This window comes from Tamandua tetradactyla, chromosome 2, assembly GCF_023851605.1.
Source record: "Tamandua tetradactyla isolate mTamTet1 chromosome 2, mTamTet1.pri, whole genome shotgun sequence".
Classification (NCBI taxonomy): domain Eukaryota; kingdom Metazoa; phylum Chordata; class Mammalia; order Pilosa; family Myrmecophagidae; genus Tamandua; species Tamandua tetradactyla.
In genome coordinates this window covers 200,797,004-200,900,010 of record NC_135328.1, presented here as the reverse complement: position 1 = coordinate 200,900,010, position 103,007 = coordinate 200,797,004, and the positions used below count along the sequence as shown (strand labels likewise).

Sequence of the window (103,007 nt, the reverse complement as noted above, 5' to 3'; positions counted from 1 at the left end):
AAAGTTTAGTATGCTTCAGACCCTCAATTTCCAAAAGGTTCTACGGAAGTACTCTGCACTTTTATCCTACCCATATTTATAGTATAGTTGTTCTACAGGAAGCTTTTATTTAGAAAATGCCCACATAATGGTAGACTCCACCCCTTTCTACATTATGCATCATATAATTGGATTTCATAATTTTGAAATGCTTATATGCTGGTCAAATAAGTTATTTAATTTGATGTTTTAGATTGCTACACAATACAATACAATATTCTAAATTAAGGGTTTATTGTTTTGGTTTTTTTTGGGGGGGGTCATCGCCCTATGAAACACAAATGAAATTCCCTTAATTTATAAGAAAATAGTAGGAATTAAATTTTAAAAACGGTTATTATGAGCCATGAAGTTCAAGCTCTCATAGATACTGCTCTTTCAGACAAAGAACAATCACAACAAAAACTAAAACATAACAAGATTCCTGAAGGGGGACAGAAGAACTTCATGAGCCATGAAGTTCAAGCTCTCATAGATACTGCTCTTTCAGACAAAGAACAATCACAACAAAAACTAAAACATAACAAGATTCCTGAAGGGGGACAGAGGAAAGAGAACTTTCTCCTGGAGGTGAACAGTTGCACATAAAAGAGCAATCTTAAAAGTCGTATTATATAGTTTATTTGTTACAAAATTTAGATTTTGACTAGAGCATTTCCTAATATAACTCATGTAGATAGTTTGATTGAATGTCGTAAGTACTTGGAATCTCAGGTAGCATATGAGATTTTGTTGGTTTGTCCAGAGTGATCCCCCGATGAATCCCAGAGTGATTTGATCAGTGACTGGAAAAGTATTTGCAAGCCCCCTTCGGGGAATGGTGAGAGTGGGGAGAAATTCAACTTACCCAAGTTGAATTCTTGATATTCTCACAAGCAGTGTGGACAACCAAAGCTATAGGCTGAGCCCCCAGTCTTGGGGTTTGTTCACATGAAACTTAACCCCACAAAGGATAGGTCAAGTCTATTTAAAATTTAGGCCTAAGAGTCACCCCCAAGAGAGCCTCTTTTGTTGCTCAGATGTGGCCTCTCTCTCCAGCCAATATGATGAGCAGTCTCACCACCCTCCCCCTCTCTGCGTGGGACATGACTCCCAGGGGTGTGGACCTTCCTGGCAACGTGGGACAAAAATCCTGGAATGAGCTGAGACTCAGCATCAAAGGACTGAGAAGAACCCTAGAATGAGCTGAGAATTAACATCAAGGGATTGAGAGAACCTTCTCCACCAAAAGGGGGAAGAGTAAAATGAGACAAAGTGTCAATGGCTGAGAGATTCCAAACAGAGTTTAGAGGTTATCCTGGAGGTTATTCTTACGCATTAAGTAGATATCACCTTGTTGTTCAAGATGTAGTGGAGAGGCTGGAGGGAATTGCCTGAAAATGTAGTGCTGTGTTCCAGTAGCCATGTTTCTTGATGATGATTGTCCAATGATATAGCTTTCACAGTGAGACTCTGTGAATGTGAAAACCTTATGCCTGATGCTCCTTTTAGCTACTATATCAACAGAAGAGTAGAACATATGGAATAAAAATAAATAATAGGGGAAACAAATGTTAAAATAAATTCAGTTTGAAATAGTGGTAAATGAAAGCAAGGGGTAAGGGATATGGTACGTATAGTTTTTTTTGTCTCTATTATCATTTTATTTCTTTTTCTGTTGTCTTTTTATTTCTTTTCCTAAATCGATGCAAATGTACTAAGAAATGATGAATATGCAACTATGTGATATTAAGAATTACTGATTGTATATGTAGAATGGAATGATATTTAAATGTTTTGTTTGTTAATTTTTTAATAAAAAAAGTTAAAAAGAAAAAGAAATCCATTTAGGCTTTCTTAAGGTGATTTCCATAATATTATATTAGTGATAAAAATCTTTTTGGATGTTATCAACTTTTTGCAGAAGACTGGATATATTTCTCATTGTCTTGACATTTTTTCTAGTAACATTTATGTTTTTCTTCTATTCACTGTGTTAGCTACAAACTGGGAATAAAGTTTGAATTGTGATTATATTTAGAACAAAAAAAAATTCACTAATATTTCATAGTGCTGATGTATAGTCCAGAATTTATATCCTTAGGGAGGACAGGATGCTAGATTTTATTATTTTTACTAATAAACTAATTCATGGTTAAGGTCTTAAAAAAAAAAAAGTTGTATTATATAGCCAGGGCAAAAATCAGAACAGTTAAACACAGGTTACTGTAAAGGTCCCCAAAAAGTTGAGCTAAACATCATGAAGGGCCTTAACACAAAGCCAATCACTAATACAAACCCAGGTAAGGGAGAATCTGACCTTCAAAATTAGTATATCAAAATAATCTGATGCCCAGACATCAGCAAAAATTTCCAGCCACATTAAGAAAAAGGAAGATATAGCTCAAGGGAACAAATTAAAACTTCATAGAAGACAAAGAATTTGGAACAACTAATCAAAGAAGTTCAAACAAATCTCCTAAATTCAAAGGAGATGAAGTAAAATATGGATACAAATAAAGTAATGGTGGATATAGAGCTAAAGGATATTAAGAAGATAGTGCATGAACAAAAAGAAGAATTTGAAAGTGTAAAAGGAAACATGACAAATTATGGGGATGATAGGCATAATAATGGAGATTTAAAATAAGCTAGAGGCATACAACAGCAGACTTGAACAGGCAGAAGAAAGAATCAGTGAATTAGAGGATAGGACAATCAAAATTGTACTGTCAGAATGACATAGAATGAAGAACAGAAAAAAATTGAGCAGTGTCTCAGAACCTGAGTGACAGCATGAAGTGTACAAACATATGCATCATGGGTTTCCCAAAAGGAGAAGAGAAAGGGATAGGGGCAGAAAGAATATTTGAGGTAATAATGGCCAAAAATTTCCCAACTATTATGAAAGACATAAATACAGATGTCCAAGAAGTGCAACATACTACAACCAGAATAAACCCTAATAGACCTGTTCTGAGACACATGTTAATCAGAATGTCAAATGCCAACAATAAAAATAGAATTCAGAAAGCAGCAAGAGAAAAGCAATTCACCACATACAAAGGATCCTCAATAAGATTAAATGTCATTTTCTTATCAGAAACCATGTTGGTTAGAAGGGAGTGGAATGATGTATTTAAGGTACTAAAAGAGAAAAAAATGCTAGCCAAAAATTCTTTATCCAGAAAGACTGTCCTTCAAAAGTGAAGGAGAAGACTTATAGGAAGATGGTGGAATAGGATAGGCTGAGTTCATCCCTGCTCAATGGGACAACTAGAAAAGTAACAGAAAAATGTCTGGGACAGTAGTTCTAGGATGCAAATGACCTGAGAGGGTCTTCTACACTATGTAGGTAGATCCTGGGTGAAAAACCTGAGGAATTGGGACACAGGGAAGGAGGTGAGTGGGCTTAGTCATGACTCCATTGAGGACAAGAGGCCACGCCCAGGAAAGTACCTGCCCCCACAGCTGGCTTGGGAGATCAGGCCCCTCAGCTCCTCAGCTGGGAGCTCCCTTGAGGAACCTAGAAGCCAGTAAACTTGCTTTACCCGCTCAGAGAGACCATCTAGCTAGTGCACAGAGCCCTGGGGAGTGCATGGAATGGGAGATGGGACAAGGAAGCAAGTCATGCCATGCCCAGTGCCACACCCCATGCCCCCATGCCACACCCCGCCTCACACCTAACTGGCAGGCATTTCCAGGTTGGCTGCAGACAGGGACATCTGAAATACCCAGTCCCACAGCCTAAGGTCATTCCAAGCAGGAGCCTGGGGTCCATCAGACCCTCTGGACCCACAAGTAAAATCTCTGCTGAGGTACACACTACCCAGCCCCCAGCCCTGGGGTTGGTGGTTTTCAGCACACCCCACGGCCAGTGGACCTGGCTGGACTTGCACTAGGTCTCCATCCTACTCACCTGGCTGTCACAGTCAGGGAGAGGAGGGCCTGCAGGGAAGAGGTGGCCAAAGAGCACCATCTGCTAAGAAGAAACGGAAAATGCAGTTTGCCAAGCTACCTATCTGTCTAGCTTCAAACAGACCCTCAAGTAGAGCAGCATCCCCTGCATGAGGTCAAGGCCTTGGTTTCGGGATGGGGGTGGGGGATTGCTGACCATCAAGGCAAACCCAAGCAAATACAAAACCTTAGACAACTGAGGGAAATCAACTTCAAAAATAACACTATCAAGCAAATCAAATGCCTTGAAGGGAACAGAAAATCACAAACATATGAAGAGGCAGGCAGGTATGGTCCATCCACATGACAAAATTAAAGCACCTGAGAAGATACAGACTTTGGAACAACTAATCAAAGATGTTCATACAAATCTCCTAATTAAATTCAGTGGGTGGGCTAATGACTAGAGGAACATAAAGAAGAATCTGAAAGAATAAACAAAAATAGTGGATATCACAGAGGTGAAAGATACTGTAGCCCAAATTAAAAATATACTAGAGACACACAACAGCAGATGAAGAGGTCACAGAGATGAAAGATACTGTAGCCCAAATTAAAAATATACTAGAGACACAACAGATTTGAAGAGGCAGGAAAAAAGAATAAGCAAACTAGAGAACAGGACAATTGAATTCGAATGCACAAAAAACAAATGGCAAAAAGACGGAAAAAATTGAAGTGGATCTTAGGGAAATGATGGACAACATGAACTGTGCAAATATAAGAATCATCAATGTCCCAGAGGAAGAAGAGAAGAGTAAAGGGCCGGGAACGTTAGTTGAAGATATAATTGGGGAAATTTTCCCAACCCTTATAAAAGACACAAATATGCAAATCAAAGAAGTCTAATGAATCCCAAATAGAATAAATCCTAATAAGCCTACTCCAACACACATACTAATCAAGTTGTCAAATATTGAAGCAAAGCAAAAAGTCCTGAAAGCGGCAAGAGAAAAGCAACTCATTACATACAAGAGAAACTACATAAGACAGTTCGGACTACTCTACAGGCACCATGGTGGCAAGAAGGCAGTGGTATGATATATCTAAAATCCTAAATGAGAAAGACTTCAAGCCAAGAATTCTGTGTCCAGCTAAATTATCCTTCAAAAGTGAGGGAGAGATTAACATTTTCACAGACAGACAAAGGCTGAGAGAATCTGTCAACAAGACTGGACTTATAAGAAATACTAAAGGGAGTTCTGTTGGCTGAAAAAAAGACAGGAGAGGGAAGTCTGCAGGAGGGCACAGAACTGAAGAGTACCAATAAGAGAAAGAGAAAGAGGGGAAAATATATAGATCTGACAAATGCAAACCAAAGGATAAGATGGTAGATTCAAGAAATGTTATTATACAGTAATAACTTTGGATGTTAATAATTTTGGGTGTTAATGGACTAAACTCACCAATTAAAAGATACAGACTGACAGAACGGATTAAGAAATATGAACCATCCATATGCTGCTTACAAGAGACTCATCTTAGACCCAAGAATACAAATAGGATGGAAAAAGATGTTCAATGCAAGTTGTAACCAAAAGAAAACAGTAGTAATTATACTAATATCAGACCAAATAGACTTTAAACGTAAAGACATCATAAGAGACAGAGGGCATTACATATTAATAAAAGGGAAAATTCACCAAGAAGAAATAACAGTCAAATGTTTATACTCTCAATCAAGGAGCTCCAAAGTACGTGAGGCAAACATTGGCAAAACTAAAGGGAACAACAGATGTGTCGACAATAATAGTGGTAGACTGCAATCCACCACTCTTCTCTTATAGATGAAACAACCAGAGAATCAACAAGGAAATGGAGAATTTACACAATCTGATAAATGCATTAGACCTAACACACATATATAGATCATTACACCCCAAAACACGAGGATATACATTCTTCTCTAAGACTCATGGAACATTCTCCTTGATGGATCATATGTTGGGCCACAAAACAGGTCTTTATAAATTTAAAAAGACTGAAATTACTCAATGTATTTTCTCTGATCACAATAGAATGAAGGTAGAACCAATAACCACTAAATAACCAGACCTTTCAAATATATGCAGATTAAATAATGCACCCTTAATCAGTGGGTCAGAGAAGAAATTGCTAGAGAAATTGGTAAACATCTCGAGATTAAATGAAATGAGAGTTTTATTTTTAAATTTCATACCCCTTATATACAATGAAAACTAGGCCAATGTATGGCTCCAGGGACTTGTGACAGAGTGGGTAATTGGGTCCATTGTCTACAACGCTCTTCAGTCTCTCTGAATGTCTACCCCCTCCTCCCTTCAGAGCCTCCATTCTCCTGGAGCCATCTCTTGCCCATATGCCTAGCCACTTACTGGTGCTAGGTTGGTTATCTGATGCTAGTGGTCTTTGTTGATAGTCTACTGTAGACAGTGTGTGTAGGTTCTGCATTTTTTTTTTCCATACGTAACCTTTTTCCTGCGATTAACAGCCTTCTTCCCCTAGAAAGGCAACCAGATCTGTCTTAGAGAGCAGAATGTGCCCCAGGCCCTGTGAATCCTGAATCTTTCTTAGGAGCCCTTGAGGAGAATCACACCCTCTCCACACCCACAGGATTTAGAATAAAAAGTTTCCAGGAACATGGCACTCCCACCCCTACACACACACTCCTACATCCCAAGGCTGAGCTTTCTCATCCTTAGGAGTCTTTTTCCTATGTTGATATTTATTCACTTGTTGACCTCTCTTGCCCCTCTCAAACCTACTATTCATTCTTCCAATAACTCAATTCACAAATGCTTTCTGAAGGAAGCTTTCCTTATCCCCCAAACCAGGTCATTTCCCCCCATTATTTGTTTTCCCAGTTCCTGTATCTCATTTCTACTACTTATCACAATTGTAATTAAATAATTAGTGTTTTGATTCATCTTGTTATGTGTTTTTCCTGCCAGAATATGAATTATATGAGGACATATACTTGTTTTTAAATGTTTGTTTCTCCAATATTCTAGACAATGTATTGCACTGCAACTGGTGTTAACTGAATGAACTAATGGACAGAAGCTGAAATAGATTCTGAAGGACTGACAGAGGGAAAGAGAAAATGCTAGAGCAGAACAAAATTATCAGAATTTTGGAAATAAAAATGCCAATTAATAATTTGGTGGGTAGAAAATAAACCAGCTTTGTAGGAGCCAAGGGTTAAAACAAGACCTGCAGAATTTGTTGGAAGCAGCTGGCCTCAGGATGGTGGCAGTAAACCGTGGAGATTGTTACGTAGAGCAGTTTGGGAGGAAGAGAATGTTTACCCCAAATGGTTATGTTAAGTATGAAGAACACTGAAAGATAAGAACTTTGCTCCCTCAGGAAATGCCTGCATATCTATTGACATCCTGTAGTATATAACCAGGATCTGGTTAAGAATAAAGTTGTCTGATGTCTGATGTAGAATTAAGCTTCAGACCCCCTGAACCCATTTGTGTTTGTCTTTCTTTTCTTCCTTTCTTTCTCTCTTTCTCATCATTCCTTAATATCCTTCGAGCTCTGTTTCAACAGGAAGCAACACAGCTTGGCTAGAGAAAAGGGTTTGTGGAGGGGAATTCTGGAAGATAAAGGTGGAGATGTAGATCTCGGGCAGATTTTGGTAAACTCTGAATATGAACATCTGCTTAACAAACAACACAGTCTTAGTTCCTCAGAACATTTCATTTGAGTACATTTCAAAAGCTGACTAGACACACTAAAATGGTAAATAGCTTTATCTAATTGAATTGGAGAAAAGAAAACACTTGGAGGATTTGGGGGAATAGTGTTCAAAATAGTTAAGGTTTTTTTTAAAAATAATTTTTTATTAATTAAAAAAATTACAAGGAAGAAACGCAAACATCCTTAATATATGCTCATTCCGTTCTACATATATAATCAGTAATTCACAATATCATCACATAGTTGCATATTCATCATCATGATCATTTCTTAGAACATTTGCATCAATTCAGAAAAAGAAATAAAAAGACAACAGAAAAATAAAGCAAAAACAGAAAAAAATTTACATTCTATACACCTCCCTTTCATTGATCACTAGCATTTCAAACTGAATTTATTTTAACATTTGTTCCCCCTATTATTTATTTTTACTCCATATGTTCTACTCATCTGTTGACAAGGTAGATAAAAAGAGCATCAGACACAAGGTTTTCACAATCACACAGTCACACTGTGAAAGCTATATCATTATTCAATCATCATCAAGGAACATGGCTACTGGAACACAACTCTACATTTTCAGGCAGTTCCCTCAATAGTTAAGGTTTTTAACCTTAACATGTGCTCTTCTTAAATAGATAGTCAAGTATAACAGTCAGCTATACTACATAAATGTTTAATTTCCCACCTTATTGTGTACTAGAGAATGTAATGAAAAAATATTGCCCATAATGAACACCTTTAGCTTCCTTTCTAAAACTTCCAGAATCCTCTACCATGAGAACAAATTCTTCTACTTAAGGGATTTTTTTTGGGAGCATGGTCTGGAAATTGAACCAAGGTCTCCCTCATAGAAAGCGAGCATTCTACCACTGAACCACAAGTGCACCCCCTACTAAAGGAATTTTAAATGCTTTATTTTTCCTTGACATTCTGCTGGAATTAAGATTTTGATTTAAGAGTACAGGAAACAGCCCTACGGTACCCTGCATGCCTCCTCTCATGCCATGGCACAGAGGCAGCAGTAAGAGCTCCAGTGCCCGCCACCCACTGCCATGACCTCCTTCAACTACCTGGTGATCAGGGGTGGCTTGGGTGGGCTCGCCAGTGCCAGGGCCACGTGGCAGAGAGCCACAAGCTGGACTGCATTTGCATAAATGTTGGCTGTGTACCCAAAAAGGTAATATGGAACACAGCTGTCCACTTTGAGCTCATGCATGACCACGTGTAGGGTCTGAAAGCTGTAAGAGTACATTTAATTGGAATGTTATAAAGGAAATGTGGGATATGTACGTGAGCTGTCTGAACACCATCAAAACAACCTAACAAGGCCCATATAAAAATCATCCATGGCCATGCAGCTTTCACAGGCAATCCTGAGCCCACAGGAGAAGTCAAGGGGAAATAATATACCGCTTCTCACATCTGATTGCCACAGGAACCAGCCTACGAATAACCAGTGATAGATTTTTCTCAAGTAGAAGAATTGCCTAGCCACAGTGTCATCATTGGTACAAGTTATATTGCTGTGGACATGGCCAGGATCATTTCAGCCCCGGGCTCTAAGACATCACTTAGATGTCAAAATGATATGGCATGAGGTACATAGAAATTTTTATTCAATCATCAGTTCAAACTGCTGGAGGATGCTAGCATAGAGATCCTGGAATACCCACAGGTCGGGGATGTTAACAGACCTTGTCTGGCTTGGAATTCTACATGGTTGGTTCAGTTCCTGAGAAGAAACTCACCTCTGCCATGACTGTGCATGTTGACTGCTTGCTGTGAGCTGCTGGGCCAGACCCAAATTCCAGCAGCCTTAATTTAAGTGAATTGGTATTCAGACTGATGAGAGTAGTCGTATCATAGCAGATGAATTCCAGAATACCAATGTAAAAGGCATCTATGCAGCTGGGAAAGTGTGTGGAAAAGCTCTTCTTAAACCAGTTGCAATAGCTGCTGGCTGAAAACTAGCCCACAGACTATTTGAAGGCAAAGAATATTCCAAATTAGACTATGAGAACTTTTCTACACTGGTCTTCAGCATCCCCCCCCCCCCACCCCCCACACTGGGACAGTAGGACTCACAGAAGATCAGGTGATTTCTAAATATAGACAAGAAAATGTGAAGATCTATTTAACCTCCTTTATCCTAATGTATCATGCAGTTACCAGAAAGAAAACAAAATGTGTGCTGAAAATGATATGTGCCAACAAAGAGGAACAGGTTGGGATCCCTATGCAAGGAATTGAGTATGATGATATGCTGCAGGGCTTTGCTGTTGTGGTAAAAATGGGTGCAACCAAGGCCAACTTCGACGACATGGCTGCCATTCACCCCACCTCTTCAGAAGAGCTGGTCACCCTTCACTGAGAACAAAGATGTGCCATTGACAGCTGGACCAAGAGACCTATGAACCAACTAGTCATCTTTACCTACTGTTCCAATGTTATGTGTTTCTTTATTTTAATAAGGATCTTTTTATAGTGGACATTTTCAGTAAATCATAGAACTTATTTAAGTTATTGAAAAATTTTTTTGTTATCCAGGATTGATTTTCATTTGATCACTTCTCAGCAAAATTAATAGTTTTAAATGTTTTTTATTATTAATTTTTAATTTTTTAAAAAATACCAAAAAACACTAAACAAATGCAAACATTCGTAACTTTTGATCATTCCATTCTACATATATCATCAGTAATTCACAATATCATCACATAGTTGCATATTCATCATGATAATTTCTTAGAACCTTTGCGTCCAGAAAAAGAAATAAAAAGAAAACAGAAAAAAATTCATGCATACCATACCTCCACCCCTCCCCCTCATCGATCACCAGCATTTCACTCTAAATTTATTTTAACATCTATTTCCCCTATTATTCATCTTTATTCCATGTTTTACTTGTCTGTTGATAAGGTACATAAAAGGAGCATCAGACACAAGGTTTTCACAATCACACAGTCACATTGTGAAAGCTGTATCATTATACAATCATCTTCAAGAAGCATGGCTACTGGAACACAGCTCTACATTTTCAGGCAGTTCCCTCCAGCCTCTCCATTACATTTTTTTTTTTTTTTTTTTTTTTTACATGGGCAGGCACCGGGAATCAAACCCGGGTCCTCGGGCATGGCAGGCAAGCATTCTTACCTACTGAGCCACCATGGCCTGCCCTCTCCATTACATCTTGACTAACAAGGTGATATCTACTTAATGCGTAAGAATAACCTCCAGGATAACCTCTTGACTCTGTTTGGAATCTCTCAGCCATTGACACTTTTGTCCATTTCACTCTTCCCCCTTTTGGTCGAGAAGGTTTTCTCAATCCCTTGATGCTAAGTCTCAGTTCATTCTAAGATTTCTGTCCCACATTGCCAGGAAGGTTCACACCCCTGGGAGTCGTGTCCCACATAGACAGGGAGAAGGTGGTGAATTTGCTTGTTGTGTTGGCTGGAGAGAGAGACCACATCTGAGCAACAAAAGAGGTTCTCTTGGGGGTGAGTCTTAGGCCTAATTTTAAGTAGGCTTGACCTATCCTTTGTGGGGTTAAGTTTCAGATGAACAACCCCCACGATTGGGGGCTCAGCCTATAGCTTTGGTTGTCTGCACTGCTTGTGAGAATATCAAGAATTCAACTTGGGGAAGTTGAATTTTCCCCCTTTCTCACCATTCCCTAAAGGGGACTTTGCAAATACTTTTTTACTCACTGATCAAATCACTCTGGGATTTATCAGGGCATCACTCTGGACAAACCAAGAAAATCTCATGTCCTACTCAAGGTTCCGTGTACTTATGGTGTTCAATTAAGCTGTCTACTGTTCCAATGTTATGTGTTTCTTTATTTTAATGAGGATCTTTTTATAGTGGACATTTTCAGTAAATAATAGAACTTATTTAAGTAACTGAAAAATTTTTTTGTTATCCAGGATTGATTTTCATTTGATCACTTCTCAGCAAAATTAGTAGTTTTAAGTGTTTTCTTTTAAAACAGCTCTGTGCTAGCTGTGTTGTTAGTTTTGGCCTCATCTCAAGTATAAAACTATATAAAGTACCAATAAATTAATGTACTTGATGACTATAGAGGAAGATGATAGCAGCCTGTCATAGTTTAAATAATCTGCAAATGCATAGATTATTTCTAGCATTTTATACAGAGTACTGCACTCTGTATATTGCAAAGCTGTTTCAAGGTTGTGACCTTTCTCTGAAAATGTAAAAATGAAAGTTCTGCCCCATTTTTTTTTTAACTTTTTTATTGTCTAGTATAACATATATAGTAAGCAAAGAAAGAAAAAAGCAATAGTTTTCAAAGCACTCTTCAAGTTGTTACAGGACAGATCCCAGAGTTTCTCATGGGCTACCATATGATCCTCTCAGATTTTTCCTTCTAGCTGCTCCAGAATATAGGAGGCTAAAGGGCTTAAATATTTTATCACCACAATAAAATTTTTTCTTTTGTGAAAAACATATATGCAAAAAAGCAATAAATTTCAAAGCTCAGCACCACGATTAGTTGTAGAACATATTTCAGAGTTTGACATGGGTTAAGATTCCACAATTTTAGGTTTTAACTTCTTGCTGCTCTAAGATACTGGTGACTAAAAGAGATATGTTTAATTATTCAGCATTCATATTCATTTGTTAAATCCTGTCTTCACTGTGTAACTCGACCATCACCTTTTATCTTTCTATCCTTCTCTTTAGGGGTCTTTGGGCTATGGTCATTCTTTTTCATATTGGAATGGTTTGTCACTAATATGGAATAGGGAGATGGAACTAACAGATGTTCTGGAGAGGATGGGCTCTCTAGGTTTCAGGACTTATCTGGTCCAGGGACCCATCTGGAGTTTGTAGGTTTCTGGAAAGTTATTCTAGTGCATGGAACCCTTGTGGAATCTTATAGTTTGCCCTAGGTGTTCTTTAGGATTGGCTGGAGTGGTCCTGGTTGGGGTTTGGCAGGTTATGTTAGGTAGCAAGGTCTACCTGAAGCTTCTGTAAGAGCAACCTCCTGAGTAACCTTTCAACTTTATGTGCTCTCAGCCACCGACACTTTATTATACTTCTTTTCCCCCTTTTGGTCAGAATGGAATTGTTGATCCCAAGATGCCAGGGAGACTTTCACCCCTAGATGTCATGTCCCACGTAGGAGGAAGTGCAGTGACTTCACTTGCAATGTTTGCCCCCCGCCCCCTTGTTTTGCCCCCTTTGTTTTTATTCTTTTGTTTTAAATGGTTAAACACTGTTGTGTTATTTTTATGGATTGAAGTGCATCAAACTTGGAAAAGATTTGAAGAGGCTGGTTAAATATCTGAGGGGGTATTGTAGAAGTGATTCCAGTTTTCAGAGGGAAATGGACTCAACTACTTCAAAAGTCCCTTCCTATGCTAAGAGTCATAGGTCAATGAATAATTTCAATATTTGTATACATTGTTATTTTTATCTGAAAACTGCTTTAAAAGGGTTGAAAATAAATCATAGCCTTCTTATAAAATTAAAAAAGAAAGTACAGGAAATAATAGGGCATAAGTGACACCAACAATAGTTTCTAAGGAATTCTGAGAATGAAAATGAGAGTGGGCTCAAGGAAAAAAAATGGGTGAAAAGAATGGCAAGACAAGTTTTAGAAAATTTAGAGTTCTTTTTTTAATTGAGATATAATCCACATAACAAAATTCACCCTTTTAAAGGGTACAATCCATTGTATTTCAATATTCACAATGTTGTACAACCATCACCACTAACTAGAACCATCCAGAACGTTTCCATCACCCCATACAGAAACCCCCTAATCATTATCAGTCATACCTGATTATACCAACCCTGTGGCAATCACTAATTTAGTTTCTATTGCTATGATTTGCCCATTCTGGCCATTTCATATAAATGGAATCATATAATATGTGGCCTTTTGCATCTGGCTTCTTTCACTTAGCATGTTCTCAAGGTACAGCCATGTTGTAGCGTGTATTAGTACTTCATTCCTTTTTATGACCAAATAATACTCCACTGTATGTGTATATTTTGTTGATCCATTCATCAGTTGATGGACATGCAGTTTTTCCACTTGGTGCTAGCATGACTAGTTATGAACATTCATGTATAAGTTTTCATGTGAACATGTAGCTTCAATTCTGTTGGGTACATACCCAGGAATGGAATTGCTGGAACAGAGAGTAACCGTATGCTTAACTTTTTGAGGAATTGACAAAATGTTGTCCATAGCAGCTGTACCATATTACATTCCCATGAGCAATGTCTGTGGTTACTACTTCCTCCACATTCTCACCAACCCCTATTATTTTCTTTTTTTTTTAAATTATAGTTAGCCTAGTGGGTGTGAATTTAGTGTTTTACTATAAAAGGAAACAAAGAATTACATTGGTGACTAAAGGTGGTGATTGGATCAAATGTTTGCTTTTTTTAAAGATGGGCTATATCATAGCTTGTACATTATGGAAATAATCTAGTAGAACAGATAAAAATTGATGATGTAGGAGACTGGACAGTTGTGGAAGCCATGTTCTAGAAGGGGAGAGGATGTATCCAGCAAATAAGTGGAGGGCTTCCTTCTCTGGGAGCACAGACAGTTGACCCGGTGCAACAGGTGGAAAGGCAGAGCGAATGAGTAGAGGTGGAGGTAGGATGATAGCTTCAGAGGTGAGCACCCACTGGAAGTCCTCTTGCATTTGTTTTCTCAGTGAAACAAGAAGGAGGGTCAGTAGATATTAAAGGTTTGGAGAACAAAATGTCTGATATAGTCATTTATGATAGAATTGACTAGAATTATATGCTTTCCTATTATGAAGGACAGATAGGCATCACTCAAGAGCCACTTGAAATTCCTGATCATAAATTTAAAATGAGACCAGGCAGTATTGTTTTTTCTCCAGCACATGATTTTCTCTAACCATCTCAGAAGTTTTCAGTTTTTGAATGAATCAACAAAGGAGTTATATTACATGCACAGAAGACATTTTTCAGTTTGTTACTTATATGTTTTTAATTGGAAGTGCTTTATACTGATTTTGTTAAAATTAAGGACTTCAGATAACAGTAAACAATCTCATCAAGGTGTTTGAATGATGATTTTATTTTAGTGCCTTTATTTCTGTTGATGTTCCTGTATATAAAGGATGCAAAACTAAAAACTGGTTTCAATCTGCCCACATACATATTATTTAAAAAAAAAAAGAAAGAAAGAAAAAGAAACCAAAAGTAAATGGTAGCTTAAGGACCTCATATTTTCTCTAAAATTGTTTTTCAAAATTCTGAACTATGCTTAATTATCTACTCATTTATTCATTCAGCAAAGCATTTTCTCGGTATCTTCTCTTTTTCCAGTTACAAGAAAGACATAACTAAATAAAAAAACGATTCCTACCTTGAAGTATACTGCAAACATCTGGATGTAGTTTTTAGAAAAGGCAGATTTTTTATTTAAATGAACTTTATTAGGGAATTTGGTCCTATTTAGCATCACATAGATAAAGCACTGAAAAAAGAGAATGGTATGAAATTTGTAAAATAAAAAATTTAAACATATTAATTAGCTTAATACATTATATATAAAATCATTCCAGTAGGGCCACTATTTTTTAACAGGAAACAGTATATTCATGGGGACTGCCTCATTACAATTGTGTGTTTATGAATATCCTATTAGTCTCAAGGTTTTTATACTTCCCTTTTGAAGGCCATCCGGGGCTTCTGAAGAATTAAAAGCTTTGTGAACCTGTCAGTGTTCTTGTGATTCACCCTTTAAGTCAGTCAAGGAAGGTAACAGTATATTCACCCGACTGCAGGACACAGAGATAGGCAGGATGTGGTACTGTTTGAATATAGAGAGGGCCAACCTGGGACAAAGCCATACCAAATCAAAATAACCATAATATAATATGTAATAAATAAGTAAACAGATGTATTATTACCTTAAAATAAAATATGGAAGATAAGTGTTGTTGTATTTGAAATTATATATGTTGTATTACTTACTTTTCAGTTACATACATGCTATTTCAAGTTGTATTTGAAATTATATATGTTGTATTACTTACTTTTCAGTTACATACATGCTATTTCAACAAAACAAGGGGCATAGTTAGAGACAATTAGTAATTAATAGTAGGACTAAAGAATATATGAGAAATCTATAATATATTTGTCTTTCTGTCCTCTGATATAATTAGTTTTAACTCCTTATTGAATATATAGATTTTGTAGGCTAAATTGTAGTATATCTTAAAATACATAAATAAAAGAAATAAATAGGATTAACCAAACAGACATTGCCTACATTTAATAAAAAATAGCAATCCCTGTTTCTTTCTGTCCCTGATATTGTAGGATATTTTACTCTTTCTGTTTCCTTTTCCAGTAATACTTCTCTGAACTGCCTGCAGCCATTAGGACATCCTTCTTTTCTTTTATATAGTGGTAAAACTGAATACAGTCAAATGTAAAATTCTCTTTGACTTGCAGCTGTGCTCTTATCAAGCCCACATTACACTGATTCCTGGTATCGGTCCAGTGTGTTGACATCAAACTGAATATCCTCTCAACGAAAACATTTGAGCACGGAATACTTAGGATTTTGCTTACTAACAGCAGCAGGTTTTTAGATTTGTAGGAAATAGTTTCTAGCTCTCCAAAAATGTCCATCCACTTTTTATCTACAGGCTTGTTGTGGAAGACCAGCTGTTTGTCAATCAGGTCCTTTGCATCTACAAATTCATCATACAGGCTATCCATATCTAAAATGTCCATCATTTTTAAACATTCTGAGGCACACTGGATGTCATCATAAGTTAAACCTCTCTTTCTCAGGGAAAATGGTTTTAAAGCACAGAGGTAATTTGAACTTGTGAAATCGAAATTGGATTCCAAGAAAGTTACAGTTCTAGTAAAGAAATTGAGGAAGTCCTGTTTAACTTGTTTGCTCTTTTCTGGTGGCATTTTTTTCAGTTCTAAAGCAGTTTTCTTTCCAAAAAATGAATCATTTTTTCGCTGTATGAGTTTTTGTCGCAACTTACACATAACATCAAACAATTCAGGGGCAGTTAATTTATCCTTTTCTAAGTTCCTTATGGCCTCTTCAAAGATTATCAAACAGTTTTGGAGAAACAGCATGTAAATTTCTGTTAGACTACAATCCTTTTCTCCATTCTCATCCTCAATGTATTTCCAAATTAAAGAAGGACATTCTTCTTTACCCACACTTTGAAAATAAGATTTTATGGCAGGCCAACATTTTAACATCTTGTCTATGGCCGGCAATAGTGATAGCCATCTCGTCGGTACATGTCTAAGGAGCTTATCTCCTTCTGTTTCTAAAAAGTCAAATATCTCCTTAAGTGCTTCTGCACGTTTTGAGGACACTGAAAAGTAACCAAAAACTTTCATTATGAAAACCTCAACATCACAGGAAAGCAGATCACACCCCTTTTTAGCAGTCTTGTGTACAAGGTGTGCAGGACATTTAGCAGGTAAGATCCTCTCATTTTCATTGGTAAAAAGTTTATAGACTGAATGAAATTTGCCAAAATTTACATTTGCACTATCTGCCGAATATGCAGATAGGTGAGCAAAATCTAGTTTGTATTTGCACAGTATATCAATAATCTTTTGTTTTATGTTTTCTGGTGTTTCATTAAAATCTTCATAGAAATCAAGAAGACGATTTGAAACTCCATTTTTTAAATCAAAGTACCTAACAGCTAGGGGGAACACTTTTTTATTGCCATGATTCAACACATCACTTGATATACTGTAAAAAGCATGATCATTGGTAAGATCAGACAGAATCAGCTCTACACTGTAAGGAGCCAACACATCTGTTATCAAAATCTCCCCTTTTGTTCGCCCACAGGACATTTTAGTTGCGACCTCCGAATCAGGAAATGTAACTTTACTCAGTTTCATAGAGCAGTCAAGGGAGCGATAGGATAATGCATGTTCATTTGTGTGGTATGCCCAAGCTAATTCAGCCGCTGCTATTTTGAACTGAACACTGGTGTCTTCTGAGGAAACAAAAACACTCTGAACTGATTTAAAAGCACTTGCTTGTCTCATCCTGGACTTGTGAAATTCTGTCTCCATGTGTGCTTTCACATCCCCTTCTCCACCATGCCCAATCCCAAATTCTTTTCTGCATATCGTACAGTATGCTCTGTTTGGGTTATTTACCTCCATAATCCAGCTGTATGTGTCCTTCCATCTGTCATTAAAATAACATAGACGTTTAGCCTTCTTTTTCGGTAATGTCTGGGTCATGCTGGCGTTGGTATTGTACTCACTCTCATTTTCGTTACCTGAACTCTTAGAAAATATGGTCACAATATACACAAAGTTAAAAATTAAACTACCACTAAATCCATACAAAGGACAATATTGGACTATTGGACTATTAACACTCATGTTGCTCTGACAGACTGCAACAGTAGATGATCCCTGAGACACAAATTTATGGTTGCCAACATCAGCAGTCACTGGGAGGTGGATAATTGCTATTTCCATTCAACACTAAAAAGAGTGCTATTCTTCAGCCTCCAGGTTTTGTATTTTTCCCCTAACCTTCCACTCATTGCTGAAACTGGGACTTACTGCACCCAGGAGAGGTTCCCAGACCATGGGTCTCTCAAGGACAGTCTGAGCCAATTCAGAATGGTTGGTCATCAAAAATAGAGTTCATTACTCCCCCATTTTCATCGGTAAAACCTGTCTCGTATTTTCAGATTTGATACTTTGACATTAGTAAATTATGTTTAGCTAGTCTTTCAGAAAAGTATAGTCTAAGATACATCAAAATAAAATGGCTAGTCACATCTTTCTGGCAGCAGTTTTTCTGAAGAATTTGGATAAACTTGAATACTTACCTTGAATTTTGCAGCAGCTATTCCACAGTTTGATTCTTTAGTTACAGAAACTCTTGTGAGACTAGCTTCCAAGTCAAGGTTGGCTATTCCTAAAGATTGAGTTGAGCTGGCTTTTGCTATTTGTAATAGTTCCATTCTGTCAACAAAGGATAACAAGACACCAATTAAATTCTTTAGTATATCCAAAAGGGCTAAGAATCACGAAATTAAGCACAGTGCTTTATTATAACAGCAATATAAAGATGGCCAACTCATGTTTATAAGATATTTGACAATCATGTTATAGCTAGTAAGATATTTTAAAAAGTGTGTGGGGGTGGAGTAGAAACAATGCAAACAGAAAGGAAAGTGATGAAATGAGGAATACAGTTCTTCCCACATACTCATTAGTTAATTTACTAGAAATGGAAGGCAAGCTATGTCAAATGCTCAGAGCTGGTAAACTGTTAGTCATTATATTAAAAAGAACTGCCTGCCACTAGATCCCTCCCCCTGAGCCATTAAACAATTAACTTTTAATTCTGAAGGATAACAATGATGGCCATTTAAAAATGGTCATTGTCCATGGTATTGTAGTTTCATATGTTAATCAGCTAGTGTCCAACCCCATTTCAAAACCCAAAGCTACACAGAGTTCACGTGCCAAAAGAAATCAAAAAACTTAAAATTACACAACTTCGTTTCCTGGCCTACTCATACAACTGGAGCCAAAGATGTAAAAGATGTATAAAAGAAGAACTCAGGTGGGCCATGGTGGCTCAGCAGGTAAGAGTGCTTGCCTGCCAAGCCCAAGGACCCGGGTTCGAGTCCCAATGCCTGCCCATGTGAAAAAAAAAAGAACTTAACCCTGCGCCTGCACCTCTCTCAACGACATATCACCCACCTTTTTACTTAGGCGAAAGGGAGTTCTGTTCCGCGACCTAGTCCTGCATCTCGCGCTCCAACTTCTGCGGTCTTCCGGGTGCACCACAGGCGCAAAGCCCCGGCATCGTCGCCCCCGCGTGACCGCGTAGGCCCTTCGGTAACACGACCTCTCCCGACAGCGGGACCTGCTCCGGGGTCGGTACCGCGAGGGAGACCGGTAGTGCCTCCCGTAGGAGCCGCGGTGCCTCTCTCTGTGCCGGCGGCTGCGGGATCGCGACCGGCTGCGCGAGTAAGACCTCGAGTAGCGTCTGTACTTCCGCTGGTGGCGCCTCCGGCAGCGAGACCGTGACCTGCTCCTTCTCCCCGGCCGGTTCCGACTCCGGGACGATGACCGACTGGAGACGCTAGAACCGAACCAAGAGCTTCTGGAAGAGGGGCAAGCCGGGCCACATGCGGTTCAAGAAGCTAAGACACCTGACTTCGGCCTTTACTTTCCATCTCTTTGAACAGGGTCACTCACTCCCCGAACTCAGGCCATACAGCCCCTAGAGAGGGTATCAGCCGGGGGCGATTTTGCCCGCTAGGGTATCGCCTGCAAATCTGCACATTTGTTTCGTTGTCACGACTGGAAGAGCCGCTACTGGCATCCAGAGGATAGAGGCCTGGGATGATGCTTATCCTACTGCACAGGTCAGCCCCCCAGACTGAATTATCCCGCCCAAATATCACTAGTGACAGGGACGAGAAACCCTGCCTTAAGACAACGAAAAGTCAAATTTGGGAAACTGGACGGGTTACGGCTCCACCCGACCCGAGCCACGCCCGGCAGTCCCCGTCCCCCGGAAGCGGCCGGCCCCTGGGAGGCGGGGCCACGGGACGGGCGGGGCCGGGAGCGGAGTAAATAAACAAGCCTAAAAGATTTCATTTCATGTTGCGGGGCAGCGATCCCGGCCGCACCTTTTGCCCCCCTCTCCCGGAGCCTAGCCCTCTTTCCGCCACCCCCACCTGAGATTACTCCGGGACCGAACCCACCACCGAGAAACTTACTTTGAGCTTTGGGCACAGCGCTCAATACCTTCCTTTCAAAGCTAGGAAAAAAGGGCGATTTTCCGAATCTGTCAAGGAAGAAGATACTGCCGACCAAACACGCACCCAGCACGGAGTAAAACCCCTGAAGCTGGAGCCTTGAGCATGCGCAGACACGTTGGTGTGGTGGGCGGGGCTCCCTTCCGTCCCTCCCGCCGCCCGCCTCTCCCCGCGCCCTCCGCCTCGCGCGGCGCCCTCCCGATGCGCATGCGCGGCAGAGCCCCGTGGGGAAGGTGCTTCCACATCCGGTGTCTGGCCGCCTGCGGATGTTTTGTTTTCTTGGCTGAAACCACCAGAACGTGAGGTGGCCCGGCGCGGCGCGGCTCCGGACCGACTGCACGGGCGCGGGCGGGCGTAAGTGCCAGGCAGGGAGTCGGCGGGGAGGTGGGCGCAAGGACTAGGTACAGGTAGGTTGGGGCTCGGACCGGCCTGTCTGGCAGATGCCGCCAGTGTCATTGTCTCCATCCTCTGGGAATCTGCAGACTCGGGCTGTGCCTCACCGGTTGCTCCGCGTATCTCGGGTCCGACCGGTGGTGGGAGAGGGCTACCGCGCCCGGATCCGGGCCGGGCTGGCGGATAAAGCGGGTTGGACCCAGAGGGGACCGCGCCTCGCCCCCGGGAGATCCCAGGATCCTTGAAAACCGTCTCATCCTCTTGTTTTCAAGATGGAGAAACCGAGGTCCCGAGAGGCTGTGTAACCTGGCCCTGTCACACAGTGAGGGCGATCTAGAACTACTTCCCAGAGATCCCAAGGCCCAATCCTCTCCCTAAACCTATAATTCCCATAAACCGGAGGGCGGAGTTCGGACGTGTGTATGCCAGTAGTCATGCGTAGAAAAATGGATTCGGGGCGGGGTCGTTTGGTGGAATTGAAAATATGTACTGATAATATTCCTCCCAGGTAAAAATAAAATGAATTTTCGAATCTTAACCTATCTTATAAGTGTACTTGTCCCAAACCATATTAGCGCTGGTAACAATCACAGTTTTTAATAACTTAACGTAAAAATAAGGTTACAGTTGGTTCTTCTTAGCCTGTAGTATTACTGGATAACAGTTTCTGGCTACAGAATAGTTTCGTGCATGATTAGCATATTTTAGGTAATTTAGGGTTTTTTTTCGTTTTCTGAAATAGAGATAAATATGGATGTGTCTCAGGCCAGATCTTTCTGTACAACTCAGCCCAGAGGAGTGTTTTAGGTAATTTGTTAACACAATTTAGGCTTGTTATGATAATGTAGATAGCAGTGGGTTTTTGTGTGTGTTAAATTAAAATTAACCTCTAATGCTGTGCTTACTTTTGGCTGGAAAACATCTGTTAGAATCATAGGTAGAGAAAATTAAATAAATGTGTGTTCTTTATATAGAAATGACGCCTAAAAGGCAGGCTTGGAAAATGAAAAAAATGGAAATGGTGTGGGAGAGAGGAAGTGATGGGGGTGGAGGTAAAACCTGCAGTGCTGTTTGAATATCTTAATCTGAGTGTGAAGAAACATGCCTTCTAAGAGTTTCAGTTTCTAAGAGAAAGGTTTTTCATCTGAATCCATGCTTTAATCCAGAGCCAGGGTTTAGCCCTTGTGTCTCCATACCTTGTGTCCCTGAACTGTAAGTATAAATATTTTATAATAGCTAGTTTGGAATCAAAATGATTTTAAAAAAAAAAAAAGGCTCCTGGAGTTTGATAATCATTAGACAGCTTTGTTGTTTTAGCTTCCTAACTGCTAAGACAAATGCCATACAATGGGTTGGCTTTATGACAGGAATTTATTGGCTCACAGTTTCAGAGGCTAAAAGGCTTGCTGCTGGGGTTGGTATCTTCTGGTTGGGCTGGCAATCTTTGGGGTTCCTTGGCTTTTCCATCACATGGCAGCATTCACGGTGGCGCCTTCTTTCTCTTCCTGTTCTGTTGACTTCAGCTTCTGGCTGCATACTGTAGCATAATTTCAGTCAGACTCTCTTATAAAGGACTCCAGTAATCCACGTTAAAACCCGACTTTATTGAGTTAGGTCACACCTTATCTGAAGTAATCGCATCAGAGGGTCCTACTTATGATGGGTTCACACCCGCAGGAATGGATTAATATTAAGAACATGATTTTCTGGGATACATCACTCCAAGTCACTAAATTAATAAAAGGCTCGCTTACTCTAATTTAATAACCTCCTTAGAAATATTATGACGTGACCGTTTTCAGGAGGAAGTCAGCCAGTCATTTAAGATTTTTCAGTAGTTGGATATGTACCCAACTAAATATTAAATATACCAAAACTGTCTTTGAAATTTAAAAAAAAAGAAAGAAACAAAATGAATCCAAATTTTGTTTTCCAAAGTTAAAATGTGGAAATTCATCAAAAACTAAATCAAATATTATGAAGATGCATGTGGAGTCAAAATAAAGCATTTGTAACTTCACTTTTATTAAATTATTCCTGAACTGTTAATTATTTTCTAGGAACATAAAAATCAGGTTTAAAGCAAGTAAATAGTAACACTTTTGGTGTGTGTGTGTGTGTGTGTGTGTGTGTGTGTTTTCTTTCAGTGACTTGGAATAATGTCTGGATTTCTAGAAGGCCTGAGATGCTCAGAATGCATTGATTGGGGGGAAAAGCGCAATACTATTGCTTCCATTGCCGCTGGTGTTCTAGTAAGTGTTATTGATAACTTGGGCCTTCATTTGTTTGGTGTGTTTATGTTTATGTGTTTTGAATTCTGCATGATGTTTTTAAATGTGTAGTGTTTATTTTTGAGCACTGGATTTATTTGAACAAATGTTGATTTTATTTTGTTCGTTTTTCCTGATGGGAGTTGAATTACTAGTTCCATTTGGAGGGTTCAAATTATGATTTGAAATTTGAGTAACAGGTTGGGTAATTGTTTTTTAACTGCGTAGTAAAAATGGTATAATAGGACAATACTTTTTTATATTTATTCATTATTTAAATCATGCCTCTTCTTATTGAGTATATTAAGTTGCCGGGAAGTATTTAAGAAACAACCAAGTCAAAAACATTTCAAGAAGTAAGCATTACAGGAAAGATTAGCATGGCTCCTGCACAAGGATGACACGCAAATTAGTGAAGCAGTCCATATATTTAGGTAGGGTTTAACAAATGAGTATGATTGCTGAATCATTATGTTGATATTTCTTTTAGTCTCCAGTATCTTAGAGCAGCCAGAAGTAAAAACCTAAAATTGTGGAATTGTAACCCATACCAAACTCTGAAAGCTGTTCTACAGCTAGTTGTTGCGATGTGCTTTGAAGTTTATTGCTTCTTTCTCTATATATTATTTTTTACAAAAAAAAAGTCGATTGTGATGATAAATGCACAGTTATATGATGATATTGTGAACCATTGATTGTACACTTTGGATGCTTACGTGGATGCTTACATAGAATGTGAATATATGATATATAAAAAATATTAAAAAACATTTCAAGAAATATGATTGCATTTCTTAATAATCTGAAGTTAACTGTTTTCTCAATCTCAAAAAATAGCAGAGAATTCCTCAAAATATATTATACAGAAATAATTTACAGCATAAAATTCTTATTTTACATGGCATATCCCTCACGGGATCCGATGTTTGTGCTTTATGATTTTATGGTGTCATATGCTCTAAAGAATGAATGTTAAGCAAAAGAATGACTAGAAATCTAAGTTTAAATATCTCATCTTTTTTTTAAATTTTTTTATTGATACAAAAAAACAACATACAAACATGAACATTCTTAACATGTGAGCATTCCATACTTGGTGTAAAATCAGTGGTTCACAATATCGTCACATAGTTGTATATTCATCGTCATGCTCATTTTTTAGAATATTTGTATCACTCCAGAAAAAGAAATGAAAAGAAAAAACTCATACGTACACATACCCCTTGCCCTTCCCTCTCACTGACCAGTAGTATTTCCATCTCCCCATTAAAATATCTAGTCTTTAAAACTACTAGAGAAATTCTGCTCTCACAAATATATAGAAAAGTTTGAAATTTTAATCTATGAAGAAAATATCTTGAATACTTTGAGCTGAAAGTAAAAAAAAGGGAAATAATGCTTACCAGTAAAAATGTCATTAATGGACTATGGATTATACCCAATAGAAATAATTTGAAAAGCGAATAATTATTTTTAAATAATTGCCAGAAGATGGCCAATTCTAAACGCAAATTGGGTCAGGGTGGTGATACATGTAGGGGAGAGGGCTACTTTTCAAAATCTTCTAGGCTACTTGTCAGAATTTAATGTTTTAATTTTCTGCTGAAATGATAAAAGATATCTAAGCAGATTAATTGTGTTATTATCTGTTTGCCCATGATAATATCCAGACCCAAATTCAATTAAGATAAATTATAATTTGATGCCTAAATTGAATTTAGCATCATCCTGAAACCATCTGTATAGGCTGCACTATAATTTTTAGAACTAGGGATATAAAAAGGAAAAACGTAACTGCAGAGCAATTACATATTTCACAATACCAAGAAGATAGGTAGAATTATTGACATCACATGCAAAATGCATTAACAATAATTTAAATTTTTTTTCATTTTTGATAATAACATCTTATATCAGCAACAAACCTCTAGAAGTCAGTTGGAATCTGAATCACTTTTTTCCTTTCAATAATTTGTTTCTAGTTCACAAAATTAGATTTTAGACTTTATTATGACAATCTAAAATAATGATTGAAGTGAATTTAGAAAATAAATGCGTGTTATTAATTTGTAATTACTATCAGATTTAAGGGCATCTAATATTCAATCACATATTAAGCCATGTACATATGATGTGCAAAATATTATGTTAGAATATTTAAGAAAATTCAGAAATTCTTTAGAAGAAATATCTTCAGTTAGAAACCTTACTTTCTTTAACCAGTAAGTTCTGGAATTATTGTAATTTCCATTGCTTTCACCTTTTTTTTATTTGCTTTAGTTTTTTACAGGCTGGTGGATTATCATAGATGCAGCTGTTATTTATCCCACTATGGATGAATTCAACCACTCATACCATGCCTGTGGTGTTATAGCAACAATAGCCTTCCTAATGTAAGTGTCACTGTTATTAATATCACTTATATAGATTGTCACAAAATAAAAATTCTTTACATATCATTGCAAAGACTTAATTCTTTTAAATGTTGACAATTTAACATAATGGCCATAATTAAAAAGACATAATCTCGAAGGGCTCATAAAGAAAGGCAGCAGTCCTTTGTTCTATTCCTCCTTCCACCTCTCCTTCCACTTCTACTTCCCAGCTTCTCGTGAGTATCCTATTCTTAGGCAGCCAGTGGTAATAACTTCTCAGTTAGGTCAGAAACAGTGTACTTTGTTTAAAATATTTATTAAGTTTTTGTATTCCGGGCACTGATCTAGGTACATGAGATACAGTAGTGAACAAAACAAGGAAATCTCTATGCTTTCATGGGAACTTGTATTCTAACTAACTAGGTAGGCAGTAATTAAAGAGAAATCAATTAAATATATAGTATGTTAGACAATGGTAAGTGATAGGGAAAAAAATAGGGCCGAGAAGAGAGAGATGTCAATAGGGGGTGTGGATTTTAAATAGAGTCACAAAAGGCCTGACTGAGAAAGTGATTTTTGAATATATATTTATTCATGTTTTTCATTAAATTTGGGAAGTTTTCTGCCATTATTTATTTGAATGTTCCTTCTGCCCCTTTCTTTCTTCTCCTTCTGGGATTCCCCAAAGTTTTTGTTTTGTTTTGTTTTTTCTGTTCCTCAGCCTGAGTAATTTCGGTTGTCTTGTCTTTGAGTCCACTGATTTTTTTTCTTCCACAAGCTTCGATCTGCTATTGAAACCCTCTAGGGAATTATTCGTTTCAGTTATTGTGATCTTCACAGTATTGGTTCCTTTTTATAATTTCTGTCTATTGGATTCTCATTTTGCTCATTTATCATTTTCCTGATATCTTTTAGTTCTTTGTATTTTCCTTTAGCTCTTTGAACATATTGAAGACAATTTTTTTAAACTTTTGTCTGGAATATATGACAGCTGGTATTCTTCATTTATGGTTTCTGAAGTTTTATCTTGTACCTTTAGATGGGCCATCATTTCCTTTTTCTGTGTTTGTCTTGTAATCCTTTGTTACGTATTACACATTTTAATATTTTAACATGGTAACTATGGAATCATTCTCTGAGCTAGCTGTTTCTTAAGTTTGGAGCTAACCAAAATAAACAACCAGCACCAAAACACCATTTGCAGTTTTTGCAAACTGGCTCTACTGGCAAAAGCGTGGGGTCCTCTACCTTTTCCAAGAATGCATATTGTCCTGGGCATGTACTTCTAGCCTTAGGAATTCTCCTACTTACAAAGGGATTTGAATGCTCCTCTACTCCCTATGGAAGAGACTTCCCTCCCCTCCCGGGTGCTCTGTTTTATACCTGACTCTTACACCAGGCCAATTCAATTTGATCGTTTCTTACATTGCTTTAGCTTTCTGCAAGCTTCTTCTGCCTGCAGGAGAGTGATTGTGGAAAGGCAAGCCAGAGAGAAGTGTCCTGGTCAGTCCTTTAAGTGGCCACCCAACACATTGTCACCAGTATACAAGCATGTATGTACATAGGAATCACTCTGCTCCCTCTGGAACAAGGTGAGGGCCACACAGAGAGCAGGCCAGCTCCACACCACACTGGGAGGTTTGGGGAGAGGCCAGCAAGGGTGCCATGAGCTTTTCTTACCATTTTTAAGTTCCTTTTTCTTGATTCAGTTACTATGATCCTTTAATTGTTTTTTGGAGCTCTGGGGAAGATGGTTGTGCTACCTTTTGCTATTTGTTCAAACATTCTGTTGAGGAAAAGAACCCTGAGGCATCCCTAACTGCCATCTTGATTGACCAGAAGTCAATTCATAAGAAAATGATATTTTTTAAAGAAAATGAAGAAGCTGGACATAGAAATATATAGGACAGTATCATTCCAGGCAGGTGCAGCAACACGCAGAAAGGCTTTTTGGCAAGAAGGTCAGTATGGCTGAAATGGCATGACCAAGGGAAAGAGTAGTTAGAGGAGAGGGGCTGATGAAGTAGGACCTTGTAAAGCATTATAAGAACTTTTTTTTCATTATGAGGGACATGGGAACCATTCAGGTCTTTTGAGCAGAGAAACAGCATGATCTGTCTAATTTTAACAGGATCATTGCTGTTAAACAAAAGTAAAACCTCAGTAAATATTTACTGCAAAGCCAAATAGTATGTTATGGTTTCAGTTTCAGTATCATAATCCCATGCCACTCAGAGAATTTTCAAATGTATTTTTCCATCTTGCACTCTACTAGTTTCTCAAATCCGTTCAACATTTTAGTTTGCTCCACATTTGAACCATGCTAAAATATGGTCAGTATTGTTTGTTTTTCCTAGAGTTTCTGGTTGCTTTCTTGGTAGAAAGAACGTACATTTTCTTTGGGATCTATTTCATTGTTCTTGAATGCTGTTCTAATTTAGATGGCTGCTTACTCTGTGGGCTATAATAGTCTTACTCATTTTTTTCCTAAAGTCTGTGGTTACCTTTCTCTCTTTTTTTCTTGCCTTCTCTGCCATATTTAATTTTTTCCAAACTCTCAGTCATATTTTTTATTGTGTCATAACCTTCTGTATCCTGGAGCACCTACTCCTAGAAGCAGACAGATATGCCAGCTTCAGTATGAATTGATTGCTTTGTAAGCCCCGGACAAAGTTATCCCTATGGGATTTCCCTTCACCATGATTTAGCATTGGATCCGCTTTTTCTCCTAGTTTCCACGTCATCTTTCTTTCTTGGTTTTCATATCATTTTCCTGGATCCCGTCCTCAAATACCTCAAATAAAATTGTATAGGAAGATAAGAAGCTCTGAAAATGTCTCTATTTTTTGTTCATGCTCAGTTAATAGATTCATTGGCTGTAGAATTGAACCATGGTCTTCTGGTATCCAGTTTTGTGGATGAGCTTTTGATGCTAATCAGATTTTTACTCCTCACTGTTTTATAATCAATTTTATTTTCCAATCATCTTTTGAATTTTCTCATTTCAGATCGTACGTTTTAATTTCCAAGGGTTTTTCTTGTTTCAGATGCCTTTTTATGTCCTTAATTATCAGCATTACAGGTAGTGGCCATCTGTCTATTTATCTGGATCTTTCTTTGACATGCTGCAGGCCTTTCCTGAGATATTTCATGAGCCTTGGTTGTCCATTCATATTTAAGGAGTCAGGGAGAGGTTGAACAGAAGCTCAGCTCCTAGGTCAGGGCTTCAGTTTAGGATAAATGTGTAAAGAGCTAGTCTTTCAGGTCTGAACTTACCAAATGCCAGAATGTGTAGATCTTTGTCTAGACATTAGTACTATAAGTGGCTGCTATAATTTCCTCTCAGATAGTTCTTTCAATTACTTAAGAACTGTTTTTTTTTCTTGCCCAAAGAAGGTAAACAATTGCCAGGTGTGTTATAAATTAGCAAGGGTAGGCAAACTGTGACCAGGCTTGTTTTGAAGTTTAATTGAAATACAGCCATTCTCATTTGGTTACATAATGTCTGTGGCCACTTTTTCACTATTATACAATTAAGTACTTTGTGACAGAGACTTTATGGCCCACAGGCCTAAAATAGTTTGTATGGTCCTTTAAGGAAGAGTTTGCTGATCCCTGGAGTGTAGGAGAAATAATTGAGACTGGATACAAATTTTTCATTAATCCCTATATTAGCAAACACTACCCAGTTTCTCATTCTTGCCCAGTGTTTCAGTTTGCCAAAGCTTCCAGAATGCAATATACCAGAAACAAATTGGCTTTTATAAAGGGGATTTGTTAAGTTACAAATTTACTATTCTAAGGCTGTACAAAATGTCAAATTAAGGCAACAAGAGTATACCTTCACTCTAGAAAGGCCCATCACTTTTGGGATTTCTCTGTCACATGAAGGCACATAATGATGTCTGGTGGCCCTTTGCTCCTGGGTTTCACTGCTTTGAGCTCCTGGTTTCAGTGGCCTCCACTCTTGAGCTTCTGTCTGTCTCCAGGCATCTCCAAATGTCTGTGTCTTACTTTCATTTCTCTGCTGTTTGTGTGGGTTCTGAGAACTTCTTTCTCTATGAGCTCCTTTAAGGACTCCAGCAAACTTACTAAGACCTACCTTGGATGGTCAGGGCCATGACTCCATGTAAGTAATCTAATCAAAAGGTCACAGCCACAGTTGGGTGTGTTGCATTACCATAGAAGCTACCTAATCAAAAGGTCTCACCCTACAATCATGCAGGTCTGCGCCTACATGGTTGGATGAGGATTAAGAGAATCTGGCTTTTCTGAGGTACATAACAATTTCAAACCAGCACATGCAGTGTGCAGGACCTTCTGGGTTCTGTCAGAAGGACTGCCCCATCACTGGAGCCTCCTCTAAGCAGAGTCTAAATTATAATCTCCTCCCCTCTGATCATCTGTTTTTTGAATTCCAGAAATGTAAGGAAACTTTCATCTGGTGAGCATCTCCCTTCTATTGTTTTTGCTTTTCTGCATTTATACTTTTTCCTTTACTCTCATGTTTAATATACTTTGGGGAAGAAAAAAGGAAGAGTTGTTAATCTTACATCTTTAACCAGAACTTCAGCATCATTTTTTTCTTTTATTTCCCTCTATTACTTTTAAAATTTGGTATAAAATGCATTCATTGAGGTACGTAAAGTTCACAATCATGTATACATCTCAGTTTTTACATACATGCATACACATATGTACATACACACACCTGTGTAGCCACCACCCAGTTCAGGATTTAAAATGTTCCCATCACCCCAGAATGTTCCCTCATGCACCTTCTGAGGCGGTTCTTCCACCACATTCATGCATAACCGGTGATCTGACTCCTATTGATTAATCTTCTGCATAGACTTTTTAAAAAAGATATTTATTTATTTTTAATTCTGGTAAAATATGTATAACATAAACATGATTTTAACCATTTTAAGTGGACAATTCTTTGAAAATAAGTTCATTGACAATACTGATAACTTTCATTACTATTTCCAGATTTTTTTCATCATCCCAAACTAAAGCTTATCCTCATGTAGCAATAACTCCCCATTCCCCATCCCTGAAAATCACTGTTATACTTTCTGTCTCTATCAATTTGCTTATCCTATGTATTTTATGTAAAATAAATCACACAATATTTGTCCTTTTGTGTTTGGCTTATTTCATGTTAAGTGGATCTTCAGAGTTCCACATTATAGCATGTATCAGCATTTCACTTTTTATGGCTGAATAATATCCCATGGTATAGATAAACTATATTTAGTTATCTATTCATCTGTTTTCTCTTTTTTTTTTTCACATGGGCAGGCACCGGAAATCGAACCTGGGTCCTCTGGCATGGCAGGCAAGCATCCTTGCCTGCTGAGCCACCGTGGCCCGCCCTATCTATTCATCTGTTGATGTACATTTAGATTGCTTCCACCTTTTGGCTATTTGAATTATGCTGCAATGAACATTGGTTACGAGTATCTGTCAGAGTCAGTGCTTTCAGTGCTTTGGGTATATACCTAAGAGTGGAATTGCCAGGTCGTATGGTAATTCTGTTTAACTTTCTGTTGAATGACCAGACTGTTTTCCACAATGGCTGCACCATTTTACATTCCCACCGACAATGTACAGGAGGTCCTATTTCTCCACATCCTCACCAACACTTTGTATTTTCATGTTTTTTAATAATAGCTATCCTAGTGGGTACAAAGTGGTATCTCATTGTAGTTTTAATTTGCATTTTTCTAATGGCTTATGATATTGAGTATCTTTTCGTATACTTATTGACCATTTGAATATCTTCTTTAGAGAAATATCTATACAAATCCTTGGTCCATTTTTAAACTGGGTTCTTTGTCTTTTTGTAGTTGAGTTGTAGAAGTTCTTCATATATTCTGGATATAAAACCCTTACAGATATATAGTTACCAAATACTTTTTCAGTTCTGTAGGTTGTCTTTTCACTTTCTTCTTTGCCTTTTCATCAGTGCCCTTTGATGCATAAAAGCTTTTAAAAGCTTTTAATTTTTATGAAGTCCTTTTTATCTGTTTTTTTTTTCTTTTGTTGCTTTTGGTATAAAATCTACAATCTATTGCTTACTTCAAGATCCTAAAAATATTTCCTTCTCTTTTCTCGTAAGAGTTTATAGTATTAGCTCTTATGTTTTGGTCACTGATCCTTTTTTTTTTTTTTTAATTGTGAAATGTAACGTTCAAAAAAGCAATAAATTTCAACTACTTGTACATTGTGACAAGTAGTTATAGAACAGTTTAAAAGAATTTGATATAGGTTACAGTTCCACAATTTTAGGTTTTTCGTTCTAGCTGCCTCAAGGAACTGGAGGCTGAAGGAAATAACAATATAATGATTCAGCAGTCATACTCATTTGTTAAATCCTATCTTTTCTGTAACAACTGCTCCTTCTCCTTTGATCCTTCTCCCAGTCTTTAGGGGTTTTTGGACTATACCCATTCTAAATTTTTTGTGTTGGGAAGGCTTTTGATAATATGGGATAGGGAATAGTACTAATTGATGTTCTTGGAGAGGCTAGCCATTCTTGATATCAGGACTTATCTGGCCTAGGAATCCATCTGGAGGTTGTAGGTTTCTGAAAAGTAATCTTAGTGTGTAAAATTTTTGTAGAATCTCGGATAAAGCCTTAGGTGTTCTTTAGGGTCGGCAGACATGCTTTTGGTTGGGGTTTAACAAATCCTGGCAATTATCAATATCTAGCTAAAGCTAGAGTAAGAGTAGCCACCAGGATATCCTCTTGACTCTATTTTAATTCTCTTAGCCACTAATAACCTTATTTCATTACATTTCTTTTCCCCTTTTTGATCAGGAAAGTATTGTTGATCCCACAGTGCCAGGGCCAGGCTTACATTGATCCATTTTTAATTAATTTTTATAGATGGGGAGAAAGTCATTTGCATATGGATTTCCACTTGTCCCAGCATACTTTTTAAAGAGACCATTCTTTCCCCATTATATGGACTTGGCACCCTTGTAAAATTCAACTGGCCATAGATTTGTGGAAGCAGGACATTTACATAAACTCAGAGTACCTCATAAAATGCTTATAAATTACAATGGGGAAAAAACTTTCAGTGGAGAAGGGTAGTATATACACCTTAATCAAACAAAGTGAGTGTCACCAGTAATGGGACAAATCAACATCGTGTGCCCCCACCCCCAGTTGGATGTAATGAGAAAACTTTTGTTATTTCTGCCATGAATACATTATAAGTTAATCGTGAGGAAATGTTACTCAAGCCCAAATTAAAAGAGATTCAACAAACTTCAACTTATGTGTAAGACCAAAAGAAAAGATGTTTATTTGGTGCAAAATTTATATTTTTGCTAGGGCATTATCTAATTTAACTTGTATGGTCAGTTTATTCAAACACCATAATTATCTGGTAATTTGAGCAGGGACTGAGCTCTTTCTTGTTGGTTTGTACAGGTCAGTGTGATGCCCTGATACATCCCAGAGTGATTTGGGCAGAGAATAAAAAAGTATTCTCAAAGTCCCCTTAGGAGACTGAGGAAAGGGGAGGAAGTATTAAACTTCCCCACTGGGGAATTCCTGATATTCTTGCAAGCATTGGGGACAACCAGTTCAGTAGGCCAAGCCCTCAATCTTGGGGCTTGCACCTTTGAAACTTATTCCTACAGAGAAGCTAAGCCTACGTATAATTATGCCCAAGAGTCACCCCAGAAAACCTCTGTTGTTGCTCAGATGCGGTTTTTCTTTCTAAGTGTACTCTACAGGTAAACTCACTGCCTTACCCCCACTACATGGGACATGACAGCCAGTGATGTAAATCTCCATGGCAACATGAGGCATGATTTCCAGAGATGAGCTGGGACCTAGCATCATGTGATTGAAAAAACCTTGACCAAAAGGAGAAGAGAGAAATTAGACGAAGTTTCAGTGGCTGAGCGATTTCAGACAGAGTTGAGAGGTTATCCTGGAGGTTATTCTTATGCATTATATAGACATCTCTTTTTGGTTTATGGTGTATTGCAGTGTCTAGAGGGAAGTATTCAAAACTGTTGAACTGTGTCCAGTAGTCTTGATTCTTGAAGAAGACAGTATAACTATATAGCTTTTACAGTGTGACCATGTGATTATGAAAACCTTGTGGCTGACACTCCCTTTATCCAGGGTGTGGACAAATGAGTAAAAAAAAAAAATGACAAAAATATTTAAATAATTGGAGGATGGATAAGGGGTAAAAAAATTTGGTAGATTGCAATACTGGTGGTCAATGGGAGGGATGGGTAAGGGGTGTGGGATGTATGGGGTTTTTCTTTTTCTTTCTTTTCCTGGAGTGGTGCAGATGTTCTAAAAATGGTCATGGTAATGAATACACAACTATGTGATGATAAAAAAAATTAATGTGGTGATGAACTATGTGATCATACTTTGAGCCATCAATTATATAATTTGGATAGATTGTACTGTGTAAATATATGTCAATAAAATTGTATTAAAAAAAGACATTGGAGGACATAACTGACCTCTGAACCCTTCAAAAGCATTAAGATCATAAAAGTAAAAAAAGAAAACAAAACAAGATTGAGAAACTGTTTCAGACTAAAGGAATATAAAAGTGTCATGAGAACGAAATGCAGCTTGTGATTCTGGATGGGATCCAGAGCCATTTACTATTAAAAGCGTTATTGAGATCATTAGGAAACTTGAATGGGATCTGAAGATGCAAGAGTAGTGATGGATTAGTATTAATTTCTTGATTTTGATTGTAGTATTGTGGAGAACTATCTTGTTTGGAGGAAATAACACACAAATTTTCTGGAATTAGAGGGCATCATATTAGCAACTTACTCACAAATGTTTCAGAAAGAAAGTTATTTGAACTGTACTTAAAACTCTTGTAAACTTAAGATAATGACAGAGGACAAATGGAGATTTTTTTCCCCCTATTTGTCAGGCATGGCTGTCTGACAAAGGGTTATAAAGTTTCTTCACATAACTTAGCAAGAAAAAACAAACACTAAGAACCTACTAACATAAGAACATCGGTATTTTTTTTAAAATACAAAGTTTGTTTAAAAATACATAATTCTGCGTACAAAATAATTTAGTTACTATAGAGGCTTCTAAAAATATAATTGCATTTTGATCATTCTGAAACATATTTGAATGAATAAATTAAGATTTCATATTACTGTGAAAAAATTAGAGTTTATGTATTCAATACGTGTTGAGAATCTACCATGTGTTTAGGCACTGAGAATAAAAATAGTAAACAAAATAGACATGACCCCTACCCTTAGCTTACATTCTAGTGGTAGACACACACACATACACACAAAGGTTAAATGGACTTAATATAAAGTGTATGTAAAATTTTATAACTTTTTAACTTGAGCAATGTAAACATTTCCCCAGAATGTTTTTGAAAAATTTTAAAGGACACTTGAAGAAAGCAAAGCTGCCTCAATTTCATGTGGTATGGTTAGAACCTCTATCAGGGATTGAAAAAGTAGGATTTTACCTCTTGAATCCCCAATAAAATCTTTTTTTTTTAAAATATTTTTATCGACACATATACAGTCCATACATGGTGTACAATCAGTGGCTCACAGTATCATCACATGTTGTGTATTCATCACCACGATCTTTTTAGAACATTTGCATCACTCCAGAAAAAGCAATAAGAGGAAAAACTCATATGTCCCATACACCTTCTGATAAAAATCTTGAGAGTAAAAAGTCATTGTTTTGTTGGAAATATAATTTTCCCCCAAACATTGGTCATTAGTATAAAATAATTACCAAAAAATCCATTCCAAAGCCAATGTTAAGTAATTTTTATATCGTCTAGGGCCTGTTTTCTCTCTCTGCCTTTGCCATAAGTGATTATATCTTAAGTATGTCTCATATGTACAAATAGATAACTAAATGAGATCAGTCTAAATTGTTCTTTGAACTGCTCCATTCTTAACAAGATAAAATGTTGAGAAGCTGGTTCTCAAATTTTAGCAAGCATCACAATTACCCGAGGACTTCTTAAAACATAGATTGCTGTGTTTGGGATAGAGCCAGGGAATTTTCTTTTTTAACATGCTAATTAAATAACGAAACTCTCCAGGGACCACAGAGAGCATCTTTAGAGAGTATCTTTAGAGATATTCCAAAGAGTATGTGGTTGACAGAACTTGCTTAAGATCATATGAACCAATTTCTCAAGACCCACAAAGTCTAACCTTGGATTTAAGGAATTCTAACATATCTGGTAATTTGATGTCATGGATAGTGTCTTCTTGGAGAAATTGGAGACCCCAATTTCTTGATTTTGTTTTATTCAAACAGGATCAATGCAGTATCAAATGGACAAGTCCGAGGTGATAGTTACAGTGAAGGCTGCCTGGGCCAAACAGGTAAAGAGGTGCAAACAACATTTTATTTTACATGTTTTACATCCTGAAAATGAGAAGGCTGCAGGTAAGAGCTACTTGTCCAATGTGGCTCTGTGCCTGAGGAAGGCAAAACACAGATACACAGGGCACAGCTTATTTGAATATTTGAGGAGACAGAGATTAAGCAATTTAAATGGTAAATGTAAATATTATATCTTTATAAAAATAAACCTTGATATGGGCAAATTTCAAGTGTTGTTTTGTTTTGTTTTTAATGAAACAGGAGAAACTGCTGTAGGCCACTTTGGTCTATGTTCTCAGATTCTCCTCTGGGTCCCACTCTCGTTCAATGAACTTCAGTGGAAGAGTTAGAGAAAAACTGATCTCTAACCTTGTATACCCTAAACAGAAAAAATAGATGATTGTAGCAGTTAGTGTTGATAACAGTAACCCAAAAATAACAAGAGCCAGGACTAAAATACGGTCATCATATCTCTAATTAAACTTTTTAACTAGTCAGACATAGCTTTGGAGGTCTAGAGCCAGTTGTGTTTAGTTTAATATCATGACTTATAAATAAGGGCTTTTATTATCTTAGAGCTAGCGTTTTAAGTTTTGGGAATGAAATTAGAAGTTAATATGTAACATCCTATTTACTGTTTTTATTCAGCTAGGCAGTGTTTTTATTAGAATGTATTCATGCTAATTAAATAAACTCATTTATCTCTAATGACTCCATTTATTTTATGGCAAGTCTTTATAAATATATATAAATGTGATTTAAAAGTTAATTGTCTTCCTCTGTTAACATAATTATAACGTAGCTACCTAAACACCAGGCACGGTAACTTTGAATTTACTTTGCTACCAGATTTCCCTAAAATATGATAACTTTTATATTCATATATCCTAAATATGATTTTTTTTTTGTAGTGCAACTATATTATTCTTTGAAAATACTCTCAGAGGACTTTAAATTTTGGAGCACAATTTCAAAAATATATAGAGAACGAGCCTCTAACTATCATAAACATATTCTGTGAGATGTTTTATAGAAATGTTGAGTGTAGTTTTTTTAAAATGTAAATAGTTTGGGAAAGCAAATAAATGCCCTTAGAATGTACAGACCAACCAAGAAGAAAAGGACCAATATCTGCAGGGATGAAAGATTACTTAATACATCTTCCATCATACTCATTTTAGACTTTCTTGGCAATTATGCATGTTTTCTGTTTGGGTGTTTGTTTTCTTTTTGAAAGAGTTAATCGTGCTGACTAAGAAATAGTTCTGATAAAGTGTTATTTCTTTTAAGGTGCTCGCATTTGGCTGTTCATTGGGTTCATGTTGGCCTTTGGATCTCTGATTGCCTCTATGTGGATTCTCTTTGGAGGTTATGTTGTTAAAGGTAAGAGAAAATATTGTTTACATTTTACTTGATTGGACTACTGTATTTTACATTAAAGTTGGTTATTTTAAAACAAAGCTTTATTTTTATTTTATAGCCTATGTATACATAGGCTATTATGCCAGGGAAGCCTCCTACCTGCAATCAGTATTCTTGGTTTCTCTGTATTTTTAATATCCCTTCTGTATTTTTTCTTCTGATTTAGAGCCTCAAAATAATAGGATACATTTCAAATCTGGCTTCTCTTTGGCTTCCAAAAGCCTCAAGCAAAATATATATGTTGTCTAGCTATGTGGCAGGTTTTAACTTGCTGAATAAAATCCATGTAAAGCTAACATCCTAGAATTGAAATTTAGTCAGTTAAGCCTCCCTGGTAATATGATGCAATCTCTTTTTAGAAAGAAAAGTAAATTAACATTCAGTTTGCATCTGCTGTGTAAGGTCAGTTTGAGGCAAGCTCAGGAAAAAGCCTCACTCTTAGAGACTTAATATCATAAATAGTTTTCTTGCTGCTATGGAATCTTTATCATCATTATCTAGCTGAAATTTTGCCTTGAGAGACCCCAGAAAATTGTGAAACCCTTTTAATATGCCAGGAAAAAACTGACTAGGCCTATGCTAGTTAAAATATAATGTTAGGGTGCATGGGTAATGCCTTCTGTGCAGGAGATCCGGATTTGATTTCCAGACCATTCACCACCACCACCCTACCAAAAAAAAGTGTGTGTGTATTTGTGTGTGTGTGTGTGTGTGTGTGTGTGTGTATAGATATACGTATGTATAATGTTCATTATTTGCAGAAATCTGGTTCATATTTTAATATTTCTTTCAATAAAATACAACTCTCTATTAAAATCATGGGCTTCCTGGATTTTTATTAAAATCATTTAAATCTTACAAACAGGAATAATAGACATTTTTAAATTTTTATATTTTTCTTTTGTCTACATAATTTACTATGAAAGCCATATTATCAAATGTTAAAAATAGAAGAGAAAGATACTAAAATAACTCACCACTCTTAAATATTTAGGTTTATTTCTTTTCAGTCTCTCTTATTTTTATGTAGTTATAGTCATAGCATAAATGCAGTTTTGAAGCCTGCATTTTGTATTCAAGATGATTTCATAAATAGTTTTCTTGCCGCTACAGAATCTTTATCATCATCATTTTAGAACAAAAACATTCCTTTTTTTCCTGATCATCTGAATTGCATAATACTTATTCAGTGATTAAGGAAACAAAACAGTTCAAAGAAGAAAAAATTGCTAATAATTCTTCTTTCCCAGATCTAACACTGTTAATATAGAAACCCTTTTGTAGGAGTGTCTTGATCTCAAAATTGTATGTTATTTTCCTAAAAGCTTCTGGAATCAAATAGCATAAGTTTATGCTTCTAGAATTATTAGCAGCAGATTAATAATTTTACGAAGTTGCTTTTACTTAGCATTTTTATTGACCATTCTCATAGTAATAGTTATTTAATATAAAATAGTACTGAAGAACTATACAAATCAGTTGTTAGATAAATCAAATTAACTTAAAACTGTTTTGAGGGAAAGTTGATAGTTCATCTATTCATCATGCCTCGGTTTGTCATTTAGTTAGTAATCATTAACAGTTCCGGTGTTGGAAAGTGATGAGAATCTCTATTTTAGTCTCGGATAAAATCGGGACAAACTGTACCTTCAGCAGTCTTCCCTGTTTTCGTGAATGGCTGCTCCATCTTTCCAGGTGTTTATGCAGAAAACCTTGCATGATTAAGGTCTGTCAAAGAGGGCACCCCTCTTCCTCTCACAGCTCTTGTCCATCAGCAAACCTTCTTGACTCTGCTGGCAAAATATATCCTGAATCCTACCACATTTTACCCTCTTCATTGCTACCATCCTGGTTCTATCCATCACTGTCTATTGCCTGATTTCCTGAAATAGCCTCCTACTCTTAGTATAGCAGCCAAAGTGGCCCCACTAATCTATATCAGATCATGTCCCTTTTCTACCCAGAACCCTCCAGTGACTTCTCATCTCCAGTCAGAAAAATCACAGACCTTGCTAAGACCTCCAAGGCCCTGTAGGATAGTCATCCCCTAATTAGCCCTCTTCCCTTCTCTGATCTCATCTGCTTTTTTCTCTTTGCTCCCCTGGCTGTTAATATAATCCTAAAATACTAATCCTAAAATACTAGGTAGGCTCCCCACCTCAGGGCTTTTGTACTTTCTATTCTCACTGCTTGAAAGTACCTTTTCCCAGATATCTGCATAGTTTCTAACCTCACTTTCTTTACATCCTTTTTCAAATGTCACCTTCTCATGAGGTCTTCCTGGTTACCCATTCTAAAATGTCATCATCTGTTACATTTCCTATACTTGTTATGTTTTATTTTCCCTCCTTCCATTTATTATCTAGCTTCATGAAGGCTAAAAAAATGTACTTTCTTTACTGTTGTACCACCAGCACCTTAAACATTACCTGGCACATTGTATGCACTCAGTAAATATTTGTTCAGTAAATGAACTTACTAAACTAAGGCTAGACTCAGTCATATGTATTATCATTTAATACCCAAAGTGATCATAGTTAACTGAAAAATCAATTATGGTAGGCAGGAAAGCTGGTATTTATCAGTATGTCTGAAACAGAATGTTTGGGTTTACGTGCCTCTAAGTGTTACAGTTATTTTTACAGAAAAACCCACAGTCTACCCTGGAATTGCTGTATTTTTCCAGAATGCCTTCATCTTTTTTGGGTAAGTTTGTTTTATATTCTACATCCTGTCTTTTTTTGTTCATTCTTTTTTTTGGAAATATTTTCTTTCTTTTTTTTTTTTTTTACATGGGCAGGCACTGGGAATTGAACCCGGGTCCTCTGGCATGACAGGCAGGCATTCTTGCCTGCTGAGCCACCATGGCCCTTTTCTTCTTTTTTTAATTGTGAAAAATAACATGAACAAAAAAAACCAATACCAAAGCACACCGCAACAATTAGTTATTGAACAGATTTCAGAGTTTGGTATGGGTTATAGTTCTACAGTTTTAAGTTTTCCCCTTCTAGCTGCTCCAAGTCATTGGAGATTAAAAGAAATATCAGTATAATGATTCAGCAGTCATACTCATTTGTTAAATCCTTTTTTTCACTGTTATAACTCCACATTCTTCTTTGATCTTTCTCCCAAACTTTGGTGGTGTTTCAGCTGTGCCCCTTCTAACTTTTTCAGGTTCGAAAGGGCTATTGATGATATGGAATACAGGGATGGAACTAACTAGTTGATGTTCTGGAGAGGCTGGCCCCTGTGGTTTCAGGACTTATCTGGCCTAGGAACCCATCTGAAATTTGTGTAAATAGTTTCTTTTATAGCAGTCACTATAGTTGGTTGCCTAATTTACCTGTCTGGTGCCCCTCCTCCATGTCATTGTCATAAAATACAAAGAATGCATTTGAGAAGGTTGTTTTTAATACATGGGTTGGTTTATTGCTGACTTTTAAAACATACATTAATTTAAAAATTGCAATCCCCTCCCCCTTAATGAAGAACTGTTATTCCTGAAGGTTTAGTTATGTAACACTGACAATGTTTATTTTCCATCTAGATCTCTAGCAATTGCTTTTTTCCCCCTAACAATTGCTTTAAAATAAGCCTACTTCAAACCATTTATCATCACTATTTGGCTTCTGGGTACATTTTATAGTTCTTTCTGTCCTTCGTGTCATTAGAACTTTGGGTGAGATTTGCAGTGTAGAGAAGGAAAAAAAGCCCTAAAGTTTTTTATCCTCCTGATGAAATTACAGCTTAAAATATTGCTAAAAGCCTCGAAACTTTTATCAATAATCTTCTTCCTTTTTTTTTTTTTTGTCAATAATCCTCTCTAATGTTAATTTTTCCTGGAAACTTAGTACCTTGCCCTTTCTCCTACCCTTATCCTCCCCCCCCCATACTCTTTTTCTTCTCATTGGGAGTTCTTGATTTTGATTACATGATAGACTTCTGAAGATGTGGAACACCAGACAGTTCCATATGCACAACACTAGCATTGCTGGAAAGAAAGATCTGTGGTTTTCATCACAATTCCAAAGAAGTCTGTGATCCAAAAATGATTTAAAAACCGCTATGTATTTTAGGTCTTTTCCTTCCCCACCCCTCCCCACCCATCCCCTAAAATGATTAAAAAAAAAAAAAAGTCCCATCTCTACTTGAACCACTCTTTGAAATACTAAATTTTGCCATTTAATAATATTCAGAAGTTCCCTTACAATGCCACTACCACAATTTTGTAATCAGTATGTGAAAATAAGAAAAATGTGAATTTAGATGTGGCAAGATGCACCTCTTTGAGTCATATCTTGTGCCCTGAAGAAACCATGAAGGGTAAAAAAAATTTTTTGTTTGTTTTAGTCATTGACTTTTTTTTTAACACTTTTTTATTGTGAAATATTATATATGTTCAAAAAAAGAAAAGGCAGTAATTTTCAAAGTACACTCCAACAAGCAGCTTCAGAACAGATTTCATAGTTTGATATGGTTTATCGTTCCACAGTTTCAGGTTTTTCCTTCTAGCTGCTCCAAAACACTGGAGGCTAAAAGAAATAGCAGTGTATTGATTCAGCAGTCATACTCGTTGTTAAATCCTATCTTCTTTGTTATAACCCCTCCTTCTCCTTTGATCCTTCTCCCACCCTGTAAGGATCTTTGGGCTATCTACTTTGTAACTTTTTAGTGTTGAAAAGGGGCATCAATAGTAAAGGATAGGGGGATGGAATTAGTTAATATCCTTGGAGAATCTGTCCCTCTGGATTTTAGGGCTTATCTAGTCTAGGAACCCTCTGGAGGTAATGGGTTTCAGAAAAGTAAACTTAGTGCATGAAACTTTTATAGAGTCTCAGAGCCCTACCTGTCCTTTAGGGTCAATAGGCATGATATTGGTTGGGAGTTGGCAAGCCATGGCAATTAGCAATATCTAGCTGAAGCTTGCATAAGAGTAATCTCCAGAATACCCTCTCTACTCTATTTGAACTCTCTTAACCAGTGATACCTTTTTTTGTTACCTATATTTTCCCCTTTTTTGTCTGGAAGGCATTATTGATCCCATGTTTGAGATAACTCAAGGGGGTTCCCAGATTAGGAAGTTTAATAGCTCCATATTTTTTCTCCAGTCCCTCAAGAGACTCTAACCAATCCTTTTTTTTTGCCCCCTCCAGTCCTCAAGAGATCCTACCAATACTCTTTTTTTACCAATGCTTTTTAATTATCAGTCCACCATAGTCTGGGATGTCTCTGAGTATTACAGTAAGCTATACAGAATTACAAGGCCTCATATCCTTTGCCCATTTTATAATTGGGTTGTTCTTTTGTTGTTTTTTATTTAATATTTTTATTGAGATATCTTCGTGCACCATACAGTCCATCCGTACTTTGGGTGGAAGGCATAGCTATGTGATTATACTGGGAACCATTGATTTTTTTTACCTAGGTTGGATTGTATGATGTGCAAAAAGAAGTTTAAAAATGAGCAGATAGATACAAGTGCTGGAGAAAATGTGGAGAAAGAGATGTATCTGTTCACTGTTGGTAAGGAGGCAGAGTGTGCAGCCCCTCTGGAGGGCTGTGTGGTATCCTTTTGTTGTTGAAGTATGTAATTTATTTATGTACACAGAAGATCAAACCATTATCTGGTATGTGGTTTCCAAATGTCTTCTCCCATTAGTTGGCTGCTTCTTCAAGTTTTTGAAAAAGTCCTTTGAGACACAGAAGCTTTTGATTTTTAGGAGTTCCCATTTATGAGTTTTTTCTTTTATTGCTTGTACTTTGATGTAAAGTTTAAGAAGCTATCTCCTATTACTGATTCTTGAAGATATTTCCCTATATTTTCATCTAGGAGTTGTATGGTACTGGTTCTTATATTTAGCCTTTAGTCCATTTGAATTAATTTTTGTATAGGGTGTAAGATAAGGGTCCCCTTTCATTCTTTTGGCTATTGATATCTAGTTCTCTCATGCCCATTTATTGAGAAGACTATTCTTTCCCAATTCAGTGGATTTGGGGGCCTTATCGAAGATCAGTTGACCATAAATTTGGTGGTCTGTCTCCTTACTCTTGATTCAGTTTCATTGGTCAATATTTCTTTGTGCCAGTGCCATACTATTTTGATCAGTATGGCTTTATAGGGAGCTTTAAAGTCAGGAAGTGCTAGTCCTCCCACTTTGCTCTTCTTTAGGATATCTTTGGGTATTTGAGGACTTTTTCCCTTCCAAATAAATTTGATTACTATGGTCAACAATTCGGGTGTAACTAAGTTGGAAAAAAAAAATTTGATTACTAGCTTTTCCAAATCTTTAAAATACTTTTTTGGAATTTAGATTGATATTGCATTGAATCTGTAGGTCAATTTGGGAATTGAATCTTAATGACATTCAATTTTCTGTCCATGAGCACAGAATGTCCTTCTATTTATTTAGGTCTTCTTTGATATCTTTTAGCAGTATTTTGTAGTTTTCTCTGTACAAGTCTTTGATATCTCTGGTCAAGCTTATTCCCTGATATTTAATTCTTTGGGTTACTATTTTGAATGGATTTTTTCCTTAATTGTCTCCTCATTTAGGTAATTACCTGTGTATAGAAACATTCCTGATTTTTGTACGTTAATCTTGTATCCTGCCACTTTGCTGAATTTATCAGCTCAAGTAGCTTTGTTGTAGATTTCTCAGGGTTTTTCAAGTATAGGATCACTTCGTCTGCAAATAATGAAAGTTTTACTTCTTCCTTTCCTATTTGGATACCATTTATTTCTTTCTCCTACCTGATCACTCTAGGTAAGACTTCTGGTACAGTGTTGAATAATAGTGCCGACAGTGGGCATTCTTGTCTCGTTCCCAGTCTTAGAGGAGTGCATTCAGTCTTTCACTCAGTATGATGCTAGCTATGAGTTTTTCATATATGCCCTTTATGATACTGAGGAAATTTCCTTTGAGTCCTACCTTTTGAAGTGTTTTTATCAGAAAAGAATGCTGAATTTTGTCAAATGCTTTTTCAGCATCAGTCGTTAATGAACATGTGATTTTTTTTTCCATTTTGATTTGTTAATGTGCTATATTATGTTGATTGATTTTCTTATTTTGAACCACCCTTGAATTCCTGGTATAAACCCCACTTCATCATGATGTATAATTCTTTTAATGTGCCTTTGTATTCGATTGGCTAGTATTTTGTTGAGAGTTCTTACATCTACGTTCATTAGGGAGATTTGTCTGTAGTTGACCTTTCCTTATCCAGTTTTGGTATTAGAGTGATGTTAACATCATAAAATGAGCTAGGTAGTGTTCCTTCTTCCTCGTGTTTTTGGAGAGTTTGAGCAGGATTGGTATTAATTCTTTTTGGAATGTTTGATAAAATTCCCCTGTGAAGTGGTCTGGTCCTGCATTTTTCTTTGTAGACAGCTTCTTTTTTTTTCTTTTTTTGGCATTGGCAGGCTCCAGAAATTGAACCTGGGTCTCCACCATGGCAAGCGAGAATTCTGCCACTGAGCCACCATTGCACCACCCCATAGGCAGCTCTTTTTTTCAGCAAATGACCTCTTTACTATTTGCACAGTATAAAGATTCCAGAAGAGCAAATAACCTCTTTGTCACTTACACAGAACAAAGAGTCCAAAATAAACAGAGAAAGAAGTCCCATCTTGGCTGATCACCCAGGGTGGTGCAAACTGCTTGGGTTGGGGTAGGTAGACAGCAGCTCTGCATACTCCACTCAGCACCCGAAGAAAGAGGCCAATCTGTATTGTTTGAGTGTGGTACTTATCCATCCTGGGAGAGGGGTCTCTGCCACTGAGAATTCCTGTTCTCCTAAGCAGAACTGGGGCTGCTCATACCCAGTTTCTGAGTTTTACATCTAGCCGGGCTTTTCTTTAGACTTAACATTTCCCTCAGTTGTGGAATGGCACCCAGTAGAAAAGGAGGTAGGGGTACATGAGGTCTGGGCAGTGGCGGCTTAACAGGTGTCTGTGACTTCCCCAACAGGTATGTTTTGGGGGTCATTTTTCATTTCAAACTACCACAGCCTAGAAGTAACAATTGATACATTATATAATATGTAGAATAAGAATTTTCATCCACCCCTTAACTGGTATTCTGAATTTTAAATTGTGGTCCATTTGAATAATATCTTTATTAGTATAATCAATTCATATACTGTAGCTACAGCTAGGATTTTTAGCTTTGTACTTGTATTAGTTGTATTCAGTAATGAGAATAAAATAGATCGCTGGAAGCCAAAATGTGTTGATAAAATGGTCTGTATACAGATGCTGCCAGATTATTGTAACATGCAATTGCTCATGAATACTAAAGAAAGCAAACTTACTGTTTTCCTTCAGGATCTTTAAAGTCTGAAATAGCTCAATTGGGGACCGGTGCTTACCACAGAACTTTAATGCTAGATGGGATATCAGCCCATCATTCTTATTTTGTAGATAAGAAAATTGAGGCTCAGAGAAGTCAAGAGTCTCCTCTTAGGTACAACAACTAATGAGTAGCAGAATGAGAACAGAATTAGTACTTCTTCACTCCTGGTGCAAGCTCTTTCCTTCAAGCTATGCAGTTGTCTTTTTTTGTTTATCTGTTTTTTGTTTTTGTTTTTGTTTTTAACTTTTTTTATTCTGTAGTATAACATATTTGCAAAGCAGAGAAATAAAAAACCAATAGTTTTCAAAGCACTCTTCAACAAGTGTTTACAGGACAGATCCCAGAGTTTGTCATGGGCTACCATATGATCCTCTCAGATTTTTCTTTCTAGCTGCTCCAATATATAGGAAACTTAACGGGCTCAAATACTTTTTTATCATCACAATCAACTTTTTTTCCCTTCTTTTTGTGAACAATAGCATATATACAAATAAGCTATAAATTTCAAAGCACAGCACCATATTGTAAACATATTTCAGACTTTGACATGGGTTACAATTTCACAATTTTAGGTTTTTACTTCTAGCTGCTCTAAAATACTAGAAACTAAAAGATATCAGTTTAATGATTCAGCATTCATATTCATTTGTTAAGTCCTATCTTCTATGTATAATTCCATCATCACTTTGATCTTTCCATACTTCTCTTTGGGGTTGCTTGGGTTATGGCAATTCTGAATTTTTACTATTGGAAGGGTCTGTCACTAATATGAGGTAGGAAGATGAAACAATCTGATGTTCTGGAGAGGCTGGGCTAGGTTTCAGGACTTACCTGGACCAGGTACCCATATGGAGGTTGTAGGTTTCTGGAAAACTATTCTAGTGCCTGGAACCCTTTTGGGATCTTATATATTGCCCTAGGTGTTCTTTAGGATTGGCTGGAATGGTCCTGGTTGGGGCAGTTTATGACAGGTAGCAAGCTCTACCTGAAGCTTGCATAAGAGCAACCTCAGAGTAGCCTCTCGAATGTATTTGAACTCTCTCTGCCACTGATAGTTTATTAATTACACTTCTTTTCCCCCTTTTGGTCAGGATATAATTGTTGATCCCACGGTCCCAGGTCTGGATCATCCCTGGGAGTCATCTCCTATGTCACCAGGGAGACTTTTACCCCTGGATGGTTATGTCCCACACAGGAAGGAGGGCAAGGATTTCACTTGCAGAGTTGAGCTTAGAGAGACTGAGGCCACATCTAAGCAATAAAAGAGGTCCTCCAGAAGTAACTCTTAGGCATTCCTATGCATAGCCTAAGTGTAGGCAGCTTTTTGATGATTGATTGAATCTCTTGTATTTGGTTTGTTGAGATCTTCTATTTCTTCTCAGGTCAGTGCAGGTAGGTCATGTGTTTCTAGGAATTTGTCCATTTCATCAAGTTGTCTAGTTTGTTTGTGTATAGTTGTTCTTAGTATTCTATTATGATTTTTTAAATTTCTTCTAGATTCATGGTAACAACCCGCTCTCCTTTGTGATTTTGCTTATTTGTGTCCTCTCTCTTTTTTTCTTTGTCAGCCTGGCTAGAGGTCCATTGATTTTATTGATTTTCTGAAAATCTGGTTTTGTTGATTCTTTCTATTTTTTTTCTTTTGTTCCCCAGTTCTTTTATTTTTGCTTTAATCTTTGTTATTTCTCTTCATCTTTTTGCTTTGGGATTAGTTTTCTGTTCTTTCTCTAATTTCTCCAGGTGAGCCATTAAGCCCTCAATTTTTGCTCATTCTTGTTTTTTCGTATATGCATTTAGGACAATAAATTTCCCTCTCAGCACTGACATTGCTTCATCCCATATGTTCTGGTATGTTGTATCCTCATTATCATTCATCTCCAGATATTTACCATATATTTATGAAAATTCTGGTTCTTTGGTGATTATTAATTTCCAGCTTCATTCCAATGTGGTCAAAGAAAGTGTTTTGGATAATTTCAATCTTTTTAAATTTATAGAGATCTGTTTTGTGTCCCAGCATGTAATCTCTCCTGGAGAACATTCCATCGGCACTAGAGAAGAACATATATCCTGATGTTTTGGGGTATTACTATCTGTATATGTCTACAATGTCCAGTTCATTTATCACATTGTTTAAGTTCTCTATTTCCTTATTGATCCTCTGTCTGATTGTTCTATCTATAGTGGAGAGTGGTGTGTTGAAGTCTCCTGCTATTATTGTTGAAATGTCTATTGCTGCCTTTAGTTTGCCACTGTTTGCCTCATGTACTTTGGACCTCCTTAATTGGGAGCATAAACATTTATGATTGTTATTTCCACTTGATGAATTGTCCCTTTAATATATAATGTCCTTTGTCTCTTATGATGTCTTTACATTTAAAATCGATTTTATCTAATATTAGTATAGCTACTCCTGCTTTCTTCTGATTACAGCTTGCATAGAATATCTTTTTCCGTCCTTTCACTTTTAAGCGATGTGTCCTTGGGTCTAACATAAGTCTTTTGTAAACAGCATATAGAAGGATCACATTTATTTTCCCCCCCTATTATTTATTTTTATTCCAAATGTTCTACTCGTCTGTTGTCAAGGTAGATAAAAGGAGCATCAGACACAGGGTTTTCACAATCACGCAGTCACATTGTGAAAGCTACATCATTATATAATCATCTTCAAGAAACATGGCTACTGGAACACAGCTCTACATTTTTAGGCAGTTCCCTCCAGCCTCTCCATTACATCTTGAATAACAAGGTGATATCTACTTAATGCGTAAGAATAACCTCCAGGATAACCTCTTGACTCTGTTAGGAATCTCTCAGCCCTTGAGACACTTTGTCTCATTTCACTCTTTCCCCTTTTGGTCGAGAAGGTTTTCTCAATCCCTTAATGCTGAGTCCCAGCTCACTCCAGGATTTCTGTCCCATGTTGCCAGGAAGGTCCACACCCGGGGAGTCATGTCTCATGTAAACAGGGGGAAGGTGGTGAGTTTGCTTGTTGTGTTGGCTGGAGAGAGAGGCCACATCTGAGCAGCAGAAGAGGCTCTATTGGGAGTGACTCTTAGGCCTAAATTTTAAGAAGGCTTGACCTATTCTTTGTGGGGTTAAGTTTCATATGAACAAGCCCCAAGACTGGGGGCTCAGCCTATAGCTTTGGTTGTCCACACTGCTTGTGAGAATGAATTTCTCCCCGTTCTCACCATTCCCCAAAGGGGACTTTGCAAATACTTTTCCACTCACTGATCAAATCACTCTGGAATTCATCGGGGCATCACTCTGGACAAACTAACAAAATCTCATGTCCTACCCAAGATTCCAAGTACTTTTGGTGTTCAATCAAGCTATCTACATAAGTTATATTAGGAAATGCACTAGTCAAAATAGAAATTTTGTACCAAATAAACATTTTTTGCTTTAGTCTCACACATAAGTTGAAAATTTAAAATATTAATTACCATCTATTTTCAGCACCGTGCAGTAATGACATTCCTTTGTTCTTCCTCATGCAAAAACATTTTTAAAATTTGTCCATTTAGCCACTATCATTATACACTCTAGGCATTCCTAGATTATACCATCTCAATCTTTATCGTCTTATCTTTCTTTCTGATTTCATTTATGCCCCCAACCCTCCTCCCTCTATCATTCTCACATGCAACTTCATTCATTGTTTTAACATAATTGTATTACAGTTAGGTAGTATTGTGCTGTCCATTTCTGAGTTTTTATATTCAGTCCTGTTGCACAATCTGTATTCCTTCAGTTCCAGTTACTCAATATCTTACCTTATTTCTATCTCCTGATGGTCTCTTACGAACGACATATTCCAAGTTTATTCACTAATGTTAGTTCATATCAGTGAGACCATACAGTATTTGTCCTTTTGTTTCTGGCTAATCTCACTCAGCATAATGTCCTCAAGGTCCATCCATGTTGTTGCGTACTTCATAACTTTATTCTGTCTTACAGCTGCATAATATTCCATCGTATGTATATACCACCGTTTGTTTAGCCACTTGTCTGTTGATGGACATTTTGGCTGTTTCCATCTCTTTGCAATTGTAAATAATGCTGCTATAAAAGGATCACATTTTTAAGTCCATTCTACCAGTCTGTATCTTTTAATTGGTGAGTTTAGTCCATTAATGTTCAAAGTTATTTCTGTAAAAGCAGTTCTTTAATCCACCACCTTATCCTCTAGTTTCAATTTGCCAGAGCTGTATATTCTTTTCCCTCTCTTTCTTTTTATCCTTTGAATTACTCTTACTGGAGACTTCCCTCTCATCATTTTTTTTTTTCAGCTGAAAGAATTCCCTTTAGTATTTCAGGTCTCTTATTGACTAGTTCTCTCAGTCTTTGTTTGTCTTTGAAGATTTTAATCTGTCCCTCAATTTTGAAGGACAACTTGGCTGGATACAGAGTTCTTGGCTTGAAGCCTTTCTTGTTCAGGGTGTTAAATATATATATCATACCACTACCTTCTCACCTCCATGGTGCCTGTTGAGTAGCTGAACTCAGTCTTATGTGGTTTCCCTTCTATGTAGTAGATCATTTTTCTCATGCTGTTTTCAGGACTTTTCTGTTTCTCTTCAGTATTTGACACTCTGCTTAGTATTTTTCTTGAAGTAGGCCTATTTGGATATATTCTAATTGGGGTTCATTGGGTTTCTTGGATTTGCATATTTACATCTTTCATAAGGTAGAGAAGTTTTCTCTGATTAAATCTTCAACTAACCTTCCCCGCCCTTTAATCTTCTCTTCTCTTTCTGGGACACCAGTGATTCTTGTATTTGCCTTTTGTTGTCCATCATTTCCCTGAGATCCAGTTCCATTTTTTCCATCTTTTTTGCCATTTGTTCTTTCATGTGCTCTAGTTCAGTTGTTCTGTCTTCTGGCTCACTTATTCTTCCTTCTGTTTCTTTGAATCTGCTATCGTATATCTCTAGTACATTTTTTATTTGGTCTGTAGTGTCTTTTATCTCTGTGAGATCTGTTGTTTTTCTGTTTAACCTTTCAAATTCTTTCTTATTCTCTTCTAGTATCTTCTTGATATCCTTTATTTCTTTATAAGTATTCTTGACTAGTTGTTCCATACCCTGTGTCCCCTCAGGTGTTTTGATTTGGGCATTTAGCTGGCCAATTTCTGCCTGGATCTTCACATACTTTGTGGTTTTCTGTTGTGTTCATGGCATTGATTATCTTTAGAAGGTTATTTTGCAAGTTCGTTTCCTTCACACATCTAAAGTTTTGTAATTACTTGGGTTTGCATTGAAGGTCCTCTTTTGCAGTTGGTTTGTCAGTAATTCCCCATTAAACCAAGGCCTAGATCTCATGTACGGGTGCATTTCTACTTGAGGGTGTATTAAAAGCTAGGCAAAGGTACACAGGAAGTTCAGTGACAGAACACCTGCCTGCCTGGTGGGAGACCTGGGGCTTGACTCCCAGCCCATGTACTAGCAAAAAAAAAAAAAACACTCATCAGTAATAGGCCCCGATGCCAGAAGGAGACACCACGTGGTATATTGGGAATGAACTACACTGGTGCCACAGAAGAGAAAGAGAGAAAAAAAAAAAGTAGAAAGAAATATAAAAAACAAAAAACTACGTAGATAAGGAGTTTGCCAGACTGTGCTTACCACTTCTTCCTAGCATGTGGTGCTCTAGAGCACCTCCTCCCTTCAGGCCCACCTCACCCTGACTGCAGCATCCCCCTGGGCAATGTGGTGAGTGAGGTGGGACGGTAAGTCCCAGTGTAGGACAGGGCAGCTGATCACAATGCCCAGCAGTGGTCGGTCCCTCACAACACCAGACCAGATGGCACCTTGCAGATGTGGCTTTTCACAGTGGGCAGTTGGGCGCAACTCTGGGCTCCTCCAGAGCCTTGCAGAGAGGTCACCCTAGCAGGGTCGTGGCTGAACAGACTCACCTGGTTCTCCCCATCCCAGTCTCCCTTCCTCTCTCTACCAGGACCTCCCCACAAAATGCCAACAACCCTCTTCAATCACTCCCCCCTCCCCCCACCTGGAACTGCAGTCCCGGTCCTTTTTTCTGTCCCCTTTCATTGCCCCACAGAGCAGGGTGAAACCAGCCTACCTTATCTTCCCTAATACCAGCCATTGACTTTTATGCCAAAATTAATAAGGATCAAAGTTGATTGAGCAGTTACTATTTACTAGGCCCATTCTTATGCTATACATATATTATATTATCTCATTTAATCCCATAACAACTCTCTGAAGAGGTTCCATTGTTGTCTCCATTTTATAAATGAGAAGAGAGGCACAGAGATGTTAGGTAATCTGCTTGAGATCATGTAGCTAAAAATCAGACTGAGACTGTCTCTAAATTACTATAATTACTATAATGAGGAAATTTTCAAGTTAGGGTGATTCGTTTGACATTTTCTCCTGTTGCTGAGACTTCAACTAGTCGATTAATATTATATCTGTTTCCCTCCTCACCCATTTTAAAGAATAACACTGTAGTTGAAAAAATACAAAATGAGTAAATCTCATCCCCATTCTATGAAATAAAATTTTATTATAATAAAGGAAGGGATTGGAAAAACACAAGCTATTCCCAAAAGTTCCTTTAAATCATTTTCTACCCAGAAAATTTTGTTTCCGTTTTTCAGGAAGTTAATGGATTAAATTTCATTTTTACTGAAGAAAAGTCTTCTTTTAAGGAGTGGTATTATCATTTGGTTGCATTCTAAAATTTATTACACTCACCATTTAAACTTGAATAAGTTTGTTATTCTATAAGGTAACATACCTTGTGTTTATGAGGGGGAAGCAAAATATTGAATAATAAGGACACTTAAGATTTCTTTTCCTTTCAAGTTGTAATGCTCAGGCATCCTCTACTTACTGCTCTAATGTCTCCACAAGGTATCCTGGGGAATCAGTATCCCACAATTTCAGCCAAAGGAAGGTCGAGTAATAGGATCTGAGGTAGGAGGTAAGAGAAGATTTAGGATGGAGTGGTAGAGAGGGAATTTGTTGAGAACCAACTTAACCCCCACCTTGGGAAGGGTAAACTTAGCCTTATTTTAGTATTTTTGTATTCCAGCAAGGACAAAGTATCCTCCACCTTGAGATGCTGCTTTTGGAAAGAAGTTACTCTGTCAGAGTACAGAGGAATAGAAAATTGGAGAAGAAAATTTGTAGGAATATTTTATCTCTTCCAATGAGGAGGGAAAACACACAAGTTTATTACAGTAGTTATTCACATTTCACAAAACTTTGGAAACTGATCATTCCCTTGTCATTGTCCCAAATTAGTTTCAGAAAATACCTTTATTTCTAACAAGCTTGGCTAGTTTCTCATTGGTTACTATTGTACCTAGTAAATCTAAAAACTAAGTTTGTGAAAATGCTGTACTTAAATTGAAATTAAATTCAACTGATTGAAACTATTGTCAGAATAGTTGTAGCAGTTTGCCTACCATTCTGATTTATAGCAGTACTCAACAATAGTTTAGAAATTATTATTTCAGAAATCAGAAACAGATGTCAGTCCCAAACATGATCATCTGATAGAATAAGTGGGACTGGCTCTTGCTCAAGAATTCTTGCTCAAGATTACCGTTTATATCCATTGACTAGAATTCTGAACTTATCATGTCTATTTTAGTTATCTGGAGAATAGAGGCCCCTAATAGCCAATTTTGGTTTTTCTTTTTTATAGCAGTGGGTCTTATATTAATTGAAAGAACAGATACCAAATCATCTTTTGGAGATTTACAGCATCCTTTATAAAAATAAATTAATGGGTGGTGCGACAGTGGCTCAATGGCAGAATTCTCACCTGCCATGCTGGAGACCCGGGTTTGATTCCCGGTGCCTGCCCATGCAAAAATTAATCAATTAATTAATTAATATACTTGTAAGAGAAAATATAGACCACTTCCTGGTTGCATTTTGTTTTCATCAGCAGTTTATAATTGAGCATTACAACTTAACGCTTAGCGTTGAGTATACACTGGTAATTGAAAAACAGACAAAATCATTATTAGTGTTATGCCATTAAAGTGTCTACTTTAGTATTCGTTTTCTCCCTCACACTCACCCTCCACATCCAAGCCCTGCTGCATCTACCTCTGCATGATCTTAAACCTGTTTTCTTTTTCCATTACCATTGTTTATGTTTCAGTCATTAACACCCATTGCCACATACCTTTTAATGCATATAATTGCCCTTTTGCCCCTTTTAGATTGAAGGATTGAAGACAAATGTAGAAACTTCTGCACCTAAACCCTAGACTGTAAGCTCTGTGAGGGCATGTTCTTGACATACTGATCTCCTCGTCTCTCCTGAGGCCCCGTGGTCTTAGAAATACTGTTTTCTATCCCTGAAACATCTTCCTTCATCATCTCATTAGCTCCTGTCCCTACCAACCTCCCATTCAAACTCCTACTTACCCATTAAAGCCCATCTCAAATGTTACTAGGCACTATAAATCCTTTTCTAACACATTGAGGTAGAGTTATTGCTGTGTTTTTGTACCCCCTTAACATTGTATGTGTGTGTGCTTTTTCCCTAATACTTACCACACTGTCATCAAGAAGGTGAGCAACTTAAGGTTTGAGGGCAGAGTCTCTATCTTAACTTGTCTTTATTGCCCTCACATCTGTCTCAGAAGATGAGAACTCTCAGACATTTGTTGAATGAATTTAATTAAACCATACATGTAATGGTTACGTTCTAAATATTGGTTATCTCTTATGAAGTGACATCTGTGTCTCCAATATGCAGATGTTAACATCATGAGGAAGCTGGTGGTATGTGGCACCGTTGAAACTAATGGACTTAGTGGGAGAATTCACTCCCTTAGATTAGTTTCTCTTCTCATACATTCCATGATTGTTTTCATACAGATTATCAATTACTCTTTGTTGCTAGTGCCCTCTCATTCTCAAAATGTCACACATTCTTTCTTTTCCCAAACTTCAGGTAGTCATGTGATATTTCTTGTTTTATTCACAGAGGACTGGTTTTTAAGTTTGGCCGCACTGAAGACTTATGGCAGTGAAAACGTCTGACTTCCAACAAAACAGCAGCCTTGTGTGGGTTTTTTACTGCTCATTCCCCGTCTTTTATAATGCCATTTTCTAAACTTATTTCTGGGTGTAGTTTCAACTTAAAGTTGTGTATGCTAAAATCATGAAAACTCTTTAAACACAAAATAATCCATAGTGGTATACACTTAATTAACTTACCAAATGTTAAAGGAAACTGTTTCATGTGAGTGATTTTTTTTTTATCAAGTTTTATCATGGTATAATTTGTAAAAATAAAAAAAATTTATGAATACATCTATACAAGTATTTGTCATATCTGAGATTCAAAACTGTAACCAAGTGCCCTGGAGATTTAAGATATGTATTTACATGTGGCATCTTTTGTGTCAAATGTTAAATCAAATTAAAAACTATTCAGTGGTCAGAATTATTTCTCATTATATTTTGTGTTTGGCTTTTATGATTTTACCAAAACTTCTGTAAACACTTCAACGTAAATAGCTATTGGGTATTTCCCAAAGGGGAAGTGAACATGTTGAAAGAGAGAAGCCCTGTGATCCACCCTCCAGCTCCTCAAGTCCCTTCTGGTGGGGATCTTTTCCACGGTGCTGCTAATTCTGGGTTATGTAAGTCTGCCGTGACACTTGTCCTGATGGGATGCTGACAGTCATATCCACCATTGAAAGAAAGGAAAAGAATAGGGATTTGTCACTCCAGTCCATTACTCAGGTGACCATTTTTCTTTTTTTATTTCTTTTTTGGTCTTATGCTAGATTGGATTCTGTGTTTCATTTTATCTCTTATTAGAACACTGAACCACTAAGCTTACAATAGACTAGCAAGGTCAGTTATAAACATTAACTACTGGTAATTCTCATGGTCTGTTCTTAGCAACTCTGTTGTCCACCACCCAGGCTTCCCACCCTGGCAAAATGGGAATTTTTTTTTAATGAACTAGCCAAATGTGGGATAAATGTTCTTGAGAACTATAGTTTGAAATTATTTCTTTCATAAAACTTTCTATAAGTAATCCTTCAATAACACAAAATCTTTCTTAGATTTAAATTTGTAGTACTCTTTTCCATGACAACCATAGTTATCTGCTAATAGAACTTTCTTTGATGTATGTTTTGAATATTGTCTGGTCATCAAGATGCTACTCAAAAACGTGACTTTTCTGCAATAAATCACTCATGGTGAATTTTTAGACCCTTAGAATATGAGAACTGGAGGGGATCTTAGAGGTTAAGTCTCTTTTCACAGATGAGGGACCCCAGACCATGGAAATTCAAATTATTTTCTCAGGGCCAAAGATCTAGATTTTTAATCTGGAGGCAGTGTATCCCATTCCACAAATGACCACAACATCTTCCCCCACTCCTAGTGCAATTCATAAAGTGCTCAGAGAATGAGAGCTGCCTTGTAAAACTGCTGGAATAAAAGCGTAATATCTGCAAGGGCTAAATATAAGCAAATTCTTAATTTCTATTTTGTAATACTTGCACTGCTGATGTAGACAAGAGTTAACTGGGTAACACGCTTTATTAAGCATTAGAAATAATCCAAAGAATTGTAGATAAAATTGAAACAAACCTTAGATATGGGTCTGTACCAAAGAAAATATTGATCATACCATCTTTAATGGAAACAAACATTTATTTAAAACTATTAATAAATTACCACTTAAACAAGTTTGTAGTCTTTTATTTTTTAATACCAAATTTTTATAGGAGCATTAACTTTTTAAAAGCAGTTTTATTGAGGTTAATATCAAATTTATCTTGACCTTGTTTCATTGTACTTAAGGAGAACTTGCTATAGAATTTCACATACAAAAAAGGGGTAAAAAGCAAAAGAAAGTTGTCTTGTTTTTTAACAGGACTCATTTTTCTTGAGTGCTTTTGCTTAAAATCCAACGGCCAAATGAGGAAACTGTAAAAGCAAAGCAAACATTTTTATTATAGATGAACCTTTTTATTCTTAAAATTTGTATACGTCCTGATTCTGGCTTGATCTTTTGAAACAAACTTATGCCAACCTAAATGTCATCTCATCATACAGAGACCTTAGAGGTTCTTTCATAAAATTTGAGTTGGAAGAGCTCTTAGGTAGTTCATTTCAAATAGCCCTTCACATGAATCATTGATAAATAGTCATCTAGCTTCTGTCTGAACACTTCCAGTGGCGGGGGGACTCATTCACATATGAAGTAGCTCACCCCGTTTTGCAGACAATTCAAGTAGTTAGAAACAGTATCCTGCATCACCTGCTGGGCCTAATTAAATTCTTTAAAGAATCACAGAAAAAATATATTCCTCTTTTACATGCTAGTCTTTCAAATATTGGAGAGTTCTTAGGTGTCCTTTGGGTCTCCTTTTCTGTAAGCTGAAAATATCCTGAGTTGTGCAGTTAATGTTGTATTAGAGCCCAACATCACTAAATGTTGAATAGCCCTGGGTCACAGCTAACATTTGTGGGATGTTTTCTAGGGATCACTGTGCTAACACTTTGCACACATTATCTCCTTTAAATCTTCACAACACCTAGTAAGAGAGTTACTGTTACTCTATTTCAGAGATGGAGAGACCAAGGATCTGGGAGGTTACAGAACTAGAAGTGGTAGAACCCAGCTCGGTCTGGCTTCAAGGGACATGCTCTTAGAACATGGAATTTGATCTCATTTTGTAGATGAAGAAATGGTCCAGAGAAGTAAAGTGATTTGCCTGGCACATGGCCTGCCAGTAGATGACACAGGATAAGAACTCAAATCTGTCTTCCAGAGCCAGGCTTTTTCAGCTAGTCCTTGCTGAGGAGTCACTGGCAGGTTCCCAATCTGTTTTCCTACTTTGAAAGCTGGCACTCCTTATTTTGGTTGAACAAGCATTTATTTGACCCTTACTGTGTGTCTAGAACATTTATTTTAAATCAGAAGCAAGCGTTGTACCAATGGGATACCAAGGCCAGGTTTTAAGAACTTTGCATGAAACAACAATACATTTTGCTGTGTTTTGTGCCAAAGCAGTAGTGGTGTTTCTATTTCTTGGCAATAAAATCATTTTCAAAATCAACTGCCAATGCTTGTTTGGAAACCAGTGGATGATATTCAGCATATTGCAGTCACCTTAGAACCCATACTACATGCTAAAACCTACCATTCTACCTAACTCTAAGATGTTCATTTTTTGCATCATTCCTCTATTCAAGCCTTTGTGAGCCTCTATTTTCCTGTAGGATGAAATTCAGGCAGCTGTAGACCACCTTTCGACTTCTCTTCACTGACTCTGCTGAGCCAGGTCACCTTATGCCTCTCTTGTTCTTGCTGAGAACCTTTCCCTTGCTTGGAATGCCTTTCCTTTCTTGTCTCTTAGCCGAATCAAGCGCAGCTCTAAGCTCTGTTTTCCCTGATATCTCCATCTCCATGATCTCTCCCACCTCCGAGCTACTACCAAGATTACTTATTTAATACTTAATATATAGAGCTATGCACATGTAAAGATCCAGTCCTACAAACTTAAGTCATTAAACCCCTAGTTTCTCTGTTTCCACCCCACACAATGTCCAGCACTGTGGTAACCCACAGGAGAGTTGCAATAAAAGTCTCTCACTTAATTTCAGAAAAGTTACTTGCAGGATTAATTTTAAAAAGAACAGCAGCGCCTACAAAAAAGAATGTCACTGGGTCTGTGCTTTGGAAAGCATGAAGTAGAATCCATGGTTTATCAAATTGAAATCAAGAGTTGGAAGCAATATAATTATATAGTGAAGGCACAAGACACATGAAAACTTGTGTTATAAATTGAATTTTTTATAAATCAAACAACCTCTGGGTTTAGGATCACTGTAAACCACAAGGAAATAGAGGATTAGTACATCTAGCTCCTTGAGACAAAGAACTCAGTTTTATTTAGATTTGTCTCTCCCACACTTAGCACAATGCTTGGGCCATATTAGGTAATATATTTAGTGGAATGAATTAGAAAATTAATAAGTGAACTTTAGTACAACCATCCAAGAATAAGATGGCTACCCTGGGGGAGTGGTTAGTATTTCCAACCCAGGAAGTGCGAGGCATAGTTTGCGCAACCCATAAAGGAATGGTTGAGCTAGCTTTAATGTTCCTTCCAGTCCTGGCAGTCTAATTCTATAAAATGCAATAAGGGGATTCAATAAAGTCAAAAATGGCTTTTGGGTGGTTTATGGGGAAAAAAAAAATTACCTCTGGATTTACCAGCTTTGTAAATTTGAATTCTCATCTCTGGTGGATTTTTGGCTTTTCAAATACAAGGTGTAAATGGTATACTACTGAGTAAATGATTCTACTCAACTGCAAGAAAATGTCAGAAGTTTGGAGCAGGGGGAGGGTGCAGATAACTGGTCTCCAGCAGCTGCCTACAACACATTTATACCTGCTGAGTCTTTGGAGCCCAGCCTGCATCTATTCAAAGTCCTCTTGTTCCATTTACTTGCTATTATTTTGACAAGTTACTTAATCTCGATAGGTCTCAATTTCCTCTTCTAAAAGATGGGGATACTTATTCACACAGGGTTGTTGTGAGGATACAATCAGATAATGTTGAAAAGCATCTAGCACAAAATTTGAAACAGTAGGCCCGCAATAAATGATAGCCGTTATTCTTACTTAAACTTACTACTCTTTGGGTGGCTAACCCCCTAGTGATGAATTTTCACATTCTTGTGGCGGTTTGCATTCTAGAGTACCATTACAGATATTATCTCATTTGCTCTTCAAAGCACTACTGTGAAGTAGAGCAAAGATCACTATTTTCGTTTTACCACTGAGAGGTCAAGGGCCTTGCCTAAATAACACAATGCAGATTGGTGCCTGGAATCCAGGTCTTCTCGTTTCGGGTCTACACTCATTCCATTTCACCAGTTGCTGCAGTGCTCGTCTTAGGCAGGGTTCCTTGGATTTCTTCGAATTTTCAGCAAATAGTCATTTCATCTCAAATATTTGAACCAGATATTTGTCCTGTTTGTGGGATCCCTGGTTAGTTAGTATAGTGGTTAGTATATAGTAATTGCTCAATAAATATCTGTGGAATGAATGAATGGATGCAGTCAGAGTCCTTTCACTAAAGAACCCTGCTTCAGCTAAAGGGCCTGAAACACTCAGCGTGGCCGGGGCCTGGGAGGCAATGGCTATTAGAAGTCAACAGCTGACAGCTTTAGAGAAAAGCTGGTACAAGCTGAGGCAGGTTACTACAACCACATGGATGAATCTCAGAATTACTTATGCTTAATGAAGAAAGCCAGACCAAAATAAATAAGTAAATAAATACAGTGTGATTCTATTTATATAAAATTTTTGAAAATGCAAACTAATTTATAATGGCGGAAAGCAGTTCATAGTTGCCTAGGGATGGGAAGGGGAGTGGGACAGGGAAGGAGGGATTACAAAATGGCACGAGGAAACTTTTGGGGGTGATACAATCTATGTTCATGATCTTGATTATGGTGATGGTTTCCAGGTAAATACATTTGTCAAAACTTATCTATTCATACACTTTACATTTGTGCAGTTTATTGCATATCAATTATATCTCGATAAAGCTGTTAAAAGAAGAGGCAGGTTCTCTCTGCTTTACCACTAGAGGCACATATGCCCAGGCCCACAGCAGGGCTGGTCTCTGACCCTTGAGTCACCGATATCTTGGCATGCCAGGTGGAGAAAGGATCGGCCTGGTTCCTGATGCTGGCCACTAGCCTGACCTCTCTTGGCCCCAACTTCCCATTTATCACTTGGTGATACTGAATACCTGCTTGCACAGCCTGCCCGCCCCAACGCTGGGAAAATTACCTAAGGTTGCAAACATGGTGCTTTGTGCACCATGAGTGTAGGTCAAAGGGAGAAGGGCAGTGGGGTAGCAGTGAATGAGCTGTGACTTTCTATCCAACCCAGACACGATGACATGTAATGTCCTGACAGTGTAATGCAGAGACCCTCAGCTGAGTTGTCTGAGCTGGTTATAATTTCTTAAGGGTTGTCTTCTAGACTCAGCTCTGCCACCCACTCATTCTGAGCTCCTAGACAAGTCATTTCTCCACTGTAAGCATCTGTCAAATGAGGGGATTGGATTTAATGGCCCTTGCAGCTTCTGGCTCTTATACTGCAGGATTCTATATTCTTTATTTCAAACTGTTTGCCCACTTTGATACCTTCAAATGGAGAGGGAAAGTGTGGAAAGTAGCAGCTCTGATCCCTGACTCTCAATGACCTCAAGGCATCAAGGACATGATAACCTTTGCCCCTCTCCCCACCCCCTCCCAACACATACATACATACATACATACATACATATGTACACACATACAAGCATCATGGATTTGCTCTTCCCCCAATGCTTTTCACGTCATTTTTGTTTGTTTGGACTTTGTTTTGTTTTATACCCTCACAAACACCAAGTTAACATTTATAACTAGATATCTTTGGAAGTACCTGCACTCACAATATATGATGTCAATGGATTAAAAGTCTTACCTTCCAGAAAGCTTGATCATCAAAATATTTAGCCATGTGAGGTGCTTTCCATATTTTGAGACTTAGTAGCAAACCTGTTTAAATTTATAATGAAACATTAAACATTTGGAGTACAGCATTTGTTATCTCAAGCTAAACCAAAATATCATGTGTCAACTGTGGTATCTCAGCAGAAATCCACAACCAGTAGACAAATTGAAGCACTGTCAGTCCTTGACCTGCTTAATTGGTTCTATAGGCAGCATCTAAAAGGAATTGGCAGGAGCAATTATCTCCAAAGGATTTAGATTACTCTGAGTGGTATTTGATAGCCACATATCCGACACCCTTCCCAAGCAGGAGTGGCAGGGCCCTTACAGAGGATGCCCCATTTACAAAGCTGGACCATTTAAAACACAAGAGCTACCTTGGACAGCGACTTAAATTAGGTTCCTTGATAGAGCAAATAAGTATGCTTCACTGGCTTCAATAAACTCCCAGTGAGCTCAGCTCCAGATTCCGCTTACATAATTAAGAAAGTAATTATAACAACTTGCTGTTGTGCCTCATCTCCCTTTTGCCATCCGGCCTTTGCCCAGGTAGCTTGCCCTCTGTGTTCCCCCAGCTGAATTTCCCAAGACACATTAAGTGCGAACTTACCTTTCACATGGAGCAGCAAAATGCTCTCGATGGATTTGTCTCTACGTTTTTAAATGATGATTGGTTCTAATGTATTGAACAATAGGATTAACAAGAGGAGGTTCGTACTAAATGAAATTCTTCTTCCCCTTTTGTAGAGCGTGACCTTAGCTGATAGCATACCTCATTTAGCTTGAGTTACTTAGGAATGATCTTTATCTTCCTATGTGATTTTTCCAGATAGCTGAGACTTACTCATCACTGATGAAAATTCATCTAAAATATATTGTTTTCTTGTCTTATGAGACAATACTGTACATATTTTTTGCAATCATCCAGAGCCGTTGCTAGGAACATACGTTTATGAAACGTGCGGAGAAGTTATAGAACTGTTGAGGGTTGTTGGCTTATTCTCTGAGCATCCCAAGCTTTTTTCATGTTCTTTGTGTGTGATTTTAAGAATTTCTTTTTCCACTGTTAGGCTCTCTGCTTTCGCTTCTAACTTCACCCAGTGAGCTTTATCTCTAGAAACCCATAGCACCTCTCTAACCTGCTAACTTCCAATCTGCCTGAACTAGGAAACCCATAACTATACTTGCTAGGATTGTTTCTTAAACAAGTATAGACAGGCACCAAATAAATACTCAGTTGAGGGGAGTCAGCTTGGTGTGATTTTGGCTGTTGGGGTCTTTTTTCCCTTTCATTGTCAAAGCTATTTTTAATCACCACTCCCTGGTGTTAAAAACATGTATGATTGTAAAGTTTTGGAAATGAATGGGGTGATAGTAGCACTATATTGTGAGTATAATTAACAGCACTGAACTTTATATGTGAGTGTAGTTAAAAGGGGAAATTTTAGGTCATATATATGTTACTAGAATAAAAATGAAAAGATAAAACATAGGACTGAATTGTAAACGATGCGCTGTAGTTTAATAGTACAAGTATAAAAATGTTCTTTCATGAATTATAGCAAATGTACCACACTAGCGCAAGGTATTAACAATAGGGTGGCATATGGGGGAAAACCCACCTAATGTAAACTACGGACTGTAATTAATAGTACAATTTTAATATTCTTTCATCAATTGTAATAAAGGTACCACACTAATACAAAGTGTTAATGACACGGGGGGTATATGGGAGCGCTCTATATTTTACATGATATTTTGGTAAACCTACAACTGCGCTAATTTTTAAAAAACTGTAACATAAACAGGAAAACTTACTGGATGTAACTCTTAAAGCAATAATATTAGTGCCTTTTCCTCTATTTTCTTTTTTACTCCAGTGAAACATAAGGAAAGCCTCTCAGTGCCTCCCAAGGCAGGGATAATTCAGTGTCACCTCAAAAACACCTGTGGAAACGGCGAGTGGTGGGAGGTTCAGGGTTGCTACATAAAATCCAAGACACCCGGCTAATTTTTAATTCAGAAAATGGGTGCCTTGTATTTTTATTTGCTACATCTGACAACCCTACCAGGTGGCTCCTGCCACAGTGAACGGAATATAAACTCATGCAGGAGCCATTTTTCCTCTATATTTTGTTAATTACCTCAGGTTCTGTCAGTCAGGCCAACTGGTACATTAAAAACAAACCAGCGGCCAGGTCCCTTTTTTTTTTTTATAACCCTGATTCTTTTGCTTTTTTAAAAATAATTTTGTTTCCTATTTAAATCCCTTGTATTAATCAATGATTCACGTCGGATATTGTCTGAAGCATTTGCCATTATAGAAAAAGAAGTACTTATTTGTGTTTTAAATAAAACTGGTATAAGAAAGTCTTAGGGGGCAAAAAAAAAAACAAAAAAGCAATACTAGGTGAAATCACTCTAAAAGTACCCAGGTGTCTCCTAAATGCACTTTCATGCATTTTTTTTTTCAAAAGAGGAAAGAAGCCAAATCCATTCATTTTACAGAGATCCCAACGGAAGCTCGGTGAGGGGAACGAGATTTGCCCAGGGTTCTGCAACTCACTGGTACCCCAGGTGCCCGTTCTGTCGCTTATGTGACGTCCACACCCTGCGGAGGGGCACAGTTTGTGGGTGTCAAACCAATACAAGACATTTGTAGAATAAAAGCGAACCGTTCTGGACAGAATGCAAATTTTGCTTGGCATATAAGTAACACAATGCATTAGTAATTCCTCAAGATTCTTTGCTCCCCTATCATATTGAAGACACAGAAGCATACTTTACTCCTGTGCTTAAAGGCATTCCATCTCTCAGAATGATCAGGCTGCTGCTACCTCCCTGCCCTCAACCCCCGCCCACTCTTCCCCTTGCTCCACCCACCTGAACCCAAGTGACCTCCTTGCTGTTCCCAGAGCACACAAAGCATGCTCCTGCCTCAGGGCCTTTGCACTTGCTGCTCCCTTATCATGGTACGTTCTTTCTCCCAAATGAACGTAGGGCCCCCACCCTCCCTCCTGCTCTTCCTTCAGGTCTCTGCTTAAAGGCAGCTTATCATATAGGCTTTCCCTGACCCCCCCTCTAAAAGAGCACACACACACACACACACATCCAAGGCTCTATTTCATTTTTCTTCAGAGCACTTATTCCCATCTCATTCGGCATGTATTAATTTGCTCCCCCTGGAATGTCAGTTCCAGGAGGCCAGGCAATTTATTTTGTCCACTTCTGTGTCCCCAGTGCCTAAGAACAGTTCCTGCTGATAGGAGATACTGGAGAAGTATTTGTGGAATAAAACAGTATTATGGGTATCCTCGGGAAATAAAAGGTAGGCTTTCTGGATTTCTTTGGCTTTCCGTACAAAATTGAGTTCACCAGTCCTGGGCTCAAGAGGCAAAACATTGCCACAACCCCTTCTTATAACCTCAGGAAATTCTCTTTTCTTTCCTGGGCCTCAGAGTCCGCCTCTGAGGGCCTTTCCTATTCCAAAATTATGTGATTCTGTGATCTTTTTGTTGTTAATCAAAAGTTTGAGCTCTTTGCCTCATCTGAGTCTGTTCCCAGGGAAGGGGACAGAAGGGGACACGTCCGGCCACAGGGCAGGCTAAGGAGCTGGACCTGCACCCTGGGCAGTGGCAGCAGGAGAATGTCCCACACTGACCTGTCAGGAGACCAGATGCCAGACCCACAGCCAAGGCCAGGCTGAGTGCCCCCAAGTCGATGAGCAGCTGGTGGCCGACCCTGGAAATGGCAAAGCAGAGGTGGTGACACACGGGCACCAGGTTACAGAGACCACCGGGGAAAACAGGACTGTTGGGGTGATCATCAGGAGTGTACCCCGCCTGGTGGTTCTCCTTTCATTTCCCCACAAAGCCACGTGGTGCAGGGGGGTGGGGCCAAGTCCAGGATCCCCTTTGGCTTATTTTAATCCATGCACCCCATGGAAAACGAACTAGAATAGGGGTCAGAAAACCCAAGGACAAGTCCCAGCTTTGTCACTTAGTAGCTGTGTGACCCTGGGGCAAATCACTTAACCTCTCAGAGCAATCAGTTTCCTCATTGGGAAATTCGTGCTGAAGGTTTTATTTCTATCAGGGCAAGCAGGGTATGGCCTGGCTATTGGGCCTACCCGCCATCTCACCTGCACTTGAACATACGTCCCTACGTCCCCTTCCTTTCTCCTTCAAGGCAACCCCAGGGGATTCATTTCAAACTTAAACTACTAACGAGGCCTTGGGATGCTGGATTTTATTTTTCCAGGGCCCAATCTGCACTTAAGCACTGCCAGCCCTTCCATATCAGCCCCATAGATGGTTGGATGGAACAAGCCACTTTCTAAGCCTTTTCTGCTCTACAAACAAGACAGGTGGGCAGCTCACATCCCTATGTTGAAGACAAAGAAAGCAAAGTTCAGAAAAAAACATTTCTGAAATTACCTCTTCTGCAGTCTAGTGGAGGAGACTCACCCCTTTCTGTGTGACCTTGGCCAAGTTATTTCACCTCTCTGTCCTGGTTCCTCATTAGAAAGTGGGGAAAGTGGTGATAGTTCCTACCTCTGGGCAGTGGGGACTCTGAGGTCCAGAGAGAGGAAAGGATTTGCCCAGAGGCGCACAGCTGTTAATGGTGGCAGACACATCATCGGAGTCCATGGCTGAAGCACCTGGCCTCCGCACCCCCAAATGAGATTCTCCTGACCCCAAGCAGCTCAAGGTGGAATGCCTCACCCACCTAGATCCGAGTCCCATAATTTGGGGCTCTGGTCAACACCGATGTTGGAGCTAGAAGGGACCCAAGTGCCGGAAGAGATCGCAGCCCTCCATGATTCCCAGCAATGCATCCGAACATCATGAGCTCCTCATCACAGGTGTCAGAAGCTTGCCCCCTTTACAGCCACGTGCCAGCTGAATGCCCCTGAGCAGGTCCCTCCCCTTAAGTATCGTTTCTTAGGGAATGATAATAATACGCGCCTCGCGGGGTACTTATGAGGAATGAGTGTGGTGATGTGTGCAATGTTCCTGCCACAATACTCAGCACTTAGAAAGCGGTCAGTACAAAGGGGCGATTATTAGCACTAACATTTTTACTATTATGACTGCCTATTAATCAGTAACATTGTTATTATTGTGGCTTTCAGTTCATCTGGAAAAATCTATTCCAGGATCCTACCCAGGTCACTATTTGGCTTTACATAAACTACATCCTGAGCGCTTTCCTAATGTTAAGACCATTTTCCTCTTAACTAGAAAGGACCTGTCATCAAGTAGCGGATCAAGGAAGGGTTGATGGATGACTCCTCCTAACAACCCTAGGAGGGGGTACTATCATTGTCTTCATTTACAATAGGGAGATGGAAGCACAAAGAGGGCGAGGAGGTCGCCCAGCTGGTAAGTGGTGGAATAAGGTTTCAAGACCAGTCTGAACAGTCTGTTCAGTCCAGAACAGAAACACTTAACCATAATCTAAGCTGCCATCAGTTGACAAACTCACCCAATAGGCCTAGATCTGATCGACCTGCTCTGCTGCATGGGGAGGGTTGGGGGTGGGTGGGTCAGGACTGGCTGCCTTTGACCTGCACCTAAGCTGGCCCCCTTAGAAAGATGTGGCTTGGAGAAATGATAAGTCCATACATGGTTGGGGCTGGGCAGAATTCCTGAATCAATTGGCCAGGAAATATGTGCTGAGGGCCTGACCCTGAATGCACCCATCCCAGCTAAGGACTCTGGCCACATCTCCTCCAGTTGGATAGGGGTGTTACAGGGGTATGCCAGGTGACCCACATTTGACTGTTGGTCCAGTTGGCCTGAAGCATCATCAGCACAATGTAGGTGATCCCTCCAAGGAGACCCGGCAAGCCGAAGGTATAGTGCAGTCCGCTGATGTCATGTATCCCCAACACGCGGTTAAAACATACCTGGGGACAAATGTCATTGTAAGCAGATCTGCATGTGAGACTGACACTCACTGCCCCTTTCAAAGATTGTTGACATCCAGGGCCACCAAAGGAGGCTGGACGTTAGGGCTCAGCCAAAGAAGTATTTCTCAGACTTGAATGTGTACTCACATCCTGGGGGAATCTTATGAAAATGAGGTTCAATTTAGTGGGTCTGGGGTGGGGCCTGAGAGTCTTCATTTCTAGCAAGGTCCCAGGTTATACCAATCCTGCTGGTCCATGGACCACACCTGGAGTATCTAGGCCAAGTACTACTGATATTTGAGGCTGATAATTCTTTGTTATGGAGGTTGGCCTGTGCACTGGAGGATGTTTAGTGGATCTCTGCTCTCTATCCTCTTTAGTAGCATCTCTGGACTCTACCCAGAGATGCCAGCGTGTCTAGACATTGCAAATGTCCCCTGGGAAGTAAAATCAAACTCCAGTTGAGACTTAATTGGTCTAGTGTCATCTTAAAGTCAACATGGCTGGTTAGAAAAAAAGCCTGAAGAAAATAATCTGATGACACTCCAGACTCCCAGTTAAGTGCTCCTTCCACCTCACCACATAGCCTCCCCGATGTAGATACAGATACAAATGTAAATTTTTTTCTTCTTCTTCTTTTTTTTTTTTTTTGCATGGGCAGGCATCAGGAATCGAACCCAGGTCTCCGGCATGGCAGGCAAGAACTCTGCCTGCTGAGCCACTATGGCCTGCCCACAAATGTAAATTTGGTCATACTTGTTCTCTCCTTTAAATCCCCATTGTCTTCAGAATAAAAATCCAGACTTGTCAACTGGTTCCACTCATGCTTCACCTGACCCCTACGCTTCAGTCATGAGAATATCTTTTTGGGCCAAATGCTCTTCTCACCTCTGAGCCTTCATACATGCTGTCTCTTCCACCTGAAATACATTTTCCCACCTCTTTGCCTGGCAAATACTACTTATCTATCCACATTTGGCTGAATATCCTCTGCTCTGGGAAGCATTTCCTGACCCTGCCAGACTAGCTTAAATGTGCTCCTATAAGAATTATCTCACTGTGTTCTGCTTGTCCATTTCCCTCACTAACCTAGAGCTTAGGAAGCAAGAGAAGAGTTACAACGTATGTGTTAATAAATAATGAATGAGTGATTCATCTTTGAATGTCACCCCCCTCAGTGATAGAGGCAAGGAAACTGAGACACACAGAGAAAAAGTCATGAATGCTGAGTCTGACGATAACTTGTTGTGCTGGTTTGAAATGATGTATGTCGCCTAGAAAAGCCATGTTTTAATTCTAATCCCATTTTGTAAAGGTAACTGTTTCTTCTAATCCCTATTCAGTTTTGTATGTTTGAAACTGTAATTAGATCATCTCCCTGGAGATGTGATTTAATCAAGAGTGGTTGTTAAACTGGATTAGGTAGAGGCATGTCTCCACCCATTGGGTGGGTCTTGATTAATTTCTGAAGTCCTATAAAAGAGGAAACATTTTGGAGAATGAGGGAGATTCTGAGAGAGCAGAGAATGCTGCAGCACCACCAAGCAGAGAGCCCACAAGCCAGCAACCTTGGAGATGAGGAAGGAAAATGCCTCCCAGGGAGCTTCATGAAACAGGAAGCCAGGAGAGAAAGCTAGCAGATGACGCCTTGCTTGCCATGTGCCCTTCCAGCTGAGAGAGAAGTCCTGACTGTGTTCGCCATGTGCCTTCTCACTTGAGAAACCCTGAACTTCATCAGCCTTCTTGAACCAAGGCATCTTTCCCTGGATGCCTTTGATTGGGCATTTCTCTAGACTTGTAATTGGGACATTTTCTCAGCCTTAGAACTATAAACTAGCAATTTATTAAATTCCCCTTTTTAAAAGCCATTCCGTTTCTAGTATATTGCATTCTGGCAGCTAGTAAACTAGAACACTTGTTATGCATTCTTTGCTGTGGAGGGCACTTCTGCCTTTCATCTTAGGGTTTCAAAGCCAGAGAAGAAAAAAGACATTTGGTTCCATTCCAAAGATGAGAAGCAGACTGCTCCATCTTTGATTATATCAAACTGTAAATTCTTCCTTATTTTGGATTGTAACTGCCTCCCTAAATATTCACAGTTATCCAAACTCAGCTTCTTGAGCTCCCAAAAAATCTATTCCTTTGTCCTCCATCAAGCCTTCAAACCCATTAAGATTTGTTATCATAGTCCCTAAATATGTCTCTGATAAGTGCCTTATAATGAATTGGAGTATTCTGGTATAATCAGTACTTGTTGGGTACTGAAGGAAGAAAAATCCATCCACTTAGAAAAAGAAACTAAACAATCAGAAGTGGATATGGTCTGGATGTGATCAGTCCAGCATCCCCTTTTCTGGGCACTGCCCCTTCCTTCTGCCTCCATCCACATGGTTCACTGGCAGCAGACATATATGTATGATGTGTCCCCCACACCCCCACCCCCACGCCCCAGATGATCAGTTCAGGGATAGGCACATTATCCAAGGTAAGCCAATAAACCCCTTCTCCAGAGAACTTGTAATTGTGGCAGAGAGATTCCACCTGGCTGTTTTCTTGAAGAGAGACACTCCATCCCACCAGGTGGCCTAGGAGAAAAGGAAGTGTCAACACCTGCCCATGGCACCCCACAATGGCCCCCCAAGGACCACATGATGGCCCACCACGGTCTAAGTCAGAGCAGAGGTGTAAGTTACCCAGCTCCTTACCGGCAGGCACTTTGCTCCCCCGATGGAAATCAGCCCAGCCACAAGGCCCAGCACCATGGTGAGAAAAGGAGAAGGGATCAGGTGACACGAGGCGCCCACAGCCACGCCTCCTGCCAGCACAGCATTGTGGATGTGAGTCTGCAGAGAAATCCCTTGTGGGTGAATGAAGTGAAGAACAGAGACAACACCACCTTGTCCATAGGTATTCAGCAAGCTGGCAGCGGGGCTACACTGTAATGTCTTCCCTGCTTCACTGAGCCTAAGACCATCCTGGCCACTGGGGTGGGACCACATGAGTGTCATCAATGGGCTCATTTGGCCAGCACCTCTCAGACTCAGGGATCAGTCCCCTGATTGGGAAGCATTTAAGCAATCAGGTTGTGCAGCATTCTGGCCACCCCTCACACTTATTAGTGATGTGTCCTTGAGCATTTAACCTCTCACAGCCTCGATTTTCCCATCAGAAAAACTGAATTGTGATTGTACCTACTTGAGAGGGGAATTTTAGGAATTAAATGAGTTACCACATATATGGTCCTTTGCACAGTGCCTGGCTTTGAGCATGAGTAAATGCCCAATAAACACAAGCCATTATTATTGCTTTTATTATTTTTATTACTATTATTGGTCAGTTGGTGACAACACTACCCCTATAACTACAACCAGCTCCAATAGCTGGTTCCTGATCACATCTCCGCCACATCCTGCATTCCTCTAGACCCAGGGCCTTGCCTTGCTCTCACCCTACTCCCCCTGCTCCCCAACTCTAACCAGATCTTGGAATTTGGGGCCCTGGAACCAGCTGCAGAGCTTCCCTGACCTGGTGCCCAGGCCTGCCTCCCCAGATGTCCCCATTCTGTCTGCTCCTAGACCTCTGTCACCAGGGAGGTCACCTGTGGGGACAAGCGCCAACCCTCAGTGTGGGCCTTATGCTATTAACCTGTCATTGTGGCCACATTCTCTCCACTCCAGGCCCCCCATCTGTCTAGACTTTCCCACCACTTGGGTTGGGCTGATACCCTGATCATTACGGGAAATTGTTTTGCCTTTGGTTCTAGCCTCTTACCCATCTCTCCTCTCAAAACTCACACACTCAGTCTCCCAGTTATATTAATAAAAAAGCTAATGCTTGCCTACCGTTTACTCTAGGAACTTTACATGCATTATATCTTAATTCCCATTTTATAGATGAGGCAGCTGAAGCTCAAAAAGTTTAATTGGCTTAACCAACATCACATAGCTAGAATAACATATTTCTTTACTTCTGATTCTGATAATTCCATTATTGAAATTTCTTGGGAGAATGGGGGAGGCTGACTAATTCTATTCTTGTTTTTTCCCTACTGACTCTTGCTTATGATTGGCTGGCTTTTGTAACCAGCAGAAACAGCGTTCAAACTTGAGTTTGTTTGATGCCAAAAAAGCTCATGATTTAAACACTCCTCTCAAGAGCCTTTGATCATTCAAAGTCTCCTAAGTTCCACTGTCCATTTTGACAACCCAGGGCCCTTTCCAATGCTCCATGGCTCTGTGAAAAATGCTCCAGCACCGGGACTGGTGCCGGGGGGTGAGAGGAGGGACACAGGTCTGTGTCAGGCCTGGAGGACCCAAGTACTGCCCAAGGGCCGGCCTCCCTCTGCCCCCTCCTCACCATGTCAATCTTCCCTCGGGGGTGCACCGCAGCTGACACGGAGATGGCCGTCACCGCGCTGACCGCGAGCGCATAGTGGGTGTTGAACACAGCACGTTTCCTTTCACTTTGACTGTCCAGCAGAGCAGAATTGAAACTTGGCCAGAACGTCCACAGGAAGAGGGTGCCTGGGGGCCAGAGAAGATTGATGGCCAGAGCCACCACTCCTGCCCAGAGCCTGCACCTCTAGGGAACTTCAGACGGGAGAATCTGGGGACCAGGCCAGCCTCCACTTTGTCACTTTCTAGCTATGTGACTTTGGGCAAGTCATGTGTCCTCTCTGAATTCTCAAGTTGGTAGGGACCAGACAAACTATTTTATAGGCAAGGAAACCAAAGCTCAGAGAGTTGAAATCCCCAAACCCCAGCCTTCTGACCCCAGTCTGAGATGATGAAATGCTTCTTTTAAAAAATGAGTGTGCTGCATTAATTCGGCCCCCCGGCCTGAGATCCACTCACTCAAGCTTGAGTTGTTATTTTCTCTGAGCTTCTCCTAGGAGCCTAAGTTCATCATTTTCACTGAGGCTTTTCACAATACAGTACTGCTGCTATTCTCTTCCCACTTCCACCCCTGCTCTTTCCTCCACTCCCAGGTTCCACTTTTTTCACTCGTCTAACTCCTTCTTTTCAGTTAAGGACAAAAGGATTGGATAAACTTTTGGCGGGGGGGAGGGCCGGGGGTGAATGGTCAAAGAATTGAACCCAGGTCTCCCACATGGAAGGCGGACATTCTACCTCTGTGGATAAATTTTAAAACTCAGACCTAATGAGTCTCCCCTCTCCTTTGGATCTTAATAAAAAGAAGTTCCTAGAAGGGAGCACTCCAATATTTAACAAATGCTTCTCTACGAATGAGTCAGGAGGGAGGGAGGTGGGGCACCCAGGGCGGGTTGGGAAAGGACAGATTTTTCCAGCAGAGCCATTTTGGAGTCCCTCGGCTCAGGCCAGAGATGAGACTACCTCCCTCCCCTAATGCCCTCCTCTCCACTGCCCACCCCTCCCCACCTCTGCCATCCTTACCTAGCATCGCAAACAAACTGGAGCTTGTTGCCATCTGAGTTTTCTCTTCCACTCCCTGGGTCAGAGGCTTTGAAAGGCACCAGGCCACACTCAGCCCAAAATTAGCTGCAAACACATGGATGTGCATCATGCTCAAGTGCTTGTTTATCTGCAAAGAAACCCAGCAGGAACAGTTAGTCCTGGAGACCTCTGCCCACCCCCCCACCCCCCCCGGCAGATGCGTCGTGTTCCTTGGAGAAAGTTCTGGTCTTCCCATGGGAGCTCTGGCTTGAAGCCATGAGACTGATGTTTGGAGCTCACCCAGCCCAACTGTTGTTTCCCCTTGAGAAGAACCCTGGGGGTGGGGGGTGGGTACTCATTCCCAGGAAGTCGCTGGTTGTTCTTTACCAGTAGCTCCTAAATGATTTTAGCAAAGGCCCCCTTAGGTGGTGCAAAAATCCACAGGGACAGATGCTGCACTGCTTCTTCATTTTCAGCAGAATTTCAATTCTGAGCGATGATTGATACAAACTTTGCAATATGAAACAACCAGACTTCTGATCATGCTGAGCTCAAGTCTTCAGTAAATTCTAGATACATGCTAATTTCACTATGAATAGCAAGGTTTAGTAATTATTAATAACTCACTAGTGAGTTACTGTTAAAGTCTAACAGCTGTGCCTTCAAAAAATATCCATAATTGGCAGAATTTTGACCACCTCTCCCCACTGACACCACCTCGGTTTAAGCCACCATTACTGCCACCCCAAATTATTGTAATAGCCTCCCCAATGGTCTCTTCATTTCCACCTTTGTCCCCCAACTGACTATTCTCCATGCAGCAACAAGAGGGACTCTGTTAACTGTAAATCAGACCATGCCACTGCTCTGCTCAGAGTCCTCCAAGGGCTACCACTGCACTCAAAGTCACGGTCAGCATTCTCACTAGCTCACTAGAGCGCCTATGGGACTCTTTGTGATTTGCTCTCCCCCTAACCTCTCTGACTTCACCTTCTACTCTTCTCCTCCCTTGCTCCACTCCAGACACACTGTCCTCCTTTCTCATCCTTGCCCACCAGGTATCTTCCCACCTCAGGGCCTTTGCATGTGCAGTCCCACTGTTTGCAAAGCTCTTACTCCCAGAAGTAGCAAACAAGGGCAGGGTGCAGGGAGCAGTACAGGCAGTAATGGGTGCAACCGTCTTTGGAGCATTTAAGACAATAAGAAGGCCAATTAAAAGTCTAGCTGCTTCTAGTGTGGACAATCAAAGCTATAGGCTGAGCCCCCAATCTTGGGGTTTTTTCATATGAAACTTAACCCCACAAAGGATAGGTCAAGCCTACTTAAAATTAGGCCAAAGAGTCACCCCCAAGAGAACCTCTTTTGTTGCTCAAATGTGGCCTCTCTCTCCAGCCAACACAACAAGCAAACTCACCACCCTCCCCCTGTCTATGCAGACATGACTCCCAGGGGTGTGGACCTTCCTGGCAACATGGGACAGAAATCCTAGAATGAGCTGAGACTCAGCATCAAGGGATTGAGAAAACCTTCTCAACCAAAAGGGGGTAGAGTGAAATGAGACAAAATAAAGTGTCAATGGTTGAGAGATTCCAAACAGAGTCGAGAGATTATCCTGGAGGTTATTCTTACACATTAAGTAGATATCACCTTGTTAGTCAAAATGTAATGGAGAGAATGTGATGCAGGAGTTCCAGGTCAAGATGGCAGCTTAACAACGTGCGCATTTTAGTTCGTCCTCCAGAACAGCTACTAAATAACCAGAAACAGTACAGAACAGCTCCCGGAGCCACGATAGTGACCAGACACACGGCGTACCCCAGTCTGGACCAGCTGGACCGGCTGCGAGCACGCCCCAGAACTGTGAGTTCCCAAACCTGCGGTGGCCGGCGCCCCTCCCCCACAGGCCGCTTCCTGAGGGGAAAGGAAAGGACTTTACCAGCAGCAGGGACTGGGCACAATCAAATGCCAATTGTGGAACTAATTAGCAAATTCTGACTACTAAAAATAGGCCCACAGCTTAGGTGAACCTGATCAAAGCAGAGGTTGCTCATTTTTGCCCTGGCGCCAAGGGGGCAAGAATGGCAGAAAAAGAGGGAAAAAAAGAGAAGGAAACAGAGGTTTTTGTGGCTGTGTATCTACAAAGGCTTGACTGCCTCTGGATACAGCAGCAGGACTTTTCAGGTTGCAACTGCCCCAGGCATAGGCAGAAGTGAGCTCTTTTGGGGGCTTATCTGGAGCCTGTGCCCCACCCAGGTGGAATCCCTCCATCAAGGAATTCAGACACCAGGGCTTGGTAATTTGAAGCCATTAAAACCAGCCTACAACCTCTCCTCTGTCTCCACCATGCCCCCAACAGGGTGAGTCTGCCAAAGTTCAAGGTACCACATCATCTTATGCTGGTGGGACCTGCAGTCAGACAAGCGCCACATACTGGGCAGGATAAGAAAAACAGAGTCCAGAGACTTCACAGGAAAGTCTTTCAACCTGTTGGGTCTCACCCTCAGGGAAAACCAACGCAGGTGACTCTTTCCTCCTGATAGGAGGCCAGTTTGGTCTGGGAAAATCTGGTTGGGGTCTATAATATCCAAGTAGACCCTCCTAAGTGTGTGTTTGTGGGGGGGAAGGCACCACACAAGCAGGGCAAGAAACAAGAAAACAAGAACTGAAAAATTCTCCTCTGTTAAACAAAACTTAAGCTAAAGGTCCAGATGAAGCTGAACGGAATGTCAAAGAACAGATAGACAACAAATTCATCCAGCAAGAAAACCCTAGATAGAAGAAGTGAAAGCAATCTCCAGATTAAACTAATTAAGGTAATTAAATGTCTAGACGCCAGCAAAAAATAACAAATCACACGAAGAAAATTGAAGATATGGCCCAGTCAAAGGAACAAACCAACAATTCAAATGACATGCAGGAGCTGAAACAATTCAGAATATACAAACAGACATGGAAAACCTCATCAAAAACCAAATCAATGAATTGAGGGAGGATATAAAGAAGGCAAGGAAAGAACAAAAAGAAGAAACTGAAAGTCTGAAAAAACAAATCACAGAACTTATGGGAATGAAAGACACAGTAGAAGAGATGAAAAAATAATGGAAACCTACAATGGCAGATTTCGAGAGACAGAACATAGGATTTCTAAACTGGAGGACAGAACATCTGAAATCTGACAAGAAACAGAAACTATAGGAAAAAAAATGGAAAAATATGAGCAGGGACTCAGGGAATTGAAAGACAATATGAAGTGCACGAATATACGTGTTGTGGGTGTCCCAGAAGGAGAAGAGAAGGGAAAAGGAGGAGAAAAACTAATGGAGGAAATTATCACTGAAAATTTCCCAACTCTTATGAAAGACTTCAAATTACAGATCCAAGAAGTGCAGCATACCCCAAAGAGAATAGATCCAAATAGACATACTCCAAGACATTTAATAATCAGAATGTCAGAGGTCAAAGCGAAAGAGAAGATCTTAAAGCAGCAAGAGAAAAGCAATCCATCACATACAAGGGAAGCCCAATAAGACTATGCGCAGATCTCTCAGCAGAAACCATGGAGGCGAGAAGACAGTGGGATAATATATTTAAATTATTAAAAGAGAAAAACTGCCAACCAAGAATTCTATATCCAGCAAAATTGTCCTTCAAACATGAGGGAGAAATTAAAACATTTTCAGACAAAAAATCACTGAGAGAATTTGTGACCAAGAGATCAGCTCTGCAAGAAATACTAAAGGGAACACTAGAGAAAGATACGAAGACAGAAGAGAGAGGTGTGGAGAAGAGTGTAGAAAGGAAGACTATGAGTAAAGGTAAAAAAGAAGGAAAATCAGATATGACATATAAAATCCAGAAGGCAAAATAGTAGAAGAAAGTACTACCCATGCAGTAATAACACTGAATGTTAATGGATTAAACTCTCCAATCAAAAGACATAGTCTGGCAGAATGGATTAAAAAACAGGACCCATCTATATGCTGTCTCTACTCAAAGGACACGAGACCAAGGACACAAATGGACATTTACACACCAATGTTTATAGCAGCATTATTAACAATTACCAAGAGATGGAAACAGCCAAAATGTCCATCAACAGACAGTTGGCTAAACAAACTGTGACATTTACATAAGATGGAATATTATGCAGCTGTAAGACAGAATAAAGTTATGAAGTATGTAACAACATGAATGGACCTTAAGGACATTATGCTGAGTGTGATTAGCCAGAAACAAAAGGACAAATACTGTATGGTCTCACTGATATGAACTGACATTAGTGAATAAACTTGGAATATTTCCTTGGTAACAGAGACCATGAGGAGATAGAAATAGGGTAAGATATTGGGTAATTGGAGCTGAAGGGGATACAGATTGTGCAACAGGACTGAATATAAAAACTCAGAAATGGGCAGCACAATATTACCTAACTGTAATACAATTATGTAAAAACACTGAATGAAGTTGCATATGAGAATGATAAAGGGAGGAGGGCTGGAGCATAAATGAAATCACAAAGAAAGATAGACGAGAAAGATTGAGATGGTGTAATCTAGGAATGCCTAGAGTGTATAATGATAAAGACTAAATGTACAAATTTTAAAAATGTTTTTGCATGAGGAAGAACAAAAGAATGTCATTACTGAAGTGTGCTGAAAATACATGGTACTTAATAGTTTAAAATTTCAACTAATGTGTGAGACTAAAGCAAAAAATGTTTATTTGGTACAAATCTATACTTTGACTAGTGCATCTCCTAAATATAACTTATGCAGATAGTTGATTGAACACCTTAAGTACATGGAACTTTGTATAGGATATGAGATTTTGTTGGTTTGTCCAGGTGATGCCATGATGAATCCCAGAGCTATTTGATCAGTGAGTGGAAAAGTATTTGCAAAGTCCCCTTTGGGGAATGGTGAGAACGGGGGAAAACTCAACTTCATCAAGTTGAATTCTTGATATTCTCACAAGCAGTGTGGACAACCAAAGCTATAGGCTGAGCCCCCAGTCTGGGGGTTTGTTCATATGAAACTTAACCCCACAGGGGATAGGTCAAGCCTACTTAAAATTAAGCCTAAGAGTCACCCCCAAGAGAACCTCTTTTGTTGCTCAGATGTGGCCTCTCTCTCCAGCAATCCCAGCAAGCAGTCTCACCACCCTCCCCCTGTCTACGTGGGACATGACTACCATGGGTGTGAATCTTCCTGGCAGCATGGGACAGAAATCCCAGAATGAGCTGAGATTCAGCATCAAGGGATTGAGAAAAACTCTAGAATGAGCTGAGACCCAGCATCAAGGGATTGAGAAAACCTTCTCGACCAAAAGGGGGAAGAGTGAAATGAGACCAAGTGTCAATGGCTGAGAGATTCCAAACAGAGTCGAGCGGTTATCCTGGAGGTTATTCTTATGCATTAAGTAGATATCACCTTGTTATCCAAGATGTAATGGAGAGGCTGGAGGGAACTGCCTGAAAATGTAGAGTTGTGTTCCAGTAGCCATGTTTCTTGATGATGATTGTATAATGATATAGCTTTCACAATGTGACTGTATGATTGTGAAAACCTTGTGTCTGATGCTCCTTCTATCTACGTTGTCAACAGATGAGAGGAACATATGGAATAAAAATAAATAATAGGGGGAACAAATGTTAAAATAGATTTAGTTTGAAATGCTAGTGATCAATGAAAGGGATCAGGTAAGGGGTATGGCATGTAAAATTTTTTTTCTTTGTATGTTATATTTTTCTGTTGTCTTTTTATTTCTTTTTCTGAATTGATGCTAATGTTCTGGGAAATGATCATGATGATGAATATGCAACTATGTGATGATATTGTGAATTGCTGAGTGTATGTGTTGGGAATGTTTGTGTTTCTTGTAATTTTTTTTAATTAATAAAAAATTAAAAAAACAAAAACAAAAACAAAACAAAAAAAAAGATGTAATGGAGAGGCTGGAGGGAACTGCCTGAAAATGTAGAGCTGTGTTCCAGTAGCCATGTTTCTTGAAGGTGATTGTATAATGATATAGCTTTCACAATGTGACTGTGTGATTGTGAAAACCTTGTGTCTGATGCTCCTTTTATCTACCTTATCAATAGATGAGTAAAACATATGAAATAAAGATGAATAATAGGGGGAACAAATGTTAAAACAAATTTAAAGTGAAATGTTGGTGATTGGTGAGGGGAAGGGTGGGGGTATGGTATATATGAGTTGTTTTCTGTTTTCTTTTTATTTCTTTTTCTGAATAGATGCAAATGTTCTAAGAAATGATCATGATGATGAATATGCAACTATGTGATGATATTGTGAATTACTGATTATATATGTAGAATGGAATGATAAAAAATTACAAATGTTTGCATTTGGTGTTTTTTTGGTATTTTAAAAAAATTTTTTAAATTGATTTTAAAAAGATGGAAAAGAATAATAGAGAAGATACGATTTTACAAAGGAGTATGAGTGCTGAATCAATATACTGATATTTCTTTTCATCTCCAGTGTCTTGGAGCAGCTAGAAGAAAAATGAAAAACCATGGAACCATATCCCGTACCAAACTTTATAATCTGTTGTATAATTACTTTTTCAATGTACTTGGAAATGTATTGCTTTTTTATATATGTTATTATTCCCAATAAACAATGTAAACAAACAAAAAAAAGTCAAGCTGCTTCTAATTATCTTTGTGGACCAACAGTTCTAAAGTGTGGTGATAAACTACTCCTCCCCACGGGAGTAGACCAGTTGCACAGCCCTGCCCCGCTCAGATACCCACAAGACTCGCTCACCCGCTTCCTTCAGGCCTTTACTCAAAATTGACTTGCTCAGTCAGGCCTTCCCTGGTCACTCTATCAAACATTTTGTTCCCCCTCCCCAACTCTTCCTATCTCCTTTCCCCATTTTATTTTTTCTCCTTAGCAGTTACCATGATCTAACATGTTATGCTTTTTTACCTATTTCATTGTTTATTTGCAGTCTTTTCCTCTGGAGTGGAAGTTCCCTAAGATGAATTTTTCCATTGCCTAGAGGAGTGCCTGGTACATAATACATACCAAGTAAATATTTGTGAAATGAATGAAGGGTAAGGAGCCCTCAGTCATACAGAAATGAAAGTCTTTGGAATTCCCTTGTAGGAACTGAAAAGAGATCATCCATTTTTAATCTCCTTGAGGTTCACCTGGGTTCCAGGAACCACCCTTGGGGATCATTGGCTTGGAATATTCATTTCTTAAATTTCCTCCATTGAAGAGGCACTGGTCACTGGCTGGGACTCCCCCTGAGCTGTTCTGCTGAACAAACCCAGGCTGAATTGGAGTTTTGAGCAAAAGCAATGAACTTTCAAAATCTGTGCTAACCCCTCGCTTAAACTACCAAGATCAAGCTGCAGAACAGAGAGAAGATGGCACTGAATTAATGCAGGCTTTTAAATATGCATTATGAAGCCTGGAGCTAAGTAGGAAAGTGTTAATAGTGCCCCATTCACAGTGAGTTTTCCATATCTGGGACGTTCTCCCTCTTCTTGACAGTTCTTGGCAGCAATGCTTTACTGTGTGAACCAGTCTGTGAGGCCAGCTTCACCCTAATACCACAGCCAGATAAAAATACTACAAGAAAAGAAAATTACAGACCAATATCTTTTATGAATATAGATGCAAAAATTCTGAACAAAATGCTAGTAGACCAAATCCAACAGTACCTTAAAAGAATTATACACAATGATCAACAGGGATTTATCCAGGTATGCAAGGGGGGTTCAACATAAGAAAACTGGTTAATGTAATATACCATTTTTAACAGAATGAAGGGGAAAAAACCCACATGGACATCTCAAATGATGCAGAAAAAGTATTTGACAAAATATAACACCTCTTCTTGATAAAAACACTAAAAAACTAAAAATAAAAGAAAAAAACTTCTACAACATGATAAAGGGCATATATGAATACCCCACATATAATACCATACTCAATGGTGAAAGGCTGGAAGCTTTCCTTCTTATATCAGGGCAAGACAAGGATGCCCAGTGACGCCACTGTTACTCAACACTGTACTGGAAGTTCTAGCCAGAGCAATTAGGCAAGAAAAAGAAATAAAAGGCATCCAAATTGAAAAGGAAGAAATAAAACTTTCTCTATATTCAGATGACATGATCCTCTATACAGAAAGTCCTGAAAAATACACAATAAAGCTCCAAGATCTAATAAATGAATTCAGCAAAGTGGCAGGGTGTAAGATCAACATCCCAAATCAGTAGGGTTTCTATACACTGGTAATGAACAATCAGAAGAATAAGTCAAGGAAAAAATCCATCTACAATAGCAACCAAAGAATCAAACATCTAGGAACAAATCTAACAAGAAAATAAAGGTCTTGTATACAGAAAACTACAAACCATTGCTAAAAGAAATCAAAGAGTACCTAAATGAATGGAAGGTCTTTCCACATTCATGGATTGAAAGACTAAATACTGTTAAGATGTCAGTTCTAGTAAGGGTAGCTAAAAGTATAAAAAGAGAGAGAAAATAGATCAAACAAATCAAATCCAAAGAATAAAATGGTTGAAGTATTACCTTTACAGTAATAACACTGAATGTTATTACACTCCCCAATCAAAAGACAAAGATTGGCAGAATGGATTTAAAAATATGATCCATGTATATGCTATTTACAAGTGACTCATTTTAGACCCAAAGATGCAAATAGATTGAAAGTGGAAGGATGGAAAAAGATATTCCACAAAGCAAAAAAAAAAAAAAAAAAAAAGTCAGGATAGCTGTATTAATATCAGACAAAATAGACTTTAAATGCAAAAATGTTATGAGATAAAGAACGACACTACATATTAATAAAAGGTACAATGCACCAAGAAGAAATAACAGTCATAAATATTTATGCACCCAATACCACAAAGTACATGAGGCAAACACTGGCAAAACTAAAGGGAATAAGTCTCCACAATAATAGTGGGACCCTTCAGCACAGCACTTCCTTAATAAATAGACCATTTAAACAGAGTATCAATAAGGAAACAGGTAACCTAAATAATATGATAAATGAGCTAGACCTAACAGACATATACAGAACATTGTACCTCCAAACAGCAGGATACACATTCTTCTCAAGTGCTCATGGAAAATTGTCCAGGGTAGACCACATACTGGAACACGAAACAGGTCTTAATAAACTTTAAAAGACTGAAATTATACAAAGCACTTTCCTTGATCATAATGAAGTGAAGCTGGAAATCAATAACAACTGGGGAACTGGAAATTTCACAAATATAAAGACGTTAAACAACACATTCTGAATAACACATTCTTAATCAGTGGGTCAACGAAGAAATTGCACGAGAAATCAGCAAATACCTCGAGATGAATGAAAATCAGAATACAACATATCAAAATTTATGGGATGCAATGAAGGCAGTGTTGAGAGAGAAATTTATAGCCCTAAATGCCTACATTAAAAAGAAGGAAAGAGCTAAAACCAATGATCTAACTGAACAACTGGAGAAACTAGACAAAGAAAAACAAACTACTCCCTGGCAATGTGGGACAGGACTCCTGGGATGAGCCAGGACCTGGCATCATGGGATTGAGAAAACTTTCTAGACCAAATGAGGGAAGAAAGAAATGAGATAAAATAAAGTTTCAGTGGCTGAGAGATTTCAAGCAGAGTTGAGAGGTTATCCTGGAGGTTTATTCTTATGCATTATATAGATAGCCCTTTATTGTTTGTGGTGTATTGGAGTGACTGGAGGGAAGTACCTGAAGCTGTTGAGCTGTGTTCCAGTAGCCTTGATTCTTGAAGATGATTCTATAACCATATAGTTTTTACAATGTGACTGCGTGATCGTGAAAACCTTGTGTCTGATGCTCCTTTTATCCAGGGTGTGGACAGATGAGTAAAAAAATAAGGAAAAATAAATACATAAATAATAGGCGGGGATAAGGGGTAAAAAAAATTGGATAGATTACAATACTAGTGTTCAAAGAGAGGGAGGGGTAAGGGATATAGGATGTATAGCGTTTTCTTTTTTCTCTTTCTTTTTTTGGGAGTGATGCAAATGTTCTAAATATGATCATGGTGAAGACACCACTATAAGATGATATGAGCCATTGATTTTACACTATGTATGGATTGTATGTATGTGAAGATTTCTCAATAAAAATATTAAAAAAAACAAACTAATCCAAAAGCAAGCAAAAGGAAAGAAATAACAAAGATTAAATCAGAAATAAATGTAACAGAGAACAAAATACAATAGAAAGAATCAATAAAACCAAAAGTTGGCTCTTTGAGAAGATCAATAAAATTGATAAACACTTGGCTAGACTGAGAAAAGACAAAAAGAAAGAAGATGCAAATAAAATCAGAATTGGGGGCAGGGGTCATTAGCACAGAACACACTTTCCAATCTTAAAACTTATTACAAAGTCACAGTAATCAAAAGATTATGGTACTGGTACAAAGACACTATATAGAGCAATAGAATCAAATTGAGAGCTCAGAAATCAACCCTCGCATTTATGACCAACTGTTCTTTGACATGAGGGCAAAGACAACTCAATTGCTAAAAAAAGCAGTCTCTTCAACAAGTAGAGCTGGAAAAACCGGATCTCCATTTGCAAAAGGATGAAGGTAGACCCCTAACTTACACCATATGCAAAAATCAACTCAAAATGAATCAAAGACCTAACTATAAGAGCCAGAGCTATTAAACTCCTTAATGAAAATGTAGGGAAGCATCTTCAGATCCACGTGTTAGGCAATGTTTTCTTAGATTATACACCCAAAGCACAAGTCACAAAACTAAAAAGATAAATGGGAACTCATCAAAATTTTAAAAAGTCCATGATGCCTGCACCATTTTACATTCCCACCAACAATGAATGAGTATTCCTATTTCTTCACATCTTCTTCAACACTTGTAATTTTCCTTTTTTTTTTTTAACAGTAGCCATTTTAGTGGGTGTGAAATGTATTTAACCTTGTTAAACTGCCCAAAATTTATACTGCTAATCTTTCACTAGCCTTCTCTAGCGAGATCTTTGGCCTTTTTATTAAGATGTGATGGTTAGGTTCTCGTGTCAACTTGGTCAAATGATGATGCCCAGTGGTTTGATTAGGCAAGCGTTGGCCTGACTGTTGCTGCAAGGATATTTCATGGCTGGCTGACAAACTTGAAAGCTGGTGTATTAAATCATCAGTCAGTTGATTGCAGCTGTGGCTGATTACACCTGCAATCAACAAAAAGGTGTATCTCCCACAAACTTCCCCTGGTACCTGGTATGCAGATATTGATCTGGCAAATGCTTTCTTCTCAGTAGCTGCTAGTAAGGACCACCAGAAACAATTTGCCTTCAGCTGGCATTGTGCCTCTTTTTGGTCATAGGAGGGGTCAGATGCAACAGTTTACCCTCCACCTTAGAAGGGGTATCTCAACATGCCTCACACCACTAGACACCTAGAAATTTCACTGATATGGAAGGTCCCTATATTTTTGTTGGCGTTATCTCCTATACTCTGACACATAAATGCCTTACCGATAAGTCTACAGCAGTTGCTACTTCTTGCTCACTAGGTTCAATCAACATAGTATCATCAGTGTGACCAGTGTGATGTTTTATGAGAGGGAGAAATGGTCAAGGTCCCTGCAGACAAGATTATGACATAGGGCTGGAGAGTAGATTTACCCCTGAGGTAGACAGTGAAGGTATACTGCTGTGATTAAAATCAATGGAAAACTGCAACAACACAGTCCAGGACTACCAATGGCCCAGAAACTTCAGGAATGAAGGTTTGGGTCACCCCACGAGGCAAAGAACCATGGCCAGCTGTTGCTACCTGAGGGTGAAGGGAACATGGAATGGGCAGTGGAAGAAGATAGTGATAAATCTGAACTACAATCACGTGACCAGTTACAGAAATGAGGACTGTAATGGCATGAATATTTCTTCCTTGCTTTGTAATGAGTGTGTTTGTATTTGTACATAAAGCAAATATCTTTGTTTTCCTCTCTATATTATCCCCTCATCATATGACATAAGTTGTATTGTTCATATTATAGTATTTAAGTTATAGGATATCAAGTTTAAGATGAATGTCATCCAAGGACTTGCACCCTACCCTGGAGAGATTTAGTGTGTTTCCCATTTTATGCAGGACAGTTGAGTATTGTTAGACATATATGCATGTTATTATTTTTTATTTAGAGATTAAGCATGGTTTAAGGACGTGTACAGCTGCGAGGTTGACAAGGGGTGGACTCATGTGTCAACTTGACCAGGTGGTGATGCCCAGTTGCTGGCCAAACAAGCACTGGCCTGTTACTGTGAGGACATTTCATGGACTTAAATTCTCAGTAGGTTGACTGCATTATGGATGATGAAATCTGCAGTCAGCTAAGGGGAGTGTCTTCCACAACGAAAACCATTTAAACTAATTGGTTAAAACTGTTTAAGGCGGACGCTATAGCTTCAGTAGTCAGAAGAGGGAACTTTCATCTCTACTTCAGCCAACCAGCCTCTCCTGGGGAATTCATCAAAAACTTTCATCGGAATGCCAGCTTGAAACCTGCTCTACAGAATTTGTACTTGTGCATCCCCACAGTTGCATAAGACACTTTTATAAAATCTCATACTATTTATAGTTATCTCCTGTTGGTTCTATTTCCCTGGAGAACCCTGACTAATACACTCATAGGGTCTGAATCTATAATATAGGTTACCAGGGGATAGGGGTGGGTTAGAGAATAGAGAGTTAAAACTTAAAATATACAGAGTTTCTATGTGGGACTATGGAAAAGTTTTGGTAATGGATGGTGGTGATGGTAGCCCAACATTGTGAATGTAATTAATGGCACTGAATTATACATTTGTGGTTAAAAGGAAAAATTTTAGGTCACATAGAGTACTAGAATAAAATTTTTTTTAAAACCATACTTATCAAGATCACCACTGTCAAATCCAACTGTCAACTTTTTATCCTTATCTTGATTGACGCCTCAGCAGCTTTTGATCCATATGATCATGCCCTCTTTAAACCCTCTCTCCCTGGGTTTCCTCCTACCACTCTGGTTATTCCTTCTCAATCACCCTTGCTGGTTCTCCCTCGTCTCCCAGCATCTAAAACTCAAGGTGCTTCCGGGCTTAGTCCTCAGACTTCATGTCTCGACACTCACTCTCTTGGTGATCTTATTGATCCAATGATTTTAAATGCCACCTATACCCTAATAACGCTCAAATTTACATCCCTAGCTCTGTCTGATCTTTCTTCTAGGTTCCAGGCTTGTACATTCCCATTCAATGTCCCCAGTGGCATGCCTAATACATATCTTTAACTCTCACCTTAACCTTAACCCTGCCACATGTAATACCTAACTCTGGATTTTCCTTCCCAGATTGACTCTACCCTATGCGCCCCAGCTCAGTAAATGCCACTATTATCCACCAACTGCTCAAGATCAAAACCTTAAAGTCATCTTTGAACCTTCTCTATTTTTCACACCCCACCATCAATCATTAAATCCTCAGTTCTGGCTTCAAAACACGATCAGAATCCAGCCATTTCCCACACCTTCCTGGCTACGTCCCATTCTAAGCCTGGATTGTGACAACAATCTTCTCTCTGGTCTCCCTCTGCTTCTGCTGTTGCCCCTTCAGTCTATTCTGAACCCAGCAGCCAGAGAGGATCTCTTAAAACAAGTCAGAACCTGTGCCTTCTCTGCTCGAAACTCCCCAATGCTCCCTGTATTTCTCAGAATAAAATCCCAAGTCCTTACTATGGCACGTTGAGGCATAGCAAAGAAACGTCATATTAAAACAAACAAACAAACATGGATTCTATCATTTAATTAATTCAATTATCAAATGATCCTATGAGGTGGTAATGTTATCCTAATATTACAGAGGAAGAAACTGAAGCTGTCTGAGGTTAAATTGCCCACATGACTTGGGGACTTCTGCAGAGCTACAATACGAATCCTGGTCTTTAATGCCACTTCCAGTGCTCCTTTGCCTAAACCATGCAGGGGCTCTGGATCCTGGCTTGGGCTATATTGCTACTTAGCTGTGTGACTTTAGGTAATCTCTGCCCTCTCTGGGCCTCAGCTTTCTCATCTGTGAGATGAATGTGGGCCATGTGATCATCCAAGATCCAAGCTATGCAGAGGGAGCTGCGGAAGGCCACTTGGTCTGGCCTCACTGTCACAGATGGCTTTGAACATAGACTTCTGACAGTGTCTCCCATACGTGCAGTTACTGCCCCACACTGACTGGCTTGAAAGAAACTGACCCACAATGACTGGCTTGAAAGATGCTGGTCATACTATTTGGTGGGATACCTGCCTGGGGGACATTGGGGATTAATTCTCTTTCTTATATATCTCATAATTATCCTGTGCACAGATAGCACAATCTTGCAGTATCTTATTTTGGAAGTTAAGAACATTCCTTTGCTGTGCTTAAGCATTTAGCAGAATGCTGAAAAAAAAATTTTTTTTTTAAATATGGGTAGGAACGGGGAATCAAACCCGGGCGTCCCGCATGGCAGGGGAGAACTCTACCACTGAGCCACCCTGGCCCACCCGACAGAGGCCACATTTCTACAATCCCATTTGGGCTGTCTTCATATTTTTAAATCCCAGAAGCCACAAAAAATGAAGGCGGCAGCCCCCCACCCTCCGCCGTCCCACTGCTCCCCACCGCGGCGCCCCCTCCCGGGGACCCGGACTCACCTCGAAGACCATCCAGCCGACCACCCTCACGGCGCCGAAGGCCGTCACCTCCACCAGCGCCATCACCACCAGCTGCAGCAGGTTGACCTTCCCGAGGACGGCGCCCGCGGAGACCAGCACCGACGCGGCGCTCATGGTGGCCAGCCGGAGCCTGGCGGGCAGAGGGAGAGAGCGCGAGGACCCCGGGCCACCCGCGCCCGCTCCCTCACTTGTCCGCGCGGTCCGCGCACGTTCCTTCGCTCCCCTCCTACTTCACGCCTGCCACCGTTCCAGGCTCTGGGGACACAGGTGCTCTCTCCTCCAGGGGGGCTGAGAGTGCCCAGTCTGGGGGCTCCCTCGCGCCCTCCCCCAGCAGGGCGGCATCTGCGCCCTGACAGACTGATCTGCACACACTCATCTGGTCTGAGGATGCTCTGCGCGTGTCACGCCAGGGGTCACAGTGAGAGAAAGAGGCGCGTGGTTCGCTGATCTGACAGCCTTCAGTCCGCCCGTGATTCTTGTCGGCCGCCGTTCCCGGCCGATGCCCGATAGAGGGCGCTCTTCCCACGCCCGCACCCCCCTCCTCAGCCCACCTCCCCTCCAGCCACCCGCCGCGCTCAGCAGTGGTCACTGCCTCTGCCCTCCCCCTCCACGTGGTGCAAGCACCCTGGGTTTGGAGGTAGAACAAGCCTGGCTTCCAGTCCCAGTTTTTCCACTTGAGCAGCTGTTTAACTTAATCTCAACTGTAGTACAAGGGTGATAACAATGCCCCATGATCGTGTGAGATTAGAAGGAATATTGGTACGTGTGTATCTAGTACTGCGGCTGGCACAAAGAACTATCTCCATGAATAGAAGATGGCATTATGAGTGCTATTACTGATTCCTTCCTTCCCTTGATGAATGAGCAGGTTCAGTGTGGAGACTTAGAAGAAGAAACCATTTTGTCCTAAAGGTATTTGTGGTCCAGCTGGGCAGACAAGGCTAATACCAGAATATCTGCAATATCATGAGGCTAGGAATGTTCACTGGGGAGAGTGTGATGTGGGGTGCCCTTATCAGGGAAGACTTCCTGGGGGAGGTGGCACTGAGTCAGATGATCCATGGTGGTTAAACCAACCCACTCTTTCCTGGGGAACCTTGCTTTCAGACCCTCTACTTTCCCTGGGAGTTGATAAAGATGATCCTACACCCACCAAAACACAATGATAATAACTTGTTGAGCATTATGTGTAACGGACGTCACTTAAATTTTAATCCTCTGAGAAACCCTCTGTAAAATGGTGCTGGGGCGCCATTTAGTACCTCCGTTTTACGGAAAGGACATTGAAACTGGAAGAGGCACTTTTCGGCGATGGCCACAAGCAAATTGAGGGCAAACATGAGATCCAAACCCAGTTGGTCTGGAGCCAAAGCCTGTACTCTGGAGCGTGGACGCAGCCTCACCAGTGTTGGCTGCCAATGCAGTGTCCTGCTTAAGCCTTGGGGACTTCAGAGGGAGGGTCAGAAGAGATGGGAAAAGGGTCCTAAAAGGACCCTGAATTATTTAGACGAAGTTACTCAAAGTTTCTTCAAGGCTTGATGTATTATGCCTTTCAAGGGAGTGCTCATTTAATTGACAAAGGCGTAGTTGAAAAGTATGTATGCTACTGGTGGCATTTCAGACCTCAGGGGCCAGGTAGGAGTTGGAGAGATGTTGAGACTGTGAACTATAGTGGTTAGGAATGCAGTCTAGGGCCAGACTTCCTGGGCTGGAATCCTGACTCAGCCACTTCCTCGCTGTGTGTCCTCAGGCAAATTACTTAACGATTCTGTGTCCTAGTAATCATCTCAAAAGTGGAGACAACGCCTATGGAATTGTTGCAACTGAGCTAATTTATGTGAAGTGCAATAAGGGGGTTGGTTATTGCTATTATCTTTTATAGGGAGTCCTCCTGGACTTTTCTAAATATACATATATATAAAGACCTCACCCCATAGCTGTTCCTTTTATTTTCAGTTTTGTTCCAAGAACCGTTTACTGAATACCATGAACAAAGCTGAAAACAAAGGAGGACAGAGACAGGCCCTGCCCTGAAGGAACCGATGGTCCCTGACTCACAGCAGAACCAATTCGGTGCCAAGTCACAAGTGCAGTTGAAGCTGAGGGAGAGAGGGGGAGCGCCCTGTCTGCAGGCTGGCCCAGCCCTGGCAGGAACCGGTCAGGAAGGAGTCCATTGTTCAAATGTGTGAAGCCGGTTCCAGCCGGGACACAGCTGAGAGGATCCGAGTAGTCAGGGACTGGGGCAGGGAGTTCACTCAGGCTGAGAATGGCCCTTCTTGTCTTCCTGGATTGAGTCAAGAACAAACGGGCCCTTTTGGATTTCCAGAGGGGACGGTCACACGAAGGAAGCAGCCCTGAGATGTGCTAGGCTGGTGATTCTAGGTGCGGGAGGCTGACCGTCCTCAGCCAGGGCACCAGGAATGCCAGGGCAGGGCAACCACTGTCAGATTCCTAGAGGTGGTCCCCTTTGTCACTTGTCTTGTGATGTCTAGGACCGTTGACTCCCCATGGGGATTGGCCCTGGGCATTTAAAAAGGAAAATTGCAGAGAGTTTATCTTCAGGGCCCACAGGGAGCTAGCTAGACTGTACTTGCATCGGGACCACTCTGGAATGGGTGGGAAGGGTTACAGGGAGCAGAAACTTAGAAGCTGTCTCCATTTCTTAGCTGTGTGGTTCCAGCTTCACACACTGAGCCTCCATTTCCTCACCTAGATTCAAGGTTCTATTCTGATCTGGAAGGATTAAATAAAATAATGCTTGTAAAGTGCCTGGCTCTGGCCCAGAAGGGTTGACAGGGTCTCAGAGCAGAGGGTGGCGTGGCCTTGAGAGGCTACAGCGTCCCCAGAATGCCTGTGATGGGATTTACCATCATCTGGGCAGGATGGAGATTCAGAGTTGGACAAAACCACAAAACAATTCTTAAGGAAAAATTTTACTGAACTCTAGTAAAGATTTTACTACTGAGTGCTAGTACCTATACAGCTTGATGGATTTTTATTTGCAAATCCTAGTATCACCACCATCCACGTCAAGATAGAAAACATTGACTGCACCCCATAAGGTTCCTTTGTGTCCCTTCCTAAGCTAATAATCACCCTCGTCCCCAGGTAACCACTATTCTGACTTCTAGCATCATGGGTTAGTTTGCTAGTTCTTGAACTTCATTGCATAATTGCATATTAGTGGATCAAAGTTAATTAAAGAATGCAAAGAAATGGATATTTCTTGTCCACCAATATTTGAGGACTGAGAATCCTGCTTTCTCTTCAAGATGCTCTCCCTGGGTGTGATTTTTTCCTTTGCTTTTTTCCTAGTCTCTATTTCTTAATATTTTAACCAATGTATATTGATTGCACACTTATGAAATCATAATCAATAATAAAGAAAGGCTCTGGGGAGGTGGTAGATCTGGGTCTCTTGTGAGGCCGCAGTGGTAGGGTTGCCATATAAGATACAGGGTGCCCAGTTAAATATGAATTTCAGATAAACAATGGATATATATATATTTTTTTTTTTTTAGTGTAAGTATGTCCCAAATATTGCCTGATCTCGTTGCTAGAAGGAGAAGCAGACAGACATCTCAGGTTTTCTAGAACCTTCCCTCTTGGCTCTCGTGCCCTTCAGGACCCAAGGGTGAGCCAGTCACCGTCTGGTTACCTGTACAGTGTGATGAACATCCCTTCATTGTGGACCTGGTCCAGCAAGCCCTCCAGCAGGAATGCCCACTGCACCCCGAGGGCCAGCAGGAAGAGGGTGTAGGCCACGCTGCTCCAGCTGTGTCTCCGCAAAGAGGAGGTGAGGAAGCCCAAGCCAAGGGCTGCCACGACAGTAAGATCCTGGAAGACTGCTCCGGGGGAGGTCGAGGAGGAGGTGGAGGAAGAGGAGGAAGCAGACAAGATGAAAGGTCATGTGAAATTAGAGTTTTATAGAACAGCAGCTGGAAGGGATGTTAGAGATAATTTAAGAGCAATTGGTCAAATTATATAACTTTTTTGAGCCTCAGTTTTCTCATCTGAATAAAGGGGACAGCAGCTACATCCCCTGCAGAGTAGTGGTCAAGATTAAATGAGCTAACGCTGGCTAAGCGCTTAAGGCAGGGCCTGGTCCATAGAGAGTGCTCAATACATGTAGCAATTATTGTTACATTAAATGTAATGCTGTGAATGAGTGTAAAGCATTGGAACCAGCGCTTGGCACCTACTTGACATTTGGTGAGTACTTTTGTAATCGGCCATCAGGGAAATCCCCTGATCATGCATGTAACAAAATAAGAGAGGCTAAGTGAATCGGCTGAGATCACACAGAAAGGAGGGAGCAGAGGCAGGTCCAGAGCATCTGTTGGCAAGAAACATATTATCTTTGTGGAAAATGGCCCTCTCCCTTTGTCCTGGAAGCATGGGCCAGTAGAAATCACCAGGGCTATCCAAATGACCCACACCTGTGCTGGCCTCAGACCCTGAGCAGGGGTTGCTGTAGCAGATGAGTGGAAGAAACAGGCTTACCGATAGCAAGGAGGTATCCAGCAAAAGGAAAAGCGTAAGGCTTTGACTTAATTCCAATTCTGAAAAATGGTTAGCAGTTTGGACTCTAGAATTAGACAAGCCTGGGATCAACTCAGGGTTCTGGCACTTTCTAGCTGTGAGGCCATGATTAGTTACTTAACCTCTCTGAATTTTAATAGCAACCTGCATTTCTCAAGTGTTTATCATGTGCCAAAATTGCTTTAATTGCTTTACATGGATTATCTCATTTAATTCTCAGAACAGCCTTTTGAGGTGGGTACTATTATTATCACCATTTCACAGAAACAAAAACCAAGGCACAGAGAAGTTATGTAACTTGCCCAAAGTGCTAGAGCTGGAATTTAAACCTAGACATTCTGCTCCGTAGCCTGTGCCTTTAACCACCACACTATCTGCCCCTCTGAGTTTTCTCATCTGTTAAACAGGAAAGATAATCAGACCTCCCTCATAGGGTTGCCAGAATCAAATGGAATAATACATCTAATCACTCACCATAGTAAAGGCTATTTTATCAATAAACACCAGCTATTTCCACACATGTATAAATGCCTGGAGAGAGATCTTGAAGGTTTTTAAAAAAAATATGTCCACCTGGGTTAATCCATCATTTCTTGATTTGGAGAATTTTACTCTGTATTTTCAATATTGTTTAAATTTTCTACAATCAGCATGTGGATGGTAAACAATTAAAAAAAAAAAAAAAGAAAAACACATGGGCTTTGTGTTCAGACATTTGTTTTGATCCGAGCACCATCATTTCCTATTAGGCTGGCCCATGCTAAATTGCCAATATTTGGTCAATTTTTGACTTACGAAGATGGCAATTTATATGTTTCAGCCTCAGAGCCATGTAGCCTTGGCGGTTCCTTGCTTTCCTCGTCAGCTAAATGGGATGATTATATCCACTTCAAAGGGTATTGTGAGATCTGAAGGAAATAATGTTTTGTTCAAGTGCTTGGTACATTGCCTGGCAGGTGGAGAAGTCTCAGTACGCGGTGCATCAACTTCAAAATGGTCATTGCCAAAGGTCTCCAGCCCCAGCATTGATAAAAATGAGGAAGCTCTTCCAGTGGAACTCTCCAAAGTGTCAGAAAGCCCCCTCGATTTACAGTTTCCATTTAGATTCAGTTTAAAAATACTCATATCCAGGGCCTGGCATACCGGGCTTGAGTGGTTATTGATGGTCCCAAATCAATCTGCCAAGACAAGGCTGTAGGCGCCACTCTCCTGCCTCCACCCACACCCCACCCCAATTCTCCCCCATATCCCTGCCAGGACCTCCATCATGTCTGGGGATTTGTGGAATGTGTGAGAAGTGGATGTTAGGAAGGATTCAACTCCTTGTACCTTTTTCTCTGACACTGATTAAGGAGAAGAGGTATATAGTGAATGCTTGGCCTCTTGCCTGCACCCTCTTGGGGGTGGGGGTAGGTAGGGACATTTTGTACTGGGATCACTGATTCCTTCAGGAGCCAAGCAGAAAACTATGTGGTGAAGAGTGCAATGTACACTGGGAAATGGGGAGGCCTATGGCCACTGGAGACTGCATGCCCAGCTTTAGGTATCCAAATTCAATCTTTTATGTAACTATGCTATTCAACCAAATACACCTGCAATTATGTGGCCAACACTGTTCACCTAGGGGCCAGACTTACTGAAGATTTCGTGAGTAGGGAGACCCCTTAATGACCCATTTTCCTCTCATGTTACAGAAAGGGACCAGAGAGAGCCTGTGATTTCTTTGGGGTCACACAGCACACCAGCAGCAGAGCCAAGCTCTGAACTCCCAGTATGGCACTTTTCCACTAGGCCAGGCTGTCTCTCCCATTTGTTATCCCTTACCTCACTGAGGGGCCTTAGGCAAGGCACTTGCCCTCTTTATGCAAGTTTCCCCATCTGCAACACATGGGAGGTAGAGTTGATACACTCTAAGGCCCTTACAGCTCTAGCATATTTTGGGGAGGGGATCTAGCATATTTTAGGGTGGGGAGAGGTGGGCGCTCAAAAATGAGGAAGTCAGAGGATCCTGCGTGGGAGTCTGTATCGGGCTCAGCTGCCACCCCTGCATTGGGGAAGCAAGGCTTCATCAGCCGGATGGCGTTTGGGCAGCAGTTCCCCATTGTCCCCAAACTGGTCAGGAAATAATACCTGATTCAGGCCCCCCTCCCAGCTTCCAGGGCTCTAGGCCCACACCCACTCTGCCTGATCTCACTACCTGGGCCCCCACTGCAGGGCCACTCCCAGCTCAGGGCACCCCGCTGGTGTAGCCTCCACCTCCAGTAGGCTCTGCACCCCACATCTGCCACCCGCCTGATAAGCAAATGGGCTCTAAGGTGCTCAGTGGGTGATAAGGAAGGGATATGCTACAGGGGCCTCAAGGCCAGGCTCCAGAGGGGGAATTTTACTTCCTAAGGCAGACCTTCAGGAGAGCTTACAAAAACCCCCATGACTTAGAGGAGGTATCTGGGAGTCCAGCAGCATGAGATGAGGCAAGAATCACTATGATTACAGTGGCAGGCACACACGTGGTACCTCCATGTACCAGACATCATCCTGTGTGCACGAGTAAATACACTATTTATTATCTCTATTTTACAGTTGGGGAAAGGGAGGAGCAGAGAGGGGCTATAACCAGCCCAGGGTGCAGGGCAGGATTTTCACCCTGACTATCTTGGTTAACCACGACACTGTCCTGAGCCTGATACAGAGTGTAATGGGTGAAAGCCTGGGCCTCTGAGTCAGGTTGTCAGGGGGCAGCACGTAGCTCCACTTGTGTCCCAGCTTTGCAGTCTGTAAACGGCATTACTGGGACTTGAGCCCACGGGCTCATGTAATTCACTCTGCCCAGAGTGGGGCACACAGTGGTGTTCCTCTTACCTCTGCCTGCCCTAACTAGCAGCGTGAGTGTGGGCAGGACCCTTCCCCTCTCTGGGCCTATTTGCCCATTTGTGAAGGGTTCCTTTGGAGAATTCCGGTGCCAGCCTTCTGATTCCGTCTACTTGGGCAGCTATCTCCTCCAGCCTGGCTGCCCACGTAATTTTCACTCTGGGCCTCCACCCATCCTTGCCTCTTACTCTGGCCTGTGGACACTTCAACACCAAACAGCTCAGAAGCCAGGCCCAGCTTCCTTCCCTTGGGCTCTGGTTTGATCTCAGCACTATCCTTCTCACCCTGACATGCCAGTGAGGCCATCCCGACCCAAGCAAGCTTCCAGACTGCAAGTGTACGAGTGGCCCCAGGCGCAACCAATGGAAGAACCGGAGCTCAGCACAAATTGCTGGACCACAGATTCATGGTCATGAGCAAATTAAATGGTAGCTATTTTAAACCACTAGGTTTTGAGGTGGTTTGTTATGTAGCAAAAGATAACTGACAGACTCTGTTTCCCAAAAGCATCTCACATGCACCTCAACCCCCAAGTCAAGAAGGAACATATCACTGTTCATTTACCCTCCAAGCTTGCCCTTCTCTTGTGTCTCCTTTCTCAGGAATTGGCACGTCCATATGCCAAATCACACATCAGAAGTCATCCTTTGACTCCTCTCTCTTCTTCACCAAGTGTAGCTAATTTTATCTCCTAAATATCTCTTGAACCCATCTCCTTGTTTCTGCTCCACTGCCTCTGCTTGTCTGGCCTCATCGCAGGTCATTCAGACCAGTCATCACCAGAGCAGGGAACACACCTCTAGAAGATGTCTAGACATTCCATAGGGGTTGCTGGAAGAAAATATCAGTACTTTCATGGAAAAAAATAAGAAAGAAATTAAAGTTCACTGCTAATAAAAGCTAATATTCTTAATCAGCTTTTATAGGTGCTCTAAAACTTAAGTTTAAAGGATTAAACTTCTTTTAATCCTTTCAACAACTCTATGAAACAAATACAATCATCTGACAAAGGTTGAAACCAAGACAGAATTTGAAGTACATGAAAAGATGCTCAACTCATTAGCCATTTGGAAAATACAAATAAAACTACAATGAGGTACCACTTCACACCCACTGGGATAGGTATTATTTTTTTAAAAAGTGAAAATAATAAGTTTTGATGAAGATGCGGAGAAATTGGAACACTTCATTGCTGGGGAAAATATGATATGGTCACTGTGGAAGACACTTTGTTGGTTCCTTAGAAAGCTAAACATAGAATTTACCAGATGAGGCAGCAATTCCACTTCTAGGCATATACACCCAAAAGAGTTGAAAGCAGGGACTCAAATAGACACTTGTATACCAACGTTTGTTACAGCACTATTCAAAATAGCCAAAGGTGGAAACAACCCAAAGTTCCATCAAGGCATGAGTGGATAAAAAAATATGGCAGATCCATACAATGGGATATTAGGCAGCCATAAAAAGAATGAAGTTCTGAGACATGCAACAACTTCAATAAACCTCAAAAACTTCATGCTAAGTGAGAGAAGCCAGCCACCAAAGGTCACATATTATATGATTCCATTTATATATTCAGAATAGACAAATCCCTAGAGACAGAAAGTAGATTAGTGATTGCCAGAGGCTGGGGGTGGTGGGGGATGACAGGCTTGGAGTAGTGACTCCTATACCTACTGGGTCTATGACCTTGGACAAGTGACTCAACCCCCTGTAAATAGGGCCCAAAAGCAGAATGCTTGAGTGCTTGGAAGCTAAAGCCAGGCTGCATAAATTTAAATCTGCTGTGCTATTGCTTGCCGAACAACTTTGGGCAAATTACTTAACTTTCATGTGCCTTGTTGCCTCATCTGAAAAACAGATCATAGTAGTACCTACGCCAGCGGGTTGTTGCGAGGGTTCAACGTAAGACTTGGTACATGGTACGTGCTCAAAAAATGTCAGCTTTAATCAACGTGTGTCAGGTTCACAATCAGATGTTAACACGCAGTTGAAAAATTTAATGAATGACTGCATTGCATTATATTGTGTTGGATTGAAAAGCAGTAAACTAAATTGAAATGAATTAAAACTACTCAGGGCTTTACTGACCAGTGCCAAGGGCCCCTATCCAATTCAGCCTGTTAAGTGGTATAGTAGCTTCCACCCTAAGCTGTCTCTTTGTCCAACTTTCCACTGCTGTGGGTGCCAAGGTGCCTTCTCTTTGTTTACAGTTTACTAGTCTGTTAACAATCACTCAGGAATAAGTAAGCACTCTATTGGGTTCAAGCTATCTCTCAGTGATGTCACTCAAGATCTGCTCGTGATCTTAAACATTATTATCAGCCCACTGAGATACTTGAAATGTATCTCCACTTTAAAACAAGACAAAATAAAACAGCAAAGCCACACCATTGTGGACATGTCTTGTTTCCAGTTGGTCTCATCACAGTCAGAAAATATTTTTAGCTACGTATAAAATAACCATCCTACACCCTCCTTCAGCCATAACTATGGCTCTGGATTTGCAGACAGAATAAAGACTTCATAGCTTCTAAGTGAGAAGAAGGAGAGGGGGGCGACAGACTAAAGCTTCTAAAAGAAGGAGTACAGAAATGAGCAAGAGAGGCAAAACAAACAAGCAAGCAAACAAAAAAGCCCACCAACAACATGAAAATCCTTGCAACTAAGGAAAAACAAGGAATTTTTGAGCAATTTGACAGAATTCTGAGAACAGAAAAGGAGGCCACTCATTCTGCCCTGACCAGTCAAGGAAGGCTTCATAGAAGAGGTGATTCCCAGGTTGCTTCTCAAAGACTTACACTGTTGGCTGGATCTTTGAACGATTTATGGGAGAAGATAGGGGACTTTCTCTCCTTCAGGACTTCATGAAAGGACCATCCAGGCTCTGAAGAGGACACTCCTCCCCTGCCCCAGCCCTTGCCCTTTGTCTCCATGACCACTTCCCCTTGGACTCTCACCTCTGTAGGTCTCCAAGAGATTCTTCCGATAACTTGAGGACGTATCATAATGGGTGAAAAAGGCGAAGATGAGAATGAAAGCCAACTCCAGCATTAAGACCCACAGGGGCAGGAAGACCCGGACAGACTTTGGGTACTTGGAGCCCATCCTGTGTCTGTCTCCATACAGGGTTCCTCCAGGCTCACCTCTTTCCAACACGCACTCGAGGGAGTGATAGGGGAGAAACCCGCCAAAGGCCTTATCTCAGGCTACAAGGCTGGCTCTGCTGGCTTGTCTGTGGCGTTAACGCAGGAACAGAGGTATGATGGTGGGCAGAGAGAGGAGATGCATTTATTCCAACATTCATTTGTTCATTCAACAAGTAGTTGTTGCATTCCTTCTATAGGCCTGGCACTGTCCTTAATTTAGAAGAGGGCATCCATTCACTCAGCATCCAGTCATGATAATCCTTCTTTACTCCTTACTTCAGTCCACCCTCACCATATCCTTTCAAGAAAGGCAAGGAAAAGATTAACACTCCTATTTTACAAACTGGGAAACTGAAGTGAAGAGGGGGCTTTGGCCCAACTCTGCAAGTGGAATCATTGCCCTCCCACTGACATGGGACATAACATCCAGGGGTGAAAGTCTCCCTGTGACGTGAGAGAGGACTCCCAGGGATGAATCCAGACCTGGCACCGTAGGATCAACAATTCCATCCTGACCAAAAGGGGAAAAGAAGTGTAATTAATAAAGTATCAGTGGCAGAGAGAGTTCAAATAGAGTCGAGAGGCTACTTTGGAGGTTGCTCTTGTGCCAGCTTCAGGTAGATCTTGCTACCTATCATAACCTGCCAACCCCCAACCAGGACCATTCCAGCTAATCCAAAAGAACACCTGGGGCAATATATAAGATTCCACAAGGGTTCCAGGCACTAGTGCAACTTTCCAGAAACCTACAACCTCCAGATGGGTCCCTGGTCCAGATAAGTCCTGAAACCTACCCAGTCTCTCCAGAACATCAGTTAGTTCTATTTCCCTACCCCATATTAGTGACAGACCCTTCCAGTATCGAAAATTTAGAATTGCCATAGCCCAAACAACCACAATGAGAGGTATGGAAAGATCAAAGGTGAAGGTAGAGTTATACATAGAAGATAGGACTTAACAAATGAATATGAATGTTGAATCATTAAATTGATATCTCTTTTAGTCTCCAGTGTTTTAAAGCAGCTAGAAGTAAAAACCTAAAATTGTGGAATTGCAACCCATGTCAAACTCTGAAATATGTTCTACAACTAATTGTGGTGCTGTGCTTTGAAATTTATTGCTTTTTTGTATATATGTTATTTTTCACAAAAAAGTCCATTGTGATGATAAAAAAAATATTTATGCCTTCTAGCTTCCTATATTCTGGAGCAGCTAGAAGGAAAAATCTGAGAGGATCGTATGGTAGCCAATGACAAACTCTGGGATCTGTCCTGTAACTATTTGTTGAAGAGTGCTTTGAAAACTACTGCTTTTTTATTTTTTTGCTTTATATATATATATATATATATATGTTATACTATACAATAAAAAAGTTAAAAAGAAAAAAAAAGAGGGAGCTTTGGATTGGGTGCATACAGGTTTCAGTGGTAGAATACTTGCCTTCCATGTGGGAGAGCCGGATTCGATTCCCAGACTATGTACCCAAAAAACAAAAAAATAAATGAAAATGAAAAAAACTCTTACTCTTACACAAGCTTCGGTTAGACATTGCAGCTATCATAACTTGCCAAACCCCAACCAAAACCATTCCAGCTAATCCTAAAGAATACCTAGGGCATTGTATATGAGTCTGTGAAAGTTCCATGCATTAGGGTACTCTCCAAAACCTATAACATCCAGATGGGTCCCTGGACCAGATATGTTCCGGAATGCAGAGAGGCCAGCCTATCCAGAACATAAACTAGTTCCATCCCCCTATCCCACATTGTCAGCTGCTCCTTCCAACATGAAAAAGTTAGAATGGGAATAGACCAAATACCCCTAAAGAGTGGGAGAAAGATCAAAGGTGATGGTGGAGTTATACAGAGAAGGTCGGGTTTAACAAATGAGTATGAGTCTGAATCGTCATACTGATATTTCTTCTAGCCTTCAATACCTAAGAGCAGCTAGAAGTAAAAAGCTAAAATTGAGGAAGTGTAACCCATACTAAACTCTCTGAAATCTGTTCTACAATTAATTATTGCGATGTGCTTTAAAATTTATTGCTTTTATGTATTGTTATGGCCAGGTTCCTGTGTCAATTTGGCAACGTGGTTGTGCCCATTTGTCTGGTCGGGCAAGCGCTGGCCTGTCTGTTGCTAGGAGGACATTTCATGGACTTAAATCATGACCACGTTGGCTGCATCCACAGTTGATTGCATTCACAATTAGCTAAGGAAATGTCTTCTGCAATTAGTGACAATCTAATCACCGAAGGCTTTTAAGGAAGATTCAGAAAGAGACAATCATTTTTCCTGCTTCAGCCAGCCAGCCTCTCCTGAGAGTTCGTTGAGGACCTTCATTGGAGCTGCCAGCTTGTGGCCTTCCCTGCAGACCTGGGACTCTACATCCCCACGGTTACGTGAGACACTTTTATAAATTTTATATATACAGATATCTCCTGTTGATTCTGTTTCTCTAGAGAACTGTAGCTAATACATGTATATATGTTATTTAAAGAGAGGGAGGAGTATAACAGAGAAGATGGGATTTGACAAATGAGTATGACTGCTGAATCATTATATTGATATTTCTGTTGTCTCCAGTGTCTCTGGGAAGCTAGAAGACAAAACGAAAAATCATGGAACTGTACCCCATACCAAATTTTAAAACCCGTTCTATGATTACTTGTTAAAATGTACTTTGAAATTTATTGCTTTTTGTGTATATGTTATATTTCACAATTAAAAAAAAAAGTTAAGAAAAACCTTACCACATGACAGAGAGGGCACCCAGTGAGCTTTTAAAAAAGAATGTATCACATGGGAATGAATGAATGAATAAATAAAAGCAAAGAACAGTACTGAGTCTTGGGGATGATACAGGCAGAATCCACAGAGAACTGACTCACTAGAGTTACACCATTGAAATTACTTATATTTAAATTTACATTTAAATTTACTTGTTTTCAAGCATTTTAAGGATAATGGGGGAAGAAAGAGAGGAGCCTTGGGGTCCAGCCTTAGTGAAAACCTGGGGGGATTCCTCCTCCAGTGCTAGACTGAAGTTGTCCCTACATCGGTTTACCTTCTGGCAGAGCAGCCCAGGACTCTGCCTGGGGAATAAGCACTACAGTGCTTTTGAGAAAGGTCACCGGCCTTGGCTCTGCTACCCTGCAGGGGTGGACAGTCCCCTGCAGTGGGATTCAGGGGGCCTGGGATCTAGATTGACCTTGTAGCTAACGTCCCCTATGCCTACTTCCATGTGCCCAGCAGAAGGTTATGTACACAATAAGCAGCCAATAAATGTTGATAGAATGTAGGAAAGAAGAAAAGTGGGAGGGAGGGAGAAAAGAAGGAAGTTTCTTTACCTTCTAGACTTGGCCCTAGTCACTGGCCCCTGAATGTGGACCAAATGTGTGGTGTAATGAGAATAAAACTAGGTTAGGAGCTGCAGGGAGGAACGAACATAAATAAATACTTCGATCATTTCAGCTGTCCAACAATGAAATAGGTTGCACATGAAGTTGTGAGTATCTGACACTGGAGGAATGCAAGCAGAAGCTTGGATGGTTATTTGTCATGTATGTCTTGAAAGGGATTCCTATGTGGATCGCAAGGGTTTTTAATCACCTAGGTGAATTTTGTCATTTTGTTTTTAAATGAAAAAACTAAAACCCAAAGAGGTATACTCAAGGTCACACTGTGAGTTGGGATCAGTCACTTCTTGCTTGGAACAGCTTTGTTTAGAGAAGGAAAAATATTTGAGGATAACATAAATGCCCAATAGCAGGGGGTTGGTTAAGTAAACTACAGAGCATGCAACTTGCCATCAATATGATGATTCTGAAGATATGGGGTTGAGGGGAGGGGAGTCAAAGGAAAATGCGTTTAAGGTTTATCAAGAGTGACACAGTCAAGAGAAAGAAAGGGCATCCAAATTGGAAAGGTAGAGGTCAAATCATTCCTATTTGCAGATGACATGATCCTATATATAGAAAAAGCCAAAGAATCCACAGGAAAGCTACTAGAATTAATAAATGAATTCAGCCAAGTTGCAGGACTTAAGATAAACACACAGAAATCACTTGGGCTTCTGTACATCAGTAACAACAATCTGAAAAGGAAATCAAGAAAACAATTCCATTTACAATAGCAGCTAAAATAATGAAATACCTAGGAATAAATTTAACCAAGGTGATGAAAGATTTGTACACCTAAAACTACAAAACATTACTGAAAGAAATTAAAGACCCAAATAAATAGAAAGACACCCTGTGCTCATGGATTAGAAAACATATTATTATTGAGAAGTTAATATTGCCTAAAGCATTTACAAATTCAATGCAATCCCTATCAAAAGTCCAGCATTCAGTTTTGCAGAAATGGCAAAGCTATTCCTCAAATTCATGTGGGATTGTAAGGAGCCCCGAATGGGCAAAAACCTAGAAAAAGAAGAACAAAGTTGGAGGACTCCAACTTTTTATGACTTCAAAACTTACTACAAAGTGACAGTAATAAAAACATCACGGTACTGGCATAAGAATAGGCATATAGACGAATAAAATAGAGTTGAGGGTCCAGAATAAATCCACACATCTATGCAGAATTGATTTTTGACAAAGGTATCAATTCCATTCAATGAAGAATTTCAACTGGAAATCCACATGTGAAAGAATGAATGTGGACCGCTACCTTTCACTATACATAAAAATAAATTCAAAATGAATCAATAACCTAAACATAAGGGCTAATACTATAAAATTCTTACAAGAAAAAATAGAGAATATCTTCATATCCTCATAGCAGGCAATGGATTTTAGATTTTATACTTACAAGTACAAAGAACAAAATTAAAAATTGATAAAATGAACATCACAATTTTTAAAAGTTGTGCATCAAAGGACATCATCAAAAAAGTGAAAAGACAACCCACGAAATGGGAGAAAATGTTTGGAAACCTAATATCTGATAAAGGTTTAATATCCAGCATATATGTCCTACAACCCAATAACAAGAAGACAAACAACTTAATTTAAAAAATGGGCCTGTTAATGTGACTGTGTGATTGTGAAAACCTTGTGTCTGATGCTCCTTTTATCTATCTTGTCAACAAACGAGTAGAGCATATGGAATAAAA

General features: G+C 39.8%; 2 protein-coding genes, 1 non-coding gene and 1 pseudogene across 8 annotated transcripts; 3 read left to right on the top strand and 1 right to left on the bottom strand.

Moving 5' to 3' along the window:
• The first annotated feature begins 8,666 nt into the window (after positions 1 to 8,666).
• Positions 8,667 to 10,146, top strand: LOC143664096 (glutathione reductase, mitochondrial pseudogene; annotated as a pseudogene).
• A 10,541-nt stretch (positions 10,147 to 20,687) lies between these two features.
• TMEM50A (transmembrane protein 50A) lies at positions 20,688 to 55,137 on the top strand. 4 transcript variants are annotated; one of them, XM_077150783.1, is made up of 7 exons: positions 20,688 to 20,840; positions 23,027 to 23,131; positions 25,430 to 25,542; positions 35,849 to 35,916; positions 37,208 to 37,300; positions 39,985 to 40,045; positions 54,676 to 55,137. In XM_077150783.1, exons 2-7 carry the CDS (start codon positions 23,039 to 23,041, stop codon positions 54,719 to 54,721), a joined length of 474 nt encoding a protein of 157 aa, XP_077006898.1. In that variant the 5' UTR covers positions 20,688 to 20,840; positions 23,027 to 23,038; the 3' UTR covers positions 54,722 to 55,137. The 4 variants fall into 4 exon arrangements, with proteins under 4 accessions (XP_077006898.1, XP_077006901.1, XP_077006899.1 ...); XM_077150784.1 differs by having other exon boundaries at positions 20,824 to 20,893; XM_077150785.1 differs by lacking the exon at positions 20,688 to 20,840 and adding an exon at positions 21,668 to 21,686.
• LOC143675316 (U6 spliceosomal RNA) lies at positions 23,471 to 23,581 on the top strand. Its single transcript, XR_013171548.1, has one exon. It is a non-coding gene; the product is annotated as a U6 spliceosomal RNA (small nuclear RNA).
• A 1,261-nt stretch (positions 55,138 to 56,398) lies between the features above and the next one.
• On the bottom strand, positions 56,399 to 97,905 carry RHCE (Rh blood group CcEe antigens). Of its 3 annotated transcripts, XM_077150780.1 has the most exons (10): positions 97,701 to 97,905; positions 90,986 to 91,172; positions 87,307 to 87,457; positions 72,567 to 72,714; positions 71,509 to 71,675; positions 69,858 to 69,995; positions 67,016 to 67,149; positions 64,900 to 64,979; positions 61,210 to 61,283; positions 56,399 to 56,642 (listed from the first exon to the last, which is right to left on the bottom strand). In XM_077150780.1, exons 1-10 carry the CDS (start codon positions 97,846 to 97,848, stop codon positions 56,616 to 56,618), a joined length of 1,254 nt encoding a protein of 417 aa, XP_077006895.1. In that variant the 5' UTR covers positions 97,849 to 97,905; the 3' UTR covers positions 56,399 to 56,615. The 3 variants fall into 3 exon arrangements, with proteins under 3 accessions (XP_077006895.1, XP_077006897.1, XP_077006896.1); XM_077150781.1 differs by lacking the exon at positions 67,016 to 67,149 and having other exon boundaries at positions 56,533 to 56,642; XM_077150782.1 differs by lacking the exons at positions 61,210 to 61,283; positions 64,900 to 64,979.
• Between the last annotated feature and the right edge of the window lie 5,102 nt (positions 97,906 to 103,007).

Coding starts and splice junctions, on each gene's coding strand:
- RHCE (XM_077150782.1), bottom strand. CDS start 97,848: ATGGGCTCCAAGTACCCAAAGTCTGTCCGGGTCTTCCTGCCCCTGTGG. Junction 91,173..97,700: donor TCTCTTGGAGACCTACAGAG/GTGAGAGTCCAA, acceptor CCCCCGGAGCAG/TCTTCCAGGATCTTACTGTC. Junction 87,458..90,985: donor ATGTTCATCACACTGTACAG/GTAACCAGACGG, acceptor TCTGCCCGCCAG/GCTCCGGCTGGCCACCATGA.
- TMEM50A (XM_077150783.1), top strand. CDS start 23,039: ATGTCTGGATTTCTAGAAGGCCTGAGATGCTCAGAATGCATTGATTGG. Junction 23,132..25,429: donor CCATTGCCGCTGGTGTTCTA/GTAAGTGTTATT, acceptor TATTTGCTTTAG/TTTTTTACAGGCTGGTGGAT. Junction 37,301..39,984: donor TGGAGGTTATGTTGTTAAAG/GTAAGAGAAAAT, acceptor TTATTTTTACAG/AAAAACCCACAGTCTACCCT.